The 138,579-nt window shown below is 57.4% G+C and overlaps 1 protein-coding gene across 4 annotated transcripts; it reads left to right on the top strand.

Moving 5' to 3' along the window:
- The first annotated feature begins 76,778 nt into the window (after positions 1-76,778).
- On the top strand, positions 76,779-133,033 carry FOXP4 (forkhead box P4). Of its 4 annotated transcripts, none has more exons than XM_086765529.1 (17): positions 76,779-76,906; positions 96,437-96,653; positions 105,318-105,407; positions 113,221-113,343; positions 115,284-115,370; positions 120,787-120,934; positions 121,452-121,656; positions 121,890-121,994; positions 124,189-124,276; positions 126,248-126,331; positions 126,734-126,935; positions 127,046-127,122; positions 127,323-127,424; positions 131,402-131,523; positions 131,651-131,717; positions 131,843-132,009; positions 132,252-133,033. In XM_086765529.1, the coding sequence occupies exons 2-17, from the start codon at positions 96,453-96,455 to the stop codon at positions 132,394-132,396; spliced, it is 2,013 nt and encodes a 670-aa protein (XP_086621655.1). In that variant the 5' UTR covers positions 76,779-76,906; positions 96,437-96,452; the 3' UTR covers positions 132,397-133,033. The 4 variants fall into 4 exon arrangements, with proteins under 4 accessions (XP_086621655.1, XP_086621651.1, XP_086621654.1 ...); XM_086765525.1 differs by having other exon boundaries at positions 126,248-126,337; XM_086765528.1 differs by lacking the exon at positions 76,779-76,906 and adding an exon at positions 77,933-77,989 and having other exon boundaries at positions 126,248-126,337.
- Positions 133,034-138,579: the final 5,546 nt, after the last annotated feature.

Raw genomic sequence — 138,579 nt, 5'->3', positions numbered from 1 at the left:
ACAGAACTCTGCATCCCTTTCCATCGTAAGCTTTCTTTTCTTAAACTTTATCCCCCTTGTCTCTGGATATAATTTATTTCAATTTCTGTGGTTTTTTTTTTCTTTATGTTTTTTCCAATTCCACTGAACCCCAGCCTCATTAATATCTTGGGGAATAAGCAGAATAAGGTCTGCAGGTGAACTCTGCTTCTATGTATTTAAGTATAGATCCTTTTGACAGCTTTGTTTTATTTCACCAAAAACTGCCAAAATACACTTGGAGCCTGTTCTCTCACTACATTTTCATTTTAAATAGGAAACACCAAAGGCAGCTGACAAAAACCTCTTCTCATATACTTCCAGTTTTATTTTACCAAATTCTGAGTCATCGTTTGCTGCCAGCAATGACACCTCTTTTATCCAGGAGCTGGTGACACTGCTGTTGCTGCTTTGATGGAATTGCAGGTGTGGGGTTAGGAGCAGGACATGGAAATGAAGGCTCCGGGGTCGAGTGTCCTTCCAGATCACAAGTTAAGGCTGTGAAACCCTGCCTGTGTTTCTCAAGGAGCCGCTGAAAAGTTGTTCTTTGGAAGCTGGTTTGTTGCGAGAGCAGCTTTTGCAGAGCTTGCTGGAGGTTCCCGAGCACCAGGATGAGCGCGATATCGCACGGCCGAGCTGCTCTCGCTGTGCCGGTCAGGGTGTGGGGACCACCAGCACCCTCTGAGCTGAGGACTGACCTCTGGGACCCCTCGCGTGTGCCAGGGCTGCCGTGCTCCTAGAGCTGTACCTCATGCAAATAAAGCTATGACCTCAAGTGAGAGGCAGGTCAAAATGCTGGGCGCTTAGGAGCGGGGTGGCTGTAGTGGGATGGATGCAGAAATCAGTCATTTCTCGTGGTCGTTGCAGGGAACGGGAGTCTGAGAACTTGTCACCTAGGCGTTAGTAAGCGATTTGGTTTTTTTTTCAACTTTCTTTACAAGTGCTAAAGCAAACTTTGGGCTTGGGGGTGTTACTTCTTTTCCTTCTTTGGTCACAAGTCAAATGTAAAGAAAATTTTTCACAAGCCTTTAGCATTCAGAAGAGATTCCCTCGCTTCTCTGGTGGTGCTGAAGGAGTAAGGAAAAACCCCTGCCTCCCTTTCCCCAGCCCCGCTCAGCTCCAGGGCTGAGTCTCGCAGGGGGAGAGGAGCAGCACCTTGTTTGGCAGCTGCAGCTGGCTGATTTGGGAAACGTGCTCTGGCAGCTGTGCCCTCACATGCAGGGAGTTTTGGAGGCAAAAGAGCTTTCAGGACCCATTTCCCTTCAAAGATGGAGGTGAAGATGGCAGCCTCCTGTGTGAAATGCTTGGAGCCCTGTGAGTGCAAAATGCTGCCTACGAGCAGGCTATTGCTGCGAACGAGGAGCTGGGCTCCGTATCACCGTCCCGCTTCTTTCCCTGCACCTACTGCAACATCTAATGGGTTGAGGGGGATGTAGTGTTCTCCATTAATTAAAATCCCAGCTCAGGAAGAGATTTAAGCTTGTTGTTATCTTAGTGTTTAGTGGTTATGTGCTGGAAGTGCCGGTGTGGTGCCGGCAGCGGTTTGGGGCCGCGGTTGCCCTGTGGCACACGTGGCTGGGTGCCGGCACAGCCTGCCTGGAGAGACGCCGCTTTAGTGCGGGCAGGTGCTAAGCCGAGGCGCCTTAAAGAAGCTTTACCTAAATCCCACTCAGATGTGGACACCTAACTTCCCCAGCTGGCTTTGATGTGCTCATGGAGGCCTCTCACTCGAGCTGCGGCGCTTGCTGCTCCACGATGTTTATCCAGAGCTGTTTCCTGGCCCTGAGTCGGGAAGGGGAAGGAGACACAGGCACTGAATGGGGAAGCGCGGACAGAGCCCAGCTGTCCTGAGCCCCCAACCAGCTTTAATCTGCAGCCCACCAGACTGTCCTGCAAATCTCCCCTCAGCTCCCAAAGCCCAGGGCAGGAGCAGCATCACCTCCACCTCCCTCTGGCACCTCTGGCCTCTGAGTGTGCCTGGCACCCGGGGAGAGGCACTGTGCTGAGGTGGCAGAGATCGGGTGTCTTCTGAGCATCAGATTAAAAAAGATGTGGGGAAAGATGCTTTTTTTTTTTTTTCAAGAGCAAAAAAGAAACAGTAAATGCATCAAATAATAATAAAAACCCACCCTTTTCTTTGAGCCTGAATGTATGCTGGTGCAGTGCTTAGGGGATTAATCTCTTAAAAAATAAGTGCCATGTGAGTAGACAGGCAGTGATTAAGGTTTTAACTGATCAGTCTGCGTCTGACAGTGAACCAGCTATTATCTTAACGGAATCAAACGAACATTCAGAGCCTCCGCTCAGCCCCAAACATGAAAGGAGATGTCATCTGCTGGCAGTTGGCAAGCCGCAGGGGAAGGGAGAGAGAGAGAGAAAGAAGGAGGGAAGGAAAGCAAAACAAGGGTGAGAAAAAGGGGGAAAGGGAGGCACAGCCCAGGAAAGGAAGGGAGGGGAAAGAGGGAGAAGGAGTGAGAAAGGATGGAGGTATAAATAAAAGGAAGCAACAGAGAGAAAAAGAAAGATTAAAGGAGAACAGCAGAGGCTTGAAAAAGGGTGGAAGTCTGCTCTGCTTTTATGTATCTTTCCTTCCTACTTTCCTAAATGGTTTGGAAACTGTTCCCTGAGCAAGCCAGGCCTTTGGCAGCCCTCTCCACCCCTTGCCCTGCCTTTTCCCACACTGGCTGTCGCGCTCGCCGCCAAGGTCTCCTCTAAACCAGGGAGGTCTAGCACTCTTGAACCTGAGGTCAAAAACAAGAGGGAGGAAAAGAATGGCCTTCAGGCCAGAGGAAGAAACCAGGGCAACCAAGCTCTTAACGTGATAAAAGGGCTTTATCTCAAAGCACTTAAACAAAACACACAAGCCTGAGAGAAGAGGCTCTGTCAAGTATCCGCCAGTGCCGTAGGGGAGATTGCAAATCCCTGCGGGATAGAGGGGCTCTCTCTTTACACTGCGCAGACCCTGGGGCCGGTGCAGGTGATGGGTGCTGGGGAAGGAAGGGCAGGAGGGATTTACCTTGGCTGGAGGCTGGCAGCCAGCGTAGAGACGGCAGTAATTCATGGGAGCTGCTTAACCACAGATCAGAGGGGAGCAGCCTGGAAGTGAGCGGCTTTTAAAGAAAAGATCAAGGGCGCGGGGAGCAGGAAGCAGGTCTGGAGAGGGACAGGAGGGAAGAGGAGACAAAGAGACATCCAGGAGCGGGTGGGCATGGTAGCGTTCCCTTCCTTTGGGGGTTTAGCGTAAATCAGTGTCATTCCTCTGCAGTCAGGGGTTTGATGCCGTTTACAGGAGCGGCCCTCTGCAAAATCAGGAGCCAGGGTGGCCTCAGGGACAGAGCATTTCCCCCTGGGATTTGTTGGGATGTGTCGAGAGACTTAAGTCGAGCAGTTGCAGTTTCTAGTGCAGGGGAACTGGAGGGGGAAGAGGCTGCCTGGCAGAGAAGCAGGAGTTGCCTGGTCGTGTTTGCATGGTCAGTTCACATCAAGGGGACAGCAGGATTTATGATCTCGAGGGCAAAGAAGTAGCTCGGGCCGGAGGAGAACTGGAGATCCAAAACAACGGGGGCTTGTTAGCCCGGGAGCTGCAGTCGGTGGAGTAGGACGGCACGGCTGGGAGATGACCAAGACAGAACAGTCGAGGGTGGAAGCTAAAAAGGAGTTAGAGAGGAGACCCAAGGAGGCCTGGAGCTTGCTGGGCCTCTTGTCAAAGATTACAGGCAGGACTGTGCCAAGGAGAGGGGAGGACAGGTCTCTGGGTTTTTTCTGAGTGCACAGGAAGGGAATGGGAGCTATACATGCTGGAGAAGGGCAAACATCTTGCCGCAGAGCTGGGAGTCCCAGTCCCAGAGAGTCAGCAGTGCCTGCCATCCTCTGGACTTGCAGCCTGAGGGCCCCGAAGATGCACTTGGCAGCAGTTGGCCTCTGGCGCAGATCCACCTTTACCGGCAGACAAATGCCGCTGACACAAAAGGTTAAAGGCTTGGAAACAGTGCCCTGCCTTGCCCTGCTGGGAGACCCTGCCATCCCTAGGATCTCCAGGCTGCAAATCCCACCCCCTGAGCCACTTTTCCAGAGGGGTCGAGATAGATTAAATCCTTGTGGTACCCTGCGCCAAAAAGACAGGCTGTTTCCTAGAGCTGATTTTCTCCCTCATCCCTTGGGACTCAGCCCCATCCCTCCCCATTTCTCACTGAAAGACATGTGATGCTTTGTGCCAGAATTCCCTTCTTTTGGGGGAGATGTCCTGCTCTGGCCTGGGGCGCTGCTCTCCGTCTGGCTGCCAGGCTCCCCTCCTGGTTCTGTGGCCTTTGGCGTGGGGCAACCCCATCAGTGGAGCCCAGCGTGCTTGCTGGTGCCCCATATGGCTCCCTATGGAAACAGGGGACCCCAGATGTCCTTGCCCCACAGATCCTTCTCATCCCATGCCTGCGCTGTCCGCAGGCCGCCGGGACCTGCCGTGGCTCGGTGAATCGCAGCGGACTGAGAACCCTGAGGAGCCGCCCGGCTATGAATTTCCCTCGGTGCAGATGCCGCTGCCAGGCTGTTATTCCTCCGTGCTCTCCCTCCTGACTCCATCTGTCTGTGTGGTGCTACCGCTCCATGCCAGGAGGGCTACAGGACCGCCAGGGTCACGACTGCCCCATTACGGGGCGAGATTTATCATTGGCAGGTGTGCTGCGGGATGGTATATTATCCAGGATTATGAACTGTAACAGGATAATCTCTCTAATGTAATTCAAGCTCTCGACATGGCTTATGGCTCCTTAATGTACCTCAGACTGAAGAATTACAAGAACATTTTCCCCCCTCCCTACCTTGTCAGCTCCTAAATGATTTAGGCAATCGCCTGAAGCCAGATCTTGGCCTCCAGTCATAACTCAGAGCAGTTCAGTAAATATGATGGGGAAGGAGTTTTCCTGGCTTTGCTCCTTCTTCCTTCCACTGTGCTCAGCCTTTGCCTCGCCAGAGAATGAGCGCGGAGAGCTGGGCCACGCGGCCCTGCCCTCACCTCCCTGTCGTCCTGCGGGCTTCCTCCGCTCCTCGTCCTTAGCTTTTGGGATGGATTGCTGACATACAAGCCCTTGAGAGCAGGGCACAGAGCACCCTGGGAGACACGGGACGTTCAGTATGTGCTCTCTTGGGTAAGCCTGGGGTTGTCCTCCCCAGAGCATCACCTCTGCCCAGTGCGCCAGCGGCCACATCAGCAGCACAGTGTACGAGGCAGGAGTGCAGGACCTCTGAGAGATGTTCCCCACGAGCAAGGGAAGACCCCTTGCCTGTGCCTGGGACACAGCACTAAGACACCTTTAGCGGCGAAGGGCACCTTCCCAAAGTCTCTGCAGCATCCCTGAGGGATGAGACCCTCCTCTGTGCGGACTGGCAGGATAAGATCTCTGCTGTCACCAGCAAGACAGATCTCCCGCCACCTGAAGGAGTTGGGTTTTTTTTTCCCCTTCCTGGAAGCTTCTCCAAGACAGAGCCTCATAAATCTCACCTCCCAAACTCCTCAGGCGGCCCGTTGTCTACATCCTCTCCATCTTCCTTTCTTTTCCCCACCAGAAGGCACTGGGAGGCAGATGTGTGGTGCCAAAAGCCCGAGGTGGGAGGCAGGACACCCTGTCCTTTCTGTCCCTGCCGTGCCACACGCCTGCTCTGGCTTTGGTGGCATCTGGCAGTGCCTCTCCTTCCCTTGCGTTGTGGGGTTTCCCAGTGGGGACAGTAGGACTTAGAGGGGCTGTCCTGGATCTTCCTGGGGCTGCTGTACTACAAGTGATGAATAGCAACCAGTCCTTCTCAAACACTGGGAACCAGTTCAGCCACCCGCTGGATTACTCCTGTTTGGGTAACACAGCAATTAGCGGTTTGGTGTAAAATCACCCAGTGGAGGCAGTTATTTGTGTGGATGTCCAGGCTTGCTCCCTGCCCTCCTGCTACGCCAAGAGGAAGCTTTCCCGTCTTTTCTATAATTGGCTTTTAATTCTACCTCTCTATTCATCGCTTTGGCTTAATGGTGGGGTTTTTGTTGCTGGTTTTAAGTGGAGTTGGGCTCATTCTCATAGATGAGGTTCAAGGGGTAAAGCATGGAAAAGGTGAGCAATGAAGACGGCACCAGGATGAGCCCCTCCATCTTGGCAATCTCTTGGGCCAGGGCTGCAGCGAGGAGGTGGGGAGCAGCAGGAGTCCAGCCCAGCGCTCGCTGAGACCCTCCGGGAGCCCTGCTCTGAAGCCCCTGTCCACCAGTCACCCCTTCTCTTGCTCCTTGGGGCTTCCCCAGTGTCCCACCAGCAGCAGGGCGGTCACAGTCCCACCGTACCTCCTCCTGCAGCCACCTCAGTGACCCCGATGACAAATTAAACTTGTTAACCAGAGGGGGGAAGGGAGGAAAGAAAGCGAAAGAGGAGAAAAAAGCAGAGATTAAGAGCAGGAACTGCAGGGATACAGCTTCCACCCGGCAACCGACTTAAAATAAACATCAGATACGCAGAGCGGGGCCGGGAACTCGCCGCGACTTGGAAAAAAAGTGAAGCTGGAAAAAAATATATATCCTTTAGCATTACCGGTTTTAGGGCAGATGTGGCCTGGTTACCTGTTGTAGTGTGAGTGTGGCAGATGGGTGAAGTGCTGAGTGGTGGCTGGAGGGGGAAGGAAAAGGGGAATGTGCAAAAAGGAGGAAGGGGAAGACAGGAATAACGCGTAGAGGAGAGGGCGGGCAGAGATGCAGCATCAAGCTGGTGAGCAAAGGAAGAGCTGAGCTGCTCCTCAGCGGAGAGGTCAGGGATTTCCCTGTAAGCCCAGCCCTCCCGGCCCTCCGAGGTCCTGCCTGGAGCCTCACCAGGGTCAAGAGGGTCTGCCGAGGCCCACCTCTGCGCGGGGGGTTGCGGGATGCAGGTTGCGTACATCCTGCTGCTGCTGGGACCGCTGGTGCCCTGGGACTGTCCCGGGGACTGCTCAGGGCCTGCTTTGGGGAGGGGGAGGTCTGCAGTGCCCCAACTCAGGCTCACACAGGCTCAGGAGAGGAAAATAACCCTGGAGAGATGGAAAGCAAAGGGATGAAAGAGAAGAGGAGGGAGATGAAGTGCTTCAAAGGGAACCAGCCGGCTGGTTGTACTTGCTGGGGCAGGCGACGCGAGGCCGGCTCCGTGACTCCTCCAAAGGACGAGTCCGGGAGCTGCGGGCGGCGGAGCAGAGACCAGAGGAGAGGCAAGAAGAAAGCAGAGTGTCCTCTAGAAATCTAGAGGCAGTGCGTGTCGTGTTGAAGCGTGACGGCCTTCCTGATCCCCAGCCCGCGGGCAGGGCACCAGCCGGGGAGCTCCAGGCAGCTGTATTTACTGTTGCTATTTGTTGTCGCCCTGGCAGCCTCCGCAATGTGAATTTTCTGTGTCACTGGCTGAGAGGATTCCAGGCAGGTTTTTGATAATGTGTTTTTTTGTAAACCAGGGAGGGAGAGCGGGGGGGAAGAAGCCACAGGCTAGAAGACTGCTCGGCCCAGAGCTTTTAACTCCTTCATCGCCAAATATGTTTGGCTGGAGTTTGTGGTTAAAGCATCAGAGTTTTGCTGGAGATCTGGACACAGCTGCCTGTTTTCTCTGCCTGCCGCAGGAGGAGGGAAGGGAGGGCATGTGAGTGCTCTAGGAAAGATGTGCCAGCCCCGCCAGCCCTCCTTCAGTGCTTGTGCACGCGCTCCCAGTTTGGGGAGCAGGGCAGGATTTTTGCACAAGATGCTTTGGGGGATCCCTAGGGCCCTCGTGGGGCCAGCTGCTCCTGCAGAGCTCTGTAGGGATCCCTGGTTGATGCATTGTGGAGTGGTTTAAAGAAGGAGGGGTTCGGAGCTTTCCCGACGGGCCTGACGACAGGATTTAGTGTGTGGGCCAAGCAGGTACTGGCACAGCTTGGAGGTGGCTTTGGACCAGCACCAGTAAATGTGGCATTTCCACTACGCGGTCCTTCACAGCCATGTCAGCCCATCCCTTAATTCCCAGCATCAAGACATTAAACTCCGGGTGTCCTTCGGCAGGTGCCCACAACCCTGCCCGCTTACCCTGCTTCCTCCCCGCTACCCACGCGTGGCTCTTCCTCACCCACAGCTCAGGATGCGTGCGCCGAATCACCCTGTGCCTCGCTTTGTAAAAGGGGAAGGAAGCTGAGAAAGTGCCAGCAGAAAGGAGTTTCCCCTGCTGTAAAAGGAGGAGAAAGCTAAGGAAGCGCTGGCAGAAAGCGGTGCCCAGCTCTTGACATCGGTCCTTGGGGGTGGCCGGAGGCAGTGCCACCGTTGTCCAGGCGGGTCCCCACCTGGCACTGCTCCCCGCCAGGCCCACAACGAGGAGGCTGCGTCCCTGCTGTCCGGAGCCCGAGGCTCTTGCCACTTGAAAGCCAGACAGGAGATTGCAGAGGGTTTGATCTCACCATAAACGAACTCGAAATCCAAGTGTAATCTTCTCCTCCTTTGTTTTTGGGCAAACAGAGCGGCAGCATCTGTCCCCTCCCTGCACTGCTGCCAGATCTCTCAACATGCGGTGAAAAGCAGCACCAGAATCCGTTCTTTCTTCCTTCCTTTCTTTTTTCTTTCCTTTTTGTCTGGTTTATGCTTTGGATAATTAGTGTATCATGGAGAGATAGTGTCGGAGGACAGGAAGGAAAAGCTGTTTATACAGTGAAGTAACTGGCAAAGCATCTTCAGACCTGTCTCTGCTTCCCAGGTGGCACCTCCGGCTTAACTGCTTCCTTGCTGTGACACAGAAGGGAGATCTCTGCCAACCTTTGCCATCTCCTCCCAAAAAACTTCTGAAGATTAACCGTTCGCTCTCCCAGAGGAGAAAGAAGGAGTTTCCTTCTTGTCTGGCACCTAATTTCTAAGTAGACATTGCCAGAGGAGGGGGCAGTGACCCCAGGGCCATGTGTGGAACAAAGAATGAATCCTTCAGGCTGTCTGGTCAGGCAGACACGGGGCTCGTCAGCCCTGTGTTTCTAGTTTTTGCAGCCAGCAGTGCTCCTCTGGAGTCCCTGTGGTCAGCCTTGGTCCCCTTAGCAAAGGGAAAACTGAGGCACCAAATTGCCTCCGCTCAAACAGCACAGCAGAGCTAGAGACCAGCTCCAGCGCATCTTCCCTCTGAAACCCTCTGTCAGGTTTTAACGCTTTGCTCGGACCACATCAGGAGCTGCCGGTCACCTTTGCTTTCCCAGCCGGCAGTCCCTCAGATTTAACACTTTTCTCACCCGGGTGGGAGCGGCGCTTCGAGCCCACCTGATTGACACATGATTGACAGAGCCAATTAGCCAAACTAAGCCAGCTGCATTCAGCTTGGTCCTCCAGAAGGCTGGGGGAGGAGGGGAGAAGCAGAGGGGAGGCCGGAATCCAATTCCTCTCCCATCAGGCATGATTGCTGTTTTTGTTTTATTCTCAGCCTTTTTTTAGATGTCTCGGAGACGCTGCATCTCGTTTACTGGATGCCATTCAAACAGCGCTCACCAGCTTCCCGTTGGGTTGTCAGAGAGCGTGAGGGGGTTGTCATCACCTGCACACGTTTTCCCAGCTCTGGGATTTCCCCAGGTAAATCGGGGAACTCCTCGTGCTGTAACACGTTCTAGATGAAAGCGCAATTCAGGAAAAGAGACGCAGCCCCCTCCTTGCACCCGGGCACAAAGGATGGCGCAGAGGGATGGGAGAGGCAGACGGGGCCCTGGTGGGTCGGCCCCAGAGACGGGCAGGGAGCCGGCTGGGCTTTCTGTTCTGCTTGTCCCCTTGGCGTGGGGAGTTGGTGGCAGCTTGAGAAGAAGCAAGACGAGGAGGCTTGTTTGGGATAAGGAGGACGGGGAACACGCAGTCACAATAAGGACAGGCTGTGCATGGAGTTTGTCTCTCCGGAGATCTGGGTTTCTTCTTTCTCAATGTTTTTTGACTCATTTCCTCAGCTCGCAGGCAGATATTTACTTAACCTTGCAACTGCGCTGCACGGGGAATGCCAAGTTTGGGGGCTGCAAGCGCTCTCCCTGCTGCCGTGTTTATACATGGAGGCTCACACGCTCCGCGCACACGCACGTGTGGACACGAGCAGCCCTTGGGCACACGCACGCTTGTGCACGGGGGACACGCGCTTGTCGGTGTGCGCGCAGAGACGGCGCCTCGCTCCCCGTTGGTGGCAAGGCTCCAGTGGGCACAGGCACCTGCCAGCACTTCGGTGTCCGTCACGCTCTCTACCGGCACAGGCACTGCCGTGACAGCCCCATCGTACGTGCCGCAGACAGATTTGCCCATGCCAAGCCCGCGTGATGCAGGAGACAAATCTCTCTATAGATTTTGTGCCCCTGGACCCAAATCCTTCCATACCCGTCGGATGTACTCTGTGCACAAACGATCACAGGCTGACTGCACGTGTTTTCATCCACACAGAGAGCAGCCAGGACGTGGATTTTTGTCACCTCTGTTGTGCTGTGAACAAGCCCGACAAGGCTGGGACGCTGCAAAGTGAAAGAGCCCACTCCAGGGGTCACGCTTTTGCCAGGACTCTCGTGGGGTGGGCCGGGAGTGTCTGTGACCTGTTGTTCAGGCTTCTTCCTTCCCAGCTGTTTTCCCCAGCCCAGCTCAGATGTGCCATACTCCCTCAAAGACTGCCTTGTCTTGAATTTCTGGGACCCAAAGCCTCTTTTATGGGTATAGAGTCAGCCCTTGCTGACCACCACCATGGTCTGGACGGATCCCAAAGCCTTTACAGATTGTGACCACTGTTGAAAGGGTTCATTTCTTCCCCTAATGAGATGCAGCCCTCGCTGGGGGCACTGCAGCATCTGTTTAGCAGCTCATAGCAACCAGGCATAACAATTTGGTCGAGGGATAGAGAGGAACACGGTTTCAGCCAGGCCAGGGGGTTCACACGGCTCTTCGTGCACTTCTCTGGCTTCTGCAACAGCCGGAGCTGGCCAAGAGGTCTCATCCAAGTTGCATTCAGGAACAGTGACACTTGGACGAGGTCAGTGTGGATGAGGTGGAGAAAGCCGCGGTGAGCACAGGGCTTGCACGATCCCTGCGCCCCGGCCAGAGTGCACCAGGCATGGCCCCGACTCAGAGCAGAGCACCCAGCTTCGTCACCCAGACGGCTTCCTGCAGAGCCCTGAGCCGCCCCCTCGGTCCCAGCAGCTCTCACCTGCACCAGCCCAGAGCAAACGGCTGAAATCTACTGGCCGGAGGCCACGAGAGCATTGCACGGCCTGCCATGCCAGAGAGCCGCCTGCTCCCCGGGGCCGCTGCGGCCAGCTGATGGCAGAGGCTTCCCAAGGGCAGGGAGCGGGTGGGAGCCACGAGCAGGTAAGGAGTGCCCGGGTGCCAGGCAGGAAACGCTCCTGTGTGTCTTCAGCTGGGAGAGGCGAACGAAACCCCTGCACAAGAGGCCCCTGCACAATGCCAGCGGCGCACGGAAACTCGCAGGGAGCTGTTTCGCAATCGATTTTTGCCCCGGCTAAGTGCACATGAAAAAGTCATTCAGGAAGCCACTTGAAAACAGTCTCTCGCTCTTACATGTGCGCACACACTCAGGGTGTCAAATAGTTTTGAATGGGCCAAGAGAGGTCTGATCAGCCTTAGATGAATGGAAAGAATCCGGCTGACTTAGTGAGCTTTGGATCTAGCCCTGAGTTATTAGGAAGTAGCTATCAAACCTTGAAGCAGGCAGTTGAGAGAAGTGAAACTCTACCCAGGTGTTAGAGATCCTTAAACGGGGAAGGAATTTCTTCCCCTTGGCCCTGGAACAACAACAATAGCACTTTTTTTTTTTTTTTTTTTTTCTCAAAGCCTAGTTCTGAACAAAGCGGGCAGGCAATTATCATCATCCTCATCATTGTTATCTGAAACTGTTTAAAGTCAGAAGTGGTCGCTTTGCCAAGGGATTGCACCCTCCAGCCTCTGCCAGCAGCTCTTACCAGTACAACCCCGGCTGCCGCGGGGCTCTGCTCCTCTGGGGCGGTTTCACAATGGAGTTGCAGAAAGCAGCCGCGCTGAACGCACCGTACAGCCCGGTGTTTGCCAAGGGGACCCGTGGGGCGAGATTTTAAAGCCAGTACGGCAGAGCAGGAGGAAACTGGCAACACTCCTAGAAATTTAAAGCCCTTTCACTGCCCAGCACTTTAAAATAAAAAGTATTTGTGATAAATTAATGAATTAATATTGTTCTGCCTCCCCAAGTCACCTTGCTCTCCCTCTGTTGGGATAGAAGCCATATAAGTACCTCAACGGATAAACACAGCTCTCAGCCTTGCCGATGCTGCCGAGCCTCTTGTCCTCGCCCCAGCTGCCTAACAGCGAGGGGAGTGTAATTCCCCTAATTCCCTTGATCCCAGTAACACGTCCCGCGAGGGTCTGTGGCTGCCAGGGAGGTTCTTGCACCACGTTACGGCTTCGCTGGCTTGTGCAGGTCCTTCCCGGAACCCGCCTTCCCGGCTCAAGCGTTTCTGGGAATGAGGTCCCAGGGCTGTTGGTTTGGGGAGCCTGCCAGGATGGTGGGGATTTGGGGGAAATGCATGGGGCCCCTGCTTTGGTTAACCCCTTCCCCACTGGCGACAGGTTGGGAAGCTACGGCAGGGATGGGCGCCGGCTCTCCGGGGTGGCTCTGGTGAGGTGCGACGGACGGCGCCTCGCTCTGCGCCGCCAGCCCCAGGAATGAGCGTCTCAGCCTCCTGCATCCCCCCCTCTCCGCGTCTACCAAGAGATGATGCTCCCTGGCTTTCTGGTGGAAAAAGGGAGGGAGGGAAGAAATTTCCAGCCAGCGCAAGGCAGCAAGAGCCAAGTCTGAGCCTCGCAAATCTCCAGCCCATACCTCACGGGTTAAGCGAGTGGAGAGGGCTGTGTGCGCTAAGGTCAACACGGGCTGCACCTGCCCACAGGCTCCTGTGCGCGGCAGCACAATTGATGGCTTGTTCCTTTCATAAGTGCCGTTGGAGCGCGGTGCCCAGGCCCTGAGCCAGCCTGCTGATCACATAAAATATTATTTGTGTTTAAAAATTCCAGTAATTGACTATGCACCGGTTTTTTCCAAGCCTTCTGCCAAGGGCAGTAAAATCAAAATCCGTCCCAGGTTATTTTCATCATGCAAATTCCCATTTCTGTAAACAGGAGTAAAGCGGCAAGACCCACTGCTCGCAGCCGCTAGCCTGGGCCGGCAGCCAGCGTGTGGCGGGGAGCGCGCCGGGGCCGGGGCCCCGTGGGAAGCCGGCCGGAGCAGGGGGAGGTGGGCCGGGAGCAGGCGGCGGTGCAAGGTGCAGCAGCTGAGAGCTGCGCCGGGGGAGCGGAGAAGGGGGAATGTGGGGCTTGGCTGTCCCCTTGTCCCCTCCTAGGATAGCCTACATCTTCCACTCCCGTTGTTCCCAACTCCTCCCTCTGTGAGATCTTTCTCCAGGGATGCTTGCTGGAGCCCAGCTGCTGGCTCCTAGCTCGCACCAGCTGCTCGACCCCGGGACTTGGGATGCTCTTAATCTTACGCAGGGATCTGCCCAGTCCTCACCTCTCATCTATCAACCCAGCCTGGAAGAAGGGAGTATCCCTTAGGCAGGAACTCGGCATTTCCTGGTGGAAAGCCCCTTGCAGGCTGTGTGGAAGCAGAGGCATCCAGAGACGGTGTGCGGCAGGTTTGGGCTGGGTTTCTCGTGAGGGCTGCCCCACTGCGCGCACCCCACGCTCCCGCACTGATCCCAGGCCTCAGAGGAGGGGAAAGTGCTGCTTAGCCAGAGTGGGGCAAGGCTGGATCCCCCCCTGCTTCCCACCTCCCCAGCTCCAGCACTGGTTTCTCACACGGCTGAAATGAGACCCACTGGGGCTGCGGCAGGCTCCAGTGGCAGGGGGCTCTGGTCATGCGTGGTTGATGGTTTGCAGCCATCCGTGGACACTGGAAAAACCACGGTGTAATGAGAGACGTCCCAAACCAGGACACCAGCCCCGAACCCTCAGGGGAAGCCTCTTTGTCCTAACCGGAGCGTTTCAGGGCAGGACTGGCAGAACGGTGCTCTCCAGACTCTGGAAAACGAGGAGCAGATCTGTGGGAGATCCTGGTTGTTTGACTGCAGTTTCTAGAGCTGCGCAGACTTTGAAGTTTCGAGGCCAGGCCTAGGAAGAGGTCTAGAAAGTGGTAGAAAGCATTGCCAAAAACGCCCAAAACTTCTGAAGTTGCATTGGAGAGAATAACAAGCTCTAACTCTGTGCCTTGGAGCATTCACCAGCAAGTGGAGGTTAGGACGATCAGCTGGATGAATTATCCCATTCTTGCTCATTATGAGACCTCTTTGTACCCATTTTGGAAACATGCGGGAACAGCTGAGGTTCGGGATGGGACACCGGGCCACACAAGTCCCTGACCTACTTGGAAACGGCAGTTTTGTGTTCTTATGGGCCTTTCGGTTTTGCACACGTGAGCAAAGATGACATTTTATCCTCTTTACGGGCGGGAGACCTCACTAAGAATCCACATCTGTTTTGGAAACAAGTCAACTCAGGAAAACTACCCACATGGAGAAGTAATGTGGTTTTGATTGTATTGCGCTCTATAGAAAGTAGTGCACACGTATTAAACTGTATTAGACAGTATAATAATAGCTTACAGTTAGTCTGCCTTTCATCTGGACGTGCTTCACAAACGTCACGTAGATGCAGGAGCCTCTTTCGCTCCCACTGAGATGCAGCCGCCTCTGTTGCATCTCTGCAACTTTGCATCAGCGCAGCAGCATCAGGCAACCATCCATCCAGAACTGCTTGTCAGGATGCGGGGAAGCTGGACTTTGGGATCTGAAAGGTTCCTGTCCCCCGCGCGCCCCCAGTTTAACACCTAGGGAAGAGTGAAATCTAAAAACAAATGGCTGAACAAGGACTGTAGGGAGGCAACTGCATTATGGTTTATTTTAAGGTGATCCCTGCAGTCTCAATCTTGGCTAATTACTTTGGCTCCATCTTAAATGTTGCATGATTAATAGATATGGATGTGTGTTTAACTGAAACCTATCACGTTTGAAGGGAATAATAACAATAATACGTTTTTCCATCCATTGAGATCCAGACCACTTATGATAATTAAAATTGCACGACACTGCCGGTGAGGGTCTTGAGCTAGTTTCCAGTTACCTGGGTAATCCTGTTCTGCTTCCCTTTATTGCTCCAGGGATCTCAAGTGGATACTGGCATTTCATTTTCTTTTTCCCTCGTCCTCCTGGACCTGCTGCGTTGTTCTGTAACACAGCCGACAGCTCCTGTCCCGTGGTTTGCTCTGGCAAAGCACTTTCTGATTTAGCTGGTGCATCTAGGCCAGACATGGATGCGCGGGATCCCCGCCGAAGGCCAGGAGCCGTTGGGATGGCGTGGGGTGCACGTGCTCTGAATCCGACCGGGAGCGGGGGCAGCAGAGGGGGTGAAAATGCTGCTCCAGGAGCACATCCAGCTCCACTTTGAGTTTTGCCCGCGGGGCCCTTCTTTGGTCAGGGTCCCGCTTATCACTGACGTGACTCGTTTCATGGCGGAGGAGATGACTGCCGGGCTGTGTTGTTTATACGACGGCGGTGACTAACAGGCTCCGCTCGGCAGTTGCAGGAGGCTTTGTACAAACAAGGAGATGAGCGGCAGAGGGGAGGGATCGGGGTTTGAAATACCGGCTGTAAACACAACACGTTTCAAGGAAAGACAACTTGTAGCAGGGCCGTCCAAACTAACAAATGTTGCGCGAGCGGAGCAACAGGGAGGGCGATGCGCGCCCGCGTGCCAGCGCGGAGCTGAGCTTTCACAATAAATGATTAAAGCATGGTTCAGATCCCGTCAAATGGAACGGTGCTAATCTAATCACAATCCATCTGGCACTGCCACATCTGTCCCAACACCTCCACCTCTTCATTTTCAATCAGCCTTAAATAGTACATAATTATTAATGTCTACCCGCCTGTCAGACGGCACGGGGGATTCGCTTATCTCTCCAGATCGGCAAAGGCAAGGCAGGGATATCGATGGATATCCAGGCACTGAGGGCAAGAAGCCTTTTGCCCTGGGTTCAGTCCTCCCTCGGGCACCGCGGCCGCGGGGATGGGAGGGGAGAGTCATGCGCAGACCCTCGAAGCCGGCACCCTCACAGCAGACAGTGACTGGCTCATCGGCGTCGCTTCTCTCCATCACCTCTTGACTGAGACAATTTACCTAGACCTCGGTGGATTGCTTTTCTCAAATCCAGAGCTCGCTGGCGTTCGCAGAGGCTGTTGCAATAGTTTTTTTTTTGTCTCTTCCAAGAAACAAGCCAACACCAAAGCCCCAGCTGCAAACACGTCCTGCGCCTTGGATAAAACCCGGGCTCAGACCTTTCCGGGTGGGCTCGTCGCTGCTCCGGGCCGTGCTGACCAGCCAAACTAAGCAGCCCAACATCTTACCAATCCTTAGGATTTTTATTGTGAGTCTCCCAAAATCTGGAGATTTTTAAAGCCTCAGGAATCGTGTGGTTATGTGAAAATCTCGCCTCTTTCCTTTTTTATAGAAAAAATATTTTCTTGTCCTTGTGGCTGAGATAAAGCTCAAAAATATGAACTGGAGCAATGTGAAACCCGGAAAGTAAACACTGGTTTTTCTTGATGATTTTTAAGCTCGCTGCCTCAGGTGGGGGAGACATGAGCCGTGATTTCCTAATAGTCAGGATTAAAGTCCTACTTCTGCCCAGATCAAGCAGTCAGGACCAAGCCTCTGGCCCAACCCAAATATCTGCTCGGCTGCAGCTGCTGAGCTCAGCTAAGCCAAAGGCGGGGAGGGAAGAGCCGGATGGCAAAGCTCGAAAACAATCTTAAGAAAGTAGAGCCGAGAGCAAATTCCTTGTGAAAGTTGAGTGAGCCACCCCTGGCTGTTTACAGAATAAGTTACCAAATAACCAGTGTCCTGGGGATATCTGGTGAGCCCTTGAAACAAATATTCATTTTTTTGATCAGCGCGATCGATCGGCGGCTGGCGCGCGGTGCTTAGGTGGATTTGGAGGTTGAAAGGCACTCCGTCGCAGTTCACAGTTTGTTCACAGACAAATCCTGCTGGTTTGTTTGTTTGCGGGCCTTTCTTCTCGGAAAGAGCCTGCTCAGCACGTCCAGGTGAGAAAGCCGCTTCCACACCGCTCTGGGCATTTAAAGCAGGGAAGTTAAAGGCAGATCTGATGGAGGGGAGAGCTGAGCTGTGACAAGAAACATTCCTCTCCTCTCTCTTTGGCTCAGGAGAGGCCGTTTCCGTAGGAGTTCCAAGGGGTGCAAATTGCTCCTCGGTGCAATGATGGAGGAGTCCAACCCGAGCCCCAGTGAGGTGGAAGAGCTGAGTAAAAGACCCATCCATTCCCCAGGTCTTTGCCAACTCTGCCAGCTTCCTTAGAGACCCCACACCATGACCTGGGTCGGGCAAGGTGCTGGGCTCTTGGATCTGGAGTTTGGGTCTTGAAGGGGGCAACAGCAGTTTGATCTGGTCTGCGTCTATCCCGGCTTTCCAGCAAATGTTGGCCCATGGACTGGTTTGCTTCAAAAATAAAAATAAATCAATGGCTTCTCTTGGCTCAGATGCAAAAGCTTGGGAAATGGCCGTGATTTATAGGGCTCTGTTTGGTTGGAGTTTCAGGCTTGCTTGAAGTCTGGGGGAGAACGTGGAGGATGCAGCAAAGGAAGGAAAAAACCAAACTCCAGCTAATTGGAACCAATAGACGTTACTCAGGCGTGGGCCATGTGCTCCATTTGTGGATCCTTTCTGGGGTCCCTGGGCATCGGGGCTGACTTTTGCTCCCCACCCTAGAAAGGTGTCCGTGAAGGGGATTGTTCTGCTTTGCTCCCCAGGAAGCCACCCTGGAAGCTTTGTTGGGTTTTGGGTACAAAAGTGGCAGCAGCATGTAAAGCAGCGGCTGTCCCCAGCTGCAAGGCAAACCTTCCCCGTCTCCTCAGCTGCCGTGTCTGTAAAGTCAACCTTGCTGGGCTTCCAACGCCTCCCCTCGCCCTGTTCCCGTTGCGCTCTCTGCCCCACGGCTGGCATCAGTGGGGAGAGGCTGGGGCTGCAGTCTCAGGGTCTCCTCTCTGTTTCTGGTCCCTTACCCCCGGGCACAGCTGTACCCGTGTCGTTGCAGGAGGCGCAAACAGGAGCCGTGGGCCCTTGCACCTCCCGAGGAGATGCAGGACAGGCCAGGAGAAGAAGGGAGACCCCTCATCCCCTGAGGTTGCCTGGAGGACTCTCGCTGCAGGCAGGGCATCCCGTTGGCGATTGCGTGGGAGCTGCCGTTGCCCACCGAAGCGGAGCAACGGGATGAGGTGTGGGGTATGGAGGGGCTCTCCGGGGTCCCACGGCAGGGATGCAGCCCGGGCCAGATCCTGCTCCGGCCCCGCAGCGGCTGCAGCCAGCAGAGGGCCCGGGCAGCCCGCACAGCACCCGCAGCGTCCTCGGCTGCGGCTCCCGGCTCCCACGCAGCCTTCCCCGCGCAGCCCGCTTTTCTTACCCCCTTTCTCTTTCTTTCTTCAGTTTTATTGTCTCAATCATCTCTGGACACTGGTTTCACTTTGATCTCCAGAAACTTTGGCATGGCTTCTAAAAAATATATGTATATATCAGAAAAAAAAAAAAGGAGAAGAAGAGAAAAGCTGAGCCTTTGTTCCCCACAGCTGTTGTCATGCTGTAGCAAATCTCCACACAGGTATTAAATGCTTACCATTGATCAAACAGCCGGTGGTCCAGCGTTACCAGCACAGACCTGCTGAAGCTGGGTTATTTACACTAGAAATAATTTGGTTCCTGAGGTCTTGCTTGAGTTAAAGAGAAAAAAAAAAAAATAAAAGCACAGAGTGGCAGGGAGGAGAGATGGCAGAGCTGCTGTCCCCGCAGATAGTACAGAAGGACCCGAGCCGGATGCTCTGGGGATGCTGCGGGCCAGGACGATGCCCTGCACAGGGCTGCAGCGCCATGCGGTGCCACCAAGCCCTGGGATGTTGCTGCCTTGCTTCCTCCCATGGGTACCCCAAAAACTTCCGTCATCCCCAGCCTTGCAGCTCCCGCAGTCCCGTTGCCCTGGGGCTGGGACATCAGAAAGCCGTGCCAAGGGACCTGCCTGGCCTGGGACATCCCGCTGAGGACACGGAGGGAGACCCACTGCTTGCCAAAAAGGCGAAAGCATCCTTCCCTGCTCCGGGGCGATAGGCCAGGAGCAGATGTGGGGAGAGCCGGGGACAGCGGGAGAAGGACGGAGCTGCGCCCGCGGGACCATCCCTGGCTCCTGGCCACGGGCACCGTCCTGGGGCTGCCCCTCGCTGCGGCGGTGAAACGAAGCACGGTGGGTACAGGAGCGCAGTCGGAGGGAGAGGCTGGGGCATCGTCTGGCTCCCACATGTGCCGAGGTTGTTAGGAAGATTTATAGGGGAGAATGCGGGGCTTTTTCTTTTTGGCATTATAATAATACATTAGGCTTTTAACCTCTGACCGGGAGCGCTGGAAAGAGGATGATCCAGGCGGCATCGGGCGGCTCCCAGCCCTGTGAGGAAGGGGAGCGGGTGGGGAAGAGTCCCCCTGGTTGAGACCCCCGGCCCAACTGCCGTTGCGGGGGCCGGGACGCGGTGCCGGAGGGGTTAACGCGGCGCAGAGGAATGTGAGAGTTTAGCGAGAGGCGTCGGCTGTCTTGAGGTCACCTGTGAGGGATTAGCCGGGCAGGCAGACAGTTGTTGTTTGAGGACTGTCTGAGGCCGGGGAAGGGGTGGCGGTGGGCCGGGGATGGAGAAGGGGGTGGTTCGGGAGGCTGCGGGGAGCGCCGTGGCCCCGCGGGTGGGATCTTCCTGTCCTGCCGTGCCGCTATCAGATGCGGTTGTGAAAGCCCAACTGTAAACTGGCTGTCTTTTCCGCTAAAGAAAGAAATCCATCACCAGTGGGAAGGGGAGGAAAGGGAAACGGGGGGAAGGTGGGCTATCCCCCCAAAGCCTGCCAGACCCCAGGTGGGCAGCAGAGATGCTGGGGAGGAACTGATATGTTGCAGGCATGGCCAGGACCTGGCAGGGCTGTCCACATGTGGGCTCCTTTTGCGACGGTGACCACCTGAGATCTCCCTCTGGTGAGGACCGTGAGACCAGCTGGTTCTTGCTGGTGGGTTCCCAACTGGAACGTCGACCCTGTTGAACTCCCCAGCTAAACCCCCTTTTCACTGCACTGGGCTGAGCCTTCACGCCCTGCGTTTGGCTGTGTGTCTGAGCTGGCGTGCACAAATAGGCCTGTTGGAAACGCAAAGGAAGAGCGATGAACAAGAGGGAGATGTCCGTGCGGACTTCTCAGCCTGGACCAACGGGTTCGGGAGGTTTGAATGAGAACTGACCTGTCCGCTGAGGCTGCACCCTGGCACCCAGCTCCTCCCAAGCATTTCAGACCCGAAACAACAGTAGTTTTTGCTGTACCTCCAAGCCTGGAGAATAAAACACTGGGATTCATTGCTGGGTTGACTGGTTCATGTTGAGTGTGCAAGGGCAGTGTGGAGGGGCAGCATTTAGCCCTGAGCCCGATCAGGCTGAGGTTTCATACACCTTCACGCCGTCAAAACTGATCCAAAGGCTTGACTGGGACTGCGGTACCTGCCTCACTGCTGCCTCCCTACCGACTCCCCGTAAAACCTTGCTCCCTCCACCACTTTGTCCTCTCCCCTGGCTTTGCCCTCTCCGAGCGGGATCAGGAGATCCCGACTCCTTCCCAATGGCTTGTGGTTTGAATGAACGCATGAATTTTTCCTGTACCTATTGCTCTAGTAGCTGGTGTGCCTCTGCAGATGAAAGGTATTATATGAGGATAAATTCTTAATCATCACAATAATCAATCATTCTTTACCTATAATGTAGTTGAAATTAATGCAGCAGACGAGCAGAGGGCCAAATGGTAATCTGCGTCCTGGGTGTCTTTATTGGCTTGGAAGGAGAGCATCTCCCGTTAAAATAAAGAGGAAAGCTTGAAAAAGTGCACCCAGAAGTTTTCCCTTTTGAAAGGGAGAAAATAGAAAAACCTCACAGAATAAATACCTTCTTGTTTAAAAAACAACCTCATGATGTTTAAAGTCGGTCTCTGGGTTTGGGCTGGATCTGACTCATGGTTTTAAACGCTGAAGGGAGGGTATGGAGCTGGAATAAGTGGGGAACTCCCAGTGCTTACCTGCAGGAGGTTTATCCTTGTGGTTTGTTTAAATAAAGGAGCCCAAGCTGCATTTCAAGGCTTGCAGTTGGCCTTACGCATCGGGTTTACATCAAGGAGACCTCTCTTTTGTGGAGTACTAAGCAGGTTTGGTGATAAACCAGGAGGCCGCGTGTCCTGCCCAAACTCCGATTGAGAAACCTTCTAAGGCAAAGAGAGGCTCCCCGGGGCTAATGGGTGCTTTTATTGCACCAGCGCCCGTAATAAAACCCCAAATAAAACCATTGCATTGAAATTAAAATGTAAATAGATTTGTCTCACACCCCGTCCCTGCCCTCAGCAGGTAGAAATCCCAGCTCCGTCCGTGCTTCGATGGGCTCCGGACTGGGCCTGGGAATCGCGCTGAATCCTCCTCTTCTTCCATTGCACGTCGCAGGCGCTTTCCTGCACTGCCCCAGTTGGTCCCATCCCACTGTGGAGCCGGGTCCTGCACGGCCACGTAGGAGGGGAGAGACTCTGCCCCGGAGAATTGGTGACCTGGGCCAGGAAAGGGTGAGGGGAGGGAACGGGCTCCGGCTTCCCAGGGAGCTGAGCCACGCCATGCGGGGAAGGAATAAATTGCTTGGAGTTTCCCGCTGGGGGATATTCGTAGCACTCAACTTTAATCTGCTTATGCTCCTTGCGCAGTCGATGAATAGGGAGAGGGTTTTTTCCAAGGCAATGGAGAGCACCCAAGGGACCGGGAGACCGGTGACGTGGCAGGTCTGGGGGATGGCGACATCCCAGATGCACCAGCAGCTGGATACAGGGATAACTGGAGCAGCCCTGCTCCTGTCTCACCCTTCCCAGCTCTGCTCCCAAGCACAACTCCTTTCCCATCCTGTTTTGATGCTGTGAAGCAGCTGACAGGACAAATACCTGAAGGTGTGAGGACCCTCTCAAGGTGGCACCATCCCAGCTCTGGTTTGTGGTGGCCAGCACAGGTCCCCAGGGCGGAGGGCATCGCACCAGGAGATGCTCTCATCTCAGACTGATGCGCAGGCTTCAGGGGAAATCTCTGTTCACATTGGTGCTCCTGGGGTCAGAGCCAACCCCTGGCAGCTCTGAGAAGGGATCTGCTTTGCCCAAGTCCATCTGAGGGCTGGTGGCAGCAGGAGCCACCCGTCCCTGCGCCCCAAGGAGCACCCACCCCCTGCCCCAGCAGTGGCAGGGCTCAGCCTGGCCAAATGTATCCCAGCTGCTGGCTGAAGGAAACGTTCCCTCAGCCAGTGGAGGGTTTCTGGTAGCGGCTGAGGGACAGGATAATAAAACAGGAAAAAATTAACATGTAAGAAAACATAGCTGCACCTGAAGCAACAGAGGCGAAGAAAGTCAATGCAGTTCCCCTCGATGCCAGAAAGGAACTGTAAGTCAGGGGAGCAGGCCGTGCCCCCCTCCCTCCCTCCTGCTCTCGCTAACTCCTATTTCAAAGGCAGACAAACAACACACTGCACTGTGTGGCATCTCCACTCTTAAATCTTCCTGTCTTCAGCTTCGTGTAACGTGAGCCGCAGGGCAGGATCTGACCCTCTCCCCGCGCAGTCCGGGGCGCAGCAGAAATCCCCCGGTTGGATCTCCCAAGGCCCCCGAACAAGCCAGAACGTGTCCCCTCAGGAGGGGCAGCTGGGCCAAAGCACTGCTGATCCTCTGGGCTTTGGGTTCAAACGTCGCGGGCGGCTCCCGGCACCCTAAGGGCAAAGGGTGATGCTGGCACAGGAGCAGCGCAGGAGGGGTACAGACGAAAACTGCCCCGTTTCACACCAGGCTGCTGCACCAGGCCAGGGACTGTGCCCACCCGCCCCCCTGTGAAGGGTGCTCTCTGTAAGGCGCCCTGCCTTTAGCTCGTATTTGGTCTCCCCTCAGACGTGGCAGCCCGAAAGCACGCGTCCCCTCAGCCGTTTGTCTCCCCACGTCCGGCTCGAGAAAGAAGTGGGCAAAGCTGAACCTGCCTGTCTGCACTGGGGGATAAATCGTGGCTCTGTGGTGCCCCGTGGATCACGCAGTCTGGGGCTGGAGGCAGTGGTGAGGAGCGGTCCCAGCACACTTCAATTTTACCTCCTTGCTTCTGTCTCCCACAAAAAGTGGGGATGGGAAGGGGTCAATGGCACCCAGACCCCCAGCCTGCCAAGGCGTTCCCACAGGGCGGCGCGGCACAGCCACCACTGCCCCCTCGTCCCTGGGACCGGCTTGCCGGGGGCTGTTCTTCGCATTGCAGCGGCCCTGCAAAGGGAGATTAAACCGCTGGCCGGAGGCAGCTCTGGCTGGAGCGGAGCTGAGACTCCATGGACCAGCGTCTTGGAAGTCACCTCCTGCCGTGGGCCAAGTGCTGCATGGAGGCCGGTTGTGCTGATTGTTGTGCTTTGCTTTCCTTTCTTTCTCTTTTTTTCCTCTTTCCTTCTTGCTTTCTCTCTCTCTTTCTTTCGCAAAAAGACATAATCTCTCTCTCCCACTCTCGCTTGCTCTCACTCTGTGAGAGCTGATGCAGTTAATTGGAGCTTCTTGTAAGTGAACATTAGCACAGGCAGAGCCAAGAAGACGTCTTGGCAGCAAAATATCATTATCAGTTCTTGAGCTCCAGCCAAAATCCCCTTGCGGTCAAAACACAATTCTTTAAACTAAACAATTAAAGATTTGTGCAAGTGTTGCTGCCATGAGTTATCAAGGACGGGGAGGGGCTGCTCCGTGCCCGCGGCGGCAGAAGTTAACAGTCCTGCTCGCTGGCGGGGAAGCAGGTGACAGCCCGAAACCTCCGGCAGCGTGGAGGCACGGGGAAGGGGCCCCGGGAAAAATCTCCGCTGTGGTCACATCACGCGTGGGCTACTGGCCCCACGGCGGCCGCAGCACGGGGCTCATCTGGACTGCGCCGCCGAGCATCAGACTCTCCTCTTCCCAGTGATGCAGTTTTGTTCTTCCTCTTCTCTCTCCCGCCCTCGGTGGGAAGTGACTTCTAGGTTTAGTGGGAGCTTCTGTCAGAATAAAAAAGCGAAACCTCCAGGTTTTCAGCAGTTTGTCAAAAAATGCACATAAACCCTGTCTCCTTTCCTAACTGACAATGTCTTTTTCTGCGAGGACTGTTTCTCATGTTTGTGCACTCAAAACACATAAAAATGAGGAAAAAAAAATATTACTATTTTAATCTTTTTTTTTTTTTTTCCCCAAGCACAGAAAAATAGCATTTCCCCACTAGATTTAGCTGCTGAAGAGGAGTTTGGGACTTCATCCTTTCCCCTCACAGCACAAAGAAAAGCATTGCATCCTCTGGAGACCTCTTTCTCCAGGTTGGGCCTGGTTCGAACAGGGAGTGAACTGGTTAAAAGGGAAGGGGGTGTGTGAGGGGGAAAATGAGAGATGCAGAAATATTCCCGGCTAATAAAATAGCCCCTTTTCACCTTGGGTGAAACCAGCTCCCTGGGGTGGGCGAAGAGGAAGCTGCTTCCCCTTCACACTGGGAGGACAGGGTGCTTGGCACCGTGGGTGCCCCCAAAACACAAAATTGTGGGGGATGAATCGAGGCAGAGAGGCCTGAGAGTTCAAATGTCTTGAAAGAGCGGGATTAGCATCTTTCCAGCCTCTCGACTAATTTCCACCACATTGGACATTCTTGTTATCCACATAAACGTCCAAATGATGTTTTAATCCTGCCAAGCTCTTCAGACCTTGTGGCAAAGAGCTCCAAGAGCTGGAACAAATTCCAGGGTCAGGATTATTTGTTCCTGAGGCTTCTCCTCATCCTCCAAGTGCCCCGTCCGTCGGCTGCAAAAGTTCAGCATCTTTTGCCGAGTGCTGCCAATATTTTCCGTATGTTATCTCCTGTCTTCATCTCTCTTCCTATCCCTTCTCCCTGCTCCTACGTATTTGTTTCCCTTGCTTCCTTCTGCCTTCACGTTAGGACCCAGCCCAGGCAGGGCAAAATTATACCAGTGCTGCCTCAGAGAACCAGACTTTCCTCTGTTTCCTCCTTCTCTGATACCCACTTTTTTTTCTCCTATCCCAATTCCTTTCCGCGATCTCCTGCCCACACTTTTGTGATTCTTCCATCACCCCTCCTTGCTGCTAACTCACCGAAACAAGCGTAGGGCTGGTGTTACGATGACATTCCTATGTACGGTAGCTAATAGAGGAAATAATGGATAAAATATTGACTGGTTTAGAGGCAGAAGGTGTGGAAACCCGGCTCTTTGTGTCTCCTATCACAGCAGCAATAAAAGACGGTGCATGCTGAGGAGTTTTTGGGAGCGAACGTTCAGCAAGATGGAAAAAGAAACTGAGCCAACACATGGATCCCCAGCGCTGCCAGCGTCTGTAAATAATAGCAACACCGTGAGGCATCCTGAATCTCATCTGCCGGGGTATAGGTACACCTGTAATTGTTGTAGATGAAGACGAAGCTTCTGCGATGAGAAGATTAGCGAGCTTTTAGGTCTGGCCAGCGCTGAGCTGAGGCTTGGGGCTTGCCGGTGCGGCACGATGCTCCCGCCAGCCTCTGCTCGCCCGCGCTCGGCAGGATCCTCGGAGGAGGATGGATGTGCCTGCATCCGAGGAAGGGAAAAGCAGTCCTGCTGGGTTGCTAGCGGCAGGGCTAATTTTGCAGCAGAGCTGGCTGGATCAGCTTTCCCCAACCTCTCGTGCTGTCAGCCAGCTCAGCTGCTGGGACTCGTGTGCCGGTACCTGGTTGCAGCACCTTGCTCCCGGTAAAATCAGCCTTCTCTGTGCAGCGAAGCGTGAGCCCTCTGCCTGCCCCACCAAAGGCCAAATCCTGCCTCGCCAAACCGGCCACATTAATGCGACACAAACCACCCGCCGCTGAACTCTCTCAGCCCGGAGTTCCCGCTCACGGGACTGCACAAATCCCAGGGAGCCAGGTCACGCGCCGGGTGCCCTGCCGAGGCGGAGGGTGGCCGGCACGCACGGCGCCTGGGGGCGAGGAGGGGTGGGAAGGGGAAGCCACGCTTGTGAGCTACCCATCCCCATTTTCCAGGGCTGGGGAGTGTTTGGAAGCAAAGCAAGGGCCATCGCTTCCGTGTGTGCGGAGTCCAAGCTTGGAGCTGGGACGGGGAGCAAATTCTGCTGCTGTGAACCAAAACCCCAGCAGTAACGCCAGGGCCACTCCTTTTCTCTTCCTTCAAGCTGAAGTAAATATGAATTTGTAAATAGGAGTCATCCTCACGATTTTGCAAGATCAGAGGGGAAAAATGTGCAATTTTGCATCCCTCTCAAAGCACGAGGTTGCGTCCAAGCACGGCTCCCTCATTCTGGGCACAGCTCCTCCGAGCCGTCGTGTCCCCTGAGCTTTAACCTCGTGCCTGGCTGCGCCCAGAGCCACGTAAAAAAATATTTTTTTCTCCATAGCTGGCTGTGGCAGGCTGCGGAGGCCCCTCGCAGCGCTTCCTGGGGACAGTCCCGTTGCCACCTGTTCCTATGGAGAAGGCTTTTTATCACAAACACTTGGTAAACAGCTGCCGCCGGAGCCCCTTTCTGCCTGCCTTACGTTTATTCGGAGAAAGTCAATAAGGAAAAACAAACATTCCTCGTCCTTGTGCACACACATCCCCGGGCCGCCGCAGTGCTGGCCTGCTGTGCGTGACAGACCGGGGGCTCCCAGATGGTGCCCGAAGCCAGGCCCCGCGGGCACGGCCGCCGGCCTTGCGTTAGGGCAGCTGGGACAGCAAGGAGGACACACCGCCTTTCCAAAGGGATTCTCCCTTTTTCCCTTCCCCAGCGCGGGGACACATCCTCGGCAGCGAGTCCAGGAGGGTCAGACATGAAACTCAAACCTCGTGGGCTTCATCTCCCGAAGGGGCTTCTTCCCAGCGAGCTCTGGAGGTTGAAAGTTGAGCTTTGAATCCCCGCGCCGCCCTCGCTCGCACAGGCACCCGCTCCCTTCCCACTCCCACACGCGCTTCCCCGAGGCGGGGGGAGAGGACGAGGGCAGACAGGATCCCCCATTGTGACAAGCGCTTGCGGAGACGGAGCTGGGAATTAACATGCTCAAGCTGTAATTAGGGCTTCAGCACCGTGACACCTTTGCCAGTGTCTTTGTTTGAAAGCAGGTAAATTGGAGGCTTCCAGGTTGGGTATGTTAGCGGGGGGAGGTGGGGGTGATGAAGGTGAGGAAGGGATGAGACAGGAGGGAACTATTTTTAGTGGCATCCTTGGGCTGTGACAGGTTGACCGAGGCCTGGGTGACGGGTGGGAGATGCAGAAACTTGAAGGAAGTTGGTTGGACTCCGTGGGAAGTATTTGTGTGGGTCCTGTGTCTGTTGAAATGGCTGCTTGGGGGAGCGGGGAAGGAGGATGAAGCCGCGTGGGTCTGAACCCCCCATTGAGGATCAGGGCTATGCTTATTGTATTTCCTGCCCCATTCAGTCCATCTGCTTCTGTCATAGAACTGTGGAATCATAGAAGGGTTTGGGGTGGAAGGGACCTTCAAAGCCCACCCAGTCCAACCCCCCTGCCAGGAGCAGGGACATCTCCAACCAGATCAGGTTGCTCAGAGCCCCGGCCAACCTGGCCTGGAATGTTTCCAGGGATGGGGCATCCACCGCCTCTCTGGGCAACCTGTTCTGGTGCTCCACCACCCTCAGCGTGAAAATTTTTTCCTAATATCCAATCTAAATCTACCCCCCTCTATTTTGAACCCATCACCCCTTGTCCTGTCACAGCAGGCCCTGCTGAAGAGTCTCTCCCCACCTTCCCTGCAGCCCCCTTTGGGCACCGGGAGCCGCTCTCAGCTCTCCCCGGAGCCTCCTCTTCTCCAGGCTGAACAGCCCCAGCTCTCTCAGCCCGGCCTCACAGCAGAGCTGCTCCAGCCCTCTCAGCATCTGCGTGGCCTCCTCTGGACCCTCTCCAGCAGGTCCACGTCCTTCTGATGTTGGGGGCTCAGCACAGTTTAGCCTCTGCCTTCCTCACTGGCAGCTGCGTAACGTTGGCTGCAGCAGGCTGGGAGGCAGAGGCAGCCCCAGGAGTGGGGCAGGGGCAGGAGCGGGGCAGGGGCAGGGGCTGTGGGGAGCTGGTGGCAGGGACTGGACCTCCCGCTGCCCCCACAGCATCACTGCTCGCACACTGCTGGCGTCCCTTCTGCTGGCCCTGCCGCTTAAAACCTGCCAGCCAGGCTGGTAACAGACAACTTCAGCATTTGGATCCAGATGATAGCACCGGCAGCCTGAAAGTTCAGGGATATTCAGATCTAGACCAATCTCTAGGCTTTTTTTTTTTTTTTGACAGCTGCTGCCTCTACTTTAGGCAAGGACATTAGCGCCGAGAGGAAAAAAAATTTGATTTTAATGCAAGCCCCAGTAATCAGCTATTTGTGATGGAATTTTATCTGTCCTGGTCTCTAAGGGATGAGAAGCAAGCAGAGAGGAAAGAAGGGTCAGAAATTAGTATGCAGAAATATCTGATCAGCCAAAGTAATTTTCTTTAATAATCGTATTCATACTGGCTGCTCTCCGCTCACTAGAAGAATTAAGTATTTAATAGTAATATATTTCATCTGGCAGCAGTTCCGTTTCGTTAGGAGCCGCGATGCCTCGCCGGGGTGGGGGTGGGCAGGGGAGGCAGCGGTAGGAGGGCCCCGGCGCGGGGCGACCTGCCGAAAGAACAAAGCTGCCTCGCGCGCCGGCTTCGTCGGCCGTGGGTCCCGGGGGGCCAGCGGGCCCTGCCAGCCCTCCCCGCTGCCTGGCGCCCGTCAGGGATGGCCGGCGGATGTGGCATGGCACAGACTGAGCTCGTTGTGGAGCGATAATTAAAGAGGAGTGAGCACCTCTCGCAAGGAGAGGTGAAGTGTCGGGACCGGCCGGTGCGGATGTGGGAGGAAGGACCTGCCGTGGACCGCCGACATGTGTTTCACGTTGGGCCCCGTGTCGGAAATCCTGTGCTGCGTCCTCCGGGTTGCACAACACAGGAGGTCACAGCAGAGAGGCAGCAGGTTTCTCCTTGGCCTTAAAACCTGGGGTTCTGTAATTGCCAGGAGATACACTAATTATTATTATTGGCATCCATTCAGGAAAGTGTTTAAACATGTGCTTAACTTAAGCATGTCCATAAGTCCCGTTGAGTCTGATGGGACTTAACTACATGCTCAAATGCTGCCCTGGATATTGATGTTTTCCCAAACCAGTGATTATTCACAACAATCCCCCAGTAAACGCGAGAGACCCCCAGAAGCCGCGCAGCCCAGATCTGCCCGGGTGCCTGCCGTGTCCCCCGCGGCCACCCAGTGTCACATGCAGCTGCCTCTCACTGGAGGGATCAGCAGCGACTTCCTGCGGTCTCCAGCCTTGCAGCACCTCAACGCCTGGGTCAGAGCGGAGGGACCCCGTGACAGCAGCACATCTGCACCTTTTTACGGGCGGGGTTGTCCTCCCAGAGGCCACACGGGCGGAAGGCACAAGGGAAAGCGTCCCTGGTCGTCATCCTGAGCCCAGTGCCTCCATCGGGACATCCAGAGCAAGGGAGCGGGGTCATCCACCCTGTGCCAGCCCTGCCTCCAACACCCGCCAGGGTTTGCACGTGCAGGGGGGGCTGGGTGAGAAATACCAAGGAGAAATGAATCCATATTTGCTCAAAAAGAGACAGAGAGAGAGAAATTCAAATCTGAGTTCAAATCCTCTCTGTTCTTTTAAAAGCACATGATATAAACAGATGGAAAGTGATGCTGGCAGTTCACATCGCTCAGTCTGGAGTGGAATTCCGGAGCGTTGAACGGACAGTTCTCCAGGTGCAGGGGAAGGAGGCAGCGGGGATTTCAGGGTGCCTTGGCACAACGGTGACCTGGGGATAAACTGCCATGGAAAGGTGGGAATTGCGCTCTTCTGGCCGAACTCTTCCGGAAATAACAACAGCAAAATAACATCACAAACCCTGCTTTCTGGACTAATTACAAGCAAATTATCAATGGCAAAGAGCTCATGTATTGCATGATTCAAGCTGGTGCACAAGGGGACAGTCCTTTTCTCTTTCTTTCTTTCTCTCCAAAAGTTTTGTACTTTATTTTCCCAAATTTGCTAAGCTGAAGAAACCAGCACACCTTCCCCTTTGCTCCCTTTATCTCACTTCTGTCCGTCCCGGCTCCTGTGTCTGCTCCGGTGATGTGATCTCTGCAAAAACTGAGGTGCAAAAAATTGACAGCTTGGAAATGCCGGAAAATATCATTCCGTTGGAAAAAAGATCCGGTGAACTGGGACTTGGCTCTTGTGATAAATACACTGCAGTGTGGGAACAGTGAGTAAATAAGTAGTATAGCAGGGGATCAGAGGTCTCTTGTGGCAAAAGTAGTGAATGTTAGGGAAATGATGGATTCGGAAAGTGATGGAAAACTCGGACGTGACGGAAAAACTCCAGTGCTGGTAACTGTGGGTCCCAGCTAATACGCAGGACAGGTGATTTAGACTGCGGAGCTCTTGGATTGAGCGTTCAGGGTTTTCGTGGTGATCTGGGTTTGCCCAGGACGCGAACACCCTCCTCAGAGGGACAGGGATGCAGCTGACACAATTTGGGGTTTCAGGTTCATGTTTGGCCAAACCTTGCTCTCCTCTCCTCCTCCTCCTCCTCCTCCTGGATGACTGTTCAGACAGAGCCTGGGCGTGGGTGAGGGGAAGGGGTGTCTGCACACCCCGTTCTCCTGTCCACACTGTGCCTTCCCTGAGCCACCCGACGGACAGCAACGTGCTGCGCCCACGAGAACGGCCACAGCTCGGTGCATACAACCAAGGATGCACCAAGCGGGTGGGGGGGTGCAAGGTCACCCTCCCGGCTCCCACCGAACCCCTGATTTATCCCTCATCCAGCAGCACCCCGTGATGCCGGGTGCTGGCTCCTTTCTCGCCTCCCTCTTTCCCCAGCGCCACGGCCTCCTGCACCCCGTGCCTCGCCGCTCCGGCACCTTCGGGGATGCCGGCAACACGACAAGAGCAAGCTCTGGATGCTGCCTCTCTTGCAAACGCCCGTGCCTGCGGTCCAGCTCCCGGCGAGCACCCTCATCCCTCTCCAGAGCTGGTGACCCCAGACATCCATCCCGTGCGCGTCTCCCTCCTTCCTCCCCTCCTTCCCCGTCCTCCTCCTCCTCCCCAAAGCGCGGTCTGCGGAGCGCGTGTTTGTGAGCTCACAGGGAACGGCGGGACACGGGCCTTTCTCTCGGCTCTAATGAAACCCTTTAATCATATTCAAATAGGTTACTGTTCAGGGGGAAAATAGAAATATGGATTTGATAGCAATAAATTTCCCTGGCTGGCTAAGCCCAGTTCTTAATTGTCCTGTCCCAGGGCTCGCACATTTCATTGTTCGTTAGGTGCTTAAGTCCCTGCTCTCATTTTGTGGCGGTGACATTACCGCTGATGGCTCTAATACTCTCATAATTTGAAAGGGGATTTGCATGATAGAACGCAGAGTATTAAAAGAAAAAAGAAAAAAGGAGAGTTAAAAAAAAAAAAAAACGAGGGAGGGGGCGAAGAAGGAGTGTGCGGGGGGGCAGGGGAGCGGATTCAGCTTTCACTTAAAAAAAAAAAGTCACTTTCTTCAAAGTCAAATCATTGTTTTCATTAAAGTGGAAAAAAAAAAAGTGTCTCTTCTGCACAGTCAGTCCGGCCTGGCGCTGGTATTATCCTTATTGTTGCTAATGGTTATTAATTATTATTATCCTGCTACACAGAGCACTGCGGACGTGATGTCCCCAATGTCCTTGGGACAAAGAGAAAAAAAAAAAAAAGCAGAGTGTCCGAGCCGGGGCGGGTTCCTGGCAGCCGGTGGTGTGAAGTGAGAGGGGTTTTGTCATCGGCTCCAGTGCGACGGTGTTCTGGCAGGAGCCGTGGCAGGTATCCCCTGCCAAGCGGGGTCTCCGTCTCAGCAGCTTGCTTTTCTTCTGGTGTGCCTTGACGCGCGCCGCCCCGCTGCCTTGACCCCCCCACGCGTTGGGTCAAGGGGTTATTTGGGTAAAAAACACCAAATAAAAATCAAATCGCCCTGCTGCCTGCTTTTATCCCCAAACTTTGGTGAATGTTCAGAGCTGAGCCCAAGTATGTCATTGTTCCTCGGTGTCCAGGGAGGCTCAGACCCGCACGCGGGTCCCGCCGCTGCTGGGGAGTCAGGTTGGGTTCCGAGCGGCTGGAAACCAGAGCCAACTCCAGAGCTGAATTTTCCTCGTCGCTGGCTTTTGAAGCCAGGAAGAACCATTACGATCATCTGAGCTAAAAGTACCAGACCCCCTCCACACCTGGGCTCAGAAATCCTGATGTGGTTTTGACAGCGGCAAACCTATCTCTGTAGAAGAAGAGGGACCTACGTCTCCAGGCTGTCGTTTTGCACCAGGAAGATCGGGGGGAGCAGCGATTTCTGCCTCTGTCGCTGGCACAGAGACCCCCCAGGCCAGCGTAGCACCCCTGCGCTGTCGATGCCACGGTTATCAGCAGGCACGGTACCCTGTTGTGATGGCTCCCTTCCATTTGCCTGGCTGCTTTTGCCCAGCCGTGAAGAAATTTATCCCAACTCTTGACAGCGACTCAGTTGTTAATTTCCTGAAAATAATCTGCAGTCTCAAATCTCTTTTTGAGGGATTTTGCTTTTCCCCTTGCTGGCTGGCGGGGGGAAAGAAACGCCCCTACATCGGAGACCAACAAGATTTCCCTTGAGCAAGCCAGAAATGGCCCAGCCTTTCCTGAGCCGGGAGCTGCCTCCACCTGTATTTATGGAGCGAGCGCTCGCCAAGCTCAATCGCAGCCACGTCGCCCAGTTCAGGTCCAGCTTTGGACCGGCAGCAGTCCACGGGCCACCACCTAACTGGCCATGTCTTGAAAGAGGGCTTGTGCCTCCCAACACATCTCCAGCTGCCCTTTCCCTTCCCGTCTCATTCACTTGAGAGAAATGCGTAGAGAGAATCTGTAACCAAAAATGAGCCCTGAGGTAAAAATCCCGGTTCTTCACGTTTTTCTGTGGAGACCACAGGTGTATTCTGTAGTTGGTCTGAAATTTAACGTTGGTGCATGGACACACAGTGCGGTGTTCCGATGCTGCCGTGCACAGGAGTCTATGGGAAGGCTTTTATCCATCGGGTGTGTATTTTCTAACATAAAGTGGCAGTCAGAGGCGTGTTAATTACCGTTACAGGGTCTGAGGCTTGCGCAGAGATCGTATTTTGGCTGCTGTTCTCTCATCAAGCAATATAGCATCATTCAAGGTGAGAAGGGCCCAGTGAGTGAAAATCAGCCCGAGTCTATTGATCTGAGCAGAACTGGAGGCATTTAGCCTGGTTTGGGATGCTGCTTTCACACTTGCCGTCCTCTCTTTTCCCTGTAGCTCTGTCGTCTGTCCCAGGCTGTGCAGAGCCATCGGCAGAGCCGCAGGCCGTGCATCCGGACGCTTTGCTGATTTCTCCACGTTTGCACATAGGTTCTTTCCAGGCTTGTTTCAGCGGAAAGGATCCTCTGGCAGTTCATGGAGCTAATTTTAGCCCCAGAGCCACGCACTGAATCCCTCCCACAACGTCAGGTATTTACCAGCTGAATTCGCCGTATGGGAGGCACCGAGGTCCCCTTGCTGCGCTCACCCCATCTCACCCAGGGCTTCCACGGGACAGGGCTCCCGTCCCGGAGAGGAGTATTGCTGTGTCTGTGCGTTCCCAAGGCTGCTCACCACCCATTTCTGGGAATTTCACCATCCCTAATGCCCACGGGAAGGAGCCCAAAGGGCTCACAGAGAGCAGAAATTTGTATTTGCGTGGCTGCAACCCACAAACACTCAGACGGGCTCGGCACCCAGCCTTCACGCTCGCAAGGAGTGCACGGTCAAATTCCAAAACTGGGATGGATTTGGCCAGCCCCGTCCCGAGCTGTTTGCCCTGCCCTTGCTACCAACAAATCCTCTGGCAAAAGCACGTCCAGGTTTCCTCGCTTTGTTCAGCCCGAGCCTGGAGCAAGAGACAGGGATTAGCCACAAGCAAAGAGCTCAAAACCCGCCGGAGAGGTGCAGCGAGGCAGCCGGGCTGGAGCACCCTGCCCTTTGCAGGGAGAGGGATGTGAATCCAGCACGTGCGCCGGTAGATGTTTAAATCCAGAGAGACCCTTGAGAGCGCGAAGGAGCCAGTTAGCGGTGCGTTGAAGGATCCTGGTCAAAATAGGAGCATCTCATCTCTCTTCTATTCTATTTTCATCACTGCGGTGTTGGACCACTTCCCACTAACATATTTACCCGGCGAGGTGACTGCCATCTGTCTCCTCTTTATTAAAATACTCCAGGATTTTCCCCCATGAGTCGTCGTCCTTGGGAATAGGAAGAAAGGATGTCAGCGAGCTGGAGGGAGGACTGGGAAGTGGGTCATACCCTTCAGGAGCGCCCTCAGCCCCTCCAAACTGGGGCACGCTGCCAGTCCGGGGACACGGGGCTGCTTGGACTCGGCCGCGCGACGGATCCCGGGGCGTTTTTTGCCTAAAGCAGCCATTTCAAACGGTGCCGTGTACACTGCCAGCCCCCAGCGTGCGGCAACTTGTTCCCCGATTACGTCACCCTGCATGAAAGGGAATTATTCAGACCTTCGTTTCAGCTGAAACAATACTGCAAATTAGCGAAACGTGTGCCCTGCTCCCCACCGGCCCCCCTCCCGCCCATCTTCCGCGCACCGGGGCCTGCCTGGCACAGGTTGAAATAAGACCTGCGCCGAGGTTCGGGGGATTAAGTCGCTGAAGCTGATTTTGTGGAGTTTTGAAAAACGCCCATTTCCTTTGGAAAGAAGAAAAAAAAAAAGGGGGCGTTGGAACAGGCCCCACCGCGAGCAGTGGGTGCAGCAGCACCGGGGAGATTCTCCGGCGGCGCTGGGCTCTGTTCCCAGCACCCTGCCCACCCCGGCCGGGCTCTGCAGCTTCTTTGCACCCCTCTTGCTGCCCCCGCGCTCCGTTGCCTCAAACTCTCGGCGTTTTGCTAGCCACAGCTCTGTGTAGCAGCCACCCACACCACCAAAGCCTCGGCAGCCTCCGCCACCCAAGGAGGTGGCCGTGCCCTCGTGTTGCCGCCCCAGGACCCTGTGCAGCTCTCGATGGCGTCCCCACCACCCCCAAATTGTCCCCTGTGCAGCGGAGCGGCGTCCCCACCCTCAGCCTGCCCTCAGGCGGATGGTGGGACACGGGACATCTCCCAGCACGTCTTTCACCGCCGCCATCCCAAGCCCCGCTCACCCCACGAAAGCACCAGAGCCGAAGTGAAGCTTAAATATTTTTGTTCTCTCATTCACTTAGGGATGGGGGGAGGAAGAAAGGGGGGAGAAGGGAGAAGAAGGGGAGGGGGACAAAGGGGGTTTAATAGGCTCCAGTGACAGCACAATGTCCACATTGGGAAAAGATTAATGACGAAAATTAATCGCATGACCTTTCTTTCGAGGAGCTGGAGGTGAGGCGAGCCATTAAAGCCTCTTATGTTGTAATTAACGTTTGAGGGGAGAAAAGACTGGCTTTAGAATGGATGTGATCATTTAATTAGGGTTATGCGTCAGTGCCACAACAGGTTCAGAGAAGTCATAATTTAACTATAGCTTTAAATTACACAGTCAGAACGCGGATGGCAGGATTTAATGGCAGGGAAGCGCTGCCACCGAGGAGTAGGGAAAACAATTAAATAAACACCTCGAACGGGAGAAGGAGATGGGAGACGGCCACGGAGGCGAGGAGAGCGTCCTGGGCAGGGAAGTCGCAGCTTGGGTTCGTCTGAAAGGGAATCCTGTAAAATCAGAGCAGGGCAGACCTCAAGCCGCCTCCGTCCAGCTATCAGCCTCATGTGATCACCGATCAAGGTTTCCAGGGCAGTGAGGTCTCTTCCTCAGCCCGGTGTTAGTCCACCAGCCCAGATTTCCCCTGCTTTCACCCCAGTGGACATGGGCTGTCATTTGGTTGATGCTGGGCCGCTGTTGCCCAACACGCTGTCCCAGCAGTACCTGGTATTTGATGCACAAGGCACCTTGACATCAACACCAATGAGCAAAAGCAACACATCTTTGCAAATCTAAGATTTTAGGAAAAAGGTCAGGATTTCTTTTTCCCTTTCAGGAGAAGAATTAGAAAAAAAATCCAGAGAAATGCCTGGTTTTCCCTTCACCTACGTAGAGACGTCCACTCGGCGAGAGCACCGGCTGCTCCAGCGCTGCTGCAGGAATCGGGTCTTTTCGGTCGGTGAAAGGGGAATGAAAGGCTGCTCGCAGCCACGCCGGGGATGCCCGGCACAGCATCGGCACCGCGTCCTGCTGGGATTTTTTGGGAAGGGTTGATTCAAAAGGGAAAAGTTGGATTGCGTTTGACTTTGGCGCAGGGAAGAGGTTTAACAGCTACCCGGTGCTGCGCGGGTGGGTGTGTGTGTTAGAGAGGAGGTGAAGGTGGATGTGTAGAGTCTTGGAAAATTATATGTGAGAAATGAGTGTCATGATCAAGTGCTGCATATTGGATGGATTATTAAGGTTCAAAATTAAAACATATACAATATTGCCGATGCCAAGAGCTCTCTAATCATAAATCAGTTCCCCTGACCCCTTTATAATCATGAGATTGCCCTAAAGAGCATGAGATTTTACATAATAATAAATGTGAAAGGGTTTTTTTTTTTAATTGGCCTTCTGGTTTTTTTGAGCCTGCAGTGGTCACATTTTCCAACTCTTCTTGGCGATCAGAAGGATGTTTTATTTGTTTTGTAGTGAAGGTGGAGGTTTTTCTGTAACGCCGTATCTTTATGAAATTATGCTTTAGGAAAGAAAACCACATTTCTCATGAGCCCCTTCTTTGGCAACACACCACACAGAAGTAAAAAACTGAAACTCTGAGATCCCGGTGCTGATGCTGAACGGTCTGCATGGCACAGGCTGGGCAAGCAACGCAGGAAAATGGCAAGTTACATACTGTGAATCAGAGCTCCTTAACTTGGGAGTAAATCACAAACAATTCTGCTGGCTTCAGTAGGGGTAGAAATCTGAAGTGAAGAGTTCTCTGAATCTAGCTGCTTAAAACAGTATGGTACTCCTGCTAAAAAAGGAAATTTTCACATTCTCCTTTCGTTTCGTCATTCACTTTGGTTTCCGTCTTGCTTTTGCTCACTGCGGGACCGTTATTCCTGATGTGCGCCTTTCACTTTGCTTTTTACCTGCTCTGCCTTTCAGTGAAGGTCCTCCTGTCTTCTCACCAGGTTTGGGCTGTGAACCCTTGCTTCTCTTCGAGGAGAATCCCTGAAGTTCTTCCAGCACATCAAAATTGTGAAGGAAACCCCAAAGGCTAGCGCGTTATTAACCGTAAGCTCTGCAAAACCCTTTCTCTCCTGGCACCCCGTTCTGAGTGCCTCTTGGTGAACTGGTGCTATCCCAGTTAACACAAGCCAGCTTTGTGTCACGACCGCTGGCGCTGACAGCTCCTGCGCTGCTCTCCGGGAGCGTTCACTTCCAGCACGCTGCAGAGCTGCGCTTCGTTCCCCTCTCCCGCAGTCGCGCACCACAGCCACGCTCCTGCTCAGCGCTCGGCAAAGCATCCAAGCGCCTGCTTCCCTCGCGGAGCCGGGTGAAGACCATCCCTGCTTAGCAAAGCACTTGAGACAAAGTGCTCTGCTAAATCTGAGCCAAATGCAATTCCGGGCTGCATAAACAGAGGTGTCCACTTGTCAGCGAGGCTGCGCAGATGCCAAAGGACCTGCCTGTGAACGGCCCCGTCAGCCAGGCCTCTGCCTCGCTTAGCCCCGCGCCTCATCGCCGAGCAGTGCGCAATTTGAGCTGAATAGCCCCCAAATCCCAGCCAGCAGCAGGGACCCGGCCGTATCCAAAATCCTCAGAGCTTTTGGTTTTGGGAAATGAATGCTCCCATCACTTCTGGATTCAGTTTTGGAAAAACCCACTAGTCTGCCAGCTCTGCCTGTCTCTGCCATCCCCACGTGGCCACCAAGCCTTCTGAAGCAGAAGGTCGCTTTGCCCAGCCCGTGCAGGACTGTTCGTGTCACCGGGGCGTTGTTCCTGCTCTCACGTGTGGTCAGTACCGGTGCAGGCAGACAGGACAGGTGGGCTGTTTTCCTATGGGACAGCAGTGAAAATTTTTAGCATTTTTCTGTCCCTACTGCTAGAGAGATAGAGAATAAATAACAAACAGGTCTGCTCTGGAGCAGAGTGCTTCATTTATCCGGTTACTTTGTGCTCAGCTGGGATATTTGCGTGCTCAGATGTGTAGAGGGATAGGAACACTCAAGGGCATCTCAAACCCATTGCCTGTTTCATCCCACATCCTCACACTGCTGTACATCAAAGTTGTTGCCTAATTTTCCCCTAAATGCCTGTCTCTGCAAGAAAGCCTAGGATTTGGGAAGAACCAAGTGCCAAAAAAAAAAAGCATCAGTCACTTCAAGCCCACGTTATTGGAAGCTCCATCCTCAGGGACACACCGGGACCCCTGTCACCGCTGTCCTGGGCCCTGCCCTCCCCGCTGCCCGTGGTGGCCCACGTGCTGCCGTGCAGAACCCTCATCAATCCCGGTTGCTGACTGCCCCGTAAACCCCAGCGCCCTCGGAAGAGAGAAAAAAATGGAAATGACTTCTCTCCTTCACGGACGTCTCGTGGCCTTAAAACTTAATAGTCTCTCAAATGCCGTAATGCAAGAGGGGACTTTTATGGACTCGACAAGGGATAATATTATTAAGGTGTGTTATTATATTAATTCCAATATTTCATGAGATGGGGCGGGGGGAGAGGGTGAAGAATAAAACCTTTCGCCGGGGAGTTCTGGGTTGTCTTATCCCTCCCCAGGGACGCACAGAGGGGTCAGTGATGGCTGCCAGGACTCCTCGGGTGGCAATGCCACTGTCACCACGTGCACTTTCTCCTCCTCCTTCTCTCTTTCCCTCGTCCCAAGGCAGACGTCGAGAGTCTGAGCGGGAGGTGCAGGCCCAGGATGCCTCTTTCACCTGAAGCACGATGGGTTCAGAGGGGACGGCTGGGTAAAGCTGACTAATGACAAGAACCATGGCTGGCTCAGCTCTGGAAGGATGGAGAGTGCTTTTTTTGCACTGAAATTCCTTCAGGAAGGCCTCACCAACCATGAAGGCTTGCTGGAGGAGGCGAGCAAGCGTCCCAGGTTGTCCCCATCCAGCCACCTCCACCACGAGCAGCGGCAAAGGCAGCCCCAGTGATCTTCCGTCACCCCGTCCACTCAATGCCTTCACTGTCCAAACAACCGCCGCTTGCTTGTTTCCTTTTCTAATCCCATCTCTTTCTCCTTCTTTCTGTATTTCCCTCTTCCCTTCTTTTTTCCCTCTCTCTACTTTTCCTTACCTCTCTGAGCCAAAGCGCTGGCTGGAATTTTGGAGTCAAGCCACTGCCCAGCTTTCACCGTGTGTGGGCAACACCAAACAAACAGACTGTAAATAAAATACCCTCTCTCTCACACACGCACATATTTTCTCCATTACCTCCGCTAATACTGTCTTTCTTCCATCTTGAGTTCAATGTTGTTTTTTGTCTCTCCCAAACCCCTCCTCCTCCTCCTCCCTGCAATTTATTCCAGCTGTGAAAACCTTTCTGCCATCCCCTCTGCCACACGGGCGGATAGGTGAGTGGCAGCGAGAGAAGCCCCTCTAAGCCACTGTGGTTAATCTATCCCACATGTGCGACTTGGCGGGCGGCCCGCGCCGGAGCCCGGCCGGACCGCGCGGCTCCTGCTGAAATCAGCCTGGCCCTTTGCGGGCTCTGGCCCAGCCGCTTCCCTCTCTGCGCCGGCGGAGAGCAGCACCGGGGATGAAACGGGCCATCGAGGTCGGGTTTTTTTCTGCATCCTCTTTTGCTCGGTTTGATGGTGCAGTCTGAGCCACAGGGACGAGGCAGAAGCCTGCAGGGAGGAAGGGGCACAATGAGGACAAGAGAGGATGAGCCACGAGGACACCTGAATATCTTAAGTCCCCGTGCTGAGCTGAAGGATGCCACGAAGCCAGTATTTGCTCATCTCAATACCTTCAGGTAACACTTTCTGCTTCAACATCAACCTGTTGGGAACAGGCACCATCCTCCCCATTGGCGGCTGGGGGAGTGGCACTGCACGAGTTGGGGTGCCTCGTCCCACATCCCACCCTGAACCCTTCTCAGGGCCAAGGGAAGAATTTGGCTTTTCCGTGCACTGTAACCACATACCAATTCCCCCTCCGCAAGCTGGGAAAGGGACGCAGGAGCCCTGACATCCCAGCTGGATGCACTAAACTGATCAGCTCTAACATGTTTAGATCCCTCCGTGGCTGATGGAGACAAAAACGACGTAAACCCCGCGCATTATTCCAGTCCCACGATGCTGCATTAGTCAATAACACATCCTTGATCGTAAGCACAGGCACGCATAAAAAGATCAGATCATCAAATCCTTCCATCTCTGTGTTGTATTTTTTTTTTAATAAATACATATTGAGGCTTTTGCAAAACAGAAGAGAGAAGCGTGTTTGGCGGTTGGCAGAACTTTGTGCGGGAGCCAAAGCGCCGTCCCGCCTGCCAGATCTATTTGTCTGTCGCTCGGAGCTGCCAGTCAAGGCACCACCGCCGGCACCCAAGGGACGGCTGACAGCACGAGCCCTGGAGATCTGGGGGGGGAAGAGCCTCCCTAAACCTTTAAAGACCACTTTATTGAACAGGTAGCTTTAGTTAAGCGGTGGTTCCTGCTGGGCTATTTTCCTGGCTTCCCTGTGGTCTCGACAGCAAGCAAATAGACAGGAATTTCCCGTCACAGCCCAGAGGTGCGGCGAGAGGAGAGGTATAATTCTCGCTTTCAGGCAGGTTTGAGGCAGAAGCGGGACGTGCCCGTTGTCCTGTGGTGCTCATCGCCATGCTTGATGTGGCCTCAAGGCTCTCTTGAAGTGGCTCTGTCTGACCATGTGGCTTGGCCAGATTTTGGGCTAATGAGGATCTTTACATGCCCCTTTGCCCCACCATTGTCCATCCCAGGCCGCTTTTCCTTGCCCAGGCTGAGCTCCCATCCACACTTGGAAACAGGGAAGACCTTGAGGAGGCCATGTCCTCCTGGTGACACCAGCTCAACCCGGAGATCTAGAGGAACATGCACAGCTGAGAGTACCTATCCAAAATCAAGCCACCACTGGCTCTGCACTCTTCTTCCACCGCTGAGACAGTCTCGCATGTGCACGCACCAACACCGCAATATCTGCAGGGCATGCACCTTCCCACCCTCAGATGACAATTGATCTGTGATTGCTCAAAAAGAAAGCAGGGCAGATGGATCCGTCCATCCACCTGCCAACCACGCTTTTGTCACCTGCCTCTCACCTTGTTATCAGGGCTGCAAATGCAAAAAAGAAAGCAGAGTCTGTTGGAGGACTGATGCGTGTTGGGCCATGATGAGTTGGTTACCTGCAACATGTGTTGTTTAAATAAAGAATTTTAAAAGGCAGGAACTTGTAAAACAAATAAATAGAAGCTCTTCTTAGGAAACCAGTGTCTGAGGCAGAGCAGAGGATTGCTGTGCTAGAAGAAAGCCACGTTTCCTAAATGAAGTGCATACGTGGGCCGCGTGTTGCTCAGACACCAGCGAGGTCCTGACTCCTCCGAAGTGAACATCTGCTCAATAAATGTTGTCTCCCACCTGATGGAAGCAGTTGAGCAAAGGTGTGGATTTGTTCCAGATGGGGAGCGTAGGTGCCATCGTCTGAATTGGAACCAAAAAATCTGCGTGTTGAGCCCTGCTGAAAGGATCGTCTTCCTCCCCGCTCCTGCTGCTTCCAAGCAGGAGGCGATGCCGAAAATGAAAGGATAAAGCGCCAACCTGTGCTCTCCTCCTCGCTCTCCTGTGCATTTTCCCCGCTCTCCTCCTTCCCCTGGCTCCTGGCTTGCTTTGCACGACCGAAGCGTGGTGGTGAGGTCCTTCCCCTGCGCTTTGCCCTTTGTGGGGACCTCCCTGGTCATTGTAAAGAGCGGAAAAATTGACTGCAAGATGAAAATCCCACTGCCTAGAGGGGAACGGCTTATGCAAGGCGTAAAGCTCCCTTAGCACCTGTGCGAGGTTTGGGCCTGGGTGCTGGGAAGGGACCCCGGCGGATGGAGGAGCTGAGAGGGTGCAGTGAAGCCAGGAGGGGAGCAGACCTGTCCTGCGTAACTCCTGGGATATTGGCTGCTGGGACATGAAGGTGGGGAGAAGAAAGGAAAGTAATAGCCCTGGATTTCCCCCAGATGTGTGGCGGGCCCACATGATTGATGGCATCTGTCTTTTGCTTTATTAAACTTGTGCAGCCATGTTCAGCCAGGGATTTGCAAGCGGCTTAATGAGTATTAGGGAGGAATCTCCTGGCAGGACGGGGAGATTTCAGGGGTTTGCCGAGCCACTGGCAGGAAATGTCCTGCACGATGCAGCATGTCTTGCGGGACAGGGGCTAGGATGCCGGGAGCAAAGGGAAGGGTGGCCGGGTGATGTCTGCAGGGATGCGTTGCCGGAGATCATTCCCTCGTCCTGCAGCAACGGGACGCGGGTGCTCCGGGTCCGCACATGGATGCCAGCAAAGGGAGCCAGCAGCAGGCCGGGAGGAGGGCTGGGGCTGTCTAAGGAAAACACACCTTGGTGCAGAAATGGGCCAGGACGTCGGCAAGAACGGATGCCAGCAGCCTTGGTGTGCTGCCGAGGTCCTGAATCCCAGCTCAGAGCGCAGATAGGAACATCCTGAGTGACAGGTCACTGGTGTGATCGGGGACAGGCTGGCGTGAGAGTCCCTTTCCCTTGGGGCTCAAAAGGCATTTGAGAGACGGGTGAACCCGGAGCCTGAGGTCTGTCCCGGCCTCTGCTGCTGGGTCAGACCTCTCCTGCGCACGGGCTGGTCTGCACAGCCTCTGCCTCCTCTGCTCCTCTTTGGTGGGGGATTTCGGAGTGCCGAGACCTCTGCCACGCGCCTGCATGTCTGGTTAGAGTAGATGTGCATGCACACGTGTGCATGAGTGTGCACACACAAGTAATACTTGTGCGTATCTGTATTCAGAGTGGGGAAAGCTGACACAGAACTTCTCATCTGCAGACATTTGCAAATTCAAAGCCCATGAAATACCAAGGTTTCTCAGATGCAGAGGAACATGGTGCCCTCCCCGTGCCCCCCGACCCAGGACATCGCTCTGGGATATCTCCAGGTTGATTCTCCATCCGCGTTACAGGAACTGCACAGGGCACCGCTGCTGAGCTGGTGCAAGGCCACGGAAAAAGCTTCCCATTCCTCTGCCCGGAGCACTGGAGATACACAGTGCCTCTGTCATCTGCCAGCCCCCACTGCCTTCCAAATCCTGCCTTTTACGTTCCCTTCTTTCCTTTGCCTGCATCACCTTAAAGCCTTTTTGTGACAGCAGACACCCCTGGACCAGGCTGCCGTACCAAACAGTTTGCTTTTTCCCCTGCCGATCTCTCCTTTAATCCCTTTCCTACGTCACTCCCAGCTCCGTCCACACCCTCTCCACCCCGGGCACGTCACGATCACGAGTCTCTGCACAAACCCAGGTCTCTGACGCACAAACAGCGTTTTGAAATCGGTTTGGTTTCTTTCCATTCGCATCCTGATTTTCACTTTCTGGGGTTGGGGGCGGGGGGGCTTGGTTTAAACCGTTTCCCTTGCCCACAGCAGCTGCACACTTCATTTTGTGTTCTAAAAGAAAGCTGCGCGTCTTGGGTACCACTTCCAGTGTTAATTTTAAAGAACTTACAAAAAAAGGGGATTTCAGGAGGAAGCCAGCCCAGAGCAGGGGTTCGCAGTGGCGGCCGTTCCCGCCCCGCCGTGTCGGGGCTGACCAGGGAGCCCGATTCCCTCCTCCAAGGCCTTGAGGAAGCAAACCCGGGAGCTCCAGCCCAGCCCCACTCGGGAACGTGCCCTCTGGCCTCCCATCCCTCCATCCCTCCTTCCTCCCCGCTGCCTCCCCCTCCCTGCCTCTTCTCCAGCTCGGTTGTTTTTCTTATTTTAATTTTTTTTTTTTTTCAGGGATTTTTTTTTTTTTTTTCGGTGCCTCTCTTTGTCAGAATTAGTCAGGGCTGAACTGCCTCCACTCCCCAAGGAGACCCCATTTCACCCTGCCTAAAGTTCACCGCCTTGTCAAACCGAGCTAATCTCCTGCCGGGGAAGGAAAAAGGCTCGTTTCAAACTGCTGCGCATTCGGGGAGCGACTGGGGGAGGAGGAGGTCTTCCTGGCTCCAGCCTGAAAAGACCCCGGACAATAATACCCTTTTTGTTCTAGGACAGTGGGAGGGGGGTCGGCGGTAGGAATGAAAGATGGGGGATATTAAAGGAGCAGGTGAAAGACATGCGTCTTCGGCAGTCGCAGATAAGAGCCGACCCCCTTCTAATCTGCCTGAAGCTTATTATCTGACTGCCACAGTCATTACTATTAATATTAAATACGAAAAAAAAAAGCAAAACTGCGTGAGACAACAACCTTAAAGAGGCTGCTTTAAAGCGTCGGCGGACGCGGAGGTAAAGCCGGAGGCTTGGGCCGATTCGCAGCCGGGGTGAAGCGGGGGTTTCTCCAGGGATGCTCAGCCGGCGTTGGTCTGGCTGCAAGTTGTCCCCGTGGGCCGAAGCGTTTGATGCGACAAAACTGTCTGGGCCGGTGATTCTCGTGACTTTTCTTAGCAGAAAGCAGCAAAGCTGGGGTTTCTGGGCGTGCGTGGGGCCGTGTGAGGTAGGCCAGGAGCCGGAGCTGGGGTATGCCCTGCTCGAACTCTTCAGGGCGGCTTTGCCGGATGAGGCCGCAGGGCTGGGCTCAGCGGCAGCTCCCCCGGCCGAGATGTTCCGTGAGGGAGGCTGGAAAGGAGGAAGCGGCACGGGACAACGGGGGGAATCCCAGCAAACCCAGGCACATGGGGAACCTGGCTCCCCGTTTCCCCCCGCTGCACGGGCTCGCTCAGCTCCGCGAGCGTCTCACCAGACCTCACACCCCCGGGCTGCCGGGGCGGAAGGCGGCCCCGAGCCCACTGCGAGGTCTCCGAGCGTCCCCCCAGCTCCGTCCTTGCCACAGGTGGCCTTGGGAAAAGCGCTTGGCGGCCCTTTGTCCCCTTTCCCCCTCTGCGAAGGTTTCCTTTGTTCCAGTCAGTCCGTGGGCTCTCCGGGGCGGGGGATCCTCCCAAGCCTGTTTGCACAGCGTTCGCCCCAGCAGCCCCGCGCTGCCTGGGTAAATACCAGCCGTGCAGCGCAGAGAGCAGCCGGCCGGCTCCGGAGGCCCCTCTCCCGCTGGAAGTCCTGGCTGAGCAGGAGGGGAAGCAATTCCCCTCCCAGCACGCCAGCGAGGAGCTTCCCAGCAGAGCAGAGGGTTTATTTTTTGCTGTAGTTTGACAGACCCGTTTCCAGGGCGCTGATGCTTTTTGTGCATGGAGGGGAGCGGGTGGATTTGGGAAGCGGGCTATTTATTCTGCGTGCCAGGGCGTTACCAAATGTCAACTGAGCGTCCCTTTTGCAGCAGCCCAAGGAGCCCTGCTCCCAGGCCGGCTCAGGGACCAAACCCCTTTCTCAAGGAGGGCCAAATTCACTCCCCAAAGCTCCCAACGAGCACGGCCCCTCCTTCCAAAGCCTTGCCTTGGAAACCTGCTGAGCTGAGGACTGTCATTTATTAACCACGCTGGGCCAGGAGGTACCGAGGGGGGAGAAAGCCCCCAGGAGGGGATTTACCCGCTGATTTGGGGAGGGAGCTGGAGACCATAACCCCTTGCCTTGTGCTGATGTTGTGGTGGATGTTGGGGTGTGAGGGTGCAAAAGGATGGGGGCTGAGCTCCTGGCACAGCCATGCCTCCAGGGAAACGCAGCCCGTCACAGGAAGGGGCCAGCATGGTCAAGCCCTTCATGCAAAGGCTCTGAGCCTCAACCCCACCAACCTCATGGCAACAAAAGGGCTTCTGAAAGGCCAACCACAGCCCTTTCCCCGCCGGCTGCACCTGCACGAGGCGGGCAGAGCTGGGCGCCGCGTCCGGCAGCCTTTCCCAGGGCGCGGGGGCTGCCCGACACGGTGGGAGAGCTCCCGCCCGGGTGAGGCACCGAGGAGGAATGTTTGCAGCGGCCTCCTTCCCCTACAGTAAACATGAACGGATGACCCCGGAGCGACGGGCTAGGGTTGAAATAGTCTGTCTGTGCACTGGAGAGCCGTGGGAATGCAGCGGCGGTTACGTCACGCCGGGGAGACGGAGCGGCCTCGGGGACCGTGGGCGCAGAAGTGGCCGCCGCGAGTCGGGGCTGGGAGGTCTCCGGTCCGGCTGTGCCCTGGGCGGCAAACACGTGCGAGCCGCCAGACCTTGTCTTTGCGAGGAGGAAAAGATAATGTGCTTATTTATTATCGTCAGCTGGCTGGGGTGTATTGAGTTGACGATCGCTACGCTGGCGGCAGGATGCTAAGATGTGTCAGCAAAGTTATATCAACATATAACTCATCCCTCAGCATCTACAGCTGGCAGAACTGGGCAGGATGTGTCAGGAAACAACTTTCACACAGCAGTATGGCTTTCTTGTTTCCATCTGAGACAAGCTTCTGGAAAGAGATGGGAAAAATCCCTGCAGGGAAATAGCTCAAAGCCTTGCGAAAGTTCGCTGGGAGGGAGCAAAATGGGAAATGCCTCCTATTCGAGCTGACAAGACTGACACCTCCAAAAAGAAAAGACCTGCTTGTTGTCACTTAGAGCTCCCGTATAACTCAGTTTCTTACTTTGCCTTCCTACAGACAGAGAAACCCCATGGTATTAATGTCATGGGTCTCACGCTATTACGTATTAAGTACTGAATGTCTGCGGGCACTGGCTCTGCGTGCGGCACATCTGCCCCAAAAAGGCAGGGGTGACCCCATGGCTCTTAGTAAGTCAGACGTGCAAGGGTGACTTGTTGCTTAGTTTCAGACCGGTGCGTGTTTTCATAAAATTAGCCTGTTGAAGCGGGGATGGAGGCCATAACAATATCACGCATGCCGGCAATTTTCCACTCCTGTTTTTCAAAGCTGGGTACACTTATTTTTTTTTCACTCTAGACAGCCTGAATGTGCTGTTCCTTATCTAATCTTGTATTGATGTGTCTGTTAGACAAGGTATGCAGCCCGTGTCACTCTGAATACCGGCATTCAGGACCAGCAAGCTGCTCTGGATAAGCCATTAATATTTTTGCATTTCGCACCGCACAAGGCTTTTTCTTTGCAGATCTTAAAGCTCTCACTTAGTTCATTTTTCTTCCAGTTTATAAAGCAGTAATAAGTAGTGTCTGTAGAGACAAGCCAGCCTTTGACACACGCACGAAACCACATCACGTCAAGGGAAAGGACGGCAATACCCTGCGTGGAACAATAGCAGAGAACCGGGCAGCCCCCAAAATAAACCCAATTCCCCGCGCTGCGTTCAGCGTTGCCTCATCACGTTGAGCTGGAAACAGGCAGGACACCCTGCAGTTCCTGAGACGTAGGCTATTTTGGTCTTAACAAATAGTAATTAAGCCTCTGAGGATGGATGTTTGTTGTATCTTTTGCTCTTGACACAACAAAAACAAGCTGAAGAAGCTACAAGAACAGATAAATAACTCTGTTTACTGAATATGTGCAAATACCCCAGCCCAGCTGGACGTACAGGGATATTTTGCCCTTCTCTCCTGCAAGGCTGTGCCCGGCGCTGGCTCAGTGGTGGAAACAGCCAAGTTTCCAACAGAAACTGGGTTTTGCTCCTTCAATTTAAACACTGGGACGAGACAAACCAGCCTCCTCTCTGGAACCCCAAACCCCTCATCCTTTGGGCAACACAGCTTCAGCGGCCAAGATTTTTGCCGACTTGAGAGCCTGAATTTGGGCTCACAAATCTGTGTTTGAGCAGCTGAACGAGCATCCTCCGGAGTCCGTAACTCCTGGGGGGATGGAGATGTGCTGTGGTTAGTGCTGTGGTTGCTGTTATCATCACCAACCCCCTGAGCAGGGCGTCGGGTGCTTTATAGCTCGTCGGAAGGAAGAGCCTCTTCGCCAGGACAGGGAAATCAGCCTCTGTAATTAACTGGAGGAGCGGTGGGTGTGGAAGATAGCAGGCAGACATATGTGCGGACTCGTATTTGCACGGCAGTGGGGCAGGAAACGGGGTTTTTCTCTACGTGTGAGCTTTTTTTTTCCAGGGGAGAAGACAAATCAACCCCAGAGCTACCCCGAAGCGCAGCAGAGGGATGCACCAGCGCCCGGTCTGGGAATTTCCCAGGATGGCCACAAAATTTTGGAAGGGAAGGGGCAGCCCTAGCCCTGCTATGGTTTGGTTTTCCATGAAAAGTTGAGCGATTCCTGGGGAAAAAGGCACATTTCACACACAGAAGCCCTCACCACCCGTATTGGCGTGGGAGAAAACCAATTTTCCGTTGAAATCCCGCTCCGAGGCGGTTTCCAGCCGAGCGCAGGTTTATACGCGCGCGCCTCTCGGGCCGTATAAACTGCGTGGCTCACATTTTTCCAACCTGGGGGCCCAGCTCCGGGCACGCACATCTGGGTTTGGGCAGCTAAACCAGTACCCTGACTTTCAGGGGAACGGAAGAGCCGTGAATCCCACCGGCGCTGGAGATGGTGGGATTGGTCCGTATGGGCTGTGCTACCAGTTTTTCTAGCTGATCCTAGCAAAAAAAAAAAAAAAAAAAAAAAAAAAAAAAAAGAAAAAAAGAAAAAAAAGCAGGAGGGGGCAGGAAGGTGGAATTAATAAAAGAACGGGATTAAAAAAAATGAAGGGAGAAGAGAGATTTATTAAAAAAAAGAAAAAGGAGAAGGAGCTTCACAAAGTGACACTTAATTCGAAGCTTTTAGTTTGGCTTTTCCACCTCGGAAGCATGAAAGCAGCTAAATTAGCAAAACAGAAGTAAACTGTTGACTGCTTCATTGCAGGATTAAGTGTGATAAATGGAGGTTTTGTTCAGCCTCTGTCCAGATGTTGTGTCTACGCTGGGTGTTTTTTTTACTTTTTTTTCTTCGTCTTCTTCTTCTCTTTTTTTTTACATTCTTGGCTGAAGGCCCATATATATTTTGGATACTGCAGGGAGTATATAATATCATTGGAAAATGATGTGGTCTGGTAACCTTTTAAATAACATTTCCTCCCTCCTCTCTTTTCTAATAGTTTGTTTTTCTTTCCATGTTTTCCTTTTATTGGGGGGAAATTTTCTTTGGAAATTAATGAGGCCAAAGTTTTAAAATAAACAAAACAAACAACCCCCCCAAACAAACCAAAGCAAAAACCCACCCCATTTCCCTCCCCGTTTAGGGGAGGAAAAAAAGAGTTAAGGGACTTGTAAGGGCACAGGCTAAGGATGTGTTTGGGACTTTTTTTTTTCCTGTCTAGAAAACCTTCCTGATTATTTTTTAACATTCCCGGCGCACTTGGCCCAGAAGCCAGGCTGGGTTTGGGACGGCAATTTCAGTTCCTCCGTCTCATTGCGTTGTCAGAGCCCCCTCGACCCCAAAAGCGCTTTTCTTCTGCCTTCCATTTCGGGAATCGGAAGTACCTGTCGCTCCTGGAAGCCTGGACGGAGGAGGCCCATGGCTGGCCTTTCCTGAGTCTCAAACGACAGCATCCAGCGGGAATTCCGACCTCCCAATTTTAAGCAAAACAATGCGGGGAAGGTGACGAGGGCAGCGCCCGCAGAGCTGCGCGGCCGCGTGGCAGCCGTCCCGGTGGCACCTCCGAAGAGGATGGACCAGGGTGCCCACCCCTTCCCCACGGCCAGGCAGCATTCCCCGGCATTTTAGCATCCCCCTCCGAAAACAGCAAAGCCGTATTTTGGCATCTTCGCCACGCCGGGTGTTTTGCAAGTGGCCGGGTGCTGCCGGCAGCCGCGTTACCCACCGCTGCGGCTTCTCCGGCGGGGACGGCACTCCGGCTCCATGCTCGCCTCCCGCGCTCCCCGTGGGGCTCCCGTTTTTTTTTTTTTTTCCAGAATCCACCTTAAAATCCCATCTCGGCGGCATCTGTGCCTCCCTTGGCTCAAACTGGCTTCAGGAGAGGAGCCCGGCCCAGGCTAAAATTGTGCTGTTGACTCACGGGCTGGCAGCGGGCTGCGAGGCCGGCACAGCGCTGCGGGGCAGTTAGAAGAGCGTTTGGGGTCTCGCCCCGTGGAGGCAGAACCGCGCTGGTTTGACGCTGCCCTGGGGTGGGCTGTGGGTGAAGGGGGATAAACGGGGGAGCAGCACGGATGGTGATGAGCGGTGCCGAAATGGGTTGGTTTAACCCATACCAGCCAGCCTGGGTAGTTAGGGCGGGACAAAATGAGGGCGTTCGCCTCCCAAATCCGGGATTTTCCCACTTGGAGCAGGGTCTGGATGTCAGCACCTAAATTACTCAGGCCTGGATTTGGGGTGACTTTATCGGCCCGTATCGCTTCCCGCTCTGCCAGTGCAAGGCGAAGGGCAAACCCGCTGGCTCCGTCCCGCTCGGTAACCGTCTGGGGAGGGATGGGGAAGCGTCCCCAGGGCAGCGCCGTGAGGATGGCCAGCACAGAAACCAGCCGTGGCTCTCCGATGCTGCCCCGGCCGAGGCGCAGAGCACGGGTACCCCCTTCCTGGGACGGCCGGGGTGTCCCGGCGTTGCTGCCAGCACCGGCTGGCTGTGCCACCGGCTACGCTCCGGGCTGCAACGGGACAAGTCCCCATTTCCCAGCACGGCCCCATGTCCTCTACATTTGTTTTTTTTTTCCAGAGTGACGTTAAACAAACCGAACCAAAAAAAAAAAAAAGGTGAGAATTTCAGCAGATAAAAACGCAAAGTGGCAGCCGTTCGCGGCAGTAAACACCTTGGAAAGTCGCTCCCAATTTTTCTCCCCACCACCACCTCCCTGCCTCCCCTCCTCTCCCTCTCCTTCCCCTCTCTCTCTCTTAAGGTAGCAGCGTGGGAGCTTTGCCAAAACACTGCGGTCCCGTGGGGAAGCTTTCCTCTCACTGAAAGAGCCCTTGCGCCTGCCAGCCCAATTAAAACAACGTGAAAGGCAAGCAGCATCTGGAATTGCGCTGCCTCTCACAGCCAAGTCACAATTGTTTAGTCTGAAAGTCGTTTCAGGGAGAGCGGGGCTGGCTGGCTGCGCAGTGGCCCCCACATCTGGATTTGCGGCTAGACAGCCTCTTTGGCTGCAGGCCTGCGTGCATGTGCATTTTTAACTTTAGGATATGCTGACAAGTTAAGAAGTCAGAAAGTCAGTCACAGTAACAGCCTCCGCGGCCCCTTCCTCCCTCCGCCCCTTTCTAACACACACACGCAGTTGACTAAATACAATTTTCTGACATCCTTTCATCTGGAGAGAGTTTCTTCCCTTTCCAGCCTGCAGCTCTGGTCCCCGATGAGTTATTTGAGCTGAGCCAACACATGCGAACAAAAAGTCTTCTCTTCGCTTTATGCTCAAGGGCCCGTCTGTGCTACCCCCGTTTCACCGGCAGCGGGGCTCCGGCGCGCTCGCGGCTGCCCGGCGCGGGGACGTCGCGGCCACCTTGCCGCTACCCACGGGGGACGGGCTGCCCGTGGGGTTTTGCTCGTGGCCAGCCTCGAGCCGCCGGCGGGAATGTGATAGGGGCCGGGATGTGTTTGGGGTTGAGCTGCCCGTCGGGACGTGCAGCCCAACGGGGAGGGCAGGGGCGTGCAAAAAAAACGAGCTACCGATCCCAACCGGCGCCACGGGAGCGCATCCAAGTCAGCCTCACCATGTTTCGGCCAAAGCTTTTGCCTGCATTTATGTTTTGCCTCCGAAGCCCTGACTGTGGCTGGGATGTCGGGGTGTTGCTCATTCATACGCCAAGCAGGATCCCGAAAAAACGGGATGGGGAGGGAAAATCTGAAATTTTATAGACACAGCTCAGGAAAGGCCGCTGCCCATGCTGCCGTTACCAGCTTGCGTCTGTTCACACAGTGCCCAGGAGCACCCCGAGCCCTCACCAGTCTGGGTTTGCCTTCCCAAGAGCGGGCGCAAGCGGCACACAGAGCGGGCACAGCCAGGAGCCGATGCCCGGGCGGCACCGAGGCACGGTCCAGCCGCCGCAGCGAACCCCGCTCGCCAAAACGCTGCCGGGCGAAGCCGTGGGGACTGGTGCGCATCCCAGGAGCCACGCGGCAGCGAGAGGCTTCAAAGAAAGTTCTTTTTGTAATGAGCGACTTTCCTCCGAGCTACCAAGAACCATCAGCACGACCGAGCTCGCAGAGTCTTGCCTGGCTCCCGCTCGCGTCCCTCCCTTCGCCCAGCTGCGCTTTGCGGTCTTCGCCTGCACGCGGTGTCCACGCAGTAAAACGGCGATAAAATAAGGGAACGTTTCCGTCTGAAGGGAGGCGGCTGGTCCGGGCTGGGGGCCCCCGCTGCCACCTGGACCCCGGCTGGGCTCCGCTCCCAGACCCACGCCGACCGCACAAAGGCCGCTCCGCGGTACGGCTGCGAGTTTTCAAGGGTGGCTGGTGATTCGGGGCTGAGCGCAGCTAGGGTTTGGTGCAGAGATGCCCACTTCCACAGATTTCCGTGGAAAGACATCTGCCTGCCACGTTAAAGCAAATGCCATAAATCCAGGGTCTGAAAAAGCCCAGGGGCAACACCACAAGATTTCCCCAAGCACCAGAAAGGTGAGGACTGGGCAACTCTTTGCTTTTTTCCCTTGATTTCCATCTAAAAGTGAAGCTTATCCTGCCCCTCACCCTGGCATCAGGCCTGTGCTCAGCCTGGGTTCACCAGCACTCGGAGACGGAGCTGCGCCTGCGCTACAAAGGAGATTGGGGAGGGGGGTGTCCCGGGGAACAGCTGGATGTCCTGAGCCCCCCAGGATTTGGGGTGAGTTATCGTATTCCGTGGACGGCCGCTTTCCCGGCTGCCCTTCCGCGCGCTCTCCCGGCGGGGTCCCTCCTGCTGCCTCTGCCCTCGGTGCGGGTGCGGGAGCGGGAGCGTCGCCACCAAACTGGTTTAGCAGCTCCGCGGGGCGAGTTCTGTTGTTTCGAAAGGCTCCCAAATACGTGTTGTTCGCAAAGCTCTCCTGTATAAATAAATACCAGCATTTCTCTCCTGACCTTTGCTCCTTTGCCGGGTTCCTCCTAAACGCAGAGCACACAAAACCGCCCTGGCTGCCCGGCGAAGCCCGGATCGCCCTGTCTCCACGTCTCTGGTGCAGGGGGACATTGGGAACCGGTGTCTTCATCCTCCTCCCTCCCAGCAGCCTCGGACCTCGGGCCTGGGAGACCCAGGAGCATCTGAGTTTCTCCAGCCATGAGCTGAGGGGCCAGAGGAGGGATGGAGAAGCCGTACCATCAATGCCAGCATTCACAAATCCCATGTGAGGCCTCCAGCTTGTTCTGAGATGGGCTGAAAACCCACGCCACCACGCTGTGGTGTGGTTATGTGTCCCCATAAATTTGGGGGGGGGGGGGGGGTTCTTTCTTTGCCTTCTGCTTTCCAGGGGTAGTGAGGTCATATCTCCAAGCGTGGCTGGGTGGCCAGAGCTTTTGCAATTTTATCGGGAGTCTCACGGGAGCCGGTGTTTACTCTGAAACCTGTCGTGTGGCTTTATTCGCTCCGGCTTGCTGAAACACTGGGAGACCTGGGGAGCTGGAGAGCCACAGGGGAGGGAAAAAACATAATCATATAGCAATAAAAGAAGCCTAGACCTGATTGCAACTTTCTCCCTGCAGGGCCCGCAGCGTGGCTTGCTGATTTTTGGTGGTGCAAGAGCAGACCCTCGTCCTTTGGCTGGACGGCGGAGACCCCAAGGGTATCGGATGACGGAACATCGCCCAGCTCCGAGGTCTCACCCACCCTGAGGGCGCTCTTGCCGTCGGGAAGCCGTGCCTGCTATCGATAACTCCCTGAGTGATGGCTGGGTAAACTCACCTTGTTTACCAACGTGGGTGTCGTACTGACACCAAGCAGGTCTCTACCCGAGTGTGTCATACGCGCGGGGGACAGTAAATAAGAAATGACACGTAACGCCGCAAAGCCTGGGCTGTGGGAAATGAGGGAGCAGATTTCTCCTCTGCGTGGCACGTTGCAGCAGAGGCAAATCGAAGGCTCGGTCATCTCCTTGGAAAAACACTGGAGAAAATGACATAAAGTGCTTGGAAAAAAAGGGAGAAAGGATGTTTTACCCTGTCGCTAGACTGCAGGGTCTTTGGGGCAGGGACCGTGGTTATGCAGGGGCGCGGTGGCCGGGCTGCCCAGACAGCTCTGCGTGGGCGCGATGCACCCGGCCGCCCGGCGCTGCGGGGGCACGGGCACTTTGTGCAAACGCCCCCGTGCCACAGCTGCTGGCGCACGGACAGCGATGCGGGACACCCAAGGGGGCTGGCCAAGGTCACCCCCATACCTGGGGCCGTGGCAGGAGCCCCGATCGCGTCTCGCCACGTCCTCTCCTGCGCTGCAGCCGATGAGTGGTAATTACAGCCGTGCCAGAATCTGCTGATTACCTTCCTGGGGGTGCCAGGCAAACCCACAGCTTTGGTGAAATTACCCTGGGTTTCACCAGAAAGCCCATCAAAGTCTGCAGACAAAGCCTCGCTGCAGCAGCTGTCCTGGACATCCAGGGGTATCAGTGAGGACAGAAAATGCCACTTCTCCTGCTGCCCTGGCCCTGGCGCCGGGAGCCAGCACGCAGGCTGCCAGCCCTGCTTCTCCCCTTCCCCAAGCGTCTCCGAGCACATCCCGCTGCGTCCAGCCTTCCTGCTCCAGCGCCCTCAGCCCTCCTGGCTGGCAGGACCCCGGGGGACAGCCCTGCGCCCCACGTGCTGCTCTTCTCCCTGCGTCGCCTGGGCTGTTGGGTTGCTTGCAGAGGGGGCAGGAGGACCGGGGGCTTCCAGCCATGAAACCATCCCTGGGGTGATCGCTGGCTGATGCTGCCAGGTCTCAGGAGGCCTCAGCTTGACCAGCTTGACAAGCCCTCCCAACTTCTGTGAGAACCTCTGGACTTGGTTTAAACCTGGAGCAACCATTACAAAGCCGTGGGTGAGACGCGAAAGGCCCCAGTTAAAATCAAGGTGTGTTTTCTAAGCATTGTGGGCAAATGCTCAGCTCCTCCAAAAGCACTCTCAATCTGTCTTCTCCCAATTCTTCTTCCTAAGTTGGAGTCAGAAGTAGCAGATCAGCCTCACTTGAAGCAGGACCATTTAGTATTTAAACTCAGGTCCAAATCCTCCCATTTACATACCAAGTGTCCTTGAGCACATCATTTCCCTCTGCCTCAGGTTCCCCACCTGTGAAATGGGGCTGAAAACCACCGAGACGCGACGAGGTGCCTCGGGCCGTACAGACATCCCTGCAGCCCTGGCAGTGACTCTGATGTCTCTCGTTTTTCGCCAGCGGTTTAATGAATCCTGCTCTGCGAACCGACGGGCGTGACGGCGGCGTGTCCCGTGGAGGTGCTGAGCTGTCCGTGGCGGGCGACGCTGAGAGCCGCTGTAAATACATCATCTCAGGGAGCCCCACACCGATTGCAGGGATGAAAAATTTCATGGGAATAATGGACCCCGCCGGATAGCGACGCGGGATGCTGGAGCCGCAGAGCGGAGGTGCCAAGCGTGACACACTAACAAGGACGGAACTTTTCATCCACTCCTCGCTGCCCGGTCCCCGCCACCCGTGCCACACAGACACACACGCACGCACACGCGTGCACACACGGAGTTTCTGGGTTTATTTTATATTTTCCCTCGTAAAGATTTGTGTCCGTGCTGCTCTCGTATCAAAGCCAGCGGTGGCCCCTAGAATAAACATGCGGTCAGAAGACAGAAAACTCCAGGCTAAAACACCATTCGTTTCACCCATAGCAGCATAAACTGAGAGGCTTTTAAGAAGGGCGAATGGTTTTCAGTAAATCTCTCATATCAGCAGAAACCTTTGAAAGAGTTTGTTTAAAGGCTGTGGAGATAAACAGCCCGGCCAAGTGTTTGTTTAAGATGTATGTACTCTGTGTCGACTGGTAGGCTGGTATTTATATCCGGGGGGGGGAAGGAGGGCTGGGATCTTATTGACCCTTTGCTGGCTGTGGCTGGATGAACTGGGGCGTTTTGAGAGCTGGAAGGTCTGGGGGGTGTCAAGCAGGACCCTGGGCTGCAGCTGGGGACGAAGCCAAGGCTGGTGTGCGAGGGTGCATGAGGGTTTTCGGGTGACCGTCAGCGTTTCCCTGCTGTGCGGGGGCGTGCGGAGGTCCTGGCGGAGCTCGCCGTGCCAGGCGCGGGGTAGATAAACGTCTGGTGAGGGATTCCTCGCCTTGGACAGCCTGCGAGCTAAATAAACCCCCCGAGGGAAGGGGAGGAAGGAAGGATGCACAGCCCTGGGAAGCAGACGGGCGAAGCTCGGCCCAGATTGCCCTTGGCCGTGCGGCAGCCCGGGGCTGACACGGAAGCTCAAAGTCATCGCTGAGCTGGAAACAGCCTTCCAGCAAAGCAAAAGGCGAGTTGAACAACGGCGTGTTGTGTTTCAGGTGACATTGGCTGTAGGGCAGTAGAGGTGGTTCATAGCGTGCTGCCACGTCCCCGCCACCGTGATCCCAGAGACGGGACCGTTCCGGGAGAGCGGAGGGAGCAGAGGGCTCTTGCACCGCCCCAGAGAGGCAGCAATACCCGTGAGGAGGTGTCTTCCTCACTTCTTGCTTGCAATCACTGCTGGCCCCGTTTGGGTCCCAGCACCATAGCTCAGCACCTGTGGGCTCCCGTGCCGGGACCCTTCCTGCATGGGTGCAGTTTTGGGGGGTCAGTCATGCGCCTGGTGGGAGAGCGCTTCCGCAAAGAAGGGAGCAGAGACTTTCTTGGCGACAAGCCGGTTCTGTCACCTTCCCTTTCGGACCTGCCCCTGTAAATCATCCCAATGGCTTTTCCCCCCCCCAAACTAAAAAAAAAACTTGGATGCTTAGCAGGCAGTGTCTGGGAAGGAGGAGCAGTCAGAGGGGACTTGCTCTAGATTTACTCTTGTGTGACAAGAAGCAGAATTTGGCCTGTTTCCTGGACTGAGAGGGTGTGCAACATCCATCAGCTGGGCTGGGCACGTCAATAACGCTTATAGCATCTCCCGTCGTCCTCAGGGATCAGCACATCACGTCTTCCAGGTGCACCCAGGGCTCCTTCTGCCGCTTCTGGGACAGATCCTGGGGTCAGAGCATCCTACGCATCTGCTGGGCATGGGAAGTGAAGGGAAAATTCTGCAAACAGCTGACTCTGTCAGCTGGAAATGAAATGCTGAGCGCTAAGCCCTCAGCTGGCTTAAATCAGCATCTTAGCACTGGTGCCAGTGGAGTGGCACCAATTTAGGTCGGCTGATTTGGCCCAGAGTGGTTTGAAGCCCAGCCAATGCTTGCAGCTTCCAGCACGGGCAGCTCAGGGGCACCTGGATAAAAGGGGCTCTGTCGTGGGGCTGTGTTTCCCCAGAAGGATGGAGCCTCCCTCCCTGCAGTGCTGTTTGTACCCTCTGGGGCAGCGTGGTCCCATGTGGGGAACGCCATCCCAGGACCACTGGATCTGCAAGGTGAGTCTGGTTTCGAGCACTCAAGTTGTTGGGGCTCCTGGCTCTTGCAGACATCATGTAGATTCTCAGTGAGTGCAGATCCCACAGTTTAAAAAGAAAATTCTATCCACAAATAGAATAGAAGCTTTTTTTTTTTTGATTAGCAGGAACTGGACTTTGGAAGGAAAAAAAAAAACTTCAACTGCCTGAGGGGTTTGTTTACAGAAAATCAGGTGATCCTGTTTTGAGCTTTTAAGACTGTTGTCATGTTTTTAAGTGTTAGAGGCACTAAATGTTCTCCAAACAAAGCTGTTCAAAACCGCCCCCCTTTTTCTGAACTGCACAGGTGAGATGCTCTCAGCCTGCTCCTTATTTCTACTCTAAAAGATTGCTAAAGCTGGCCTGCTTCGGAAGTGTTCCCATTTGGCCAAAATAGCCATTTTTAATGTATTTACCCCCATTTTTCAATGAGCTGCCTGTGCAGATCACCTGGCTAGTGAAGGACCTCAAAGTTTGTTGTGGAAATCTTCGTTTTAATCCTGCTGCAGATGCTGACATCGGGGACAAGTTTGGGCTGAGCACCCAGTGCTGCTCTGCATCCCGAGCTTCCCCTTGAGTCGGGGCAGTGCTGCCTGGGAGAGGATGCTCCGAGGTCAGGTCTTTTGCAGATGGCATCAACACCTCTAATCTCTTCTTTTAATGAAAAAGACTGTCACCTCCCATGGTCACTTATTGCAGAATGCTCGTTCAGAGTTTTCCCTGCCCTAAAACTGCGAGTAAAGCCCCTTTTATACCGTGAGGCTGTTATCATCACCCTCCTTGGCCTTCTCTGGGCTAGACTAAACAGGCGCAGCTCTTCCAGTCTCTCCTCATGGGTCGTGTTTTCCAAACCTCTTATCGTTGCTCCTCTGCTTGTCTTTGAACTCGCTCCAGTTCGCCGCTCTCCCTCCCGACGGGCAGCAGGCGACGCGGGCTGGGTACCGGGTCGAGCCTGACGTGGAGGGAAGCTAGCCCCTTGTGGGGTTTCCCACCCAGCTGTGCCTCTGCAGGGTGGCGATTTGGTCTCAGGGCTGTGTTACCTTTATTTGTTGATGAAAATATCAGGGAGGAGGCACCAAAGCCTCCCTGGAGTCAGCCCGCGTTGCGCCTGCCGCTCTCCCCGTTTCAGCCGGGCCGGCTGCCTCAGCGCAGGAAGAAATTGCCTTGACAAGCCCATCTCCTCACCGTTATCTTTTAGCTGCTTGCAAATTGATTGCTTAATAATCTATTTGTGTATTTTTCTGAGTATCAATTTATTCTGACTAATCCCCCCCTCCTTTAATCATAGATGTTATGATTGTCTTTTCCAGTCTTCTGGGGATTCACCATCTGAGTTCCTGGAGATGCAAACCGATGGATCAGAGAGGGCTTTGGTCCCTCCTTATCTGTGAGAAGGAGCCACGGAGGATTCTCCAAGCACATACCCATGTGGAGCGGTGACAGTGTCTGAGAGGGAGTTTGTGACCCTCCCCAGCCTTGGGTCTCTGCGTGAAGAGCCACCGGGTTTGATACTGGGGCGCCGGCAGCCGGGGAGGCACGGGGCTTGGCTTGGTTTCGTACGACGGCGCCGCTTCTGCGGAAGGACGGAGGTGTGCCAGCCTCGCCGGCCACAGACCTCTTTGCAAGGCCACCTCGCTCCTGCTCTCTGTTGTGCCCATCGCCTCGCTGAGAATCACAAAAGCAAATCCTGAGAAACCACCGTCTTCGCTCAGTGGGAATTTGGAGCTTCTCGGGTCTTTTTCCAGCCCACAAAATGCCCGTTCGCCTCCCTGGCTTGGTTCTCCTCCAGCCCCTTTGAATTTCTGCATGAAGGAAAGCCCTGTGCGAGATACTGATTTTAAACCCAGAAGCCAGTACTTTTCTTTTCAAACCTCAGCATTTCATCCTTCCTCTAAGAAGGAAGGAAGCCCCTTTTGTTGAGTACACAGCCTGTAATTTCCCTGTCAGATCCTAGCAGCAGGTCAGTGTTGTGACTGACTGAGTGAGGATCGCTCCCTTAAGGGTAATTACACTAAATTTTCTTTTGAAGGACAGCTTTCTCTGGATATGATACAAGGAACCCGCTTTTTTCCATTCACTTAAATTCATGAATTCAGCGGTTGTCACCAAGCGCGCGGCAGTCGGGGACTTGCATCCCTTCCAGCTCCAAGGCGAAGCCCGAGGAGGTGGCGGTGGGGACGTGTGGCCCACGGAGGAGTCGAACTGGGACGGACCGTGCCGGGGATGGGAGCTCATCCTGGACCCGGAGGATGGAAGAGGGCTGTGGACCGATCCGGGATGTCTGCCCGCCTCCGCGCATCATCTTGCTGCTCTTCCCTTCCCTCCACCTGGGTGGCATCGCACGGCTTCATTCGTTACTTTCTGGCATCTCAATTGCTCCTGTGGGCTCACCCACCATGTGTCCAGGAGTCACTCATCAACAACAAACAGTTAAAAGGAAGAAAATAGGCTGGAAATATCAATGCACTTTGGTAACAATAAACCCTGCTTTTAATTTATGCTAATATGTAGGGTTGTGGTGACAGTAAGAACAAAATTACAGAGTGGCTTTCTAGCTGGTAATTATCCCTCCATTTTCGTTGCTCGGGAAGATGGACACACAATTACGCTCTCTTGCTGTATATTAATACGGATTCTTGACATCTTCAGCAGACCTGGAGCTGTCATCGGGCTTTTTGTCTACTTTAATTGAAAATTAATGGTTACTGTGTTACCACGGAAACGGTGGCAATGGACGCCAATAGCGCTCACATATCAAACAGGCACTGGTGGCATTGTCTGTCCGTGTTGACCTTGAAAGTTAAAAGAAAAACTTAAATTAAAAAAAAAAAAAAGGGAGAGGGGTAGGAAAGAAGAAAAAAAAACCTCCAAAACAGAGATGGATGCTGTGAATCACGGGGAGGGGAGAAGGGGAAAGAGGGATGTGAAGGAAAAAGTTGGTGCCTTTTGTATCTCAACAGGAAAAAAGAGGGAGCTTCGAAATGAGAGAGTCGGAGCGGCAGAACAGAGAAGGATGTTTGAGGGTTTGAACCATGTGGGTGTCCTGTGAGCAGCTCGGGGCTGCGTGGGGCTCTGCGTCCTCGGGCCACCGCGCGAGGAAGGCGTGCGCGCGTGGCCGTTGGTGTGAACCATGGGAAAAACCTGCGAAGGAGCGCCGGGGAGGAGGGTGGGCAGCGCTTGCGGGGGAAGTTAATGGTCTGTGTGAGGTAAGAGACACGGGAAAACAGGCAAGAAAGAGGAGGAGAGGCTGAAGGGAAGAGAGTCCAGATGGGCTTTGATGGGAAATATTGCCTGGACAGGGGGTGGCTGCAGAGCCTGTGGATTAAAGCAGCCCCTGCTGATGCTCTGGAGAGGGTTTGGGGCCCGCCGGCTCCGGTGGGACCCTGCACCTTCCTTCCCCCAGAGACGCGAGCGGGCTGGGGGTGCGTGGGGGTCCCTGCTCCAGCCTGGGGATGGCTCAGCGAGGGGAGGGCTGAGCCCGGCCGGGGACCCGCAGCTGCTCTGGCTGGGTCAGAGGTGAGTGGGACTTTTTCTTCTTGGAAATGCAATTTTTAGTAGGTTTTGCTTTTGCTGGCATCACACTTTCTCTGTCCCCTCTCTTCCCCAGCTCAGCCGGGAGAAATGCTGAGCACCTGCCCTTTGGGGGCTGCTCCGGGCCCCTTGGCAGGGCTGGAGGAGGAGGAGGAGGACCCCAGAGCAACGTTTGGAAAAGGTAAACTTCCAGCTTTCTTGGGGGGGGGTGCAAGCGCCTGGCAGCTCCTTTCTGGGGAAATGACAGGGGAAACAAAGTGTCACACCGGTGACAAGCAGTTGGGTCGCCTCTCGGTGACGATGGTGGAAAGCGAGCAGGGGACAGCACCTCAACAATCGTCCTGGCTTTCCCTCCTCCTTTCCTCCTCACCGTGAGGTTCCTGTCCCCGTGGCCCTGCGTTTAGCAGGGGCTGGAGCGTGGGGAGAGGCAGCGGCTCCGCTTTTCCACGCGCAGGAAAACGCCACCTTAGAGCAGAGGGATCTGCAGTGGGTAGGGAAGTTGTCACCTCCCTGGGTGCCTGCTGCCCCTGCCCAGGAGGAAGGCAGGGATGTCCTGGCAGGGAAGCGCCGCAGAGGATGGAAGCGGGAATGGTTTGTTCGGGAAGTGGAACAGTGACATTTCGGCAGCCCCTGCGCAAAGGCAGGGACTCCCCCAGCGCTCAGGGCTGCTCAGCGCGTCCTCCCGCGGGACAGCGCTGGGTCTGCCCGGCCTCTCCCTGCTGCACCAAGGATGTCCCAGCGCGCCCACCGCATCCTCGCTCCCCTCGCAGACGTCTCCGGATTTGAGCCCCAGTCTCTTCAGGAAGGTGATCGGGAGCCTTTTAAAGCCAGGAGCCCGTCCTCCTCCCGAGCAAACAAGAAGACAAACACGGCGGAGGCCTGCCTGAAAGCCAGAGCCTTTTTTTCATTTTCCCCGCATCCCTGATCCCAACCTTAATCCCCGCTCTGAATCCTGTCAGCCCGGCTGTTCTAGCACTGACATTGCTGCAGGCGTCTTCTCCGCCGCCTTCCCTCAGATCTGCCTCCTCCTGGGACGTCTAAAGAGGACTCGGAGATTTCTGCGTTACCGGATGATTCGCTCCGTGCCCTCCAGCAAAGCGCCCGAGCTCCCTGGGGGGGGATGCGGGCAGGGTTGTGCGGGTGGATGCTCCAGCGGTGAAGGGTGGGCGGGGAGAGGGTGCTTCTGCCCAGTGAGGGAGATGAAACCAGTACAGCGTACACTGGTTTTGCTGTCGGCTGTTACAGGAATGATGCGCTGGAGTATTTTGCCCAACCCACCACTGACGGGAGGCTGTAAGTGCTCGGTGATGGGCACATCGCCGGACCGGGGCCGCTCCAGAGGAGCTTGCCCACCCACATGGCCAACTCCAACATAAGCAAGCCCACAGCCCGGCTGGGGTGGGGATCAGTTACGGGAGAGCAAAGGGGTTTCTCTGGGGTGGCTGTCCCAGCCCTGTGTCAGAGGGGCAGGTGCCACCAGCTCTGCCCTGTTTGTGTGACACTGGGAGCAGATGGTGCGGAGACCCGAACCGAGCCCGTCTTGCTTCGATCTTCTGAGATGGGGCAGGAAAGCAAGAAGTCTGCGGGCTGAAATCTTCTTGCTTGGCTATGTCCAGTTGCAGCGACAGCTCAGGGCCTGGATCGCTGCAGGGTTTGGGGTTTCGGGTGGCACAAAAGCCCAAATCCAAACACCTCTGCCTGCGGGTGGGTGGAAAACCAAAACTGTTCCACGACTGCGAGCCACAGGCTCCCCGCTCAGGAAAGTTTCCTCAATAAAAACCAACCAAGCCGAGCTGCAAACTCCCCAGCAGACATTCCTCTTGCCTTGCGGGGGGCTGACAGTTCCGTGCCCACCGTTCCCCGTCGGCTCCCGGTGGGGAAGTGGTGGAGTAGGATGTGGTGGCAGCTCCTGGGACCCCAGATGCTGGAAGCCCCCAGGATTCCCCACACAAACCCCTTGTGCGTCACAGTAAGGGAGGGAGCGGCGTTTTAGGGGGGTTCAGGCTGGAAAAAAGACAGAGCTCAGTTACACAGTCACGGGTGGGGTTTGCCCCCCCCACCGCTGCCAACGGGGAGGGTCCATCCCTGTGCTAAACCCACCTGGGACATCCCCCGGCCCTGCCACCTTCTCTCCAGGCTTTAATCGCTGTTGCCGTGGGTGCCGGTGCGGCGGCACAAAGCTTTTACTGCGTTTTATGTGGGCGCTCGGAATACGGGCGGCGGGTGGGTTTTTTAAAAACTCTGTACATGGGGACTTTAATAGTCCGTGTTGGGATTTTATTAGCCTGCGTACGGGGGTTTTATGGCAGGAAAGGTGGGCATTTTAATGAACTGCTCAAGACACAGGAACAAGAGTGGAAAGACGTTTCCAATGGCCCTTTAATAAATAACAAAGAACCCATCCATTTAAATGTTGCAAGCAATAAAAAATATGTGTATATTGTTGAACATATGTAGTTCCTGGGTAGTTAAAGTCCGTTATTAACCAAAAAACTAACTGTGCCCACTACCCAGGCAAGAATTTTTTATTTTATGCCCCATGCGGGAGGCCCTGAGGTGTACGGTGTGTCCCGGGGTGTTAAGAGGAAAGGGCCACAAAGGCTTTTTCTCCCATGGGAAATTCCCCTGGCTGCCCCGCTCCAGCTCTGCCCTCTGCTCTTCCCTTCTCCTTCGCCTTGCTCCCGTCTCGGCGAGGGGCAGAGCATCCCGGGCGCGCGGGTGGGCTGCGGGTGCCCGCAGGTGGAAGGTGCCCGGCCGGTGCCGGGGTGTTTGCAACCCCAAGCAAGCCCCACGCCAAATCCGAGCGCTGTCTTTCAGCTTAAGTTCTTTCAGCTTAAGGTAAAGTGGGGCACGAACCCGGCGGAACCCCGCGGTAACCCGACGTGGGGCGGGGGGAGCGCTGGGTTCCTGCAAGAGCCTGAAAATATCTTTCTTTTTTGACGTGTTTGTGTAGCATGACTTGGCCGATTTACCTCGTAATATCTCACGTTGGCCCAAAGCCGAGGGCATTAGCGAAACTGTGAGCCAGATAAATGATTCTAGCGCTTTTCCTTCTCCGTATCTGCTTTAAAATAAAAAAAAAAAAGGGCCTTTTCCATCCAACCGCCTCCCATTAACCCAGGCGGTGCCGGGCCGGGCGGCAGGAGCGGGGGCGGAGGGGGGTTCGGAGGCGAACGCAGCCGGCGGGAGCGGGGGCCAGGTGCTTGCGCAGCCAGGAGCGGAAAAAGCCACGGAGACCCTCGTGCTTCCTGGCACGGCCGCCGTCCGGCGTGGGGGCTGAAGCCTGGAGACGTGAGATCCGTAGGTAGAAACGTTACCCAGAGTCAATTGGTTCGATGTCGCCGTGCCGCTGCGTTAGGTACGGTTCCCAGCTGATGGACATCATCTCAGGAGGCTGCCGGCTCCCTCCCAGTGCCACCCAGGTGGTCTCCAGGATGGCGTCCACACTGGTTTTCAACAGGAGGGCAAGAGGATTTGGGGTTCGTCACCTCCTGGCTGATGTGGCCCGCAGCGGGAGGTGACGCAGGTATGAAGGTGGCATGTCCCGCGTTGGCCCGGAGAGTCACCCGGGGCTGCGGGAGCTGGCGGAGGAAGCATCCACAACGTCCAAAACCCTGAGAGAGGTGTGACGAGGCACGGTGGAGCCGCCGACGCTGCGCGGGAAAGGTTTGGGTTACAGCGGCAAAGGGGCTTTAATATGAAATAACCCCAATTAACCCGCAACAAATCCCCAGCTCTTATTTATTGATGCTTGTGGGGAGAGAAGCAGGAGCTGGAGGCCTGAGGAGCAGGTTGGGGCTGCTTGTAAAAATTTTTGGGGCAGGAGGGGGGGTCAGGGGAACCAGCGGGGCCCATCTTCCCCCGATCTTCAGCTCGAGCCCTGCAACGAGAGCTCGCTGTGACCTGAAGCAAGAAAATACTGGTTTTGCTGGGTTAAATTGCTCTGAAAACGGACAACTCCATGTCCTGGTTTCAACATCAGAAGTGTTCAGGCACTCGGCGTGTGGTGCAGACTGGGAGCCGGGTGGTTTTGCTGGGACGTGGTGGCTCCGGTCGGGGTAACAGCTGGCTTTTGGGTGAAGTTGAGCACATTTTTGACAAGGGGCTCGCTGGTGGGACCTCACCTCTGAGAGCTGGAGGATGCTGGTCCAGCCGGTGAAATCCCAGTCTCGCCCCAAACCAGTCAGTAGCTAACACCGTGTACGCACCACGGTTACACACGAGGTAACGGGACCCGCGCCCCGCCGAAGGCAGGTGGAGCGGTGGGTTGGTGGTCCCATTTTGGGTGGTCTGCGCAAGGCGGGGTACGATACTCGGTGCTGTTTCAGGACAAAGGGGTGCGTTCAGCCCCGGCGCAGCTCCCCAAAACCCACAACAGCGCATCGGGCAGGGATACGGGTAATGGGTGCCGCTCGCACTCTTACACCCATCCCACCGCTGCCGCGCCTGCGCTCGGGTACCTGATTTGGCCTCTGGGAATTATGCCACGATTAATTGCCAGTTTCCTGGGCTCTGGACTGAGCCCAAATGCCGGATCGGGCTGAGCCGAGCTCGCCGGCACACCCCGTTTGGACTGGGCTAGGTGCGCACCTCCCCGAACGTTGGTGACCTCATGCCGCAGACATGGATGAGGTCACTGGGATAATTGCTCTCCCCAAACGATGTATCTTGCGGGAAGAGGATGTTGTGAAGCCGGAGAACTTGCTAGGGCAAAAAAATACATCGCACGCCCCTGGCCGAGAGCGCTCGGAGGGGAAGCTCATCGGCGGAGCGTGCCAAGACCTCCGAACAATAGACGGCGGCTCCGGGGCCGTGGCAGGAGAAGAGACGCCGGCAGCCGAGGTGCGGCGCTGGGGGAAGCCGGGGGGATGATTGCAGGAGGAAGATGTGCGGTGCCCGGCGGGAAGGGAGAGGGGCCTTGCAGGGACCTGCCCACCCCAGGGCCCGCGCGGCGGGCGGGCAGAGCTGGGTACGCGCTCCGAGCTCTCCTCGACGCCAGCCCGGGCTGCGCTTTGGAAGAGCTTTTCCCGGGGGAAAGAGCCGCGCTCGTCTGGGATCTTCTCCTTGGCCTGCCGGGCTGCCTCCTTCCCCCCGTCCGCCCCTTCTCCCCGGGGTCGAAATTCCGCTTTTGCTGCTCCGGGACAGAGCGGCGCAGGTGCTGGGGGTGCGCGGGGTGCTCGGCTCTGCCGCTGCAGGTTCACTGCCTGGATGCAGCCTCTGCGGCACGCTGTGCCTCAGTTTCCCTACCTGCGAAACGGCAGGAGCAACGCTCTGTCACCCTTGCAAAGCGCTCAGAGCGCCTCGCTTGCAAAAATATCCCAGTTAGCGCTCGGCTAACCCTCCCTTCCCTTGCTGGGGAAAACTCCGGTGTGTTTTATCCCCCCGTACAAGGTTCCTGCAGCCCAAGAGCCGCGGGCTCAGCTCTTCTCGCAGCCCTCACGCAGGGTGTTCCTTCACCAGGCTGCTCTCAGCTGTTTCTTCTCCCCGCAGCCCCGTGACAGGTATTTGAAAAGAAGCTGAGAAGAGTCCCATCAAACCTCCGCAGTTACTGGGACAAGCCAGACTTTAAGGAGACTGGATACGAGTGAGTTTCACGGGAGAACAGACAGGAAAAAAAAAAAAAAAAAGAAAAGAGATGTTGGGAAAAAAATAGCCGCTCTATGAAAGAAAATCAACTCTTTCCTGAATAAAGCGGAAAAAAAATGCTGCCGTATTGAGCTGTGACATATGGTTACACAAATAGAAACCACAGAGGGGAAAATCATGTTTTCTCTTTCATTATTTATCACTCTCTAACTGTCTCCAGCTGGGTGAGTAAACAGCCTCATTGGGCTGTAATGAGAACAGCCTGCTGCCACTGTGCTCCGGGCTGCCGCAGCCCGGCGGCGCGCGGCGCGCGTGCGAGCCGGCGTGCGCGGGACGCCAGCCCCTCGGTCCTCGCGGCCCCGTCGCCAGCGGTGGGGTGCGGCGGGATGCGGGCGCGTGGCCCCGGCGCCCGCAGCATCCTCCCCTGGGTGAGCGCGAACTGGGTGCAGGATGGGAGTGGAATTAAGCGGGGCTGCTCCCGGTGATTGTCCAGGGGAATTATGTGCCCAATTTCCCCCCTGAGCCGCGTTGCAGATTGGCTCCTAAGTGTCCCGTGAAATGGCTGCATAATTGGCACATTTTGAGAAGCGGTGGCAGGAACACATCCGAGAGCTGGGTGCTTTGCTTTGCTTCGTTTTCCACCTCGCTCGATTTCCAGCCGGTTTTATTGCCAGCATTCGCGGGGTTGAACCGCGGGCTCTGCCGCTCTCCGAGTGCATCTTCCCTCCCATCCAGTCTTGAACGGCTCCAAAAAGTGAAGTTTCGCAGCTCTCACCTCTCCGGGGACCAGACCCGAGGCTGCGGCCCCTTCCCGCACCCGGAGCCCCGCTCCCTGGCATCCCCGTCGAGGTGCCTCTGCGGATGCGCGGCAGCTGGCCCCCGTTTCCCGAATCCCGCTGCATTTTCCCGTTTGCTTTACTGGGGAGAGGGTGGATCAGGCTTTAAGATTCAGATCCCCCTGATTAGGGCAGGCTTTGGATTAGGCTCTGAATTAAGTCAGAGCATGGGATGCTTCATCTTCCCGGTTGCTCTCGCTTTTCCCTCTTGCGTCTTCCCCGGGGCACGGCGGAACTCCAGCCGCCCTGGCCAGGATGCAGCTCTGGGTGGGCAAGTTACGCACGCGACGCGGGCGCAACCACCACGGCCCGGCTTCCTGCGTCCCCCCACCCGGTCCTCGAACCCAGCGCCCAGCGCAGGACCCTCGGGAAGGTGCAGTCACCGCAGGGACCGCGTAGCAGCCAGGCGCCGCGCCCGTCAGAGCCTTTCGGGGGAGAAAGGTCTGAGCTAAGAGCCAGAAAGTCCTTGAGCATCGACAACGGCGACGAGTGATTTCCCATGGAGATGAACCCATTTCTCAAGTCCAGAGCGGCAGCCACCCCCTCTGCGCCGAGAGGCGGTTTGAGCGCGTCCGAGTCCTTCCAACAAACGGAAAACTGTTAGTAAACGGACGCGTTTTTAATGAAAACTGACCCAATTTTGAATGCCACTTCTCCTCCCACCTCAGGAATAGGCCGTGCCAGAGTTTGGAGGAAATTAGGTCATTGTTGAAGAAAGGTCATGAAAGAACATGAAAAGCTTTTCAGTGGGAAACCCCAGTTTTTATGGCTTTTTGTGGAAATCCCCTCCCAAACAAAGTTGTAAACAGTGACAAAACAGTGCACGGGGACAATCACCCCTGTATGTACCCAGTGTGCCCAGTTGGGTTCTGTTAAAAGATCCAGTTCAAGCCAACTGCAAACTTCACCCCTTTCTGGGAAGAAAAATAAAAGAACCTGGTGAGAACCTGACTTTTTTTTTTTCCTGCCAAATCTTTGCATCCTTCAAGCCTGGCCACGGCTGTCTGGCCGCGGGACGGGGATTTATCCGGGTGCGAGCTCGGGGCCGCTGCGCCTCTGATTCAGCCCGGCGCAGGAGCACGCACTCCCACCCCGTCGACTTAGCGCTTCGACGCCCACCTTGCTGAACCAGAGCCCTCTTACAGTAAATACTCGCTTGGCTTTCACAATCGCCGTCCGATGAGCTAATCCCTGCCCGTTTCCCCGGGAAGGGATTGCAAAGGCAGCTCCTTTCTGCAGAAAACCAGCGCGGAGCAGCGCCAGGTTTGGAATCACCGGGAAAAAAAAAATTTACAAATAAGTAAATAAAAGTGAAGTCTTAGGGTTAGGCTCACCTGGGAAAAGTTTCCCAAAGTGTGGAGGATGGTTGAGGGCAGCTCCCGTAGGATTAGGGAGCTCAAGCACGGACACGGTGTGTGCGAACAGAGCAGCAGCCTGAGGACCTTCTGTCTTTGGTTTTGGGAATGAGATGAGGATGAGGAGGCCTGATCCATCGTTTGACTCCATTTTTAAAGGCTCCCCATCCGCGCCGTCTCTGCGGGGGCCGGGGAGCCGGCCCGAGGGCCAGCAGGCACAGGCGCGGGCCGCGCGAGGGCTGGTGGCACGTGTCCCTCTTATCCCCGGGGTCACGGGAGCTGCTCTGTGGCCCCGGCCAGGATCCTGGGCTGGCGTTGGACCCGGTGACGCCGCGGCGTCCTCACACCGGAGCGGGACGGCGGTGGGACCCTCGGTGGGGGAAGCGGCGCGAGAAGCCGAACTCCGGCCCCAGACAAAGCGCTTTTGTGCTCCCGCCGGACAGCGAGCGGGGACAGCTTCCTGCCGCCCCGCTTTCGGGGGCTGCTTCCCTCTTCCTCCGTGTCCCATCCCGCTGCCGGAGCAGTGCCCAGGCCAGGTCCTGACCCCGGAGCTCGCCTCCAAACCCGCGTTTCTGTCCAAGTCCATTGCGACCCAGCACCGGCTGCTTCGCCACCTTTCCCTCTCCTCCTCCTCCTCCTCCTCCCAGCTGCGCCGTTAGCATCCTCCCCGTGTAAATTTTAATGAATTGTCATCAGACTAAAGCAATCACCAGTCAGCAAAACTTAATTTTACAAAAAGACAAAAAAGAGGCTTTGCTCTAATTGATGGAAAATTGGTCGTTTCTTGTCAGGTTATCGTTCATTTCCCACCCGCTAACGACTCCGCTCCCGCCAGCCGTGCCCGGCCCCGCAGCCCGGCGAGCATCACGGAGCGGCCCCGGCGTAAGCGGAGCCATTACGGAACCTGAATGGGAATGATTTCATTAATAAACTTCCAATGGAAACTTTAAAAAGGAGAGAGGAAGATGAGGATGATGAGGAAGATGAGGATGATGTCCTGCCCAGCAGCCCCGGGGAAGCAGCAGGAGGGCTGGGAAGCACTCGGCTGTGTTCGTCACACAAACAGTGTCGATGAGAGAAAGACCATTACATTTTTGGATGCCGTTCCGTTTTAATGACCCAGGATGAGAGGCTGGAGCCCCGGTGCCGACCCGGCAGAGCTCTGCAGGATTCATGGGCTCGGACACCAGAACTGGTTTTTAATGGGCCAGGTGCTGTCCCTTTATCATGATTTTCTTTGGATGGGCTAGAAAAAACAGATAATTTTCCTTCCCTTCAAATATTGGCAGCCCAAAGGAAAGCAGACCTGCCTCCCACCATCCCGACCGCTGTTATTTACGGATCGTTTTGCGGCGGTGCCCGGGGACCCCGGCCTGGTCCCACCTTGTTCGGTGTCGCCTAAACGCACCCGCAGAGTACGTGGAGCCGCGTCCCCGGCGCGAGGCAGCCCCCGGCCTCCCCGCGCCACTCCGCGGGCTTGGTCTACACAGGCTATTACGGTAATTTGATAAGCCTGTTCTTCGTGATATGAATCTTTGCCTTCGTTGAAGGGAGGAAAAAAAAAAAAACCAATAAAAAAAAACCCCATTGCATTTTGATGGCTCGCAGGGACAGTTCATTAAGCAATCAAGTCCTTTAATGAAATATTTCTTTGTTAAAATATTCATCGATCTGCCGCGGTTGTGCCTGGAGAAGGGAAGGAGCGTGTCCCAAATGTTTTGCTGTTGACTCTGCCCAAGCACGCGCTTGAACCGGCGGCTGTGCCCCGGCATCGCCGTCGCCGTCGTTCCCACCCCAGCTCTTCGGCAGCGCGGCCGAGCCCCCGCGGCTAAACAGGGATCTCCCACCTTCTGGGTGCTGTTTCTTCCCCCTCTTCATGGTGTTATTACACCGAACGACCGCTGAGGTTTTGCACATCAGGTTTGGGTGTTCTTTGGGGGATCAACTGGGGAGGACGTCGGGGTCAGCTCTGGTCCGGCTTGGGCAGAGCGGTTTGTGCCGCGGTGGCCGGGTGGGGCCGTCGTGGCAGAGACGGGGGGAAGGTTGGGCCAAGAGTGAGAAGAAATGGGCAACGGTGGAGAGGGCAGAGCCGGCGGCGGTGGGCAGAGCGGGAAGAAGGGGGTCCCAAAGGGAAGGAGTGGTTCTCCCGAATGGGTGCGAGGGGACAGGGGACCGCTTTGTCCCCGTGCGGCAGCACGGCAAAGGCTGTTTTACATCCCACAGGGATTCGGCCAGATGCTGCGGCCCCGGTGTAAAAGCAAGGAGGAGGGAGCTCAGAGAGCCGGGATGGAGGGCGCTGGCAGAAGAAGAAAGAGAGACAGGAAAAAAATAACACATCGAAGAGCAAGAAATGAACAACTGCAGACAAAGCGCCGAATCTGGCCTCCCTCCTCCTTCCTCAAACCTTACACCGTGAGTAATCCCCGCTGCTCGGCACCGTGACGACTCAGACAAGTAGTCACCGCGTGCCGGTAAGCATCTCCCCGAAGGAAACAAGGCAGACAAGCACCGTGAGCGGTGAACGCAGACGTCCTGCTCTGGATGAGTAACATTATTTGAAAAGCAGATCAGTGAAAAAAAGAAGAGGGGAAAGGAGAAAAAAAAAAAAAAAGCAGAAAACTAAACCCTGGCACATGCTGGTGGGGAGAAGCCAGGGGTCCTGTGTCTCTGTGTGTTGGTGGCATGGCATGGCACGGCACGACGCGGCATGGCACGGCACGGCACGGCACACGGGCTTCCAAGCCAAGGGTACGGCTCCGTCGCGGATGCCGCAGCACCCCGGGGCCAGGTCGGCGGGGAGGCTCGCGTGGGCAGGGCGATCTGCAGCCCCTCTGCTCGCAGGCTCCTTCCCCTCCTGCGCTGAGGCTTCGCAGGCGCGGAGGAAAATTGGTCCCTGTCTGCAGACCCCCCGCGCCACAGCCTTTTCTCCGTGGGTGGGAGCAGCACACCCAGGCGCCGCTGTTTTCGCCTCGCCACTGTCTCTCCTTTAACTTCAGCTCGCCGAAGCTCAGCGGAGCCCGGTGTGTCAGCACCTCCTCTGCGCCCGTAGGGGAAACCGAGGCACGGCACGGCCGCAAGCCAGAGGGGCTGCAGACCCCCTGCCTGGGCTCCGCAGCTGAGCCCGAGATGCTGACCCCCCCCCCGCAACATTTCCCCACCGCGTCCCCGCTCTGCGTGCAGCTCCGGCGCAGGGCTGCCAGCCCCCACGGGTGTCCAGGGTCCCCCCTCCCTGGGGGGGCTGCTTGCCTGGGGAAACGCCGTGGGGCTTTCTGGCCGGGGCAGGGGGGGAGCGATGCCGGACCCCGGGCAGACAGCAGTCTGTCGCTTTAAAAGGGAGCCAGGAGCCTCTCATCACTTACAGTAACTCCGTGCATCATTTCTTCGCCTTACGCAAGAGGCGAGCGGGGTCCAAGATCGCAGCGTCGGCCCGCGGCCCCGCCAGCGCGTCTGGGCAAAGCCGGATTCCTCCGGGCGCTGGGGCGGCCTGCGAGCACGGGCTGAGCGAGGCGCGCGGCCACGCTGGCGTCGTCCCTTGAGGGTTCTTGGGGAGGTCTCCTTGGGACCCCCCGACTTCCCCAGCCCTGGGCCGGCCGTGGGTGCAGCGCCCGGAGCCGCGGGTTTGTCCTGAGAAGGGCTGGTCCTGCACCCTTCTCCGCTCGCCCGCCGATGGGCGCATCCCGCGATGGGGGAGCGCAGCCGGGGGCACACACGGCTGAGGTGAACCCCAAGGGGGGGTTCAGCCCCGGACCCCGGGGGAGGCGAGGGAGTGGGGTGCGGGGCTGGGCGCTGCTGGACACCGCAGCGTCACAGGGTGCTGCGAGAACTGCCTGAAAATGGCCGGTGTGTTTTGGGTGGAAAACCAGCTTTTCTGCACACCTGTTGAAATTTCCACCTTGGATGGGATGGGAATTTGGGGCTTAGCTGTGTCAACACACAGCTCCCTCCCCAAAACACTGCTCTGGAAGGGGAAAAATAACTTTCTTCCCTTGTTCTGTCTATTTTCCCATTCCCAATTTTCTTCTTTCTCTTCTTTCTGTCTGTTTTTCTCTTTATTTTGCCTTGAAAGAAGGGAGGAGAGAATCCGAGACAAGGCGGGAGGCAGAGGAGTTCAGGGCACTTGTTCACATCATCAAATATAGATTTTTCAAACGAGCATCTTTGGAAAAGTCAGGTTTTCTTCTTGAAGTTCCTCATCCCGTAGAAGAAAAAAATAAAAAAAAAAAACGAGCTTCAGTTCTTTTGTTCTCCACCACCCGTTTGCCAGAAATGGCCAAGCCACAACCTTTGGATCCGGCTCGGCGAGGACTTTCCTGGAAGGCTGAGGATGCCGCCCGGTCCGGAGCTGCTTGGATCCTTGAGCGGGATCTAGAACAAACCCAAACTGGCCTTTGCCGTGGAAGATTTCAGCTTTCTGTCACCCTTCCAGCAAACGGAGAATGTTTCCATTCCAGGTGACCGTGAGATCGAAAAACTTTGGTAGAAAATGTTCACTTTTTCAAGGTTTTCAATGTTCTGGTTAGAAGAGCAGACACTTTCTGGAGGAGAAAAAATAAACTTTGACAGGAAAAAGTTTCCCCCAAATAAGAATTTGGGGATGGATCACAGAGGCGTTAGAGTGAGCGTGAGCTCGGAAGAGCTGGCACGTGTGGTTTTCCTAGAAGAGCCGACAGACACCGCGTTCAGGACCCGTCACTGACCCCCGTGAGCTCCTGGTCCCCCAGCCGCGCGGCTCAGCGCTTTATAACCAGACACGATGCAAAACTTTTCATCCGAGAGCTGTACACCCCGCTGCCCCTGCTATGCCTTCTGGAGATGCTCCGTGCCCGAAGCTTCGCCTGTTGCAGAATAGAGGAAGATTTTCCCTTCCTTTTTTCCCTCTTCTCTCTCTCTCTTTTGGGAGCTCAGCGGTGTAGCATGAGCATCCGTGGTCTCTCCTGCTGTCACCCTCCTGGGAATCTCCCGGCCACCCTTGCACCACCCCTGATGTCCCCGCGGCCATCAATTTTCCAGCCGTGGCTGGAGATTTCGGAGACCAAACCCCGAGCAAAGCCTGGCCGAGCCGCATCTCCTCACCCAGATTCCTGCCCGCTCCTATTTTTTTTTTTCCTGGCTGACGCGGATGAACAAGGAGGGATCTTTGGGCCGGGCTCAGTTCACAAACTGCCCTTGGTGGAAGGCTGCCCGTGTCTTTTTGTGCAAACCCTCCCCGCTCGGATGCTGCCTGATGTCTTCAGAGCGGCTTTTCTTACGTCGAGGAAAGAGGGCAAGCGCAGGTTTGGCGAGGCTCGGTGCTCAGAGCTGTTTTTCACTTAGAAAAGTGCCAGTTTGGGATTAAAAAAAAATAGATATTCTGTTTTTCACAGGCTGATATTTGGGTGAATAACTTGTAAAGTGAGAACAATGGGTGTTAGGGTATACATTTGGGGAGGCAAATGGGCAAACTTTTTGTATCTGGGAGGGAAATAAACCTCCTTGAACCCACAAAAACACCTTCAGAGGATCGTCTCAGCCCAGCCGGGGGCAGGCAGCGACCTGCGGTGCCTTCGTTTGGCTGCTGCGGGTCAGGGCTACCCCCGGGAGCGACGGCGGGGCAGGGGAGGGCGGCGAATCCCCGTGGGGCTGCCCCTCCGTGCGTGGGGAGCAAACTCATCGCACCGGTCTCGGAGCTGCCAACGCTTCCTGGGTTTGCGATGTGGCAGGAGGGAATTCCTGAGCCGGGAATTCAATTCCCCCTGGTCTGAGCCAGGGGAAATCGAAGCTGCTCCGCTTCCCATGTGGCGCCCAGCCCTGAAGCGGGTTGAGGTGTCCCGCGTCTCCGAATTCTGAGGGTAGAAAGGGCTCTCAAAGCTTCTCCTCTTTAAATTTTCCTTTTGAGTCAATAAATAGCTAAATCGAGGAAAAATATGCCTCCAGTGGCTGCGGAGTCCTCGGCCGGTTGCCGAGGGAGGTTCCGCGGGTGACGCTCGGCCACGGGGTCGCCCGCTCTCCTTCCCGCGGCACATCCGTGGTGGCTGCCGGGATGGCCGGGAGCGGGTAGCTCGGGCCACGCCGCGGATACCAGGCTGGCGTTTGCCACGCCGAACGTCGCGCTGCCCACCATCCGCTGGACCCGACGCGTGCAGGACATCCCTTGGAGAAAACCTCACCGAAGCCAGGGAGTGCGGAGAGGCCTGGCTGGATGGGTCGTTTCGGTTTTTTTTTTTTTTAATCTGGTTTTTCATTGTGAGGGAATGGGGAAAGCTGTCCGTCCTCGAGGAAAAGTTGGATGGCAGAGAGCCCTGTCCGCAGCACCGGTGCCGGCGAACCGCGCTTCCGAGAAACTGGCCTTGGGGAGCCTCTTCCAAGAAAGTCGGCTCCTGCCACCGGGACCTGATTCGGCAGAAGCGGCTGCGCGGTGAACACTCATCCGATGGGAACGCCGGAGCAGCCCGAAGACACGCCGAGCCCTCCGGAAAATCCCAGGCCTCCCAAGGGTCAGGTTCAGACCCGGGTTTAAGGCTAGGAGCAGCCTAGGGGACTGCCCTCGCCCTTGTCCCCTTTATCCTCTCGAGGGAAGATTTTTTGGGGGGGCAAAACTGGTGGGCTGGCGGGACCTCTCCTAAGCCCACCAGAAGAACCGGCTTTTCCACCACACAGAAATTCCCAGGTACAGACTTTTCATTCAATAACAATTTATTTTTTTTTTTAAACAGTTTTCTTGTAAAAGATTAAACTATAGGAAGAAGAAATCCAGGTGGGTTGAAATACCTTTCATTCCAATTTCACCTTTTAAAACTATTTTATCTGTCCATAAAATGGAAATTTCAAAAAAGCTATTTTTGAAGTAAAGAAAGGAGAGCATAGAGCGGTCACACTTTGGTGCTATTGAAGCTTTGACACTTCACAAAAAACTTCATTTTCCTCCTTGCACGTGAGATTTGGACCATTTGGACCATTTTTAGACCCAAACCCGTGCAGGTCCTTGCGGCAGGTGGGAACGTCACCTCCCAAACTGCCGCTCCGAGCCAGCCTCAGCGGCCAGGCCGGAGCGCCGAGCCCTCCTCTGCAGCCAGCTGCGCCTCCCCGACCTCCAGCGGTGGTTCGGGTCCAGCATCCTTAGGGAGGTGTGGGACCTCCATCCAGATGTTTGGGTCCAGCATCCTCACAGAGGTTTAGAGCCTCCGTCCAGATGTTTGGGTCCAGTATCCACATGCTGGTTTGGGTCCAGCACCCTGACGCAGGCTCTGCTCCCCCAGGGGCTCTGGGGACCCTCTCCATGTGGGCGGGACGGGATGTTGGGGTGCCACAGAGGGGGGCTGCTGGCATCATGAGCTCTGTGCCTTGCTGTTCCCATCTGTAAAACGGGCTCAGTGGCTCTGTCCCGGCTCTGCCCTCTGCACGTTGTGGGTGGGTGGGGGGGCAGGGTGTGTCCCCTCAGCACTCCACAGCTGTGCCTCAGTTTCCCTCCCTCAAACCCCCACCCAGCCCCAGCGCACCGCTGGAAGCAATTAGCGCAGGCGTTAACGAGGGGAAGAGACTGGAGGAGCGGGGGGGGGGCGACACCTCCCCCTCTCAAAAGCGCAGGCAGGGGGTGCGTGCCCCCCTTCCACCAGCCAGGGGAGGAGGAATAGGGGGCGGGCGGAGAAAGCGGCTGCACCTGCTTTAGAGGAATTATGGTAGGGCGGCCGGCGCCCGCCCCACGCCGCCGCGCCCGCGCCGCCGCCGCCGCCGCCGCCGCGCGGAGCCGGACCTGAGCGCGGCGCGCACGGCCCCGGCCCGGCCCCGGGCTGCCCGCGCTCCGCCCGGCCCGGCACCGCCCAGCAGCCGCCGGTACCCCCCGGGAGAAGCCCCCCCGCCCCGTGCCCGGCAGCCCCCCGCCATGCCGCGCCGCTCCTAAACTCGTAGGCACCGCCGGCGGCCGCCCCGTCGAAGTTTGGGGAAGGTTGGACGGACGGACGGACGGGCTGGGCGGGCGGGGGGGGTGGGCGGGGGGGGGGGGGGTGCGGAGAGAGGCGGCGCGGCGGAACCCCGGCGTCCGGAGCGACCAGGTGGGTGAGAGCGGAGCGGAGCTGGGCGGGAGGGTCCCCGCGTGTCCGCGGTGCCTTCCCGTGGGTGCTCCCGCGGGTGTTTCGGGACCCTTCCCCCGCCCCCCCACTTAACGTCCGTACCGGCAGGTGTGGGGCGGGCGGGGGGCCCTGGCCGTGTCGTGTGTCCCCCCCCCCTACCCCGCAGGAGCGCGGCGGGTCCGCGTGTGCCGTGTGCCCCCCCCCCCTCCGCCCCCGCGCTCGGAAGTTTGTTGCGGACAAAGGGAGCGGGGCCGGGGGTTGGGGGGGGGGGCGCGAGGTCCCCGAGGCGGGGGTCCCGGTGTGTGCGTGGCGTCCCTGGGGCGGCCCCGGCGGCGGGCGGGCGCTGGGGGTCTCCGCCGCCCCCCCCCCCCCCCCCCCAACCCTCCGACGTTTCACCGGCCCGGGGAGGGGAGGGGGGGGCAGCCCCCCTTTTGCAGGGTGGGGGGCGGCTTGCGGGAAAGTTGCGCTGCCGCAGGCAGAGCCGCGCTGCGGGGGCCGCATCCAGACCCCGCCGCTTTGGGGTCCCGCACCCCCGTGAGCGGCTTCGCACCGGGTTGGGGGGGGGGGAACGGCACCCCCCTCCCTGCCAGCCGCCCCTGGGCTCCCTTTGTTGGTGCTTCCCAATTTTTTTTTCCCCCTCCCATCTTTCTTTCCCCCCCCAGCAATTTTGTTTCAATCCTAGCTCCTTGAGGGGCTCGAGTGGGGTTTTTTTTCTTTCTTTTTTTTTTTTTTTTTTCCCCCCCTTTCCCCCCCACGTTGCGTTTTAACTCGGCCCCAGCCCTGCTGCTCCGCGCCCAGCGGGTGCCATTGCCTCCTCCGAAATAAATAACTAAGTCAGCCCCAACTTTTGGAAAATTCCTGGGAGAAGGAGCAGCCGCCGCCGTTCCCCCCCCCACCGTCAACCTGCAGCCAGCCTGGCCATTGCTCCGGCAGCGCCCTGGGAAATTCTCCACCTTGTCTTTTAAAAATAATAACCCCCAACTGCAAGGTGAGGGGAGAGGAGGACGCACGCGCGCACCCGATTTCGGATGGAGCTGGAGGATATCCCCCAGAAAATCCCCCCAGGTTTGGATCCCGGAGTTGGGGTTGCGCGGCCGAGCCCTGCCCCGCGTTTCGCCCCGGTCGCAAAGTTTTGGAGAGGCTTTGGTGGGGCTTTGTTTGCCGGGGGAGAGAGGTCGGGGTGGGTTTCTGCCGAGGGTTTCGGGGGTCTCTCTGCAAGCCCGCTGCCCGCGGGAGGTCTCGGCGGGCTGGCGGGGACGTGGCGGCGGCTCCTAATAACAGCGGCGATAATAACGTGTTTGGAAAGAGTTTTGTTTTTTTTTTTTTTTATGACGGAGCTGTCGTCTTTTGGGAGTTGAGAAATTCCCGGGCAAGTACCGCTGAACGAAGCCGGCGGTGGTCACCGGGAGCCCCGGATCATCCTTCTCCATCCCTTCCCCACCCCGGTGTCCGCCTTCGTTGCGCGATGCTCTCCCGGCGCTGGCGAAGTTGGGATATTGCTGTTCTTCCCTGATCCATCTCCCTCGTCCGTCCGATAAACAAACGCGCCTCTGTCTCTTCTCCCCTCTCCCCCTCTCTCCCGCTTCGGAAAGCACCGCGCGCGCGGGGGATGGCTCTGGATATTTCTCCTGCTGGTAGGAAATCTGGTTTGAGTTGGCAGGCGCGTTTCGAAGGTGCGGAGAGGAGAGAACAAGTGGAGTGTAATTGGTTTTTCTTTTTCCATTTGGGAGTGATTCTTGGTTTGTTCTTTTTTTTTTTTTTTTTTTTTTTCTTTCCCCTTTTTAAAAAAAAATAAGCGAAGCGCTGTCTCTCCCTCTGTCCCCTCCTGTGTGCTTTTTAATAGAAATAAAAACGCGCGTAGGGGAAGGCAGGAATAATTTACAGGCGCTTGCAAACTCCGCTTTGCTCGGAGTAGTGCTCGGGAAGTGCCCGCTTTGAAAACTTGGGTGGATTTTTTTTTTTTTTTTGCTGCTCTTAATATAGTCCTAGAGGAATTTGTGTCCGAATTCCTGCCCGGGATCGCTCGTCGGCTTCGGGCAGCTCTCCCATCCCCGTCGCCCTTGCTGGGAGCCGGCGGTACCCGGAGATTTGCCTTCTACCGCGCTCCCACCCAACTTGGCATCGCTGGAGACCTCGCCTTTCCCCAGGCGTTGTAAAGCCGTGGGGCGCGCAATAAAAACGTTATTAGTTTCTGTATTAAAAGGCTGGGTTGTTTTTAACCCGAACCAGAAGTAGGATTTGCTTTTTTACAAATTTCTTCTCGTGCGTTTAAAAAATTTACGCGAGCGACGCGTTGCGCCGGAGAGCAGGCGTCTGATGTTACATCAACCCAACGTGCGCCTGGCGCGGGCGGCGTGACCCCGGTCCGGGCGTGCGTTTGCGTGGCCGTCTTCCCTCCCGAGCCTCCCCGTATTCCCGGTTCAGTACAGCGAAACCTCAGGCTCTTGTGAAATCTTAATTTACTATTAATTTTTGTTTTTTTTAATTCCCACCCCATCGTCAAGTCCGTCGAAAAATCCAACGAACTCTCAGTTGTGGGTGGATGGAGAAAATCATCAGATTTGGAAAATTTGCTCCATTTCTATTTTTTTTTTTTTTCCCTTTCCGGGTCGCTTAAATCAAACTGGGAAGGGGGGATGCGCAGGGGAGAAGGGACAAAATTTCCTTTTGTCGGGGCTGGGAAGCCCTGGGTGCCTCCTGCCTTTCTTCTGCCCTTTGTGGTGCCGGGGCTGGGGGCTGCGGTGCCTCGGCGTCCGGATAACGCTGGGAGCGCCTGCTTGGAGATGCTCCCGGGATTTTAAATTATTTCAAATTTTTTTTTCTTAAATTCTCATTTATTAGTTGTTGCGGGGTGTTTTTTTTTTTTTGTTTTTTTGTTACGGGTTGCCCCCTGCACCCCGAACTCCTTTAGCCGGCGTGGGGATGGGGATGCCCCCGCTCCCAGCCCGGCTCGAGCATCGCTCCGGTGATAAAATCCCAAACGCTCCCAGAAACCGGCCCTGCCGCGCAGCGCCGAAGTTGGACTTGGTGGAGAGAAGTGTGGGAGAACAGGATCGGCTTGGAAAATCCCACCCCCCCCCCCCACCCCATAACCGGTGCCCCCCAGGGATGCGTTGCCCACTGGGGTCCCAGCGTGGGGGGGGGGGGGGGGGGGATGGGGGAGCGGCGGGTGCCCCCCGCTCGTGGGTTTGGGGAAGGGGGGGGGTGTGCGATGGAGAACGCGGGGGTGAGGGGAGGGCTGCGTGCCGGGGTGGGGAGGGGGGGCAGGAGCCTGAGCAAACAGAGCGAAATGAAATAAAAGGGATTAAAGTTGCTGCTGGGGGGAAGGGGGAGGCGAGGAGGGGGCTGATACTTGGGGGGGAAAAAAAAAAAAAAAAAGAAAATATTTGTAAATGCTGTGTCCTGTCACCTCCCTGCCCTCCGGGGAAGACGAGTGACTGTGTGTTTTACGTCCTCATTGGAAAGAGAAGAGCAGGGACGCGTTTGGAGAGAAAAAAAAAAAAAAAAAAAAAAATCTGTGCAATGCATAAACCCAAGTGACACTAAAATATCTGCTCCGGCCTGGCCCCTTCTCTCCCAATAACGCGGCAGGAATGCGAGTGCACTCAGTTGTGAAGTTGCTGCTGCCCGGAGAGCCCGGCAGCTTTTCTTCTCCGCGGCTGGAGAGCGGGATGCTTTCAGCCTGCCGATGCTCGCCTCTCGCTGTGGGGCTGGGGACAGGGGCTGCCAAGCCGCTGCCTTTCAGCGTTTTCCTCTCCTTTTAATTTTTTTTTTTTTCTCACCCCCCCCCCTCCCCTTGCGGTGCTGGCTTTGCCTTTGTGGTAGCAAAGTGGGGGGGCAAACCGTGGCCCCTCGTTTTTTCCGACCGGAGAAAAGCGGGAGAGCCCGGAGGTCCCCGGCTTTTCTTTCGCTCGTTTAAAAGTAACGCGCGTTTGTGGCTCTTTGCGGCGCGTTGCCCGCTGAAGGATTTGGGGAAATTCTCTTTATTTGGGGAAATTCTCTTTATTTGGGGAAACTCTCTTTATTTGGGGAAGGGGGAGCCGGGATGGTTTTTCCCCTCCGTCCCAATCCGGTGGTTTCGGAGCACGGGAGAGCCCCGGGTGGTGGCTGGCAGGTGCTCGTGGGGGTCTCGTGGGGATGCTCCCCGCTGCGTGGGGTGGGGTGGGGGGGTCACCGCCCTGGGTTTCTGCTCCGCTCTGCGCCGGGGCTCCCGAAATGACCCTGCCGCCGCCCCCGCGTCACCTGCCGCTGCTAGGAGTGGGAACTTGAAATTTCCTGTCCCCGTCCGCTTTGATTTCCAGCTGCTCCGGCGCGGATGTGGGATGGGGGGGCACCTCAAAAACCGGGCTGGGGGGGCTCGGTCCTGCCCGGGGAGGGGTGCACCGTGGGCATCGTCCCCTCGGAGGGGTGAACTCTGGGTTCTTGGGAGAGAGGAGAGAAAAAAGTGGGAAAATAAAACTGAATACACTTGGAAACTCATACTTTTTATCGGAAAAGGTGAAAATCCTCCGCATGCCGCTTCCGGAGACCCCGGCGCACCTGAGAGCGACGCGGGGGCCACGACGCCGGATTTGCAGCGAGCGCCGTCCGCTTGGTGACCCCGGTGGGGCCGCGGGGGCTCCTCGGCCCATGGCACGGGAACGGGCTCGCACCCATTTTTTATCGTCTCCCAAAACTTTCCCCCTCCCCCTGCTCGCTGTGCGGCACCTTTTAAAGTCCAATAAAACTCCCAGATCGGGATGGGGCTGGGCACAGCTTGAAAAACTTCCCGATTTTTTTTTTTTTTCCCCTCCTTACTGCAAGCGTTTGTTGTATAAGACGCTGCTTGATGGTTTTGGTTTTTTTTTTTAAAAACTTTTCCTAATTTAACCCCCTTTTGACAATCGCATAGGGAACTCTATGATAAAACATGTCGCTGGTCGTCGGGCTGCCCGTGGCAGGAACGCCTTTGCCGGTGGAACGGCGGCAGGGGAAGGGAAGAATTAAGAGGCAGAAGTGGCGGAGGAGGAGAGCTGCTCCCTTCGGAGGTCGGCGAGGCGGAGGAAAACGCAACCCGCTGTGTTTTGTTTTATAAAGATCCTGCTGGAGGGAAGTCGCGAAGGGATGGCGATGCCGCGGGCACCGAGCTGTAACGATGCCCAGGCGAACGCGCCCTGCGTCTGCGAAGCGCTTGGCACGGGGAGGTGGGATCTGCTGCTCTTTATTATTATTATTTATTTTTTTTTAAGGAAAAAAACCAAAACCCAAGCCTGCGTTCGCCCGTCCGCCCCGCCGAGCGGTGAGCCGGTGTCGGCGTTGGCCGGCCCCGGGCGACGCTTGCCACCCCGCTCTCGTGCCCCGGCGAGTTGGCAAAAAAGCGTCTTTTGCGGCGCGTTCCGGCGGAAACCCTCCTCCCGCGCCGCCGCGTCCGGGTTAGCAGCGCAAACACACTTGGTTTTTGGCAAAATAGGCAGCGGGGGGTGGCCGTGGGAGGGAATTTCTTGGCTTGGCTCTGCCGGGGGCTCCCGGGTGCGTTTATTGGAAGCCATGGGTGCAGTAATAAAACTTTTTTTTTTTTTTTTGGGAAGATTACTTTCATAACCGTGGAAAGGTGCGAAAAAAAAAATTCTTTTTAAGGTACTGGAGGAGGAAAAAGAATCCTGTGGGGAATCCCAGTTTGGAGGCGATTGGGAAGCTGTTTATTCTGCCTCATTGGCAAACCTCCTCCACGTGACCGGCTTCGGTGGGGAGCTGGCACCGGCCGGGAAACGCGCCGGGATGGGGAGCTACGGCCTCCCTGGGGAGGAGGAGGAGGAGGAGGAGGAAGACCCCTGTGCGATGGGTACGTGCTCCTTGTGTGGGGCCGTTTGGCAGCTCCCGAGGCGATGCCGTCCCCGCGGTGTGTTGTTTGTTTTTTTTTTCCTCGGGTGCTGATGAGCCGCTCACCTGGAAACGACTTATTTCGACACCCCTTGGCCGGGTTGCCGGCGGAACTGGGTCCGTCTGGTGGGATTTAACTGCGCCCAGGCTGGGAAAGGCGTCGAACGCCCACGGTGCCGTCTGGGGCAGCGAACGCATCCCGCGCGCTTAGGCGAGGGCGAGGTGAGCGTTGCGCCGCGGAGTTGTGTCGGGGGCCGGGAGCTGTTGGAGCCCGGAACCCTCTGGCCCTTCGCTCGCTCCCTGGGAGTCTCGGTTTATTCTGCAAACTGTAGATTTTTGGGTGAGGGGTTTTCTTTTTGCCTGCTTACTGTGAACCTGCAAGCCGGGGGCTGTCCTTTATGTGTTGGCCCGCGGCGAGATCTGGATGGGGACCACCTGGGAGAAGCTGGCGTGGGCCTGGTAAAAGATGTCCTCAAGCCTTAGAGAAGAGGGGCGGTGGAGGAAGGCTCAAGGTAGGCTGCTGAACGCAGAAATACAAGGTGTGGATTGTGAAGGATGCGCTGGGATGCCGTCGGCCCAGGGATGTCGTCTCCTCCTGGTCTCCCCCCCTTGGCTTTGGTTCTCTGCCGGCGAGTTTTCCGCTGCTCCCCGCTGGTGGGAACGTCTTTGCCCGCGTCTCCCGGTGCTCCTCGGCCCGGCTCGCTGGTGCGCCGGAGCTTGCGCTGGGCTCACGGCTAAGTTGGGTGTCACGTGCCGGCACGGCGGCGGTCGGGTCGGGATGGGGATTCCTGCACGGGACGTCCCGCTTCGGCCCTGCCGCCGGGAGGATGCTCCTGGCTGCGGGACCGTCCCCAAACCCTGCGGGGACGGGGTGGCAGGGGGACGTCTTGCTGCCTGCCGGGGTGAGGGGAAGGTGCCCTGTTGTGGCGTTGCCAAAACGTCCTTGGGGTCTTTGGGGCTCGGGGTGGTCACGAGGGTGTCGGAGGAGCCACCTCCAACCCCGGGGCGACGGGAATGGCTCATGACAGTAAACATCCATGGGATATGGAGAAGTTTCTTGTTGAGCATCGGGAGTTTTGGGCTGAGCTGGACCAGGGTTTGGGCAGAGACCTTGGATTTGGAGAGGGAAAAGCCCTCTCCTGTGGCTCGCGGCTTCCCGTTTGGTGTGGGGTCCCCTCTGGATCTCCTTCCTTCTCCCAAAGGAGCTCTGTGATCCCAGGACGGGGCCAGCGCTGCCGAGCATCCCACGGCCCTGCATCCCTGTCCCTGCTCCCGGCTGGGAGGCGCGGGAGGAGGCGGTGGGATGCTTTGTGCCACCCAGGGGGTTTCCCGGCGTCAAAAGTCCAAAGTTCTCCAGCCGATCCCTCCTGGATGCGGCCGGACCTGACAGCGGGAGGGAAATTCCCCGGAGCACGGGGTAACTCGGATCTGGAATGCAAATACGGCATCGCTGGGCCTGTTAAAAAACGGAAGAAGGAGAGAAAATGAAGTATGTGGGGGGAGAGTGTCCCGTAACTTTTGTGGCAGGAAATGTGGATTTTGAAAATGCGTGTAGCTGCAAAAAATCCCCCCCTTATTTTGCTGAGGTGGATTTGGGTGGGGGCAAAGCCGTGGATTTTGGAAAATGCCACCTCCAGCTCTGCCCTTCTCCAGGGTTGGTTCCAAAATCTTCGCGCTTTCTCCTTTTACGCCCCAACGCAGCGAAGCCGCTTCCCGACCGGAGCGGTGCCGCTTTCCCTCTGGATTTCTGCAGCGGGGTCCCGGCAGGGTGTGGTTTGTTTTATGGGAAGGGGGGGGATCTCCCGCTCACGTTACCGTGCCCTGCGCTCGGCTTCGGCCGCGATCGCTCCGCCTGGCACGGATATTCACCGTTAATAAATTAAAACCTCAAAATCGAGATGATTTCTCATTTGGAAAACAAAGGGGACGCTTTGTCCCCTGCCGGGCGGGTAAACCTGGGGCTGGGGGTTGGAGCAGGAGGGTGCTGCTGCGCCTCCCAGCGCTCCCAGTTTGTCTCAGCCTCTTGGTGGGTCCCGTCCCCGGGGGGGGGTGGGTTTGTAGGGTGCTGCTTGGGGAGGGTCTGGGTTTGACAGCGGAGCCGTCGCAGGTGGGAGGTGAGAAGCCGGGGGATGGGATGCGTGGGGCCAGATCCTGCACCCCTGTAAAGCGTACTGGGCTCAGAGCTCTGCTTTCCACAGAAGACCCCAATGGGTGGGAGTGAAACCCCCCCAGAGCCCTCGCTGGGGGGTTTCTGGCCGGGGCAGGGACGTGGGGGCTGCAGAGCGTGGGGCATCGCTGCCCAAGTGCCCCTTGGGGGCTTCTCCAGCCTGGGGTGGCAGCTCTGCATTTTGGGGAAAATCTCCCCACGTTTGGGGTTTGTTGTGTATTTTGGGAAGGGCAGATGCCCAGTCAATGCACTCCAGGGAAAAACAGGAAAGGAAAATGTCCCAAAATCCTTCCTGGGGAGGGGATGCGAGCGTGCTGGAGGGACCCCAGAGAGGGATTTCTGTCCCAGCTCCGCTCCCTTCACGCAACGCGAGGTTGGTTTCATCCCGTAGCGAAGATTTGTGCTGAAACCTGGGTCTGAGTTTCCCCGGCTCCTTCTGACGGGACAGATCCTGGGGCCAGGCTCTGCCTGCCCTTGGACGATGCTCGGGATTATCCGGATACGGTGGGCAGGTTGGCACGGCTCTGTTTGGATTCTTCACCCTTCTCCTTTTGAACCGGGTTTTTATTCGTACCTAGCGTGGAAAGGTCTGGTTCAAACCCCTTTGAAGCCTTTCCCTTGATGCTGGCGGGCTCCAGCCTTGAGCAAATTCTTCTTTTTCCCTGGGAAGTGGAGCGGCAGCTCCGAATCCGGGTCAAGCTTCGGGGCTGTCAGAGCGGCCCCGTCCGCGGATCAAACGCCGCCTTGTTGCCGTGTTCCCGCGCCGGTGCCGACGCCGGCATCGCCTGGGCGAAAGCAGCGCGGTGTCGGGGCCGGAGCCATTTCCCCCTGGGTTTTGGGGCTGCTGGTTTAAAATGCTCCCTGATGAAAACGCCGGTCCATGTAGAAATGCAAGGAGATGACGTTTAATGGGTAGGGGGCTCCTTTGGGGATGGGTGCTGGATTTGGGGAAGGTCGGTGCTGTCTGGTCACGTGTGTCCCCGCCGTACCGGAGCAGCGGATGCTGCGGCGGGGAGCGTCGGTGCCGCTGAATTTCCAGCTGTGGGTTTGGGCTGCTGGAGAGGAAAGTCCGGCAGAGGAGGGAAGGGGCAGATCCTGGCCCTCTGCCCTCAGAGGGGACCCACATCCCCTTTCATCACGGGGTCCGTCCGTTCCGACCGCAGCGGAGATCTCCTTGCTGTCGAGGGGATCTCGGATGCCGGGGGCACGGGCTGGCGGCGCGGGCGGGCACCGGGAGCTCATCGGCTGGGAGGGAGGTGGGACGCGTCCCTAGGGGAGCTGGGGACCCGACCGTGTCCCCTTCGCGGTTTGGTTGATGCGATATCCCGGCGCCGTTGCCTTCCCTCACCGTGATGAGATGAGTTTTGGTCTGGGGAGGAAGAGGGACGTCCCCGGGGTTGGTGCCCTGCCTGGTGATGGGACCCCACGGCGCCGCCATCACGGAGCGCTCGCTCCCCAGCCGGGGAGGACGCACGTTGGGGACGGGGACAGAGAGGTTGTCCGTGACCCTGTCTCACCGGGAGACGCGGGGAAGATGATGTGACCTGATTGCGGAGGAGCGACGCCGGCGGGGAGCCCGAGCCGTGGCGCAGCCGCGGTGGGGCTCGCGGCGAAGCTTCCCGTACGCGCGCCCAGCCCGAGCCGGGCACCCTCGCCCGCGGCCCCGTGCGTGCCTGCGGCCCTCCCCGGGCAGGGGGGCGCGTCGGGGGCCGGCCGGGTGCCGGGTACCTCGAAACCCTTTCTGCCCCGGCACCCATGGGTGCTCACAGGGGAGGTGCGGGGTGTTACCGCTTGCGATCGATGAATCGTGAACTGGTATTTTTGGAGAATGAGGGTTATTTTTAAGAGGGGTGGAGGGGGCGGAAAAAAGCCACAATTTTTCAGGTGTGCTTCCGGCCTGGAGCGTCAGCAGCCGCCTGCGTGCTGCTCTGGGGTGTCTTTGCACCCTGAAGCTGGGCTTGTTCGAGGGTCTCGCCCTTCTCGGGAGGAAGCATCACCCGCTGACTGGGATCGGCCAGGATTTGGGAGGTGCCGATCACCTCTGTTCACTTCATCCTTCTGTAGCTCTGTCCCGAGCCGCAAAGCGGGGGATGTGCTGCCTGAATTCGGGAAGATGCTGTGTCCCGGTGTGCGGTCTGGTGAGGGCTGAGCGCTGGGGACGCGCAGGAGCCCGGATGGATCGGCGTTGACCTGGGAAGGCCGCGGGTGACGCCGCGGTGATGCCGTGGATCCGGATCGCCTTCCCGTGCTGCCGGCCTGGCTGCAATCCAGAGGGATGCTGAAAGCGTGGAGGTGCGCTGCCATCCCGCCAGGAACAGAGCTGGGGAAAAACCATCCGAGGGTGCGCTGGACGAAGGGTTGGCCTCCCGGAATCCGTGGGGAGGATGCTGGAGGGGGACGAGGATGTGGGAAGAGGACGTGACAGCTGCTCCTGGCTCATCCGGATCACGCGGAGAGAAGGAGCGTAGGGGACCCCGGCGATCTCCGTTTCTCCATGCGGGAACGCTTCCCTCAGCCCGAGGGATGCTCCGTGCCTCTCCACTGAGCCTCGCCGTCTTCCCGAGCCCCCGAAATGTTAAAAACGCCTTCCCGACGCCCTGCGCGGGCCACGTGGCCTTGCAGCCGCCATCGCCCTTCCCGATGCCGACCCCCGCGACAGCCCGGCCTCTGTCAACGCGCCGCTTCCCAGCTTTTTAGAAAGCACTGGAGAAATTCCCCATGTTATTCCAGCTGCTGCTCGGAGCAGAGGCGTCGAGGCCGTCGGGAGCCGCGTTCGTCTTCGGGGCTGCGCTTTGCTCCGTGCGCGGGCCGAGGCTGCTGGGCAGACTGGGAGATGTTGGGTCCGTGTGAGATGGAGCCGAGCTGTGGAGAAATAAAATCGGGGAAGTTGTTTGGAAGCGCTGAGATCGGCTCCGGCGGTGGCCGCGGGACGGAGCCGGCCTCGGGTCACGCTTGCCTCTGATTTGGATGCAAAAAAAATGGACTTGAGACCAGGAGTTTGAAAATGCCCAAGGACAGTTCTCCCTCCCACCGCCTTTTTTCTTCTCCCTCCTCGTGAGCTGCGTAATTTCTGGATGGAAACCGGGCTTGTTCCTGCATAGAAATGGGATTTGCAGCGCCGAGCGTCAGCGTGCAGGCAGGCAGCGCGTTAAGCAGAGCGCTTTCTGGGTGAATTTCTGCAAAAACATGACGGAGTCTGGGAAAACCCGCGGCACCCGAGTTCCTCCCTCCTGCTCGACAGGCACCGCGACTTTTTTTCCCTCCCCTCTGGATTATTTAAAGGCCAGAAGAGACTTTTAGCAGCCTTCCAGGGTGACTTCACCCAGACTCAGCTGGAGAATTCGGCTCGGGGTCCGGCACGGAGCGAGGGTCTCTGTCTCCGTCCCGCGTCCCTCGGGCTGGAGGCGCTGCTCACGCCCGTGGCCCTGCCACCGCTCGTTGTCCCGGCCCGGTTTGTCCCTCACCCGTTCCAGGTCATTTTCTTCCTCCCCGCCCTTTGCAGCCTCCCCTGAAGGGACGGGGCAGGTTTTGTTTTTATTTAAGAGCTTCCCCCATAAACGCACCCTTGCTGGGAGCCTTCCTCCACCCCAGCGCTGATGTTTACCCTTCCCAGGGCTGCTGGGTGCCGGGGAAATCGGGGCGCTTCCCCGCGACCCTCCTCTTCCTCGACCCGCGTGGGGCGATGCCACACGTGGATCTATCCAAGAGGAAGAGTTCTCCTCTTCCTCGGTGCCCAAGGCTCTGTTAGGCAGGTGCCTGGATGGGGACACTGGCGAGCGCGTTGGGAAATCACGCGTCCTTCCTCTTGTTTTGCGGGTTTTTTTTTTTCCTGGGAGTTCGGAATCTTTTATTTTTTTTTTTTTTTGTTCCTTCTGAATTTTTTTTTTTTTTCCCCCGCCCTGTTCATTATCATTTTTGTTAATTAGATTGTGATGGGGAACGGTCTCTATTCAAAAGAAAAACCTCTGAGAGATGTTTTCACAAGTGCATGTGCGTTTCGGGGCGGGAGGGGGAAGAGCAAAGATGCTTGAAAGAAATGATTTTTAAAATAATTTCTTCATAAAGCTCTTTAAAAAGAAAAAGCCAGGTCCCCTTCCCCCACCGCGGCCACCTCCCCTCGGCCCCCCCTAATTAAACGATTTGAATTTTCACGTTAACCGCTCGGTGCTTCCTCGGCGCCTCAGATGATTAGAAAGGGATATTCATTTATGCCTTTTAAACGCCGCCCCGATTAAAATCAGAGAGATTTTTTCCTTCATCAAAATCTAACATCCTTGAAAAATTAATTTGATGCCTCTTGTTATCAATTAATTGAATCTCGTTGGGAGAGAGGCTCGTACGGCGGGTGGTTGGAGCTGGCCCTTCTGTTCTTAGTTGCTTTCCCCCCTCTCCTCTCCCTTCTGCTGCTTCCAAACACTGCGACATTATAAAACTCTGCCTTTTTTTTTTTAAATATATATATTATTTTTACTCATCTCATAAAATAAATGAATAAAACTTGGTCTCTCTTCCCACCCTCTTCCCCATTCCCTTGAGTTCCTCTTGTCTGAAAGGCTCCTTTTTTTTAATTTTTTTTTACTTTTTTTTTTTTTCTCTTCCTTTCTCATCCCTCTTTCCTATAACTTCGGAGGCAGGCGGAGAGAAAGAAAGTTGGGGCGTTCGCAATTTCTCAGCCTAGCAAAGCGGCCAGAGTCCGTCTTTCTTCCTTTCTTTAGCGGGGGAGATTGGATATTTCATTCGGATCTCCCTCTTTTCAATTAAAAGTGCGCGGCTCCTTCTCTTAAAGCCGCTCTCTTCTCCTCCTCTGTCTCGGCAGCCGGAGAAGCGATTTTCCTTTCTTTAATATTTCGACTCTTCCCCCGAGACGGGCTGCCTGCGTTTTTTTTTTTTTTTAATAGACTTTTTCTCCCTCTATTAAACTTTTCCAATCTTCGTCCTTTTTTTTTTTTTTCTTCTTTTTCCCTTCCCACCTCTTTAAACAAGAAAAAAAAAAAAAGAGGAAAAAGTTATAAAATGTAAAGAACTGGGTCATTCAGGAAGTTATTGAAATAACTTAAAAAATAGGCGTTCGCTTCGTTTTACTCTCCTTGGAGTGACTCTGCCTGGTGACTTTTACACCCAGGCTCTTTCCCGGTGCCCCCGTTGTTTGTGTCCTGTCGTGAATTTGGGGCGGGGGGCTTTGGTGATAACTCCGAGGGTGTCCCACTGGGGGCTGACGGGGGGTGGGTTTGGTTTTTTCTGAAGAAGGGATCCGCGCCGGACGCCCGCGGAGTGCTGGGATGGGGGATGTACGTGGGGGTGTCTTCTCCGTGGGATCCCCGCGGTTGGTGGGGGACGGATCCCCCCGGTCCGGTGCCGTGGGCAAGGGCCGATTTGGGACGTCCCATCCCGTGGTGGTGAGAAGTTTTGGGCCAGGCTGGAGTGGGGGTCCCGCAGGTGAGAGATGCCGTTGCCTGCTTCCAGCCCCGCCTGTCCTCACTTCAGCACCTCTTCCACTCCCGTGTGGGGTGCCAAGGATTTTGGGGGGGTTGAGAATGGGGGGAGGCCGTGCTGCCATGACTGCAGGGCTGCGTCTGCACTTTTGGGATGTTTTTCCTTTGAATTCCCATTTGGGACACCTTGGGCGGAGGGAAAGCCAAGTTTTTTTTTGAGGGGGATGAGAAACTGGGGTCTGCTTTACGCTCCCTTCCCTGCTGCCAGGGCTGGATCCCGGCGTTTCCATGGATGCTTCCCAAAGCTTGGCCTTTCTGTCCGCTGGAGCACGGATGCTGGATCCGCACCGTGACCCGCGAGGATGCTCCGGCGCGGTGGTGATGGACCAGGCTGGGTGCAGACCACCGGCACCCACCCAACTGGCACCCACCGAGGGCGCCGCCCCGCTCGGGGTCCCCCCGCGCCCACCCATGCGGCTCTGGAGCGGCGAGGTGGGAGCCCCCGTGCCCCACGTCACGATTTAATTAGACGTCCCTGATTAACAAAACTTGGCGTTCGGCTTCCTCCTGCCCTCATCTTTCCTGGCTCCGAATCAATGGCTTTGATATGCTAATTAGGGAGTAATTTAATTTCAAAAGGCCGCAATTAACAAGGGTGTTGTGGACATGCTGTAGTTAAGCTGCGTAATCTAATTTGCATTAGTAACAAGCAGGGACTAATTAGAAGCTTAATTAGACACTTAGACGGCTCTTGTGTTTACTTTCTTAATGAGATGGAGTGGGGCTCTTTTTTTTTTTCTTTCTTTCTTTTTTTTTTTTTTTTTTTTAATCTTTTCAAGAGCGCAGCCAGGGAAGCGCGGGATGGAGCAGCATCCCCAGCACCCGGCACGTGCGTGGCACCGGTCCGGCCATCCCCGCATCCCATCGGAAGGGATTTGGTTTTCCTTGAAGCTTGGCCGGGCAATGGGAGATGGAGATGTGCCGGCCATCGATGTCCCCGTGCGGGACGGCTCGCTGGGGTGGGCACGGAGCGGAGGATCTCCGGTTGGGGTGTCCTCACTGCTACGTGGGTGCGAGCTCCGCAGGGATGCTCCGAGGGAGATGCGTTTCGGAAAGGCGCGCGGGCTCGTCGGGACCCAAGGACCCAACCACGTCCTGCTGACGCGGTCCCGGGAACGTCCCTCGATGGCGGTGCTCACGCTTCCAGGCGATTTCCAGGCTCTTCGGATGGAGTCACCCAACTTTTCGGGGAGAAAATCCTCGCCGTGGTCGCTCTTGCTTGATTTCCGTCCAGCGGCGAACGCTCTCGGCTGCCTGCCAGTGGCCGGGGCAGCGACGGCGTCGCGGTGGGCTGGCGAGGAGAGCTGCCGGCGTAAAGGTCTGCCCGCCGGCGAGGGCGAGCGTCCGGAGTTTGGTTCTTCCCAAAGAAGTCACTGGGAGCGAGATGAAAGTGGGAGATGAAAGTGCCCAGAGGTGAGATCCCATTAAAGCGGTGCCCAGGCTTAGCCGGTCCCTGGTTCCTTAAATCTCTTCTAATTTACAGTAATGCTCTAGATTCGTTTCAGCTCCCCCAGACTTTTATTTTAATCCCCTTTCCACATTTCCATGTGTTTATGTGTTAATTAAAGGGGAAAAAGCCACTCTCCGAGCAATCCCGGCTGCTGCTTCTCTTCAAGCCAAAGCCTTTTAAGATTAGCGAGCCGCTTCCGAAAGCCTCGCCGGTACCGGATCCGGATGGGCCAGCTGCTCGACTTTCCGTAGCTCGGAGCAGATCCGGTGCCTGGGATCCAACTTCCCTGAATCCTCATCTCCTAGCTGTGCAGAAGGAGCATCCCGCAGGATTCCCGATAGATTGAGGGGAATTTGCTTGGTCCGTGCTCTCCATCGCCTGCCGGTATCCCCGGAAGAGGCTGCCGGAGGGAGAGCCCTCGCCGTGCTGCGGGGCAGCCCCCTGCTCCCCTCCGGGTCCTGGCGAGGCTGGAGCAGGGAGGGAAGAGTCTGGAAAAAGCGCTTTGGGGTCAGGATGTGGTGGGAAGGGTGGAAAAAGCCTTGGAGCATCACGGTAGCGGGCCACTCGTAGATGCTTGGGGTCACCTGCGCTGTCCCTCGCCAAACGCGGCTTGGTGCCGGGGTCTCGCTCAGCTCGTGGAGACGCGTCGGGAAGCGTTTTCCCACCGTTTTTTCCCAGTCTCCTTGTTCATCCCTTCTGGAATGGTGGTTTTGGGCTGGAGATGCTCTCTGGGGCTTGAGGGGCACCTGCTGCCGTCGGCGTGGGGGTGGGGGCTGAGGGACAGGGACCCCCTGGCGTGGTGCTGGGTCCGTCCGCGGCCCCGATCCTGCCGGCAGCCTGCGAAGGGCAGCCTGGAGTCAGGGAGCCCCTGAGGCCGGCGGCATTTGGGATATTTAAAAATGGGAGAAGCGGCAAAATTAGGTGTTCAGGCAGCAGCTTCTGAAGAGCTCGTGGTCTGGGCTGTACCCCTTCCTGCGTGTCCCAGGGGCTGAGAAGCGCGATTTTAATTTTGATGTCCGTGGAGAAGCAGCGTCGCTTCGGGTGGGTCCGGATGCTCCAAAATTTGTTGGGAGTTTTTGGGGAGAAATCGCTCTTGTAGGTGCTTCATCCTGCTCCTAAAGACCCCCACGTCCTTCGGCGTGAATCCTTGCTTCGAGTCCGCCGGCTCGTTCGCCCCCGTGTTCGTCCTCCCCGTGGCGATGCCGGGCTGCGTGGCACGGGACACGCGTGGTGCTCCTGCGAGACCGCCGCACACGCGTGTTGGGCACACGTGCACGCGGCAGGAGCCGTGTCCGACAGCCTGGCCGGCTGATGCGCGCCCTCCCTGGCAGGGAAGCTCTGGGCATCCATCAGTGTGTTAATTGCGCTAATTAGAGAGTGTGGAGGTGTTAATTGGAAAACCCTGGTATCATGCCTGTTTGGGGAGGGGATGTCAATAAAAAATGAATTGATGACTTGGCATGGCGCGTGCACTTTACAGGTTAGCGGCGAGTCGGGGGATGTCAAGGAAATGTTACTGCTCAGATGAAGCAATTGTTAATTAAAAAGCAACGGTAATTAATATACTCCCGTTGCCATATGGTGCGGCTAAAGGCAAGGGGATTTTTTATTTGTGATTCTCCGTTTCCTTTTCTTTGTCCTGCGAAAGGTGCGCGTTTAAGTAAAATACAAAAAAAAAAAAAAAAAAAAGGCAGAGTGCTTGTTCAGGGAAGCGATTTTGAGCCTGAAATGGGAATTAACAACCCGTCTGCGCGGCTTCTGGTGCTCAGCGCCGTGAGAGGGGTCTCCTCCCCTCCACTTTTAAGTAAAAACATCCCTTTCTGCTTTCTCTGGGTGTTGTATCTTCTGCGATGACTGCCTGGACAGGGTCCCTGCCTTTGTGCCTGGGGGAAGGTCTGATCCTGATTAGCCCCTCCGGATAGCAGCGTACGGAGAATCCCTGAAATATTGAGTGCGTTTGAACTAAAATAGATGAAAAGCCGGAGCCGGGATGCTGCGGAGCCCTCCCGTCTGCGCGCGGGGATGCACGTGTGCCTCAGCGCTCGCAGCTGCTCGTGCAGCCGGGTTTCGCTCTTCCCGCTGTGGCTTCAGCCGTCCCGGATCAGCCGCGGCTGGAAAGGCACTCATTCCTAATTTAAATCGACTTTGTAACATTGCAGACACTGGCTTCATTTTTTTTTTTTTTTTCTTTAACGTTTTGTAAAACTTTTATATGAATGGAAATATTTTCATTATTATTATTCCTTTCTTTTATTACTTCCCTTGCAGTGCTGGGAACCCAGACACGCCAGCATCCCAGTAGGGTTTGTGAACGGGAAGTCGAGTTTTACTAGACTTGGAGAGGGAACCCGACTGGCCTGGTGTCCTGGGCTGCGGGAATCACCCGGCTGGACCCCAGCACCGCCGGTTCGTCCGCTCCAGCATCCCGCCTCTGGCAGGGGCCGGGGCCGGCAGAGCAAGCCCACGGTTACAGCTCCTCCACCAGAAGAGATTTCCTCCTAATTCCCAATAGTTACGCTTCAATTTGTGCCCCGAAGCCAGGAAAGTTTTATGTCCTTTCCAAAACCTTTTCTTTTTTTTCTCCTTTTTATTTTTTTCCCCCTTTTTAATACTTCCTGTTGTAACTCTGGATATTCTTATTTTCCGTATAAAAGTCAAATCTCTTTTTGAATCCTGCCGAGTTGCTGGCTGTGGCGATGCCTTGTGACTGCCGGACACGAGCAGAGCTCGGCTTTTCCCGCGGGGCCGCTCGCCTGCTCCAAACACGGAGCAGGCGGCGGATTTCGGAAGGAAAATGAGAAAAGGAACAGCAATAATTTAATATTTCTGCAGGCTTTTGTTTGACATCGGTGAAGAGGGGAAGGAGTAAATGGAGTTTTTTAAGTGCGAAAGGTGTTGTCTTTCTTCCAGCTTTTTTGCTCCTAATGCAGCATCCGTAGGCGAGCATCCCGTCCTTTCCCGATCCCTTCTTGGGAAGCGCTCGCCCCGGCACCCCAACTCCTGCACGTCCAAGAAATCCGGAGCCCGCTCATCCCGTTAACCTTGAATTCTCCCGCAGCCGCCGGTGCGTCGCCCCACGCGCGGGTTTGGTAGTGCCGGGACAACGGGAGGGAGCCGGCAGCTCCGCATGGGAATTAACGTCAGTCATCTACCCTGCGGAAATGACTTTTGAAATGCATATAATCTCAAACATGCAAATGAGAAGCTTGCTTCACCCTGTTTAATATGAATGATCAGCTTCTGAATAGCTATTATTACACGCCACATTTCAGCAATTATGTTGTTCGCGGTTTGTCTTTCTGTCTTTTGGGGTGGAGGGAAGACAAGGGAGGAAAAAAGAGGGGGGAAAAAGAAAGGGAGAAACAGTATTTCTTCTCCCCATCCCTCTTTCTTTATCCTCCTCCTGTTTGAAACTCGCTGGCCAGCTGCGGTGGGTGAACGCTGATCCCGCGCCGGCACCGCCGGTGGGGAAGGAGCTGGATTTTATGAGACAAAACTGCGGCCTCTGCTTTTCTGGGCGGGAAGGAGGGGGAGCCCCTCGCCGGCGGTGGGGTTTCCCGTGTCCCCCCGTCGCCGTGTGCATGTGTCGGGGCTGGAAGTGGGCCCCCGGGTTGGTGGCTGTGGGGTTTGATGTTGGATGGGAGTTGGTTTTCCTCCAGATCCAGGAGTTTCTCCTGGAAACCGGACCCTGGGGTTTACAGCTAACAACCTGCCCGCTCGTCACACCCAACTGAGCAAAGACTCTTGGCTTCGTGGCTTCAAAACCAAGCCTGTACCTCCTCGGGAGTCCCTCCCCTAGGCCATCTGCCTTAATTTAAACAGCGTGGGGCCGAAAACGCGGCGGGTGGGTAGCGCCTGCGCCCTGCGTCGGAGGGCGAAGCACCCGGCTCGGGCCTCCGAGGGGTACGGCAGGAATAGGGGGCGCGCGGAGGCGTCGGGGGAGAAAAGAAGGATTTTTCCGGCGGATGTTTTCTGGAGCGCTCGTTGTGCCGGGTCCCGGCTCCACGGTGCCGTCGGGCCTCCTTGGCCTGGCGCGGAACTTTCTGCCGGGTGGTTTTTGCGGCTGGAGCCGAAGCTCCAGCGGTGTGGAAACGTGTCGGCTTTGTTGGGGTTTTCGTGGCGAAACGCGCGGCGCGAGCTCCACGTGCCCGCTGTGCGGCCTTGCCCAAAGTTTCCAACTTTGCCGTCTCCAGCATTTCAACGTGAAATATTTTGGAATTCTGTGAAAAATACCCAGATTCCTGGAGTTTTATGTCTTGTATCAGGCTGGGAGAAAGTGGAAAATATGGTGTTTTCCGAAGCGACCGGTTGCCCTTGCTTTGCCCCGGTGCTGTACAGGCCGGCAGCATGGTCACAGCAGCTCACACCGCTGCGTGTTTGATTTTTTTTGGAGTAAATCAAACGCGGCTAAAACTGACTGGGGTTCGACGTCGCAACCCTGCATCTCCCTGCGACGGCGCAGGACGAGGATGGGGCGCGGGGCAGGTGGAGGTGGGGATTCCGGCCGGGGATTTCAAGACTCTCTTCCTCCTCCTCCTCCTCAGGTCCTGCTAGCGAGTCATGATGGTTGAATCCGCCTCGGAGACGATACGGTCCACTCCCTCCGGCCAAAACGGGGTCAGCAGCCTCAGCAACCAGCCCGATGGCGGCGGGGGCGGCGCAGGCGGCGGCGGAGGGGGCGGAGGGCGCGACGGAGCCGCGAGCGGGGAGGCCAACGGCGAGATGAGCCCCGTGGAGCTCCTGCACTTTCAGCAGCAGCAGGTAGGCAGGACGCCCCGCTTCCTTCTCCTGCCTGCCCTGCACAAGGCAACGTAGGATTGGGTCCTTCGAGGATTTGGGTTTGGGGGGCAAGCGCTCGGTTTTACCCTCCCTTCATCCCTGGGGCTGGCCCAGGAGATGGGTTGCACCAGACTTGGTCATCCCTGTTGAAGCTGGGGTGCAGGTGCTGCCCCAAAAAGCAAGATTCTGCCCCAAAAAGCAAGATGCTCGTCCTTGGGGATACATCTCCTTGGGAGACGGAGCCCATCCTTCTGTGCAGGTCACGGGCTCGCGCCTGCTGCCCCGGAGGTGGCTGCGTTTTGGGGGGAGGTCCTGCCTGTGCCGGTGGGTCAGCCTGCTCTGTCAGCCGTAGGCGTGGGGGGAGCGGTGCCGGAAAAGGAGGAGGGCTGAGAGAGCAAAGACCTGGTGCTGGCAGTAGAATGGGGAGCAGGTTTTCTCCGAGCCTGTATTTGGTCGCCCAGATGAGTGGCTGGAGGTGGGCCCCGTTCTCCGGGGCTCCTGGTGCCGTCAGCCGAAGAATTAACCTCACACGCGTGGCCAAAAAACACACGTGACCGCGACACGCGTGTGTGGCCGCTCTGTCCTCGAGCACACGTGTGTGTGCGCGTCGGGGAGCCCGTGGCACACGTCTCCCCGTGCACGGCCGGGCGGCCGTGGGGAGGGGGATGTGCGTGCGTGCCTGCAGGTTACCTTTCAAAACAAACTTGGGAGAAAACATAAATTTTCCTCCTCGGATACTAAATAAGGCAATGATCCCTGCCTCGTATGGAGATCGCCTCCCCGAGCCATAAATTCCAGCGTGAAAGCTGTAAAAAATTGCTGTGTCTGATACTTTAGTAGTGAGTGCTGTAAATCCATTACCTGAATAACAGCCGTTTCTCACGCAGTTAAGCCCCTGTTCCCCTGATCTGAAGGGTAATCATGCGTGTAATGCCGCCGCGAGTCGCCCCTGCCGCTCGCTCCCCCTCCCCGCGCCGTCGCCGGCCCCGAATTTCACCGAGCGGCAGGCGGAGCCGGGGGTGAACAGGAGGTGCTTGTCCTGGCGCGGGCGAAACGGCGCAAATCGGGGGCAGCGTGGTTGTGAAAACGGGGTTGTCTCCTCCGGAAAATCGGGGAATAAGGGGATTTGGCGATGCGGAGTGCTGGTGCTGTTGGCTCATCCCCAGGGATGCTGCTCCCGGTAAACCCTGCCCTGCCCAAGGCACGGCCAATGTTTAATTTCACCCCTTTGCATTTCTTCTTTCGGATTCCCGGCCTAATTACCCTGGGAAACTCGCCGGCACGTGGAATTATGAAGGCAGAGGGTTTGGTAAACTTCCAAAAACAGATGACATCTGCAATGACAGCACCTTGGGGGGGAGGGGAAAAAAAAAACCCATCGCGAGGACTATCAATCTTCATGCTTCAGGGAACAGGCTGAGCACCAGCTGGGGTCAGGAATAAACGTCCCCATCTATAGAGTTTTGCACAATTAGGTGCTTTATGAGGGCTTTACCCCGTCCTCGGGAGCAGCCCGCCTTCGCCCCCTGTCGCGGGCGGCCTCTCGCGCCGCTGGGCTGTTCCCGTCTGACGGCTCCTCCGCCCGGGCTCCGCCGCAGCTCCCGAAACGTCAGCGCTCGATCCTTGTGCTTGTTTAACCATGTGAAATTCCTGAGAAGCGTTAGGAAGCCTGGATGGATGGAAACCCACCACTCCACCACCCAACCTGGGCTGTGCCCTAAAACTCCGTGTCCGTAGGGATTTGCTTGGGCAATGCAGCTCCCCAGGGGCGCGTGCTCTGCCCCTGTTTTGGGCTAGTTTTGCACTTTTTGGCGAAAGGAGCTGGTTTTGGACCTCCTTTGGCGCCCGCAGTCTCTCTGCTTTCGAAAGGGTGAACCCAGCCAGCCCTGGGGCTTGTTTGTGGGGAATTTCAGGTTAAAACTCCTCTCTGAGGATACTTCCCGGAGGTGAGTGCCCTGGGTGGAAGCTTGAGGAGAGGGATGTGTATCGTGGGGTGCTCAGGGCTGGTTTGTGGCCTCTGGGAGGTCCCTGGAGCAAGAGGGGCGCGGGTGTCCGGCTGCACCAGCCTGGCTTTGCCAGGACAGGGACTGCCAGCCACTGCACCGGCTCGGCTCCGGCGCAGAGCGCGGCTTTCCGTCGCCTGATCCGTCTGTCCGCCCCGATCCGCGCGGCTTCACAGCATCCCGTGGTCCGAGAGGCTGGAGCGGGAGCCCGGTGGGATGGGGTGTGGAAAGGGCATCCCCCCACCCCTCCCTCTCCCCCCGTAGCCCAAGGGACGGCGTTGGGGTTAAATCCTTGGATTTCAATGGCAGGATTGGGCTGAAAAGCTTGAATAGCGCGCGCCCGCATTGTGCCGGGGTTGGCGGAGGGGAGAGGTCGGCCGGGGGCATGGGAGGGCTGCCCGCCGGCCGGGGTCTCCCACCGCCGTTGCTGTGGGAACGCGGCGAGACCTCCAGCGCGCTGCCGTCCTCCAACCGGGCTCCAAAGGGCCCCGCCGCCTCGGCGCGTTAATGAGTTTTTAACGTGGGGGCCAACCCTTCGCCCCCCGCCCCGCCACGCCGGCCTCCTCCCTAATCCTCGGCTGGGCAGGAAACGGGGGGGATGGGGGCGTCGCGTCCCTGCGGTGGGAGAGGGATGGGGGATGCTCCAGCTCGGGTATCGGGGTGCGGGGCTGCGCCCCACGGGTGGGCATCGCAGGGATGCTCTGCGATGATCCGGGTCGCTGCAGGATTTCCCTGAATTCCCACGAAAAATCTTGCGTCTCCAAGTTTAAAGGCGTGAGGCGCAGAGAGGTTCGGTTTTGGGGGGTCCTTGTGGCTTTGGGGTGCAGCGAGGCGACAGCGCGGGGGTGTCCTGGGGGAATCGGGGGGGAAATCCCCGAGCCCGATGGCCTAGCTCTTTCCAACTTGCAATTCCATGGAAAAGGAGCCGTCTGGAAAATTCAGCCGCTCTAGCCTCGTTCAGCGGGGTTTTTTTGTAATGCAGAGAAGAAAAAAAAAAAGCAGTTTCTTGCAGACACATGTTAAGTTTTTAAGCAAAAATCAGACTTTTTTAGAAAAGAAGCGAATCGGACTTTTTGGGTGGTTAAAGAAGGGTGTGGATGGGGAAGGAGAGGCACTTCCGTGCCGTAGGAGAGATACCGTTCCATAAAACATGTGATCACATCTCAAATATATTGTGTAATCCGCTATTATTAGGGTGGTTAAGATAAAAACGAGACCGGAGCACTTAAGTGAAACTCATCTCTCTATTAGGCTCCTTGATTTATATTTCGTGTTTTACCGAGTACAAATGCAGGAGGATTTGGTTTTTTTCCCCCCTTTTATTTATTTTTTTTTTTTTTTCCTTTTTTTCACCATGGGGTGGGGATTGTCGGGAGCTTGTTCCTTGTGTTCCTCATGAGTGGAAATGGGTTTAACCCCTCGCCTGCGAGGATTGAGGAGTCAAGAGCGGAGGAATAAAGTCCAGGAGCGTTAGCGCGTGCGGCGACAGGGCGAACAGCTGGGGCCGAGAGGCACAGAGCCATGTGTAGAAACGACTTTTTTTTTCTTTCTTTTTTTTTTTCCCTGCGAAGAATTGTGTCATTTTGGTTAATTTTCATCTCTTTGAACCATTTGGTTCTGGTTAAGCAAGACCGGGGCTGGGCTGGGTGGAAGTGCTTCTCAATATGGCATCATTTACCGTTAATATCCCTCTAAAAATAGCCCTGTGTGTGTTGTTTTAATAGCTCTAATTCTGGAATGTGACGATGTCATTTTTATGAGGTTAGTGTAAAAAATATTTTTTTTTTTTTTCAACATTTTTTCATCCCTTCCCAACCTCTTTACCCTCCAAAAGGAACGGAGGGAGAAGGGAAGATACAGACTCTCTATAGATCCACTTTCTGCCCCCTTCCTGGCAAAATTCTTGGTTTCATGAAATTTTTAGAGTGGCTTTTCACTTATTGGAGGTTAAAACCCCGTGCAAAGCTTTGATCCCATCCAGGTGGAAAATCCCTCGGCTATTTTTGGGCAGCGGTTCCCATCGCGGGCCGGGTGAACCCGCTCCCCCCTGCGCGGCGGGCGGCCGGCGCGCGGCTTTTGGCTTCGGCAGCTGGAGCGTCCGGGCACCGCTGGGCGTAATTAAAAAGGACACCCTCGTAAAATGAAATACCTGGTAGAATAAGGGAGTTTAAAAATACCCTCGGCAAGATTTTCCGTTGCACTATTTGATTTTTTTGGGGGGAGGGTGGGGGCTTGTGCTTTCAGAGAGAGACCCGTGGACATCTCCATCCTTGCCAAAATTTTTTGAACCTCTTGACCTATTTCTTCCCAGTTTGACAACAGGAGGCCTCAGAGTGGATTTTGAGGAGAAAAAAGGTGACCAGGCAGGGATGAGGGATGAACGTAGGGGCTGAAGTGTGAGCCAGCTCCCCTAAATGAGGTGGGTGCCGCTGTCTCCTCTCCGTGGGTTCCTCCGTCCCTGGGACCGGATGGGACCTGGTGTTCCCCGTGGGAGAAAGGGAACTTTGGGCTGTTTGCCACGGGGAAGGCAGCCAAAAGCTGGCCCTCCCGCCCTCCTGGGACACCTCCGTCACCAACTGAGTCCCTCCGGCCAGAGCCTGAGCCTTTGGGGGAAAAATTAACGATCGTCCCCAGGCCCGTTGGGTGGGAGCCGGGATAACGAGCCGCTTCCCCGCTGGAGGATGAGGTGCTTCTGCCTCGGAGGAGGATCCAGCGAACCGGAGGGGTTCGGTGTCTGTGGGGAGAGGCGAGCATCCCCGCGGGCTGGGTGCCCCGAGAGCCCCCGTTTCGTGGCGGAGAAACCCCAGAGCTGGTCCTGACAGAGCCTTCGCCGTGCGCTGGGGTTGATCCCAGCCGTGGTTTATTTATTGACCCCCTCCCCATCCCAGCACACGCCCTCCAGCATCTCTCAGTGCGTCGCTGCAAAAACCCTCGCTCGAGCCCAGCGTGGGGCTCGCAGAGGCGCTGCCGAGGTGACGTCTGGGTTGGGGTGCTGAGCCTGGGAGAGGCTGTTTCTCCAGTGTGCTAAGAACTTACTTTTCAGGTTTTCGTGGTTGCCTTCAAAAACAGAAACCAGGGTAGCTGCAGACTGTATTTTATTTATTCTGTGGACTCCATACTGAACTGCAGTGCTGCCTCGTTGGAGAAATAGCACGAAACGCACCAAGACGACAGTTTTGCAGTTTAGTTTTAGTGCTTAATAAAAATAATGAAACGACCAAAAATAAAATAATTTTAGCTGACAGCTTCTAAAATAATTTAATGACCCAAATTCCACCAGGGTATGAGCTTTCCTACCCCAGGCATGGCTCTAGCAGGGTTGGGGCTTTGGGTATCGCTCCAAACCGATGTTTTGTCTGCTCCCGTGTAGCCCAGGGTAGTTTTGGGCCGCTCCCGGCAAAATCCAGGTTGCCATCCTCTTCCTCAGCCCTGAAACGTCGCTGCTGCTGCTCTTGGGGAGGGCGAAGCCGAACAGCATCAGCTCTTGGTGTAAGTGTCTGAGACATTACAAACTTCTTTTTTACGGGGTAATTTGCTGATCAAAGGGAGCCATCCGCGAGCATGATGAATTTGACACAACCCATTCGTTCCTAATTACGGGTAACGTGCTAATGACTCTTGAACACCATGCAGCAGGATACGATTTTTTAAAAAAATCATTTTTATTCCGGTTCACAGAGCTGGGAGGTGAAAGCCTATCCACTCCTACAGGGAAGAATTTCTTTTTTTTTAATTCCTTCTCCTTTCACATCTCCGCAGCCCTAAGGAGGGATTGCGGCCAATCCTCCTTACTTCATCCCTACGGAAAGGCTTTATCCCCCCAGCACCCCGGCAGGTAACGCGGGGCTCCGCATCCCGAAATTTCCATCCTCAGGGCTCCGCTTGCCTCGTGCAGCCGTGCAACAGGTTGGCAGATGCGGGCGCTGCCGGGCAGAGCATCCTTCGTTCACGGGCTGAGCTGACCTCAGGCTTCGGTCGAAAGCGGTGGTGGGGAGGGAGGGGGCGGCTCTGGGGCGCTGGCGGGGACGCCCCTGCGTGCGATTGTAAGGCCATGTCATTTTTTCTTTTTCTTTTTTTCCTGTAAATCTTGTAATTTCGTGCTTCAGAGCACAACAAAGTGAGAGAGCCAGCGGGGAGTGAATTAAATTTCCCCCTGAGAGGCGGCGCGGGCTGGGCAGTCAGCGGTGGGGCTGGGCCGGCCCGGCGCTGGGGTCTCGCTGGCACCCGCGGGCCGGCCGATATTTGGGTTTAGAAAGAGAGATTCTGGGAGGAGTCCCGCCTAGCGCTTTGCCGGGGCACTGGCATTACGTCTCTTCTGGTTTTCCCCTCTTTCCTGTATTTTCCGTACCTGCTGCGCTGATTTTTGTTGGGCTGCCTCACCGGGTCACCTCTGTCCGTACAAACGCCGGCGGAGTTTCACGAGGTGCGGGTGGAGAAAGCGAATCCATGCAAACCTCTGTCAAACGGACACGTGGAAAAATAAATAAAGCTCAGGCAGCCGCTGTGCACACGCGGGATGCGGCCGGTGGTCCCGCACCCGTCCTCAGGTGGGTGCCTTGGAGCTGCCGGTGCTGAGCAGCCGTCGCTTGAGTTCCTCCAGCCTTGGCTTTCAACTGGAATTACTGTTTTCATTTCAAAAAGTAATTAAAATATCAGACCTCGAGCTGTCATAACCGTCGCATGGTGGTTGTGTTCGCATTACCGACGCGCATCAGGGAAATAACGCGCCGTGCGCCGGGGCTGCGTCGGTTCCGGGACCCGGACCACGGGTTCATTCCGTCAGCGATTCCCAGCGGCGAATTACCACGTTTGTCCTGGAGGATTTTCTTTTTGAATCGTTTGGATGAAGTGAGTTTGCAAGTTGGTGGTCAGGCAGTGGCTGAGCGTCCCCAGCAGCCGGTCAGGGATGCTCGGGGAGAGGCGATGGGCGCGGGGCAGCGCTGGGTGCTCCTGGGTGCAGCCCCAGAAATTTGTGCTGGGAGGGGAACGCTGGGATCCCAGAGACTCGAAACTCCTGGGCTTTTGACTTTCTGGAGGCACGCACGTGGTGACAAACACGGGCAGGGCAGAGGGGGTCGTGTGCTGCGTCTGGGGCGCAGCTGTTGGGTTTGGGGTTGCTTCCTAGGAAATGATATTTTTGTAAAGAAAAACAACAGCCACAACTTTAAAATTACCTCTCATTTTGCCAATGAGCTTCTAACGCCGCTCCACGTGCAAAAAGCGGGTTAGAAGGCTTTTATTCGCTGAATAAACAGCGGTGACGCCGCTCGGACATCCTTTGCTCTAAATCTGCCCCGTACGCTCTTCCCAAGCAGCCCCTCGGAGAGGAGCACGACATGGGACTTTTAATTAAAACACAGGTAACGAATCTTCACGGATGCTCTGCTGAGCAACTGTTTGAGGGTGCTGTGGGTGCTTCTTGGTTCGCGGGGGTGAAATAAATAGCGAGTGGGCTGGAGCGGGATATTTGGGTGCGTCCACGCTGTGGGCGATGCCGTGCCGGGTTTGGCAGGGGAGGGATGGAGAAGGCGGCGGGCGGGCTGGGGGCTTTCTTCTTTATAGCTGGAAATGCGGAGAATTAACGAGCGGCCCTTTTCTGGAAGCCGGAGCGGTGATTTACGGCTGGGGTGACGACAAGCAGGGGGACCCGCGCGCCGCTGGCGGCACCGCCGAGCCGGGCTCTGACCCCGCGCCGGGCACTAACGCAAACGTGTCCTGCGGGCAGGGCTACAATGGGCTGGTTGTTCAGGAGTGTACCAAAAAAAAAAATTCTTTAAAAGCAAAAATAAAGAGTGGATGAGGAAGTGGCTCCGGGAGCAGCAGGCGGGTACCACAGGGTTGGTTTTGTTGGGGATTTATTCTCTCTCCTGGCTCTCAGCTCCGTTTTTCAGCTCGCCCTCGGCCGTGTTCCCCTGCGACCAGCCCGCTTGCGCTTGTTCCTCTCTCCTCCTTGTCTCTTCGCAGGATTTCTCTTAATTTCACCAACTTTCTGCAGGCTGACAACGCTGCTGTGCACAGCTCACTCATGGTTCCTCATGCCTGCATATGTTTCCACAATTGTTTTGAGGGGTTTTTTTATCAATTTAAGTTGGTTTCTCCCTCTTTTGCCTGTTGAGCGACTTCCCAGCAAGACACTGGGAAGGGAGTTAAGGAAACCCGTAACTCTTCCTGGGCAAACACCCATAAAGATAAGCAGGTTTTGTCTTGGTCGCTTGTGGGAGTTGCTAAATTTCTCCTGCATCACCGTCAGCTCCGTACGGATGTGTTTGTGGATTATTAATTCAGGCTGTAATCCTGCGCTTGGCCTGACCCAAATATGGGTGGTGACTGGGATTTTTTGGTGCTCTGCACGTGGAAACCTGCCAGAGACATGAAGATGCTGGTGCCTTGCTGAGGATGGGGCAGGGGTTTTTGGAAGAGGATGGGATTGCCCCCAGGTCCCCGTGGGGTAAGGAGAGCGGTGGTCTGTTGTGGGATGTGTACTGGTCATACTGGTGTGGCGGGAGGGAGGATTGGGGAGCGCTGCCCTCCTCGTGCATCCTCCATGAATCAAACCCGTGGAGAACCAGTCCGGCCAGGAGCTGGAGGAGGAGGAGGATGGCAGCCTTCCTCCTGCCCACCCCACTGTCTCTCTCTTTCGCAGGCTCTCCAGGTGGCACGCCAGTTTCTGCTGCAGCAGGCCACGGGGCTGAGCTCCCCCAGCAGCAACGAGGGCAAGCAGCCGGCGGTGCAGGTGAGCCCCCGAAGCCGCGTGCGCGTGTCCCCATCGCCCCCTTTTCGGGATGGGTTCGGCCGCAAACCGGTGCTGTGGGAGAGCGCACTTGTTGCAGACACCCGTCGCCTCCATCTTCGGGATGGATAAAGCACACCAGGAGCCCACAAAGGGTTAAATCCCACGGAAACCTCCAGAAATTTATTGGAATTTTTTTTTTTTGGGGGGAGGGGGGTTGTGGTCTCCATTGTGTGCTGATGTGGTGGGAGGGAAGGGCTGGCTCCAGGCGGGGTAAGGACCGGGGAGAGGTGGTCACCACGTGCCACCCTACCTTGGGACAGCGTTTCGGATCGGGAGGTGCGGAGTTCCCCAGGGTCAGGGCACCCCAGGATGGCTGCTGGGTGCTGTGAGAGGGGCGCGGGGCTGGATAAGGGACAGTCCCTCGGTGCCAGAGCCAGGGCAGGTCCTCCGGTGTGGGACAGCCGCTGGGACGGGACAAAGGCCCAGCTGGGATGGGGTTTTGTGGTGCTTGCGGGAAAATGGGGATTTGGGTGGATGTAGCACCCTTGGGTGCCGTAGCAGGGGGGACGCCTCCACTTTGCTGCCCTGCTGCCCTCCTCTGACAAAGGAAAGGGGCAGAAAATGGGCAAGAAAGGGGCAGAAGAGGGTTGTGAACCTGGAGAGAGGGGGAGGCAGAAAGAGGCAAAGCCCAGGCGATGGAAAGTGACAATTTAAATAGCTGTGCGGAGGGGTTCTCCCTTCAGGCTAATTAAATTTATCGGAGAACAGCAGGTTACCTTATTAGAGCCACGTGGGTTTAATTAACAAAGGAAAGTAATTAGCACAAGCGCTCTCAAGAGCTGGAGGTCCTGCCTATGCCAGGCTGAGCCGGTGCGGCGGTGGGAGGATGGCGAGCGCCAGGGCTGGGATGGGCGATCACCGGCCCCTCTCCCGCCTCCGCGAGCTGGGACGCGGTGCCGGCGCGGCGCTGCCGGTCCTGGGGTGGGCTTGGAGCCCAGGAATGAGGGCAGGAGCAGCGGGAATTAGTCAGGGCTTCTGCGGCACAAACAAGCGGCTTTTTCCAGCGGTGCTCGCAGGAAGGAAATGCAGTCAGTGCGTGGAAAATGTCTGCGAAGGACAAAGGCAGCGAGGGGTGAAGTCAGATTCCGGTAACCGGCGCCTCGCTCCCCTCCGTGGGTGCGTTTGCTGCCCATACTTCTCCTGCCCGTACTCCTTCTCCTGCCCATCCCCTGCTGCTCCCTCCGCCGCTTCCCCGCTCCGCTCGCTTTAGCATCCCATTCCCCCATCCCTCCGGTTTTCTCTCGCCTCCCCTCCCTGCCCATCTGGCCGGCGGCTTTGCTTGGAGCGGACTGGATCTGCCTCCCTCATCCCCTCCTCCCTTTTTTTTTTTTTTTTTTTTTTTTTATGTTGCAAAAGGACTTGTGAAAGTTGTAGACGTGAGTCAGAAATAGCTCATAACTCAGCGGTGAGCGGCCTCTTCCTCCCCCCGCCGCCCGGCCGGCAGCTGGAGCGGGATCTGACCGAGGGGAGATAGGGGATTAAGCAGACTCCTTTGAAAGGAAGTTTATCTAACGGCAGAACGGTGTCGATGAGACTGGCCAGGACGGCTGGAGGAGGAGGAGGAGGAAGGCTGGGTCCCGGTGCGGCAGCCCCTGCAGCGTTTGGGAACCGGGGGTGCCCTTGATGCGCCGGCTCAGACCCCCGCGGGCGTTGCCTGTGGATGTGCTGGGAGCTGGATTTCCACATTGCTCGGGTATTTGAGGGGTGGGCGTCCCAAATAGGAGGGTCCCCCGGGAGCATCCCAGCGCCCGCAGAGAGAGCAGAAGCCTGGCGCCCGGCACCCAAATCCCGGGAGCGCTGCGAGCTCCCGGTGCTCGCCGGTGCCGCGCGTTCGCCGCTCCCTGCCACCTTGCTGACGGGAGCGGGACGCCGATGGGGCACCAAGCCAGCGGGAATATTAATGACCGGCGGCAACAGCGTGCTCTTAAAAACAAACAGGGAGCTGCTGGGCTCGATAGGGATCTCGGGGGGGGGGGATTTTTTGGAGTATGAACCCTCTCCCCAGATGCCTGGAGGTGTAGCTGTGCGTGGAGAGCCTCACAAGCTGACGCTCGAATTACAGCTGCGTCTAAAAAAACGCTGGAAAAAACCCACCCTGGAGCGTTTTAAAATGGTTTTCTTTCTTTGCAGTTTTAAAACTAGTAGGAACTTGGCTGACAAAGCGTCGCGTTTGAGGACTCGTGCTGCAAACGGTCCGCAGGGCGCTGGTCGGGAGCAGCGGATCCCCCCGGGATCCTGCCAGCACGGGGAGATGCTGGAGCCAGTATTCAGAAAAGCCCATGGCACCAGGCGCCGGAGCGTGTTTGGAAAGGCAGCACCCTCTGGTTTTGGTGCTGGGGAATTCTGGAGGCATCGCTCCATCACAGGGTGCCTTTTTTAGGGTCCCTTCCCCAGCTCGGCCGCTGGAGCCGGGGGTCTCCCAGCCTCTGGCGGGAGCCAACTGGCCGAGGTTAAAAAGCCTCTGAAACGGGAGAGGGGCTGAAGGGCGCTGAGGGAAGGGGAGAGGAGTTTGGAGCAAACTGGGGGAAAATTGCTTTTCTTTTGTCTGCAGCGGCGCGGAGGGCAGCGGAGCGGAAAAGTGTGTTTTGTTGATTTGAAACTTGAGTGAAATGGGTAATGAAGACAGATCAATACCAGCCCTTCTGCGTTCCCTCTCTAGGAAAAAACACAGCAGCCCGTCCGTCTTGGCTCGCGCGGCGCTAGATTTTTCCATTTGAACTCTCGGCACCGCCGTCCGTCCCTCCTCCCCCCCCCGCCGCTCCCCCTCCTGCTTCCCCGAGCCCCCAGCTCTGCCAGCCCCCGTCACCGTCCCCGCCACTGCAACGGCGTTTTGGATTAACGGGGCAGCAAAGGAGTTGATTTGCAATGAAATCGCTGGCGTGACGAGCCGTGCCAGCGCCCCGTGCTCACGCAGGAGATGCTTCCTGCCACGGATCCTGCCCGGGCGATGCTCGGGGACGGCAGCTCACCCCAGGCCGCGGCCGCCAGCATCCCCCGGCCCGGCTCCCTTTCAGCTTCCAGCGACTCACGGCCCGGTTCGGCGGGAGGATGCGCGTTGGGTTGAACGCGTTTCTCCTCCTGATTCCAACCCCAGACGCTGGTTGTCCTCCATGCACCTGCCTGCTTGCTCGCCCCGTGCTGCTGCCCTCCTGCCACCACCACCCGGGGCGATTGCGCCTTTGGTGCTACGGCTGCTCGAAGTGTCCGTAAAATAACCCCACAGCCGTAAAACCCAGCCCGGAGCTCCCTTGCAGATCTGGGTTGAGTTTCCCCTCTGACCCTGGGGAGATTTTGGTCCGTCGTCCCTGTCCCGTCTTGGAAAGGTCCAGACGCAGCGTGGTGCGAGCGGAGAAGGGGGTAGAGCAGCGTTTGGGTGGCCCAGTGCCACCCATCAGGGTGTATTAAACTGCGGCCAGGGTTACGCCGACGTGAGCGGCATCGCTGCCCAGCCCCGGGCGGTTGAAGCTCTTGCAGACGCTCCGAGCCAGCTGGATCTCGGAGCTTGCCCGGGGATGCTGAGAGCAGGAGGGGACGCGTCGATGCGCCTGCGTGCTTTGGTCGTGCTCGAAGGGAAAGGTTTGCTCTTCCCCAGAGAGAAGTGGGTGCTCTGGGGGGGCAATTTGCTCACCCCCTGCCCCTAAAACCAGCAGCCCCGAAGCTGCTCTTAGTGGTGGTTGTTCCCCGCTCCCGACCTCCTCGGTCTGTTTCTGTTGGTTTTGGAATTGAAAAGGGTCTAAAAAAAAAAGAAAAACAGAGCAAACATGTTTGCTGTTGTTTTTAATTGGGATTTAAAACCCGAGATTAGATCAGAGACAAGGATGCGCAGCGCCTAGGGCTCTGCGGGAAGCGCGGAACAGCCCAGGGAGCTGGCGTGCGCCCACCGTCGGGAGAGGTTTGCTCACCCCGATGGTCCCAGAGCCCCCCCAGGTCCGTGGGGATGGGGTTGGGATGAGGTCTGGGCTGCGCCCGCCCTGGGCGCGGGAGCTTGGGTGTGTGGTTTTAGGGACCGGCGGCGGCTTCTGTGGCAACCTCCCGGCGTGGGTGACGGCTTGGCCGGGAGGTGAAGGTCAGTGCAGGGATGCTTTGGGGCTGAGCAAAACCGCCGGGCTTGCTCGCACGCCCCGGGCTGACGGGGGACGTCCCGACTCTCCAGCTGTGCCAAGCCAGCTGCTGGGGGGTCAGGAGGGCGGCCGTCCCTCTGATGGCAGCCCCGCAGCGCCCAGAGCCAAGACCGGCCGGCGGGCCGCGGCTTTCCCCGCTCTGCCTCGTGGCTGGGAGTCACAGCCTGCTTCCCGTAAAGAAAAAAAAAAAAAAAACTGGGAAAAAATTTAAATAAAAGCATTGCTCCCCCATCCTGCTGCGTTACGCCCGGCCAAATCCTGTTTCGCTCAGCCGGCTTTGGCAGAGCTGCTCCGCGCTGACGCCGAGCGCAGAGTTTCCCCCGTGATACCCGTCTCGTTTTCCGCCCGCCGCCTGATGATCCGCACCCGCCCCGTCCTCTGGCGCGGGGGGGATTCCATCTGGGACCGCCTGGAAAATCGCCCCCTCGAGATCCCGCTGGCCGGTCGGAGCCGCAGCGCCGGGGCTTTCTGGGAGGCAGCCGGAGCTGTTAGTAAGCAGTTTTGCGGAGTGGCAGGCGGCCAAGGAGTGAGTCAAACCCTTCCCGAGTCGGTGTCTGGCAGATGCCAGCTCGTGACGCACCGGCCGGGGACCAGCCGCTGCGGCGGGGCCGGCTGCCGGGACTCGCCTCCCGAGGGATTTGGTGGGCGCGGTGCGACCGCCCGTGTGCGAGGAGGGTTCCTGGCTGCTTGGGCACCTGGGCAAGGGACTTCGCGGCTGGGCGGACGGGATGGAGGGGAGGCAGGTGGGCACGATGCCGTTTGGCTCTCGCTTGCGGTGTCAGCCCTCGCGGCTGCCTGGATCCGAGCTTTTGAGGTGGCAGTTGCCCAAAGCCACCCCGTTATCCGGGGATGCCAGGCTGGCCTGGCACAGGGAAGCTGGCACGCCGGCGGTGGCTGCAGGTGAAGGGGCTGAACCGTGCTCCTCGGCGTCCCGGGACGCCGTGCCACGCCGGCCCCCTCCCCGTTAGCAGCCCGGCTGCCGGTGGGTGCCCCCACGGCGCAGGGGTGGACATTTCCATCCCCATCTCGTTTTGTTGGGACAGCAGCTGCCGCCGTCCCGGCAGAGGCAGCTGGGGCTGTCACCGGAGCGCGGGGCGGAGAAGCACAGCACCTTGGTTTGCCGCCCCGCGCCGGGGTCGAGCCGGCGGCAGCCTCCCCGGTGCGCGTGATGAATGGCCGCAGCGGGAGCAAAACTTTCTGTGTATCGGAATTTCCTCTTTCACCAAAGAAAGTTCCTATTTTCCCTGGAAACCTTAGCTGGGAGACGTTTTTCCAGGCTGGAGGGAAATTCTTCGTGCGGCTTCGCTGTCCATCGAGGCTTGGGGAGGCTCTGGACGCCCGTCGTGAGAGCCAGCAGCAGTTCGCCCCGTTCGCACCTCACCCCCTTCGCGAAGGCACCGCCATTTCCCCGAGTCAGCTCCGCATCCGAGCGCGGAAGAAAAAAAAAAAAAAAAAAGCCATTTAATGCAGATAAAGGTTGTATGAAAATATAATTCTGCTTTTGTTAGCAGCCATCAAACTCTAAAAAGCGTCGCTTTTGTTTTCTTGTAACGTTGTGAAAACCTCGTGTCGGATCGAGAGCTGGGCCCCTCTCGACTAATCGCCTCTCCTTTGTGTTTTTAGATTATAGGGGCAATTAGTGTTGTCAAAACCTCTGGCAATTCTCTTTGCTCTTGACAGGGTGTCAGTCCGCTGGGCAAGAAATGGAAGGTGTTATAACTCTCCGGTAATTAGGATGCCTCCAATTTGAAAATGCCAGCGAACGTGTATGAGAGGCCGCGCGGCAGCGGTGGGGGCGGGGAGGCCGCCCGCATTGGGGGGGGATGCGGATGAGCAATTAATTAGGGGCTCTCATTCCGAGCACGTTGCCGGCTGATGAATTGGCAAAGGGAAATTAGCAGGATGCTTAGCTCCCGGCGAGCGGGGCTCTTCGTCTTGCCGGCCTCGCGAGCTTCCCTCCTTCCCAGATGTTCGCCGAGGGCTTCGCGCAGCTGCCTGCGAGCACCTGACCGGCGAAACGGCGGCTCCGCGGCGGCGCCGGTGCTGCGGAAGGTGTTTGGGATTCTCCTGGCTCTCTGTGCTGGGGATGCTCCCGCGTCCCGAGCCGGCGCAGGCGCCCAGCAGCAGCCCTCAGGTGGGAACGCGCAGGAATTCATGAATAAGTCGGACACGAAGGCAGCTTGAGGAGGGGAGATCGCCGGCCAAAAATGAAACTCGGCCCGCTCCCAACACCTCCCTCCAGCAAAATGCCTGGATAAACAGATAAGCCGTTGCAATCTCCCTTGAAGGTCAGCACGTTCCAGCCCGGCCGGACGCTCGCCACGGATGGGACGGGAGGGACTGCATGGGGCCACCCCCGGTGTCCCCCTCCCCGCTCAATGTCCCGCTGGAATGGCTGGAAGGGGGATGCAGCCCCCAGGGTGGGCAGCACGTCCAGACTGGGGAGTCTGAGCATCGCTGGGGGTCCTGGGGAGGAGGGGTGGCAGGGACCGGGCTCTCATTTGGACTTTGCTGGGTGTCCTAAAGCCGGTTGCTTTGTTTCTCTGTCCTTTGGTCTCCGAGGTCCCAAGACTGGAGTTGAGGGGATGAGAAGTCATCTACTTTGGGTCAAAACTGGGGCCTTGGCTTGCACGGGGAGCCTGGCTCGGGCTCTGCTGCATCCCGTGTGCCGAGGAGTTGCTTCCTCACGGGATCCCCTCGAAGAGCCCGAGGCTGTGGGCAAGGGCGGGCAGGAGGCTGCTGGTGGCTCACCAGCCCTCCTGCTCCCGACCGGCAGCGGTCATCTCCTTTCCTTGGAAAAAGGAGCAGCCAGGAAGGGTTATTAAATCACAGCAGAGCCATAACCCTGCCCAGAGCCTTGGGAAGGGCGCCGGGCTGGGCTGGACGAGGCAGCTCTTGATGGCCACGGTTCCACCTGGGCAGGACTGGTGGGGCTGGGATCCGTCACCGACACCTTCTCCGGCGCTGTGCTGTGGCGGCGTGGACCCGTGTTGTGATAACCAGAGGCAGGGGCTGGCAGGTTTGCTTAGCCCTCCCTGCACTTGACACGGTAATTACGTGAGTTACTGGTGTCAACTGGAGGTAAAGCTTTGATGTGCCTGTGGAGAACCCGGTAACCTCTTCCTCCGTGCTCTGCTGTGCAAAGTTATTTGGGTGATTGGTATCTTCCCCACTTCCCTTGGTGTTTCCCTCCTCCCGGACCCCGAGGGAAGGAGCAGTCCTTTCCTGTGCTCGCAGGAGGGGATGGTGCTGTGGTTGGGAGCTGGCTGCCACGATGGCTCCTCTCGGTGCCCAATTCCCCTGGCTAAATTGCGTTTAATGAAGACCCCGTGGGCAGAGAGCATCCTGCCTTCCAGTGAAGGGAACCTCGAGATTTAGGAATCTTGGCCCCAGTGCTGGCTGCACCATGGGGCATCTCCCTGCCGTGGCTGTGTCCCCAGCGGTGGCCTTGGCGTGCCAGGACAGAGCGAGCGGTGGCCAAGGGCTTCACCCCAAGGTGACACGAGGATGGGGGGTACGGATGGTGCCCCGGGAGAGCCAGGGGGTGGGAGGCACTCGCAGGCTGTTGGCATCTGGGGGAGGGTTTTCCAAGGTTGGAATTGGGAGTCGTGACGCGTCCTTCCTCTCTGCAGGTCCCTGTGTCCGTGGCCATGATGTCCCCGCAGATGATCACGCCGCAGCAGATGCAGCAGATCCTCTCGCCGCCCCAGCTCCAGGCCCTCCTGCAGCAGCAGCAGGCGATAATGCTGCAACAGGTAACGCGGGTCCGGCGCTGGGGGCGGCCGAGCCGTTTCTCACTGGTGCCTGGGAACGCTGGAGCTTGTTGGGGGCAGGCGGATGGGTCCTTTCCTCCTTGGGCTCCTGCGTTCCCTCTCTATTTCCTTGGGAAATCCTAGCGCATCCAGCACCAAGAGCTGCGGGTGCTAACGATGCCGGCAAAGCCGGACGCTGCCGCTGTGAATCAGGGTCTTAAAGCCCAAAAAGCTCCCCCACAAAGACTGGTTTGGGGCTGGCTGGCTCATGGGGGTGGATTGGTGCTGGGGTGGATACTTTTGGCTCCGTGGAGCCCAAGCAGAGCCCCCGCGGCCGCTATCTGGGCTTTGGGGCAGGTGCCTGGGTCCAGCTCCAGCCCCTGAGCGCGTGGGTTTGTTTCTCACGGCCCCGCTCGACTTTTCCGGAGCGTTCCATCAAATGTGAAATGTACAGGGAGGGAAGAAAAAGGAGGAGAATTAAAAAAAAAAAAAAACAACCAAAAAAACAAACCTCAGCTCCGAAACAAAACAGGTCTGCTTGGGTAAACACCTCCCGCCGGCGGGAGGGAGAGAAGGAGAAATCCCACAAGCATCCTCCACACCCTTCCTCCTGCCTGCAGTACCTGTTTACTCCAAATAGGCCGATAAGGATTCAAGGTTGGCCCCAGGGAAAGAACAAAGGGTAAACACTGCGCTGGGTGGGTCCTTCTCCGAGCCTCTTTGGAGCCGGATAAAGAAACACGTTTGACTGCAAATTAAACAACCCAGGCCGGAATAGCTCGCATTCTCCACCAGAAGAAAACCAAACATCACACCTCTCACCCCTGACCCAATGTTCCCGCCGCCGCGCTCCGCCGTGATGCAGAGACCTGGCTTTGATTGGCTTTCGGGTAAACACCCAGGCTTTCCAAACCTGTTCGCCGACAGAAAAAGCAAAGTTGCTGCTGTCAGCGCTGTCAGCCCCGAGCTGATAAAGGCTTCCCGGCATCCAAAGGGGCATTCCTCAGCCGCCGTCGCCCCTGCGCGAGGGGTACCGGCTGCCTGGGAGGGGGCTGTCGGGTCTCGCTGACCTCCCCGTGCCTCTGGCCCCCCCCAGTACATGCAGCAAATCCATCACCAACAGTTTATTTAGGGGCCAGGGCGAGAGCCGGCGGCAACGCCGGCAGGTCCCAGCGCTGCCTCCTGCTAACTGGGACCCTCTCTGGCAGCTCATCGTGGGGCCGGGGTGTTTTTCTCCATTTTACTGGCCCAGCAAAACTCCCTGGTTTGACTGGGGTGCTGCGAGGAGCCAGGTTGCCCGCGTGGTGCCCATGAAGGGGGATGCGGGTCCGAGCCCTCGGCGCTCGCAGGGTTGCACCGGCCAGAGCGGGGCCGTGGCCGCTGGGAGCCCCTCAGCTCTCGCAGCGCTTGCCAGGGGTGTTCGGGGGTCCCACCGTGCCCAAAATGGGGTTTCTCCGCTGCTGAAACACAGCGTTATGTGCCGGAGCTTCTCTCCAGGGGCTCACCCACCTCTTGCATTTCGTATTCCCTCATTGAACAAACCACTCCGAGCGCAGCTGCAAAATCCCAGGATGCACAGAAATTCCTGAGCCTGGGCGGGGGGGGTTGTGACCATTCCGTCCCGGTACCAGGCAAGGTGTTGGCTCGCAGACCCAGCTGGTGCCAGACAGCCAGGGCGACTGGTTGGCATTGAAACGACCGTCAGGTTTGGCATTGGGATTTTACTCGCTGTGGCGATCCGGAGCCCTTAGGAGTGTGTGCCCAAGGTTTTTTCCGCAGCCCTGACTCCATCCGCGGGCGTTTTTTCCCTCTTAACCCGCAGCCAAGAGCCTGCCCTGACGGCACGGTGCCAGGAGCTGTGGCAAAGCCCGGTGCTGGGGAGATGCGAACGGGGTGTTTCTGCTGCTAATCCGAGCTGCTCTCTCCCTTCCCATCCCTCCCAGTTGCAGGAATACTACAAGAAGCAACAGGAGCAGCTTCACCTGCAGCTATTGACGCAGCAGCAAGCCGGAAAGCAGCAACCCAAAGAGGTGAGCTCACGCGGATGGGTTCTGGGCCATCAGATCTGGCAGCGAATAAAAGGGGGACCGGCGAAAACAAGGCGTGCATGGATCCCAGCACCCAGGGCAGCCGGCTGGAAGCCAGCAGGGATGGGAGACGGGAGCATATCCTGCTCCTGGGGGGTGCCAGGGCGGCTGGTCCGGCTGCTGGGAGTTCCTCCTCCTCCCTATCTGTGATGTGGCACGTGCACCGAGCTGCGTCGTTCTCGGCGCCCGCGTCCTTGTCGGCGCATCTGGAAACTGCGAGGTGGGAGTGGGCTGGCAGCTTCGGCGGAGCTGCCGGACCCTCCCTGGCGAGAGGGGCGAGTCGCTGCCCCGCGGGCACAGGGCGAGGGCTTTCCAAATCCTCCCCTCAGCGGGAAGCCGAGGAGGCTCGACTCAGGCCTTGCCCCGCGCGCTGGCCCTGCCAGGCTCTCGGCACGGCTCGGGTCGGGCAGCCCAGTCCTGTTGAGCTGGCACGGCAGCACCCTGGCAAGCAGGCAGGTGGGAACCCGAAGCAGGGCTTTTCCTGCCAGGAAAGGCGGTTCTGCAAAACCCAAGCGCCGCGTGAAATGGCAGCGGTGCCGGCAACGGGCTTTTCCAACGGGAGACACCGAGGCAAGGGGACGCTGTCAGCCCCCCGTGACCGGGTCGGCGGCGGTGGGCCCTTTGCTGGGGAGGTGGGTGCGTGGTGGTGAAGTATTTATGCCGGTGTGATTGCATCAATCGCGTGTGACTCCCTTTGCCAAACAGGTTTTCCTGTCCCTTCCCGTAGTAACGCACTCCAAGGTGGTGCGGCTGTATCAGCAGCGCTCGATTTTGGGGATGTGCCGGTCACACAGAGGCTAGGAGTCGATTTCCTCCTTTTCCTCCCTTCCTTATATGTTTTTGCCCCCAGATCGGTGCCCGTGGGGGGATTTTGCGTGGCACACGGTGCCACTCGGTCCCTGTCCTCTGCCCAGCACCAGCGGGAAGCAGAGGGATGGGATGCTGGGGCTGTTCCTTGCAATCACCCCTCCCAAAATCCACCGCCCTGATCCACGCCCATCAACTCTCAGCACCGAAAAACTCAGCTTTCTTTTGAAGGAGAAAGCGTTTAAGCCCAGCCTGCGCTGCAGCGGGGGCTGGATGCCCCGGCGCAGGGGGAATCGGGTGGCTCGCGCGGCTCGGGGTCGGGCCGGCGTCCTCTCGAGCCTTCAATAGACTTTGACCCCGGGCTTTCACGGTGGGGTGTCGGCATATTTACGCAGCGTGCGTGGGGGTCAGGCTTTATCGGAGCCATCTCCGGGAGCTGGAGTAGCTGCTTGTGCTCCAGGAACGGGGGAGGCATAAATCTGAGCTTTCCTCAAGGACTTTCCTCTTGGCCGTGGCGATGTTATATTGCAGCCACAAACGGATATATAATTAAGCCCTAACAAAAGGCTCGCGTAGCGGGCTCCTGGTTTAAAAAGCGCGTGTTAACTTTTAATTAAATGGTACAGAGGAGATGAGAAATTTATCTGCGAAGAAAGTCTGAGTGGCCAGCGGGGGGAAGGGGCTGCTGAAGGGATGCGTGTCCAGCTCCTGGCAGCCCCGAAAAACAGCAAGAGGGTCCCCACAAGTAGTTTCCCCTCCCCAAAACCCTGACCGGGCTTTGTGGGATCAGCTTCGCTCTGTGAATTTGGGCAGCTGCTGTTAATAAAGCCTGTGTCAGGGCAGCAGCACGCGCCTGCCGGGACCGGCAATGCCGTTGCTTCCCCCGACGGCGCGGGGAATAGCTGGCGTGTCTGGGATGCTGCCGCAGAGCCGCTCTTGGCCGCCGTCGGCTCCTTCATGGAAATCTCCGGCGATATTTAATGACGGCTGCGCTGGAAGGTTTGTAAACCGAGAGCCCTTCTGCTTTCCCTCTGCTTGATTTCAAGGGCTCGCCTGGGTGTGATTGTAAGCCAGCGGCTCGTCTGCGAGCGCGGAGGGGGAGCAGCAGGTGGGAACGGCTTTGTGCCGCCGCCGTGCCGGGAGCAGGTAGCAGCATCTCGAGGAGCGGCTCAGATCTCCCCAGGAGGAATGGGGCGGCTGGAGACCCCCCGACGGGCGCGGGGAAGGGGAGAGCAGGAAAAGAGAGAGCATGGAGGATGGAAACGTGTCGGAAGCGCCTGGCGGCAGCATCCTGTCCCAGAGGATGCGGGGGATGCTCTGTGTCCGCGGTCTGCAAGGAGCTGCGCCGTGGCGGGAGCGTGAGGAAGGGCTGATCCATGCGTCCGTGCATCCCACTGGGATGGGGCTGAGCTGCAGCACATCCCAGCCCATCCCAGCACGTTTTCTTGCGTTAGGGTGTAAGGGCGAACCCCCAGCTCCCAGCAGCATCCTGGGCGTGGGGGGAGCGAGGAGCTGCTGCGCAGGGCTGGGACCACGCCGGGCAGCCCCTCGCCCTCGTAGCACGCGGCAGCGAAGCCGGTGTCTGCCATCCCGCTCTTTCCTGGCCGCTTTGCCTCCCCAAGCCCAGCTGCTGCAAGTAGCGCCTGGGTGTGGAGACCCCAATATCCCCCGGGGGTCTCCATGTGCCCCCAGAGCTGCTGAGGAGGGGGTTTGTCCCTCTCCGGAGTCCGGTGGGGCAGGGGAGGGGGGTGACGCGGAGGGGGCTGCCTGCTGCCTAACCTCAGTGTCAGCTTAATGAACTGCTCCTGTCAGTCCCGCGTGTCACGCCGAAACTCCTCCTGATGTGCTCATAAATCAAAGTGACGGCGGCTCTTACCCCGCTAGCTGCACCCAGTCATCTGCGTCTAATGTACGCCGAGCGCAGGCGACGCGCCGGACCCCGAGCCCCCGCGCCGGGACGGGCGCTGGGGCTGGGATTTAGGGGAGCGTGGGGGCCAAACGCAGAGCAGCCTCCTGCGGTGGGTGCTGGGGGGGCTGAAATTCAGGCTCTCACCGCCGTGCTTTCTCCAGGACCTGACTTGGAGCCGCCGGGCCGGTGGGTGCTGTTGGGGGGTCTGCCCGTGGGTCACCAGTGGTTTTGAGCCCGTGCCGTTTGTTGGCTCTGCGGTGCAAACTGGTTTCCCCAGGGAGAAAGTGGACTTTGTTTTGGCTTAGGCTGGGTGTTTGTGCATCCGATGGGAACCAGGACTCATGTTCCCGAGGCCGGTCCTTGCTCTGGTGAAGCTGGAAGGACGCGCACGTGGATTTGAAGTGCGTAAAGGTCCAGGTTCAACACGGTCAGCGTTGTCCCTGCCAGAACCACACGTTGGTTGGGGGTCTGACTGTGCCGGCCGCGCGTCTCCGGTGAAGCCAGGTCGGGAGAGCCCAGCTGGGTTACGAGGCGCAGGCGACGTGCCCTGAGGATCTGCGTGACTTCATCCGCTCCCAATTTCCTCCTGCGCCGCAGCCTGGAAGTGCCATGAATGAGGCTGTGTTCGCGCAGAGCCTGGGCTTGTCCCAGGGCCCCCGGGGAGGGCGGTGGCAGAGCCGGGAAGAGGAGGAGAAGCCCAGCCCATCCCATCCCATCCCATCCCAGTTCCAGTTTCTAACCCAGGCGAGGACATGCGTGTCTGTCCCACGCGGTGGCAGAGCTTCCCCTTGGAGGGGACCGGGACACTGTTGGGGGCAGCGCTGCCTCTGTTAAGACCCTCGGGCGCACAGCCTGGTCCTGCCTTTTTTCCTCCATCGTGGTCCTAGCCGTCCATGGTCTCCCCTGGTCCCTTGGCCTGGAGCCCTCCTGGCTCAGCACCGTGCTCCAGGAGCAGGGGTGAGCGCGGGGATTTCTCTTTGCTGGGTGGGAATTGCTTAGATTTGCGCCTTTATCTTCAAATGTTGGAGGTGCAGGACTGAAGCAAAGCCAGAGAGGATCCGGACTTGACTCTGGGAGCCAATTCTGCAGTGGCCAAGAGGTGGAGAGGACAGGGAGGAGTCTGCACATCCCTTGGAGGCTGAGAAACCAGATTTGAACTCTCTCTGTGCCCTAGACAGGACTTGCAGTTGCAGATCACAAGAATTTTGCAAGGCAGTGCCTGGAGCCCGACCTTGCCCTGCGTTTCACAAAGCCCTGGCCGAGCATCGGCGGTGTCTGCGGGGGACAGCCTGCATCCCGCGGGGCCCGGGGCGCTGCTTCGGGTACGGCAGCACGTGCTGCTTCCGAACTAAGCTGTGAGCTGGGTTTGCCAGGGAGAGTCTGTCTGCCGTTCCCTGCTCAGCAGAGCACGAGATGTGGCCTCGGGGATCATGGAGAGAGCGAGGTGGGGCTGTGCCACATCCCTGGCATCCCTGCGATGCTCAGACCCTGCCAGCAGATTAAAAAAAAAAAGGGGGACGTTTCCTATTGCAAAGCTCTTGTGCTCGTCAGCAAGAACGTGGAGGTGAAAATACATCTTTTTGGGCAATGGGGCTGCAAAGTGCCCCCGCTCAGGAGCGCAGTGAGATCAGGGGGAAACGCCGCAGCACGGGCTCGGCTGGTGGGTTTTGCCAAGGCAGGGGCTTGCTGTGCCGAGAGGGGACCGGGCACTTCCCGTGCTCCGGATAACAGAGGGGCCGAGCTGCTGCTGGGGCTGGCCGACGCCGGCTCGCGCTGCCTGCCAGCCCGGCTCCTCGCATCCCGCAAACAACGTCTGTGCAAACAGAGGGGTTCAAGGGGTTACGGAGACGCCTGCCCCGCTAATGAGGCCGGGCAGGCTGGGGGCAGCTCCCCTTCCGTGGCCGGCTCGGATTAGCAGCTGCCTGTCCCCATCCCTAATTGAATTCTCTCCCCTTCAGTTAATTCTCATGGATTTCTTGGTGCCTCCCCGGGGACCCGTCCTGCCTAACTAGTTTAGGACTGGATGTGGCGCTCAGAGCGCGGCCGGCTCGTGGGGACGGGTGGAAGAGTCGCCTACCTGGGGGATGCTCGTGGCCGGGGTGGGGGCACGGTGCCGGTGCCTGGGGGCCGGGAGCGCTGGGTGCCTGCTCCCCCATGCACAGTTGTTTTCTGCTCCCCATAATGGTCATTTTTGACAAATAGAGACTGTTTTCCTGTTTAAAGGATGGTGTTGTGCATCTGTGCAGTCTTAGGATGCCTTTTGGGTGCTGGCAGCCCCATTTCCTTCTGTGATGCTCTCTACCCGTGCGACCTTGCCCAGTGGCTCAGCCTCCTCCCGTGGGACCCCGCGGTGTTCGCCCACCTCGCAGGCAGAGCTGGGTCTCTGCTCCTAACAAGCCGCCAGCTCTGCTCGCTCCCTCTCTTTTCCATGCTTTATTTTTCCCTTCTCCTTTCCTTTCCTTCCCCTCCTCTTCCCATAGATCAAAGCCACCGTCCAGCTCAGCCACAAGCTGAGGACGGAGGGACGCACGGCCACGGTACCGCCGCTGCGGGCATCCGTCGCTGCCGCTGCCTTCCCTGCGAGGCTTCTGCTGCAAGGCTGGAAATAACGCGCTTTGATTTCTCCCTTTTGTCTCCCGGCAGCCGTTAGGGAACAAGCAGCTGGCCTTCCAGCAGCAGCTCCTGCAGATGCAGCAGCTCCAGCAGCAGCACCTGTTAAACCTGCAGCGCCAGGGGCTGGTGAGCCTCCCGCCGGGACAGGGCACCGTGCCCCTGCAGACCCTGCCCCAAGGTAAGGGACCCCTGCCCGGGGTGGGGAGCGCGGTGGGGGACCCCACAGCTGCTGTTTGTCCTCGCTCCAGGCAAGGGAGGGCTGGGGAGGGGGCTGGGGGGGCGTTGCTTTACCTGATGCACCCCTCTAAAGTTTGGGCGTTAACGGCCGGAGCAGCTTGGGAGAGTTTGAGCTGGGTTGTGCGCAGGATTGGGCCCCCAGCTTCCTCTTGCAGAGGGGTACCAGGATGCAGGGGTCTCCTCCCCTCCAAGGGCAGCTCGTGGGGCTCCCTGGGTGCCTCGGATGGCTTGGTTTTGGGTTCCCAATGGGGCCGTGGAGCCTCCCCTGCCAGCTGCTGGCACAGAGGGCTGTGCCCGGCTCCGAGCGATGATTTCCCAGTGCATGGTCCAGGAACCCAGCCGTGCTGGCTGGAGCAGGGAGGGAGCCCGTGGGGTCCCGAGCCAGCTTGGCGTGTGGGTGCCAGCGGGGGCTGCTCCTTCTCCCCGCTGACAGCGGGCGCTTTCTCCCCGTGCCGTAGCTGTGTGCCCCTCGGACCTCCAGCAGCTCTGGAAGGAGGTCACGGCCGCCCAGCCCGTGGAGGACAGCATTAAGCAAGAAGGCCTCGACCTCACCACCAACACCTCCAACTCTACCTCGTTTTCTGCCGCCAAGGTCTCGCCTCCCATTTCCCATCACCCTCTGCCCAATGGACAGAGCACCATGCACACGCCGAGAAGGGACAGGTAGAGCCGCCTCGGGCCCTGGCACTTGGTGCTTTTATCCCTGGAGAGGTGGAAGGGGCTGGGATCCATCACCCGCAGGGCTGGCAGCGGGGCCAGGGGGGCTGTGTGCCCATGGAGGGCAGGGAGCCATCGCTGCAGCATCTCCTGTGGGTCCCCGAGGGCCGATCCCGTGCACGGGAACGCTGGAGCATCCCGGCTGCCCCATCTTGACGGTCCCTTTCCCTCTTCTGCAGCTCTTCCCACGAAGAGACTCCCGGCTCCCACCCGCTCTACGGCCACGGAGAGTGCAAGTGGCCCGGCTGCGAAACCCTCTGTGAGGACTTGGGACAGTTTGTCAAGTAAGTGCTCCCCCTTTTTTGGGGGGGGTTTTACCAGAGCCCACACTCTCGGGCCAGGACAGCACGGGGCTGGAAGTAAGTCTGGACACCCCAAAGTGTGTGTGCCTGGGGCCCCGTGCAAAAGGAGAAAGCACACCAGGGGTTGTTGCTGGAGGAGAGCAGACCCCGTGCAGCGGGCAGGAGCGGGCAGCAGGCGAGGGGAGCAGCTCCGCTCCTGGGGGGCGCGCGGAGGGGAGGGAGCAGATGGCAGCGCGGCAGCCGCTGACACTGCTTGTGGGCTCCGGCGCTGACTGATTAACTCCGCTGTCGAAGAGCCCTCTGCTAGCGTCAGGGTCAAACAAATTGTTTTCACGCTTCGTCAGAGGTTTACTTAATTAGTTCATTTGCAATTAGATCTCTTTGTAGCCGGGATTTTTAGCAAAGACATCAGAAGGAACTGACGGGCTTGCTTGCTCCTTCCCCCACCGCCTCTCCGGCTGTCTGCTTGGCGTGCGCGCTTTGCTCTCCGTCGGCAAGGTTTGAGGTTTTTACAAACCCATCCTGTCCACTGCCATGCATTCGGGATCGGCTCCGGCAGGAGCATCCCTCGGACCGCACCGGCCTCCTCGTTCCCAGGGAAGGAGCCGGGCAGAGGCCTTGTAGAGGAGGAGGGGGATGAGGAGGGGGATGAGGAGGTGCGAAGGCCGCCTGGCGAGGCCAGGGAGGCATTGCCTGGTGGCGATGGAGCGAGTGAGTGGGTCAGGCTCCTACGTCCTCCTTTCTCCGCATCTGACTCACGGGGTGAACCTAAATAAGGCATCTCCCCCCGCCTCTCCGGGCATGTTTCCATGGCACGGGGCAGATGAGCAAGCTCCAGTTTGGAAGCTGGAGCTGGGGTTGGCAGGGGATGGCCAGGGCTGGGTGGCGGTGCCGGGAGAGCCTTGCAGGGTCCCAGCTGCAGCGTGGGCCTGGCCTTGAGCCTCCCCTGAGCATCACCTCCACGGAGCCGCTCGGAAAGCCTCGGCGCTGGGCCGCGAAGGGGCAGTACATCCTTTGCGCAGTGGTTTATAAAAGCCTGTGAGGGGTGGTGGGAGACATCTCCGTTCCCACTCAGCCCACCCTAGGCTCTCCATAGCTTTTCCCTGGAGAAATGGCCATGCCCTCGGTCCAGCCGAGCGGCTCAGTCCAGCCGCAGCTCTGCGAAACAGGGCTGAGACACCGGCGGGGCTTGCTCACAGACGGGCTTGGCAGCTGGTCCCAGTTACTTAACTTGTTTGTGCACGTTGGGGCTGAAAGTCTGTCGCAAACAGCCGGGGGAGACTCCCGCCCGGAGTCTCTCCCTCCCGTCTTCCGTGTCCGGAATGAGGGTAGGTACTCCTGAGGCACCTTCTCCTGGGATGTCTCAGCAAAAACATCTCAGTCTTGGTTCTGAGAGCGTTGGTCCGTGGTCCTGGGATATTTGCGTGTTTCCCAGCATCGGATGCCACCTTTTGAGGTGTTCCTGGGGCAGCCCTGGCGTGGTTTGCCCTACCGCCTGGCATCCCCGCACCGACCTGTCCCAATCCTCCGGTGAGGACCCCTCGGATTTGCACCGCCCCCCCCCCCCAACCCGGCCATGCAAAATCTCCAGGGCTGGGTGCATCCCAGGGATTTGTTGGGTTCAGGGACAAGGACCCCCGTAGGGGGATGCTGGGGTGTCCCTGGCTCCGCGGCAAGCAATGTCCCCGCCACCGGCCGCTTGTCTCTCCCAGGAGCCCTTCCCCTCCCCGAGAAGGAGGGAGGGCTGCAAGGACCAAAGGTCCTTGTGCTTTGTAAACGCAAAGTGCCATATAAACTTAAAGTATGAAAGCGGTAGGATGAGGAGCACCCTGGAAATGCCACCTTCTGCCTTCGGGGATTTCCTTAGCGGGTGTGAGTAACCTCCATAATGCTGCCTTTGTCCTGGAAACCTGCTCCTCAGGTCCTCCTGGGCACCTCCTGCCAGTCGCCTTCTCAAGGACTTCCCATCAACCGGTGGCTGCTCCTAAACGCCGTGGGTCGTATGCCACCCTCCGGCCCAGGTTCGAGGCAGAGGCACAGCCCAGTTTGCTTGGCTGCCTTCATGCCTCGGTTTCCCTTCTGCTCGTTGCGCTTTGGGCAGCAGCGCCGGAGCATCCCCGGCACGGGCCGCGTTTCAGGCGCGTCCAGGCGTAAACCCCCGCGTTCTTCTCCCCAGACACCTCAATACAGAACATGCACTTGACGACCGAAGCACGGCCCAGTGTCGAGTCCAGATGCAAGTGGTACAGCAGCTGGAGATACAGGTGGGTACCGCCCCAGCCTCGACAGACGCGTGTTTAAAAAGCCGTCTTCTTCCCAACTCCGCGTGCCATGTCTTGGCTGCTCTCTGCGGGAGGAGAGCAGCGAGGCCACTAGCAAGATAACTAGCCACCCCAGTGTCATGGGGGCTCGTTTTAAGCATCCTTCCCAAATAGGGGTGCTGCCCCTGGCCAGGCAACAGTCCTGATGGGGATCAAGACCTAGAGGACCCTCTGACTGGTTTCCTTTCCAGTACCAGCATCCCTGCAGGATTATGATGGGGCTGGAGGAAGGGACAAGCCATCCCTCCTGCTCGGAGCATCCCTGTGGAGATGGCACAGAGCTGGAAGGCACGTGTCGCTTTGCGGGGGGTGCGTCCCCACAGGCGGGACAGGAGCGGTGCCCCAGCCCTTGTACTGCCGGAGCGAGAGCCACGGGGCCGCTGGGCTTTGTGGAAATCAGGCCACTTATTTTGGTGATTGGTCGTGGTCTTTGGAGCCCAGCATCAGGGTGCTATTTTTGGAAAACCAGTTCTTTAAATAGTGCCTCTCCCAGCGTCTCCGACTCCCCAGCGTGCCGTGCGTAATTCGGTTAATGGAGAAGGGAGGGGAGAAATGGGAGTTTTCATCTTGGACTTGAAAGCCATCGAGGGGGAAGCTGGGACGGGGCAGGGGTCTCTGTCAGAGGGGTCGCTCGCCGAGACCCCTGTGGCATGGCAGTGCCTGGGTGCCCAGCTGCTCGGCCAGGGGTTTGCGCCCATCGCTGTGCGCCGTGGTGGGTACCATCGCGGGGGATGCCAGCCCCGGGGGACCAGCGGGCCACGATGCACGGCAGCCACGCAGCCTCTGCCTGGGGTGACAATGGCGGGGGGACGCGCAGCAAAGCCTTCCCGGGTGGGGATCGCATCCCGCGCCCCAGCCCTCGCTAAAGCGAGAGGTTGAAAGCAATTACTGGGGCTTAAAGAGGGGAGGGAAAGGAAGGAAGGGGGGCGGCAAAAAAAAAAAAAAAGCTGAAGGGCGAGCAGAAAGCTGCACATGCAGAGAGGAGAACCTGCCAGCGGAGCTACCAATTATAAAGTTTTCAGCACGGAGCTCCCGCTGTGCCGGCGGAGAGCGTCTGCATCACGAGGGGAGACCTGTCAGCTCTAATGAGCACCACGACAGCGCAAAAGCATCCGAGCTGCTCCAAACTTCCAGCAAACTCTGCTCCGGCTCCTGCCTTTAACTCCTTCCTCGCCCGGCTCCCCGCTCCGACGCCTGCCCGGCGAGGGGGCTCGGCTGGCGGGGGGAGCGGCGGCACACGGGGACACGGCCGAGCCCCCGAGTTTGAGGGGTCGCGGTGGAAAGGGAAGGCGACGGGAAGAGAGCGGGTGTCAGATCCCATCGCCTCCGCCGGCCTCAAAATCTCTCCTGGTGCCAGAGTGAATATTTCACCCTTCTCCGCACTCCGAGGAGTAAACAGGCGGGAGCGCGCAATTAAAGCGATGTTGCGCGTCCGGATGGATGGATGGACAGACAGAGGGGTGGGTGGGCGGACAGGGAGTTACTGGTGGGACGGAGGCAGCAGGGGCTGGAGGAGGGCGAAGGGGACGGGGATGGCTGGCACCGCGGCGCGGGGACCAGCGAGGGCTGTGGTGGGTGGCCGGGACGGAGCCGTGCTGGTGGATGGCAGCCCGGAGGCGTGAGAAGTGACTCTGTTTCACCGTAAATTTTTCATCTGGCTGCAGCAGCAGCCCCCACGCCCCCCAGAATGGGTGCTGCAGCCCCCCACAGCCACGGTGCCTTCGGGGCTCTCGGGATGGCTTGGTGCCAGGCAGGAGGTGGCTCCCATGGGGACACTGGAGGGACACTGGAGGATGCTGCCTGCCCAGAGCCAGGGCTGGGGGCTCAGCGGGCGGCTCCCCCGGGCCGTGGGCACCTCCGCGGTGACTGCCAGCACTGCCTGACCGTCTCCCTTCTGCTTCTTGCCTCCCGCAGCTGGCAAAGGAGAGCGAGCGTCTCCAAGCCATGATGGCCCACCTTCACATGAGACCTTCAGAGCCAAAGCCTTTCAGCCAGCCTGTAAGCGTACGTCCCCCTCCTTCCCTTGTACGTCCCTGCAGCTGCCCCCTCTCCTCGCCTTTCCCCTCGCCACCGGCTGCCGTTCCCCTCCCTGCCCCGCGCAGGGTCACCCTGGCTCTGTTCCGTCTCCTGTGTCCTGGTCCCTTGTGCCAGCGCGGGGCACCAGGCAGGAACGAAATGCAGCCAGTGACAACGCGTCGTGCTGCTCTGCCAGCTCGGATGCGTACTGATTGCATCCCATCCCGTGGCTGCATCCCATCCCTGCCGATCCCAGCAAACCCCTTCGCTGCCCGCTTTGTGGCATGAGCCAGCCCAGGCCCCGCCGGCGTGCCGGGGGCTCTCCCAGCTCCCGCCTTCCCCACGCCAGCGCCCAACCATCCTCCCTCTCGCCTGTCCCTGCAGCTGAACCTGGTCTCCAGTGCCACCCTCTCCAAGAGCACTTCCGACACGTTCCCCGACGGCTTACCTCATCCCCCCACCTCCGCCACGGCGCCCATCACCCCCCTGCGGCAGGGTCCCTCCGTCATCAGCTCTTCCACTTTACACAACGTGGGGCCCATCCGCAGGAGGAACTCGGAGAAGTTCTGCACCCCGATATCTTCAGGTGAGCTCCGGGATGGGGCTCAGCACCCTCCAGCGCACGGTCCCCAGGTCCCAAAGTGGGTCCCTTCACTCCCTACACCCCCCCCCCCCATTTCTTGTCCCCTCTTTCAGAACTTGCACAGAATCACGAGTTTTACAAAAATGCGGACGTCCGGCCGCCCTTCACGTACGCCTCGCTCATCCGGCAGGTGAGTGGCTCCCCGCGCCGCGGGGTTCAGCTCTGCACCCCAAGACCTGTCCGCAGGGCAGAGCTGTGTTTCCCCCCACTTTCTCAGTCCTGGGGGACCCCCCGCACCCGCTGAACCCCCTCGTACCTTGCCACGGGGTGGGCATTGAACCCCGCCGCGGCGTTGTGAGTGATGCGCTTGTCCCCTCTCCGGTTTCCCAGGCCATCCTGGAGACGCCCGACAGGCAGCTAACGTTGAACGAAATCTATAACTGGTTCACGCGGATGTTTGCCTACTTCCGGAGGAACACGGCCACCTGGAAGGTGAGAGCAGCCCCGCTCAGCGCCCTGGGGCTCGCCCCATCCCACCCGGGGTGATGCTCCGGCTTATGTGGGCACCTCTGGTGAAGGACCAGTTCATTGCACAGCTCTGGGATAGCGTAGGGAATTATTTTGTGGATAAATCCCACGTTTTTCCCCCCCGAAATGCATCCTTGGTCTCTGGGGAGGCATCATCCATGCAGTAGGACACGGCGAAGGGCTGCGCCGTAGAAGCCGAGGGCTTTCTGCGGAGCTGGGGCTGGAGCAGAACCACCCACTGCCGTGCTGGGAGACGGGCAGGGAAAAGAGCGGGACCCTCAAAATAGCGGAGAAGGTTAACGATAACCCGGGGGTGGACGGCACGCGGCGGGCGGGAGGTGCTGCGGCTGGGTCTCGGCGACTGCTGGGGATGCGGGTGCTGGCCCGCGGGGACGGAGGGAGGGCGGCGGTGGCTGTGTGGCCATCGGTGAGCGGGGTACCTGTACCCCTCGGCTCCCCCCACCCAGTGCGCGGTGCAGGTTTTGAATGTTTTTGGCGTGGAGGAGCCCTTTGTCACCGGCCCGGGCTGATGTGTGAATTTTGGGGAGCTGGGGCTGCTCCCCCCTTGGTGGTTTAGAAATCAAGAATTGAAAAACGCATCTCGGAGGAAAGGGGTGGCTGTGAGGAGCTGTTATTGCCCTGACCAGGGAAGATGTATTTATTGTTTCCTGCCACGTGTGTTTACGGAGGCCGCTCCCTCCTGCTCGGGGCAGCATGAAGTGGCAAAGGGAAACTAACACTTAAAAAAAAAAAAAAAAAATTAAAAAAAATTCCGAATAAGCAAGGAGCGAGCGAGATGGAGCGTTTGGGAAGGGGCTGAGGAGGAATCGGTTCTTCTGGAGCCTGGGGCCCCCGTGTGTTGCTGCTGCAGAGCAGAGCTGGCCGCAGCAGGGCTTTGCTTCTCCGCGGCCAGCTCGGGGTGAATAACGGCTGGTTTGGCTCCACAGCGCTACGGTCGCCGCTGGCTTTGGCGTAGCCCGTCCCGAGCGTCTCCCCGCCGTCCCGCGTGCCAAGCGGGGAGGATGGCGGCGGGAAGGAGCAGGGTCAGATGTGCCTGGGCCATTTTTGGTGCTGGCCGTGTCCCTGCGTCGGTCTGGAGTCCCCCTCACGGCACGCGTGCGGCACTGCAAGCGCTGCGAGCGTCGCTGCGAGCATCGCTGGCTGCTGCCCGCGCCAGGCCTGTGGGAACACCCCCAGGTTTGGGGAGAGGGTGGGAAGTGATGGGGGGCGTCAGGACAGAGAGCTTGGTGTGGCTGTCGCTGCTCCCAGGACAGCGTCTCGCCGTGGGGCAGAGTGGGGGCCGGCCGGGGCAGCTGCCCTGTGCCTCGGTTTCCCCATCTGTGGAAGGAGGTGAAAATGCCTTTCCCCTTCCCTTTTCCTAGCTGAAAGGAATAAATGTTTGGGTTTTTTTTTCCTTTGCGACTCCCCGCACCCTGCATTATCCAAGGGCAGAGTTGAAGTCCTGGAGGGGCATCCCCCAGCCCTTCTGGTTCCCTTTTTGCTGCTCTTTATTTTTTCCTGTTCCGCCACCAAAATGGACAGCAGGGGATTAAAAAGAGCCGAGGTGAGGTGATTCCCTTCACAACTTTCAGTGTCCAAGGCCAGGCTTCTTTTGAAGGAGGGGGGTACACAGGAAAAAATAATGTATTTCCGCTCTTCGGAAAACCGCCGGCTCTGCTGCGGCTTCTCCCTCCTGCTGTAGCTTCCCGCCAGGATGGGACGGGAGTGCCGGGGGGCAAGGTGGGGACCCCATCCCCATGGCCAGGCAGAGCCGCCGTGGGGCATAGGGGCCCACAGGGAGACCCCCGGCACGGCACAGGGAGCGGGGCCGGGGCCGTAAAGCAAACATCATTAGAAAAGACAAAGATGAGAAGCAAACAGAGCTGCCAAGTCTGGCACTGAACAAATACTCAGTCGAAATACAAAAGCCACCGTAGGATGAGGCAGGGACCCCCCGCTCCAGCGTCGGATGGGAGGATTTCCCACGTTGGGCGTCTCGCCTGGCACCTCCTCCGCGTCCTGGGCCCGGCACCCTGCCCCACACCCAGCACTGGGGACCAGGCGTCCCAGGCTGCATCGCATCCCACCCAGTGCCAGGATTTATTTTATATTTTATCCCCACTTCAGCCTTTGCCAGCGGACCCACCGGTGCCTCGGAGCAGGGGGATGTCACCGGGGGGAGAGGGGGGACACGGGCGCTGCTGGGCCGGGGCTGTGTCTCGGCGTGCAGGAAAGGTTTCGGCTTTGCCACGCTTCTCGCCTTGGACCAGGGCGTTGTTTGGACGAGGAGCCCCCAGCGCGCACAGGAAGGAGGAAGGGGAGCACGGGGCAGGATCCGGCCCTGGCGAGGGGAGGAAGTCCTGTGTTTGCTTGCCAGGGGTTCAAGGGCACCAACTGACCCAGCCCCGGCCGGACTGCGGACCCCCGAGCGCGGGCAGGGAGCGGGGTATTTGCAGAGATGGTGCAAGGAGAGAGCGAGGGCCGGGGGGCTCAGCCCGGTGTTTGGGGACAGAAGTCCCAAACGAGGCATCCCTGAGGACGAGGGACACCTCCGCCCCCGGGGCAGGGGATGTCCCGGACGGAGCGTATCCCTTCAGGTGGGAGCGGCGATGGCACCGGGCTCTGCGCCGCACCGAGCATCGCCCGAGGAACCGGGCCGGCTGCTGAACCGCGGGTTCTTGGTGTGACCCAGGGGTGCTCGATTCCCCCCAAAAATCACACCAGGCAGCACCAGCTGTGCCCAAATCTTCCTCAGGAATCGGCTCCCGGGAGCCAGGGAGCTGCTTGCCGAGTTCCCCGCGGGGCGGCCGGCGGGCGCGGGGCAGCGGCCGGAGGATGGATGGATGGAGGATGAGGGAAGGAGCCCAGCTTTGGTTTTGTCCTTAAATTAAGAAGAAAAAGGGGCGATGGTGCAGTTTGATGAGTTTCTGGGAACTGAAACACTTTCCAGCGTGAGGGGGGTTCAGTCCTTGTGTCTCCTTTTGCCTTGTTGTGTTGGCCGGCTCCTTTGTTTATACAGCCCCCGTTCGACCTTTTAAATTGCTGTTAATGTTTTAGCGTAACGAATTAGTCTCTCATCACGAATCAGGACTCGAAATAAAAAAAAAAAAATATTAAAAAAAAAAACCCCTCCGAGGCCAACTTCCTGAAATTGGGGTCATTCTCATTTGCAAGGCAGAGAATCTGAGAACCTTAATGCAAGGAAATTTATTCAAAGGCAGAGCCCCGGCGTGATTAGGCCCTTTGTAATTATAGCTCGGAGAGATTCCACTCCAGCCTCCTGCCTCCCTCATGGATTAGCAAGTGAGTCGGAAAAATACACAGGATTTAATTAGAGGCAAATTAAAATTGGTAATGAAATAGGGGCAGTAGCAAATGGCAGGGAGTTGGAAGGGGAAAAGGGAGCTGGTATCTCTCGGGGCTGTGCTGTCTGCCTACGTGTGTGTCTCTTTATTTTACATTTAGAAATGTAAAGATGGGCGATGTAAAGAAGAAAGGGAGGGAAAGGACCAAAAAAGGGAGGGTGGGGGGAAACAAAAAGAACGGGAAAGATTAGCTGGCTTTGCCGAGCGTCGCCGAGCGAGCTGCGGCAGAGGAGGTGGCTCTGCTCCCGGCTCCTGGCTGGGGTGGCTTGTCCCTTGTCCTGCTCTGTCCCCGTCTTCCTCGGCGTTCGGCCAAGCTCCGCGAAACGGGGTCGTGCCCCACGTGCGGCGCGGGGGCTCGGCTCCTAAACCCTCTCGGTGCTGGCGGGATGAGCGAGCGTTTGCGGCGTCCCCGGGTGCCTCTGCAGAGCTGTAGCGAGCGGAGCGTGGCTGGGACAGCCCGGAGCTGTGGGGACCCGCAGGGGCTGGGTGAGGAGGAGGATGGGGAGGAAGAGGAGGGTTCTGGATGGCAAGGCGAGGGGCCGTGCCGCTGAGCTCTCCTGCCCGCTCTGCCCGCAGAACGCCGTCCGCCACAACCTGAGCCTGCACAAGTGCTTCGTGCGCGTGGAGAACGTCAAGGGAGCCGTCTGGACCGTCGACGAGCACGAGTACCAAAAGCGAAGGCCACCAAAGATGACAGGGTGGGTCCTCTGTTCCCATGGGACGCAGCGCGGGAGCTGCTCTTGCACCCACCTCTGCAGCCAAACGCCCCGTCCCCGGGCCGGGAGCGCTCAGTCGTGCATCGTTCTGCTTTCTTTCTTTGTGCAGGAGTCCGACTTTAGTCAAAAACATGATTTCAGGACTCGGTTATGGAGCACTTAATGCCAGTTACCAGGTAAGGACCCAGTCCCCTCCGTGTCGGGGATGCTGGGGCACTAAACCTTCGCTGCTCCGCGGTCCTGTTTTCCATTGCGGTCTCGTATCCTCCCTGCCTCGAGCCACCGCCGCTTTCCATTGCAGGCTGCGCTGGCAGAGAGCAGCTTCCCGCTGCTGAACAGCCCCACCATGATCAACACCAGCTCGGCCAGCGGCATGCTGCACGTGGGCCACGACGACGTCAGCAGCACCGTGGAGCAGGTCAACAGCAACGGCAGCAACAGCCCGCGCCTGTCCCCGCAGCAGTACAGGTCAGCCTGGCCGGGGGGCGAGGGGACGAGGGACGGCGCTGGCGGGTGTTACTGGGCTGCTGGAGGGTTTGGAGCTAAGGGGCGGTGGGACCACGGGCACTGGGAGCTGCTCGTTGCCTCCCGTGGGTCCTGTTACCCGGGTGAGGGGCAGCGCAGGGATGGGATTTAAAGGACTGAGAGCTTCATGGGGTTGCATCCACGTGGGACCGGCTTCCCGAGGCTGAAGGCTTCCCTCCCCGCAGCCATCCAGTGCATGTGAAGGAGGAACCCGCCGAAGCGGAGGACGACAGCAGACCCGTCTCGCTGATGGCCACCACCAACCAGAATGTGACGATTCCCGACGACAGGGACCTGGAGGAGGAGCTGCCGGTGGAAGACTTGTCCTAAGGACCCCTTCCTCCTCCTCGCCGAGGGGCAAACCCTTCCCACCCTCCCGGCTGGAGACTGAGCGATGGCTCCCACCTCCCCAAGGTGACCTTCGGTGTAAACCCGATTCTTAAAGGCACTTCCACAGAGCAAAAGGGTTTCCTTGGTGCAACAACCTGTCGCTGACGGCGCGTCCCTCCCGCTCCCCGCTGCCCTGCGCTGCGGCCCCGGTGACTGACCGACCCCTGCCGCGGGGGACGTCCTGCGACACGAGAAGCGAAAACCCAAGAGCTGGACTTTTTCTCCCCTCCTCCCTTGGTTAGTGACTGGTGAACGAGGATGGTAGGTTGTTTCTGTCCGAAATGGTCCCTCCTTCCTTCCCTGTGCACGGTGGGCATGAGGAAGGCACCTCCGTCCCCTCTTCCCCTGCGTTGCTCTGCCGCCCGGCGATGCTCGAACCTCCGCCAGCGACCGCCCCGGGGAGGGAAGGCGATGGCAGGAACCCGCCGTCATCTCTCCGTCCCCCAGTGGGGTTTGCACTAGGAGGGACCGCGGACCCTGCCCAGGCGCTGCCTCCACCCAGCTTTGGGGGCAGAAACAGCAGAAACGAGGGCGAGTCCTCTGCCGTGGGCTGGGCGTCGCGCTTGCACCGTTGTCTGGCGGCGCGTCGGTGGCACCGTGTCCCCGTTGCCTTCTCACCTCCGGCGGGTTGCTAAACCGCCCGGCGAGCAGAGCAGCCCGCCCTCCTCGAGCCCCCCGGTCCCCGCTGGTGGCACCCAGCAGTGATGTCCGTCCCCGGCCGACCGCCGGCGCCGGGCAGCGAGGACACGGCTCCCCGCTTCCATCTCCACGTCGGCTGCGGCGGGTGACGCCTCTCCCAGCCCAGGCGGGGACGACCGGTGACTTCGACTTCAGGGAAAGGCTCCTGGTCCCCTGCGTGCCCCATTCCTGCTCCGACGCCGGGGCAGGGTGTCCGAGGACGGGCGATGGCACGGGCAGGCAGCATCCACCACCACCCGGGAGGAGCTGGCACGGTGGTGAGCCGCTGCTCGGCCGTCCTGCCGGTAGCAAAGCCGATCCCGGTGAAATTCCCCAGCAACCAAACCTGGCCGTGGCCGGCGAGCCGAGCCTGCTGCCACGGGGTCTCCTGCTTTCATCTTTTCTTTTCGTTATCCTTTTGTGTGTGTGTGTGCGTCCAGATGGGAAGATACCAAAAGATTTTTTTAGATGCAGAAGGTCCGTAGTTCAGGGGAACAGATGGTATTGATGCCAAAAAAAAAAAAATAATTAATAATAACGAGAACGACACAACCAAACACCCCTCTTCTCCCTGCTCTTTCTTTCTGTGGTGATGTGGGTACCCAGCGCTGGGCTGCTCCCGGCCACCAGCCGCAGCCTCCCTGGTGCCCGTGCCGGTCTTGGGGACCAGCATCTTCCCTGGGGACCAGCATCTTCCCTGGGGACCAGCATCTTCTCCAGCACGGCCAGGCTGGCGCTGGCCAATCTGACACGCGGTGGGGTCACAGGGGACGTGCTGTGATGGATGTGGAGCTGCTCTCGGTTTTGAGCCTGGCTCCAGGCTCTCCCAGAACAACCCAGAGTGCTGCTCCGTCCCTCCCTGTCCCCCGGGATGAGATGGTGGCCCCCATGCTGGGGTGTGGGTGCCGGCACCCCAGGAGCTGCGTTTTGGGTTGAAAATGCAACGCAGAGCTGTGGGTCCTGGAGAGGTGTGCTCTGTCCCCTTGGGGAGCACCGACCGCCCCGGGGGGGGGGCGCAGCCCGATGGGGGGGTACAAAAGGGGGTCACCAGCATCCCCCCTGCCTGGTGCTGCAGAGGGGCCCTTTCCCCTCCCTTAAAACCCCAGAAAATCCCGCACTGCCTGCTGTGGCCAGCCCACGCGTGGGTGCTCGCCGTGCCGCCCTTCGCTAGGTGTCTCCACTCGACCCGTGTTTCTCCCCGCGCCGCCGCCTCGCTCGCTTCTGCCAAAATTTCAGGGCGAGGATTTTTTTTTTTTTTTTTTTTCTTGCCAGGCCGCCCACTTCCCCTCACCCTTCGGCCTCTCCCAGCTCGTCCCCATCGCTGCCGGCTCCCACCGGGCTCCCCCGGCCACCAAAGACCCCGCCCGGGCTGGGGGGGCACAAACCGAACCCCATCTCTTTCGAGGTGGGTGCAGCCCTGTCCCCTTTACGTCCGAAGCAGCCGTGAGGCCGGAGACGCCGCGTATTTTCCTCACTTGCTTCCTTTTTTACTTTTTTTTTTTTTCCCCTTCTTTTTTTTTTCTCTTTTTTAATTTCAGTCTTGCGATTTTAAGTTATTGATTGAAACGCGTTTACAGCTGCCGCGGGCGGGTGTTGCCGGAGGGAGGCCGGGTTCGCGCGTTGCCGCTTCGTTTGTGTGGAGGCGCGGGGAGGGATGGACGGGATGGGTGTCGGGGTGCAGCCCCCAGCCCCCTCTGCTGCTGCTGGGCCACGCTTCCCCCTCAGCAGGGGATGGCCTGCCTCCGTCCCGGGTTTTTGGGTTTTTGGTTCTGCCTCTTCGGGCAGCGCCAGCGCCCGGTGTCACCCCTCGTGCCGCTCCAGGGTCTCCGGGACATCCCGGTGTCCTTGGGGAGGGATTGACCTGGCCTTCTACGGGTCTGGTTTGTCCTCATGGTCTTAAAATTTAATTTTGTAGCAGCTCTGCAACCCCCTGGGTTTTTTTTTTGCGTACGGTTTGGCAAAATCCAAGGCGATCCCGACACGAAGCACCCGGCATTGGCGAACCCTCCAGCACCCACTGTGCTTCCTCTTGGGGTGTGATTTATTATTTTTTTTTAAGCTTTTTTTTCCAGAGGTACAGACACCCTGAAATGCTTCCCCGATCTGCATGGATCCAGCCAAAATTCCCTGTACGCCATCGCCCCCAGACCCCGCGAGGACAACCCGGCACCTTCCCCTCTGCGCCGTATATTCTCTAGCCGCCACCCTGGCTCCGACGAGCGCTCTCTATATATATTATATATATAAATAAGTATATAAATATAAAGGAGTTTTTCTCTTTAAACACATGCACAGGTTTGGAAATTCCTGTGGCTCCAGGTGATGCCTCTCCCCCGGCTGTCGCCGAAACGGGAATCACGGTGGGTGATTTCACGGGAAACGTGCCCGGTTTGATACTCAGGGGTAAATTTAATTCATTCTCTTACCCCCCTGCCCGGCCCCGCCGCCTCTGCAGGGTCCCATCCGAACCCAGGTACCGTGTCCCCTCCCGGCCTCGCCCGCCCTCACCGCCCTCCCCCCGGTTTATTTTTTTTTTTGCTGGTTTGTATTTTACAAAATTCTGCGTATCTTACCTCAAACACGCGCCGGAGGCGGGGAGGGGGGAGAAGGAAGGGTTAAGGACCAAACGCAATGTGTGGCAGAATTGTATGTCTGTATATATTGAGATATATATATACTGGGTTTAAACCTACCAACACCAATTGTTCTTTTTTTTTTTTTTTTTCTGGATTTTTTTTTTTGTTTTATTTCCTGTTTCTTCCCCCACCGGGGTGGTTCTGCAAGGGGAAAAGATGGGCACCTCTCTGTAAGTAAAGGCATTTTTCTGGTGTATCCCACTGAAGGATTTACTCATTTCTCCATGGTTTGTAATTTTTTTTTTCCCCCAAATAGCTAGAATGGGTAGAGCTGGGAGGGGTGTCAGAAACCAGTGCTCGAAGGGAAGGGGTGCTGGTAGCACTGGGGGGCTGCTGGGGAGGCGAAGGGAAAGCAGCAGCTGAACCTGCGTTAAACCAAAGGGTTTTTTTGCGTTGTTTACACGCCTGGCCAGCCCAGGAGGATCGCCCTGGATCTAGGTTTTTGTCCTGGAAGCGTTGGGGACGGTAGGGACAGGCCAGAGCGGGGGCGTGGGGACCCTCGGCTGCCCCAGTGGTACCCGGGTGGGCGCCCAGGCCGGGAGCATCCCCATCCCCAGGCTGCTCCGGGGAAGCGCCAGCCCTGCCAAAACCTTTTCATTTTTTCCCCCCCTATTTTTTTTTTTTTTTCTTTTTCCCCCCACCCTCTTTGGCGCTGGGTGGGAAGGTGACGCTGGGGAGGTGGGACGAGGTCCGAGGGGGCCGGAGGGGAGGGGGGATGTGTATAAAATGGCCCTTTCTCTCCCGCCGCCGCGTCCCTCGTGCTGTATAAAGGAAATAGCGTTGCTGTGTATTTGTACTCCGAACTTCCGTGTGTCTGCGTTGGCAGACGGTAAACCCTTGTACAGTAGATCTAGCTGCATGTAATCTGTATGGACAACGGCATTATAAAATGCAATAAAATAAATTACCTATCATGCTGCTGTGCTGGCTGCTTTATAATTATTGATTTAAAAAAAAAAAAAATCTGCATTTTTAATCCTCGTAGGCTCTTCGGCAGCGAGGGAGCGATGGCCAGCCTGGGCGTCAGAGGGGAGAGAAGTGACTTGCTCTGGGCTGGTGGTACTGGGGGGCTGCAGCAGCCCTGGTAATTTAGGTCCCTGATTTCTGCCGCTCGCCAGCTCGCTCCTTCCAGCACCACCCCGTAAACCCGGAGCACCGGCTGAAATTCCCATCTCGGGTGGGTTTGCTGAGCTGGCCGGCCTTGGGGTCGCATCCTGCCCGCAGGACGTTTGCTGATGCTGCTGTTGGCATGGCAACACCTCGCGGGTGCTGGGAGCCGGACGGTTGGGGTGCCGGGAGCCAGGCGGCTGTCGGAAGTTGCCAAACCCAGGATTTTTTTTTTGCCAGCACCGAAGAGTTGCATTGACCGATGGGGTGCTCAGTTCTTCCTGCGAGTTCAATCCCCTCCAGCCCCGGGAGGCAAAGGCACGGAGAGGGGACGTGGCAGCACCCACCCAGTGCTGGTAACCTCCCTGGGTGCTGCCCGCTGCTCCCTGCATCCCAGAAACCTGGGAAGAGCTGGAATTTCCCTGGATGTGCTGGTTGCATCCGGCTCCTGCTGCTGGACTCCTGCGGGTGGGATGGGGTGGGATGGGGTGGGATGGGGTGGGATGGGATGGGTGGGATGGGGTGGGATGGGGTGATAGTGGCCCCTTGAAAAGCGCAATGGCAGCTCAGACAGGAGCGTCCCTCCTCTTCCTCACCAAGCAGCCCCTGCTGGGATGGGAAGGGTTTTCCCAAAGGCTGGAGCGAAGGTGAGTTGCTGGATGTTCGCTGGAGTTACCGCAATAGGAGATCTGCCGGTACAAATGAAAAATAACAATTATTAAGAAGATAATAATTACTAGGTAAGAGAGCTTTTGCCGCTGCCCTTAGGGGATTTTTCTCCTCTCTCTTTTTTTAATTTTTTATTTTTTAAGACCGATTCTGCAGTGCAGCCCCTCCGCCACGTTTAACACATCCACATCCTTGTTCTTCAGAGGCCTCTTAACTCCAGCGGCACCCACCAGCCTGGATGCCCGGACGCAGCCGCCCGCGCTCCCTCGTGCCGCAGGGTCCCCGAGCAGCCGGGACGCGCAGCACCCAGCACCGGCAGCAGCCCTCGGGACGACGGCGAGCTGGGACGCAGCTTCCCGACGGCTCGGCACTGGAGGTTTATTCGGAAGCGCTGGGTGCTCATTGAGGCTTTGAAAGCAGGCTTGCAGCCTCCATATCTGTCCTTTAAAACAAAAAAAAGCGAGATTTTTGGCACTCTCCTTGGGGAATCGACTTCCTGGGGCACCGAGGCTTCGCCAGCAGGAACTTCTGGCCGCTGCATTATTTTTTTTCCCCTGAATATCCTTGCTCGGAGTCCCGGCCAGCGCTGTAGCGGCACAGGGGACGGGGACGGGGCTGCGAGCAGATTTCAGCCGCTGCTGTGGCCCCCGGCCGCCCCGCAGCCCCGCGGTTCGCAGCCCGGCGAAATGGCTGGCTCCCATCTGTGCCTGGCCCCGCCAATATTAATAGACTGTTATATCCCCTTTCCCTCCGCTGCTCCGTCTCGGCCAAACTCGCTTAATCTTTTTTCCAGTGGCCCTTTTCCAGGGCTCTTTGAACCCCGGCCAGCTCGCCGGCGGCTTCCCGGGGCGCACCGAACGTGCCTGCGCCAGCCCCCCGCCGCCCGCCCAGGGGCCCAAGCCAGCACCCATGGGTGCAGGAGCCGTGCGGAGGGGCCCGGCCCCATCCTGCCCAGCTCCCACGGGGAGGGCGCGGGGGCTGGCGGCTGGGCGCAGGCTGTCCATCGCTCCGGGGAGCATGTGGCTTTGATTGA

The sequence above is a fragment of the Chlamydotis macqueenii genome, chromosome 23, assembly GCF_036417535.1.
Source record: "Chlamydotis macqueenii isolate bChlMac1 chromosome 23, bChlMac1.mat, whole genome shotgun sequence".
NCBI classification, from domain to species: Eukaryota; Metazoa; Chordata; class Aves; order Otidiformes; family Otididae; genus Chlamydotis; species Chlamydotis macqueenii.
The sequence above is the reverse complement of the archived record's forward strand: the minus strand, read 5'-3'. Positions and strand labels throughout refer to the sequence as shown.

Bases quoted from the DNA above. Each gene is read 5' to 3' on its own strand.
- FOXP4 (XM_086765525.1), top strand. From the start codon at position 96,453: ATGATGGTTGAATCCGCCTCGGAGACGATACGGTCCACTCCCTCCGGC. The intron at 120,935-121,451 runs GTAAGGGACCCC...CCCGTGCCGTAG, and splicing joins CCTGCAGACCCTGCCCCAAG to CTGTGTGCCCCTCGGACCTC. The intron at 131,718-131,842 runs GTAAGGACCCAG...TTTCCATTGCAG, and splicing joins CACTTAATGCCAGTTACCAG to GCTGCGCTGGCAGAGAGCAG.